The sequence below is a fragment of the Lissotriton helveticus genome, chromosome 2_1, assembly GCF_964261635.1.
Source record: "Lissotriton helveticus chromosome 2_1, aLisHel1.1, whole genome shotgun sequence".
Taxonomy (NCBI): Eukaryota; Metazoa; Chordata; class Amphibia; order Caudata; family Salamandridae; genus Lissotriton; species Lissotriton helveticus.
Genome location: NC_136059.1, coordinates 139384225 through 139528403, shown reverse-complemented (window position 1 = coordinate 139528403; position 144179 = coordinate 139384225). Strand labels below are relative to the sequence as shown.

The following is a 144179-nucleotide window of genomic DNA, read 5'->3' as shown; positions in this document are numbered from 1 at the left end:
TGGCTTAGTGTCTCCCAAATCATTCTTATTGTTATTAACTGAATGTATAATTGCCTGGACTATTGTTTTTTTTGCACTTTTTGTTTGATGGACTGCTGGCAAATTTTATCATTTCTTAACTCTGTTGTTATTAGATCCATTATTCCTCCACTTTCATTTAGTCCTGGTGCTATTTGGGTTGCCATTGGATGTGATACTTGTTGTGGGACTACTTGCAATGCAGTGGCTTTTAATTTTTGTGGAGCAATGGGGGTAAGCAGACCCTTGATGTTCCCTGTTTCCGAAAAGATGGCTGCTCCTGGGTCCTTCAGGAAAAAATATTTGCTTATTTTTTGTCCAGGCCTCTTGTTTTTCCCAGGATTAGTTTCCATTTGAGATGGTGTTGAGGAAAGATAATTTCCAATCCCTTGTGGTCTTATTGGGGATGTCCCCCTTGTTATAGTTGAATTATTTTGTGATTTCTTTTGCTTATGTGGTTTTTGTAGCGGGGGCACCTGCCTAACCCGTCCTGATCTCATTTCACTTATATCACTGGATCTGGATTTATTTGCCTCCAAATTGCAGGTTTATAAGAGGAGGTTCACACTCACGCTTTTATATCCCAGAAGAACCGACTTGTAATTTCGCTAAATATCACTGGGGCTGGAATTATTTGCCTTCAACTTGCCTCTGAAAACCGTGTTACACGTTTCACAAGAATTCCCTCTCCTCCTACTATCGGCTCCAGCTTCCAGCTTCTGGTAGGCTTCTGCCATTGTGATCACCGCTCCTGCTGGTTCTTTGCTGCACAGTAAAGGCTGCACCGCACCCCCTCCTGCGGTCGCCTCTCGTAGTACCGCTACCGTGCCACTGCAGACACCAAGCCAAGCCAAACTGCACCAAACGCAGCACATACCGAATGCCAAATGCTGAACACGGTTCACAGGCGGCTAGCGGCTGCTCAGTCGCCTCTGCAGCTACTCTGGATCCTCGGCACTGCCGCTCACTTGGCTCTCCTCACTGCACTCCCAGTTGCCACCATGCTGACCACCCCTCCAAGCAGGTCTGGGGTGTCTACAACCCTCCTGGGCAGTCAGCACCCCTCAGCTGTAGTCTGCAAGCACACCACAAGTTGCTCCCGGGAGTCACAGGGTCCAACTTGGCCTCAGCCTGCCTTCCGAATCACACCTCACCTGCCTCCCCTGCCTCGGTTCCCCTGCCCCGCCCGCCTCGGTCTCACCACGAAGCAGGCAGGCACGACCGGCAGCGCAGGAGCCTCTCAATGCGGCTGCAGGTGGCGGTATGGGGGCTGCGCTGGATCGGTCACAGCAGTCACAGCAGGAGGCTTCACGGCAGCTTGGCAGTTTAAGGGTTTAACAGTTTGACCGCTTTCACTGCGAAAAGATCTTCTCAGTCCCTCCGAGAGCACCAGCGCTGCGAAGCAGCGGAAGGCTGAGCAGAAAGCAGAGTCAGAACAAGGGCGGCATCTTGTATAGTGATGAGGGGTATATGCGGCTTACAACAGGACCAGGACCGTACCAGGACTGTACCAGGACCATACAGGATGTGGCAACAAGGGGCTCTGTAGAAGAGTTCAGCGATGAGGGGCACACGCAGTTCACAGCACGCGGGGCGGAATCACCCGGCCGGCTCTCCTACTGCCGGAAGACCGCCCGTGACTCACTGCTACACTCGGCCACACCCAACCACCGCTCGCGGTACCTGCAATAAAGGCCTCACGCAGATACAGGTATTTAAAATGTATCTCGCGGATCCCACTGCCGAGGCTCTCCTCCACCGCCGCTGTCGCTGCGTGCCGAGAAAGTCTGAGAAAAGTCCGATGCTCATCGGGGGCTAAGCGGGAGCCAAGAAGCCCGCGTTTACAGTGGCTGCTTTCCTCGTTGGGGCTTCAGAGAGCTACCTGCACACTGCTCTCTGCTGCTCTCTGCTGGCTCTCGTGCACCAAACCGGAACTAAAAAACTGCTAATTTGTTGTTAATGTCTGACTCTAGAGGTTTAGAAACATAATTTACTGAAGAAGTGACTGGAGTAGGAAGAAGCACATTTAAATTCTGAGGCTAGAAATGTACAAGATCAGCATGATAAATATTCATGACCTTTATTTCTTTTTTCAGAGAGCACGTCAGCCAATAATCTTTGTTATGTTTTTCCCTGTTACTGACCCTGCGGGAACCATGTTATCATATTGAAGATTCTAAGGCATGATGGCCTTAGCCACCACAATTTGTGGTTTGGCTGGAGCTGCGTACCTGTAGAAAACATCAAAAAGCATTAAATTATGTATGTAGATATTTCTTTAGATGCTCTTATCTGATAACTGCATGCCATATCATGTTGGAGCATCAGGTTGTGTGCGTTTGTGTGTGTCTGTGTGTTTTTGTGCGTGTGCGAGTTTGTTTGTGAGTGTGTGTGTGTGTGGTCTGTGCAAGTGTGAATCACCAGCAGATGACCACATTTCAATTTGCTTCTTCCTACTACTGTCACTTCTTTAATCAAATGCTGTCTGTAAATATTTAGAGACAGACATAAATGACAAATCAGCAGCTTTTCAGTTAAACACAATATAATTATATATTTATCTTTGCTTTAAGCTGAATTCTAATTTACAGCACTCCCACAGGCTTTTCACTACTTTATCAGAATGATTATAAGGGAACAAGACTTAGTTAGGCATGACTAATTAGTATTTAAAAGGTGTGTTTGAACCTGACACAATAGTTAATTTTGACAGGTTGACATGTGTTATTTACACTGCTCCAGTCAGTAAGCCTTGAGGGCGAAAAGTGAACAATTGACATCGGCAGCCTTCATGCACTGAAAAAAGCAATTTTTTGCAGATTGTGAGTCCAGTATCTTCTTTTAGAGATCTTTAGAACCCTCACACAATGTATGTGTTCCTGTACTTCTAACCTATGCTATACAATTTAATTGTCTTTTTGCAAGCTGTCCAGTAAAAATTGTTTGCATTGTGAAACACAAAGATCCAAGATACTGGTGTCCTTATCTGTCATCAAGTTCCAATTTATTTATGATGAACTATTAATTGAAAGACAGATTTGAATTTTAAGGAAATTGAGTCGGGATAAGGACAATAGATAGCTTCACCAAACTGACACTGTGTGTAAGTTACCTTAACTAAAAGGGCCTCATCCACAAAGCAGAGATTTAGAAATTCTACTCTGGTGTGCTAGTCTTATATTAAGAGGAGTACATTTGGAATTCACTCATGCTGAACAGACACTAGGTGGAAAAAGCTGTATGAGTAAATAAGGTAAGAGTGTGCATGTTATTTTTGAGAGGTAGTATTTTACATACATTTCCATGGTAAAAAAGAGCCTGAAAAATATTTGCCAACACCCATTTTGCAGGGCCACAACCCCAGAGCCTGTACTTTGACAGACTTGTTTATGAGTTTTTGAATCTCAAAGAAAAACCCACCCTGTCAGATTTGTATGTGCAAATAACATTTGTAGATCTTTTGGTTAGGATGTGGTCTAAATCACAAACAACATTTTTGAACAACTAAGTGAGTTTACTGCTCCCGTCAAGTCACAGCAAACACTCTGCTTCCAGCAAATGAGAGCTGACAAAATGTTCATGCTTGCTGGCAGCAGAGCAGTTATGCTTTCAGACATAGGGAGTTGCATGTTTTGCAGCTCCCTATGTCTGAAAGCAATGCAGGCTCCTGCAGGAGGCGGCAAGCTGGCAGGCACCACAGAGGAATTCAGGCCCCCCTCACGGTCCCAGTGGAGACTGGAGGCCCTCAGGACACACAGGAGACATGGCTGGGTCCTGAGGAATAGAGCCCCCTCCTCTTTAGAAAAAGACTGGGGATGGGGTCCCCGGGGCCAATATCAACCCAAGGAGGGGACAGCCGCGTGGCACACCACCCCTATTATAAATTATTAAAAGAAAAGGTTGGGTCCCAGGGATAGTCACTGGAGGCCTGCCCCCTTTCTGAACCGCTCTGCAAAGTGACCTCCGGTCACACAACTGGTGGGTGAATGTAGTAACCTTGGCTTCTGAGGGTCTGTGGGGGCTAACAACTCCTCCTATTACCTCCAGTAAGTCCCACACAGCGGAATTGCTTAGAGGTCAACCGAGGTCCGCTCCCTTTCTCCACCACTCTGCAAATGCACCTCCTGGCACACAATTGGTTAAGAGATGAAGTCCCCTTGGCTGATGAGGGCCCTTGGGGACCAAGAACCCATCCTGTAACCTCCTGTGAGTCCCACTTAGTGTAATTGCTAAGAGCTCATCTGAGGCCCACACCTTTTTTCCACCATTTTGCAAACACGCCTCCTCGCATATGACTTGATGGGGGATGAAGTGCCCTCTGATGCTAAGGGTCCATGGGGGCCAAAAGCCCCTTCTGTTACCTCCAGTAAGTTTCACACAGCAGGATTGCTGAGATCTCGTAGAGGCCCCATCGCTTTCTCACTAGCTAGGAAATATGAATTAAAAAAAACTTACAAATTCACTGAACAAAAACAAAGGTTACAGGAATGTTAGAGTTAGGAATTAACATTTAAAAAAAAAACTTAGAAATTCACTGAAACAAATATGGTTACTGGGATGTTCTAGTTAACTTTGATAGAAAAGCAGACATTTAAAGTGAGCAAATTGAGAGTGTTGATGATCTGTCTTAGCAAACTTGAGGGCATATTACCAAGGGTCATTTTGCCCCATTTTTAAAAAAAAGACAAAAATGTGTTGAAAATTATATTTCCCTCTTTACTGTTTAGGTGTATATACAACGTTGGGGACTGTGGGTGGAGCCCCGATGTCTCTATGGTCCTAGCCAGCTCCCCGCATCCTTCTGAAGCTGCCATTACTTTTACACATGGGGACCTGCTAATATGAAGCTCCCCGTGGGGAAAATTAATCTGCTTTGCATTTTGAAAGATTGAGCAGGTTTCCCTGTTCTCTCTTTCAAAATCCAAACCAAGTTTGCAATGGCAGGGCGGGAGCTTCGGCTCACACCCTGCCATAGCAAACAGAAGTGTAGAAATAATCTTCCGGTAAGACAACAAAAGATTTTCAAGTCCATTATCGCCATTTAAGGGGTAGTTTGCTGCCGCTTAAGCGGCAATAATTTTAACGCCGTCCTTGTAAATATGCTTCTAAGTTTTGGAAAGTCGACAATCCTGTCTCCCATTTAAATAGCCACGAAGTATTTAATGAAGTGCACACTGTGAAAAGTGAAGCAGCAGTGTCTGATTGGGATCGATAAAGAATTGCCCATTGTTGAGTACAGAGTAGGCAAATTGTACATGGGGTTTTGTAATGCCAGTGGCTATTGATCGCACTCTCATTTGAGGTTAATTCGAAGAGTTGTGTACTTCTTTTGCTCCTAATGTACACAATGTTCTGTTGTCTCTGTTTGCTTTCTTCTCTGTCATGTAGTTAAGTTTGGGTAAATATGACAGTTTCTGTACTGCCAGCACTTTTGAACCCTACCCCCAAACTGCTTACTGCCTTTTACCATAGTGACAGTTCATGGAACACTCAATTGAGCACACTGGTCACAAGTTCAACACACAATGTTGCTAATCCAAACAGCAAGTGTGCTTGACTTTAAAAAATTTTTCCATAGAAACCGTTAATCGCAGCTACAGCCTCTGGAAAAGAGCTGGTAAAGAGTTAGCCACGGTATTACACTTCCAGTTATAAACATCATTCTTTTCTCAGTAAAACTTTGAGCCCCGTCAATTATTCTTTTACAAATTAAGGGGTATAATTTTAATGGCTTCCTGGTAAATATGCCCCAAGGACTGTGTTAATGTCACATGTGAATTCGGCGTGGAAGGGTACAGAGACGTTTTGTAGTCTAGGAGACGGCCACCTTCCCGAGAATTATTTACTAATTGTTCGAAGAGTTCGAGGCAACTTAAGTCCTGGTATTGTCATACACAGGATCTGTATGGTAATATGCATGGTGTGACTCGGCAGTCTCTGAAGCCTCGGTGGTGCTAGGCAGTGCCTTATTTGTTTTGTAATCACACTGGCAGTACTTATGGTTTTATAAAGTGATACACTCATAGAACTCATGTAGATGTATAATTACTCAGGATTTATGTGCCTGAGAGTTAAATACATTTTTTTTGTAGGTGCATTGTAATGTTAAATAGTTTTGACTTTAAAATCTTCTCTAAGCAGATGAATATCACACTAAATAATAGTCAAATGTTGTCAGAAAAAGAAGATGTATACACTCATGTATTGTTATTTGTTTTAATTACCCTATATTAAAACAGAAATAAATAAATAGAAATGTAACTTTAATAGAACAGTATAATAAACAAAACATTGGTTGGACTCCTGTGGTAGCAGCATAGGTAACCTGCAAGACAAAAATGAAACATAAGTATGTGTTCTATGTCGAAGAGGTGAAAAAAGCTAGTTTGAATTAAAGGATCATAGTGAAAATGGAAAGGAGGGTACTGGGTGGAAGTGAGAAGGGTAGGGAGAGTTAAAAGTAGAGAGGCAGTGTCACATAGATATGCTTTGCCTTCACACTGTGTTAAGTTAGCATGAGCTTGTTAGAAGTTTAAACACCATTTTACCTTTCTGCTGCTTCTGCACACGGCACATATTGTTATTAGTGCTTTGAGCCTAGTAGAATATTTAGCTTCACACAAGAATAATATGTTTTGCTATTGTATCAGCTTTGCTTGGTAAGCTATGTCTGAACAGTGAGTGCCGAGGCCTTCAAGGTTATTTCAACACAGTGGTTGTTGTGAGGTCTGATCTTCACACGTTCTAGACATAACATATATGCAGCTGCGGCCAACTCTGGCTTTAGGCACGTTTAATATTGCACTGCGCAGAGCCTGCACACACACATGATGAATTTTGCATGCAGAGAGCTGGTGGAAGATGATGGGATCCCTTTCCACTAGGATCAGAGGTATGGGGCCACCCTTCTAAAACCCAAAGAGACCTTCTTAGATATAATATAATATACTAGCAAGGGAGGGTAAGACTTAGGCGCTATTTAGCCTTCTTCCCTTTAGCATTTTAACTTGCTTTCTCCCTTTGTATTTAATGGACTTGTAACTATGCTGATTACTTTGTTTCTTATAATATGTTTGCTTGTATTAGCTAAGATACTGCGCTTAAGAACACTGCATTAGAAATAAACATTTCAAACTTGAACGTGTCTTCATTTACTCCTCGTTTTGGATTAATATGTAGGTATAACGAAAGAGTGTTCATGTGTTCCACGTTACCTGAGGTGTTCTAAGTCCATATTCTGGGTTGTCTAAACATTGGGAGTTTGTAAGAACCAATGAGACACTGATTGCTAGTCTGGTAGGGGATTTTGGGTACTAAGGTGAGTTTTGGCACACCCTAATTCACTGAGGTTCCAAGTCCCTATGCACAGTTCTGTGTGAGAGCAGGATCCCTGTGACATGGCCCCCAACCGTTGGTGGTCTTATTACATGACACTTGAGTAGTGCTTCTATCAGTCCTTAACCCCCTTTGCTATTGTTTCCGGAAGACAGTGGTGTCAGACAAACCTACCTATTATTACATAGATCTTTTTCAAGCTTGAATCTTTTCAAACGGTTTCCTTTTGAATTACTACCCAGTTGTGCTACGTAGTTTTTATTGTACCTCTATCTTACTGTGTCGCTATGGCTAATGCCGTTAATATTCCACAGCATAGTCGGGTTGCGGTTCGCAATCATTTGCAGACTTATGATGTCCCTTTGGAGGGCATGGCTGTGATCATGGTGGGGAAGGCAGAAGTGGCTTATCCATACGAAATTTTTTATTCGTGGGTGACCTTCCCGGCTGTGACTGCAAACACTAATGTGTTCGACGCGTACACTCCGCCTGCCATGCCACAGGAATATGTTCCCTATAGGAATGAATGAATGAATGAATGAAGTTAGATTTATATTGCGCAGACTTTGCCCAGAGGCATCAAGGCACATGGGATGGAATGGCTGAAAACAGTGCAAAAACCAGGAGGGAAGTCAATAGGTAGGCTTCTGTGTAGAGCCAGGTCTTTAAGGCTTTGCGGAAATGAGCAAGAGACGCAAGACCCTTGAGCTTGTTAGGAAGTAGGTTCCAGAGCTTCGGGGAAAGAGCAAAGAAGGCCTTCTGTTGTATCCTACATAATTATATAACATGTATTTCTAGCCCTGCTGCCTCTAGCTGCTCAGCCATAGTGTGTCTTGGTATTATAATGTTGGTGTGCCTGTGATGCCTGGAATGCATGGGTGACTGAGTGGGGTGAATGTGGCAGTTGAAGATGGGCTGAGCAGCTAGGGAGGCTGCTACTGGTGGGGCTGGTACCACACTAGGCTGGTTGGAGTCATCACTGATGTAACCTGATCTGAAGACTGAATAAACTAGTCTTGAACATTCATCTTGGCTCCTGGTATCTTTCCACTAAGGATACAACATAATTTTGACGAAGAGGACAGTCTTGAACCCCAGTGACTCTTGGTACAGCTAAGCAACAAAGAAACAAAGAAATTAAGCAAGTAATAGAGCAATGAAGAGATCCTACAAGCAACTTCAAGAAAAAAAAAGAAGGTATTTCCAGGCAAGCCAGCGCCAGCCCCACCAGTGTCCTTTCTATGGACAGCCCCAACGAGCAGTGTCACCACCAACTGACACTACAGCCTGGGAATACTACAGCGACTGTGAGTTGGAGGAGTAGCACACCTACAACCGATTTTGGGTGTTCCAGCCACAGAGGTCTACAGTGAGTTGGTGGAGTAGTTAAACTACAACCTCACCTGGAGTTCCAGCCACTTGGTAAAGTACAGAATGACTGTGAGTTGGATGGGTAGTGTCGCTACAACCTGGTGTTGGTGGACCAGCCACATCACACTAATGTGTGAAGAGTGCCTTGTAAATAAAGTGACTATAAAGAGCTCAAGGCACAATTTTTGTGATGTCCAGTATAAAAAAGACCAGATGGTGGAGTTACAGTCACAGCGCTCTACAGAGCTTACTGAGTATTTACAGTACTGGCACAATTTGGGATGTGTAGTCTTAATGGATTTATCACCTCTGAGCCTACAGTGACTACACGAATGAAGTTTTACTGATCATTACCTGACTTTTGTGTGCAGATAATTTTTAACGCTTTTTGTGCCACAGTGACAGTGCCTTCTACATTTTTCTGCCTCATTAGATACGTCAGTCTGTTAGTGTTTTCTCCTACACAATGAGAACTTTAGGAATCTGCCTTTCTCTTGAGTAAACTTGCAGCGTTTGTCTTAAACAGTTGAAGTTGCTGAACTCTTCTAATTTCTAAAGTGGAGTTTTGTAAGGAAGAAAGAGATGTGAGGCTAACTGGAAAGGGAATTCGAGCGGTGAGGAGGAATACCGATTTATGCTATGGATGCTGCTTGGATGCTGCTTGACGTCTACATTGCTATCTGAAAGTGCACTGGAGTTAAATCTTTTTGTTTGGAGGCAGTTTTCGAGAGAAACGTTCCCGGGCAATTGGTGTTTTTTCTTTTCTTTTATTCTTTTCGGGGCTTTATTTACATTTATTTTCAACAGTAATAGATATTGGGAGCCCTGCAGCACTGTTGACGGTTAAACTGTACACTTCAGTTTTAAAAGTGCATGCACGCGCTTACCCTCTCGAGCTTCGGGTCGCGTGCCGTCTTCTAGCTTGTCATGGTGTTCCCCGGTCATCCTTCATCTTTTATGACGTGTAAGGCTGCTTCTAAAGGACGTTTTGGTACACGGAGGCACCTTGAGCCTCTCGGCGGCATCAGCGTGACTCCATTTTGGGTTTCACTGCATGTACTGCATCGATGCCAGTCTGCTTCCTGATTCATTTAATTTACAAAGCCAATTTGCCAATCAATGTTCACGTCGCTCCTCAATAAAGTTTGTTGAAAAGTCATGTGAGCTGGGGACAACGCAAACGGTCTGTAAAATGTTGTTTTTTTTGGGCTTTGGTTTCTTCATAACGGCATGGGAGCTTACTAGCTCGGAGCATCGCATGAAAAAAAAAGTAAAAGGTACATTTCCTTCTGAGTATTGGTGTAATGCTCCTGGAACACGAGCACAAGGCAGTTAGTTGGTATTCTGTATTTATTGTCTGTCAGTAATGTTTTTACAACAAAAACATGTGAACATATTCGTGTTCCAAGTCATTTATTTGTCTTATGATCACAACATTTTAGTTTACACTGCAATGTGTCGTGGGAATTTTATTGTAATGTGATTTCTCGAGTATGTGAATGAAATGTCTAGCCTTTTGGTTGGTGCTGTTTTGTTTTCTCTTCTACAGGGAAAGTGATATTAATCACAACTCGGGTGAGACATCGCTCACCGGTGTGTTCCAGTGTGTTTTTTGTTTTAGTTTAAAGGCAGTAGTGTAAAATCTATTTTGAGTTTATTCGATCCTGGTGTCTTTTCAGTAAGGACACAACACCTTCCCTCCCCATCTGGCCTTCATCGTCGCGGCACTGACAGAAGGTTCTTGTGGCAGAGCGCAGGGCCCTGCCAGGGGTATAGAAAGACACAAGAGACCTAATGTCTTCTGCACCGGATCCATGAAGGGCACAGTGGGTGAGTCAAAGAACCTTAAAGTCTATCCTGGACTGCATCGGGCGCCAGTGAAGATGTTTTCTTATAGCGGAGACTGAGGATTGTCTAGGGGCGTTGACAACGAACCTGGCTGCAGCATTCTGCACAACTTGCAGACGTTGAACCAGCCTCTTATTTATGCCTAGATAAAGCGAATTACAGTAATCTAGGCGTGAAGAAATAAGGGTCACCGCAAGTTGTTTTCTAGAATCCAGGGAGAGATAGTTTGAGAGTTTACGTAGGATCCTTAGGACCCCGCAGCAGGTGAAGACGGTTCTATTTACTTGCTTGTCAAGGGAAAGTGTAGTGTCAAGTATTACTCCTAGGTTACGAGCTGCAGGAGTGGGTGTGGGGCAGGTTCCGAGGGTAGATGGCCACCAGTCAGCTGACCAGATCTCATGTTTGCCTCCGAAAACAAGAACCTCTGTCTTTTCCCCATTTAATTTGAGGAAATTTTTGGTCATCCAACCTGCTACAGATTCCATGCAGTTCCTGAAATTAGATGCCTCTAGGACACAGGAAGTTCCTATTAATGCTTGGCAGCAGCGAGTTTGGTTTAATGGTGCCCTACCCCACTCTTTGTTAACTCCGAGGTTAGGTCCTTTGTCCATTCCAGGCGCAACTTGGCCAGTTTTGGCTGGATTTACACCGCATCCTAGACATGGAACGGTTCCCGTTGCAGATTTACGGCTGTTACATACAGTCGCGATTAGTGTAATTCGGTTGTTAGTGCAATACATTACCCGCAATCTCCTGGGCGGGGCACCGGTTGCTGTGGCACTTCCAGCCGGACAGGGCAGAATGAAGCTCAGTCCTGTGATGGTAAACGCGGTAATGGGCAAGCGCCCCCAAAATAAGGGTGATTTTCCTTTCTAGCTAGCCGAGAAGTTTGACCAGTTGGAAGCAGTATTTCCTAACACGACTCCTGGTGAAAAACACAGGATTCTGACAATTAGCATGCCAAAAGACTTGGTCCCAGAACCTGTTGACTGTGAAACTTGGGGTAGGACCTTTGCAGCAGTGTATACAAGGTGCTTTGGCACTCCGTCAACGACTGTCCTTCCAACGGTCCTTAAGCGTGTTCAAGATGAGCACAGACCCGAGGCGGCGGTTAAATTGGGTATGCGCCTCTGCTGCACTTTTGACGTAGTTTCCGATCTTGTACTTGCGAATGTCAAGGGAGATGCTGTGAACTTTCAGGTGTCTAATTCTTTGCAGGCTGTACCCGATGTCGACTAAGCCGACAGTTAGCAAGAATTATTGTGGCGGCTTATAGGACCCTAGGCCGTAATAGTTTGGGACTCAAGCCTTTCTCGACAAAAGAGAAAAAACAACCCCAAGGGATGAAGTCAGAAACTGACGACCAGCCCAAGGCTAAGAAGCAAAATTGGCCGAAAAAACAACAAAAACAGGGTGAGCAACAACAGCAGAAACATGAGTCTCGTCCTGCATCTCCAGTGCCTGTACCTACAGAACGTATTTATGACTTGCGCGATTGCGCGACGATAAAATCACCTGATCGTTTTCAGGTTTCTGAACAACGCTCTCCTCATTCTTTTCAGGAATCATCAGCCTCGTCGACAGGTGGTAGAGGAGGCGGCAGAGGTCGGGGTGGCCAGCAGGGACGTGACCAGCTCCGCCCGGAAGACAGTAAAGGTAAGCAGGACGATTTAACACCGAAAAGACCCCAGTTTCAGAAAAAGAAAGTTGCCGCTTTAACAGCGAGATATGCCACAGATAGTGAGAACGCAGCTTCGGAATCTGACATGGGCTCTGACCTTGCTGGACAGTGCGGCGGAGATTACCATAGTGCGAGAGGCGCTGCGTCTACTACTGAAGGTGACATCGACTGACCGGTATGTTGTTGTGGAGACAGCTGACACTAGAGTAGCTCCTCCTGATAGACTTTATGAAATAGTCCTTTTAATTGAAGGTGACATACAACGTAACATAAACGGGGTATTTTGTGAAAATCTTACGACTACATATGACATTTTGTTGGCGGAGGTTGACTGGCCCCCACCTTTTGTGCTCGCAGCTCCGGGAGGGGAGGAGGTGATCATCCCTAGTTTCGTGCACACTGTCTCGAAGGAGCATGCGCTAAATTTTGCAGAAGAGTGGGCTAAAGCCCTTGCGCCGGCTCTATACCGTACACACTGTAGTTGGGATAAATTTCCCCCACACAACAAGATTCCCTTCCGGTCTATGCCACAGGCTCAACCTCAATATCCCATCAGCCGTGAAGCTAAGGCTTCCGTTGCGGAAATCATTGAACAATTGGAATATCAAGGTGTAATTGAAACTTGTGTGTCACCGATGAATAACCCTCTTTTTACTGTGACCAAGCCAGACGGCTCGTTCCGTTTAGTATTGGATTACCGGCATCTTAACTCGCATTGTCGTACCTGTGCAGTACAGAATATCCACGGCTCTGCTTTAGTGGATGGTCTTGTGCGTAAATGGTTTAAAACCACACTTGACATTTCCAATGTTTTTTTTGCCCACAATTTAGATTGTCTAAGTTCCCAATGGACCAGTTTTACAAGTGGCTGCAAACAACCCCAATAAAAACACGATGGGCTATAAGAATAGTCCTGGCGTATTTGCTGCCCGCATAGTTTTTCTCTTAGAGAGAGTGGACACAGATGCGTGTTCTTATGTGGATGACGTATATCTCACAGACGACGAGCTTTGGGCGCATCTGTGTCGCGTTGACCGTATTATTTGTAACTTTGCGGACTTCGGTTACAAGTTCAACTTTGCAAAGTCACTCATTGCAGAGTACATAGTGTTGTTCCTGGGCTACGAGCTCAACAATGAAGGTCGAGGATTGGCTCCTCACTTCTTAGAGAAATGCGCACAACGGCGCGCTCCTACAACTCTGAAAAAATTACAGTCCTTGCTGGGATTTTTGAATTTCGGGCGTACATATATTCCTGAATATGCCCAGTGTATCAAGCCTTTGTATGCTTTGATACAACCTACTTTTACCAAATCGTGCTGGCTGCCAGAACACTCAGCTATTTTGCAATCTTTGCAGGCTGATCTTTTAGAATCTAAATTCTTACTGACTTGTGATAACCACACCAACCTGGTGATAAGAATCATCCCTGGGGCGGTGGGTTTCACTTACCTTACTTTTAACGAAGGAGACACAGTACCTAATGCTTACAAGTCACACTTGTACACTTCGGCTGAGATGCGGTTTTCCTCTGTGGAAAAGGTTTTGACAGCAGTGCTGATGGCAATTCTTAAGGAACGTGCGCTGTCACAGGGAAAACGAATGTTGGTTGTTACCCCGTATCCTGCATTAGAGGCAGTTACGAAGGCCAGTGTACCAAATTCTAAAGCTTTGCACCCATGGTGGATACAATGGGCAGCATCTTTGACTTCTTCGGATGTCACATTTATTTTTGATGCCTCCCTACAGTCGCAGGAGTTTTTGCAGTATGAATTTGTTCATCCTGCGCCTTTGGCTATGCGGCCTTTGGAGGACTTCCATTGTACCATTTACACTGATGGTTCAGCGCAAGTTGCGCATGGGTCTTAGCACGCATAAGTTTCAGCTTGCGCCATTGTGGTAGGTGCCATGATGAACGATGAGTTCAAGTCCAGGGTCATGCACACGCAGACTTTAGGGGACTGCACCGCACAATTGGCAGAGCTTCGTGCTCTGATGCTTGCATTAGAGTATGCTGATCCTATTGTGACAACTCTTATTGTGAGTGATTCTTACTACTGTGTTCAGTCTTACAATGAAAACCTGTTCTTTTGGATTCAGAATGATTTTCGTGATTCCAAGGGTAGCACAATAAAACATAAAATGATCTGGGTCAGAGTGGCTAAGCTTAAAGAGCAGTTGCCACTCGTGTTTGTAATTCACACTTTAGGCCATCAGCGCGTGAGTGTCCACGCTGTTGGCAATTCATTGGCCGGCGAGGCCGCGAAATCAGCAGTATCGTCATATTTGGTTGTAGCAGTTACACGGTCCAAAAGTAAGATTGGAAATGATATCTTGGCAGCTGTTGCTGCGACTGAAAAGGGAAGTAAATATCCTAAGGGATTCCCCTCGAAGTATTCATACCACTCAAGTCCTGATAAAGTTCCTTATGTGAAAATACCTGACGTTGGTGAAAGGTTGATTCCTAACGCAGATCGCAGGCACACATTGTTCACAGCGGCCCATGAAGAAGTTGCGTCTGCACATGCGGGCGTTTCGGCTACTGTGGCTCAGTTACAACAACGTTTCTGGTGGCAGGGACTGTACAAACAGACGCGTGAATATGTCCTTCAATGTGACAGTTCCTAGCAGATTAAGCCTTCAACTGCTATGCGTCCGCCCCAGACACAGTTGTACATTTCTAATAAACCACTTGGTTGTGTTTATTTAGATCACTGCGGTCCTTTTTCTTCTGATACTGCATATAATTACATCTTAGTAGCAGTTGATTCATGCACACGCTTTGTGTGGGTTTGGTCACACCGCAGCGCTGATTCACGGACTGTCATAAGAGACTTGCGTGTCTTTGTAGGGATTTTTGCCTGTGGTACCTTCAATTCAGATCAGGGTCCGTCTTTCATCTCTAAGGCGTATAAGGATGCCATGGCTTTGTTGGGGGTCCAAGTCAAGTTTTCGTCTCCATACAGACCCGAGGGTAATAGTGTTGTGGAACGAATGAACCGTGATTCAAAGCAGTCTTTGACAGCTTGAGTTATAGGCACTGGCTGTCCCACCTCAATAGCGTGCAGCGTGCTCTTAATAATCTCCCTAGAAGGTCTCTGGGTGGGCGGACCCCATACGAGATGCTCTTTGGTATCAAGATGTTTGTACCGGACCTTGACGGTCTAGACTCGGCGGCTGTTGCTCCTTCCTTTGACGTAGATGAACATTGCAATGTTTTACAGAATCTACAAGAGATGAGAGACAGTCTTCCAAAGGAACATTTGCCCTTCACCTCGGATGATGCGTTGCAGATCCCGGTAGTTGTCTGGCTACCCCAAGTTGGAGAACTGGTTCTGGAGAAGATTGAAAATAAAAAAGAATTTGGTCCCTCATATCGTGCTCCAGTTCCAGTGCTTGGAGTGAAGGGCACAAGAACAGTCAATTTACCACCACTTCCAGGTCGTAAGGAAAACAGGTATATCTCCATTGACAATGTCAAGATACACAGAGTGGCCGATTCTTCTTAATATAACACCGCAGTCTCATGTCCTTCGATTGTGAGAAATTCTGTTGTGGCCCCGGTTTCAAATCCAGTGCCTGAGGGTGCCCTCGAGATGCCTGCAATTTCTAGTCCTTTATTGAGTACACTGCCTGGCACTCAACATGATGAAACTGACTACACTTACCCATCTGACTAATCGATGCCTGATTTACAAACTCGCTTAGCCACAGAATCCAGATTTTCATTTGACACTGTTTCACACACATCAAGAAAGCCTTCAAGGATTACTGTTTATGTAAGACTGTTAAGAAAAAAAAATTTGATTCCCCCTTGGACATATATTTGGCTGTTGCTTTTTTCGATTTACCTTTTTATGTCAATTGGTTTCCTGTTTTATTTTTTCCCTCTCGTCAATGGACACTATGGCGAGGAGAGAACATCCATTCGACATATCAATGGAACATTGGTACCCCATTCCTCATCACACAGATTGAAGAGAGACTTGGCTTTTGTTAACATCACTGCGTGGCCTGTCCTAGATGGGATTGTATGGGATGCTGTTAAATTTCAAATTCATGGCCCCACTGAGGTTATAAATGTCCCTAATGTGCTTAGAGTTAACATGGGGGATGTAGTTAAACAAAATATACGTTCTGATGATTGGGATGTTCAGGCCGTAGAAGCATTGTTTTCTGATTTGAAATATTATGCTGCCTTTGATGCTGTAGATTTGTATTTAGAATCTGCTAATTACGGTTATTTATATTGTTACCAATATTTTGGCAATCACTACCTGCACAAAACTAATACCAGGAGGGACACTGTAAATTATACACAATGGGAACATTGTCCAGCTCCTGTACAAGACAGTTCTGCTACCTTTTTGAAAAGGTTCACTTATTTTACTGATTTTAACCAGTCAAATCCCAATGCATTTTATTTGAAGATGACCGAGAAGTCCACATCCAAAGTTCGCCTTACCGATACTAAATTATTGTACTCGAAGTCCTTTCAGGACCAGTTAGCTGTTGGTGGCTATGAGTTGTGGAAGGAAATAGTAGACCTTAAATCTGTTTGGGATTCTAAAACTTGGCAGGTGCAAGGCACTGAGGCTTTGCACCGTGCATGTCTCATCCCGAATCATATGTTGTTTTTGAATTGTACAATTTCACAGACAACATGCTTTGGATTGGCTACAGCTAAAAAATTAAATGCTCCTTCTTTCCCTGACTTAGAGGAATATTCAGGTTGGGGTAATAATACAACATTTTCGATCAGAGAGTTGCAAACTGTTGGACCTGGCCCTCTTGGCAGGGTCATCCCTAATCTTTTTGCCTTCCTCCAATACTCTCTCTGACCTGTTTTTGTTGGTTTAATGACTCTGGGTACTTTACCACTGCTGACCAGTGCTAAAGTGCATATGCTCTCCCTGTTGTAAATTGTTACATTGATTGATGTTCCTGATTGGTTCATTGGATTTACTGTCAGTCCCCAGTAAAGTGCACCAGGAGTGCCAGGGCTTGTAAATGCCAATGCTGCTAGTGGGCCTGCAGCGCTGGTTGCGCCACCCACAGAAGCAGCCTTAAAATGTGTCTAGGGTCTGCCATTGCAGAACCTGCGTGCAGTCTGGCACTGTCATGCTGGCTGGGCAAGTGCACCCACTTGCCAGCCCCTAAACCTTCCATTTGCTTCATATTAGTCACCCCTATGGTAGGCCCAAGGGCAGGGTGCATTGTAAGTGTAAGGTAGGACATGCTCTGATGAGTGTGGCATGTCCTAATAGTGAATTACAGCCAAATTCATTTTTACTATTGTAAGGCTACCTGTTCCCTTTAGGCCAGATGGGCTGCTGGAATTATTACACTCTATAATCCCAGCAGGCTCAGGGAGCATGGTAGAAAATAATGTTTAGTATGCCTGAACTCAGAATAATAAAATACTTCTATTAGTAAAGTTTATTTTAATATCCTGTGTTTGCAAATGCTACTTTTAGAAAGTTAGCATTTGTTTGCCTAACCATTTCAGCCCGCCTCTGCTCTTATGTGTATCTGCTGTCTGGGTTGTGTGAGTGACAGGGCTGGGGGATGACAGGTGGTGAATGCCAGGATTACACCTTAGTGGGAGGTAGGAGTGCCCCATGACTCTTAATCCGGCTGTGCTCTGCCTCCACAATGCTGGCTCCGCCCCCTTGGGGGGCGACTGATGACTCAGCCTGCACCTCGCCCAGGAAGGGCGAAGCACTGTCAACAAGGTACTCCTGGCAGCCCCTGTCCCCACAATGCTGGCTCCGCCCCCCTGGGGAGCGTCTGATGTGCCTGCCCTCACACTGAAATCAACAGCCAGAGTACACCCAAAAAGTGCTCAGAGACTGAAAGGAATTATGCAGAGGCCCCCCTGGCCTGGAAAGACAAAGGAAATGGTGTATAAAAGTAGGAGCCCTGCTCCTTGTAAATTAGATCCTGTTTGCGCTACAGAAGAAACTCTGCCCGAAGAGAAGGACCTGGAAAGACTACAAGGAGAAGTACTGTCTCTGGCCTGTGTTGGGTGCCTTGCTGCAGAAGGAGAGAAAGGAAAGACTGAAAGAGACTTTTACTTTAATTGTACTTTGTGCCAAACTTCTACTAAAGATCTCCAAGGGCTTGCTGTGGAACTGGCTCCCTGACTGGCGCCCCAGGAACAGTGGGCGCTAACCCCCCCTGACCAAGGCAACTGCTGTGTGTGCTGCTCATCGCTGCAGCGCTGATCGAGGAGGTTGAGAGCGTCTACATCCCTTGCACACCGTGACCGTGGGCTAAAGCGAGTCGCAACAACAACGTGAGGCCCAGCCCGCCGCTGGCCCGAGCATCGTGACTGCGTCTGCATTGGGCCCCACAAGAACAAAGTAAAGGAGGACCCGTCCGGTCCAAGCATTGAGATCTATTGAGCCAGCGCCGTAGATTCCCCCGCAAAGACGGACTACTGCCCTGCATCGCTCTCGCCGATCGGCGCCTTGCCCTAACCAGCCCCCGCTGTGAAGCGCACAGCTGCGACCGGCACTTTGGCTGGGTACGTCCCGCACTCGGGGACCGTACTGCCACTGTCGCCACACTCAGCCGCCGCCGTCAGGACCGAAGCGAACACTGAGGAGAAGGACCCTGCCCGCACCAAGCACCGCCGCCCCGGGTGACCCGTGACCTGCCCAGCCTCGAGCCGCAGCTTGCTTCACCCTACCGGGGAGCCACGCGACGTGGGACAGCCCCCTCCTTTTCAGCCGTCCGCTTCAAGACATCGCCAAGACAACAAGAACTGAAGGTACTGTGTTCGGTGCGCCGCGCTCTAGACTGCGGTGTCTGTGAGGCGCGCCCTCCCCGGGAGAGCTTTGTTCCACTCTTAGTGTCAACCCCGTGCGCTTGTCTCTGCTGGAAGCTTTCCGGAGCGTACGCCTGCCCCAAAGGTTGGGTACGTCTCGTTCTGCGGGACTCACAGGGTTCGCACCGTACGCTTGCTCACGCGAGAAGCGTGAGGTTTAGGGGAGTACCACCGGTAATACCGAACGAAGCGCACAGGAGCGCTGCAAAGCGCACAGAAGGGTTAGAAGGCCCCGAACCTTGCATTTTTAATGAACATTGCCTTGTGAAGAACTACTTTGAAAAGCTATTACAAGTAACTGGAACCGCTATTGAATAACCAAGACTGTATTTAAAAGCCTGCGTGAAGAAACTTATTTAAAGATATATTTTTACTAAAATACAGTTTGGTGTCATTGTGTGGTGGGTTAGTGGTGATTGTTAGGATACTGCAAATGTTTAACCATATGTTCCCCAGAAATTAGCCTAGACTGCTTGCGCCACACTACCTAGAGGGTAAGCAGGGGTTGTTCTTGAAGGTAATCCTGGGCCCTGACTTAGAGGAGAGGGTCCCTGCTTGTCGCAAGTGCACACCTGCGCCAACCAGAGACCCCCAATTCTAACATTGGACGCAGCGGTGAGGATCACGAATTTACATTTGCAGTGTCCATACAGTGATTATTGACCGTTGCATAGTGATGACTGTCCAGTAACATAAGCCACAGACTTTTTTTGATTTATGATTGCTAGAAGAGATCTCCATGTGTTTTTGAAGTCATGCCTGTGTCAGTGAAAATGGAAAAGGCAGCATCCATTTCTTCTATTGACTGTGATTGGGAGAAACTAGAAAACTACACCAGGAAACAGCTCAAGAGCTTCTGCAAAAATTTAAAAATTTCCATGACCAGACTCTCCAGAAGGGAGCAGTTCCAAAAGGCGCTGAGGGCCTGGGTCAAGGCAAGGAATGCCCCTGGAAAGGATATTGAAATTGAGGATGCAGAACAGCAGCTGGAGGGACCCCTGACTCCAGAGTGGAGGGGTGCAACCTCCCCATTGGGTAGCAGTGTTTCTGGCCGAGGTCAGTCGCCAGAGTAGCTGGCAGACAGACAGGCAACCCGAGATCATGAATTGAAGTTGGCAGAGCTGGAAATAAATGGGCAACTGGAGCTAGAAACCAAGAAGTTGGCCCTGGAAGAAATGAAAATACAGCTTGCCCGTGACTTAAGAATGAGGAAACTTGACATGGAGCTCGAGGGGCTTGAGGCCAGGAGGGCGTCAGCCCAGCAACAAGAAATGTGTGTAGCTCAGAGATTGAGCTTTGCTGAGTTGGAGGTGGAGTCCAGCTCGGATGGTGGCAGCAACATTAAGGTAACCAGTGCTGAGAGCATAGTACACCCACCTAGAGACATGGCACCTGACTTGGAGGGGGTTGACATACATCAGGAGGTTCAAGGGAATGAGGTAGCTCCAGTAGTGCGCAGCGTCCCTGAAGGGAATAGGGTAGCTGGCGTAGGGGTTCATGGTCCTAGTGGTGGGAGGGATTCCCCCATGGTTGAGGTCCTGGTGGGTGAGTGTAAAACCGCCCAGAAGAGTGTGGGTTGTGTGACAGAGACAGTCCGCTACTGTCTGGCCAGTCTCAGAAGAATGGTGTGGAGTATGTGTGTGAAGCACTGGATGTACAGGTGAAGGATGGTTTGGTTAACCCTGCTAGGGGGCTGTGTAATCCAATTGTGGGAGAGCATACTTTAAGTCCCAGTTTTCCAGAGCTATGCCAACACCTGTTAGAGAGGGAGTTCTCTGACCCCAGGGAGCTCACATTAGAGGCAGACCTTGTGGTGGATTACAGAGGGTCTGGAGAGGCATTGGGGTGTGATCCTGTGGGGAGTGGCTCAGGTATCTTCCAGCCCAGAGTGGTGGAAGTGGCGCAGAGTAGCCCAGCTAGGTCCTGTAGTAGTGAGAGGGGTGTAGGGCCTCACGTCCTGTCCTTAAGGGTAAGGAGTGAGAATGGGTTATGCCCCGGTAGTGCCCAACCTCAGTCTCAGAGCCTGGATGGTTCTTTAAGGGAACACCAGGTGGGGAGCCTAGGCTGTCCGGATGATCACCCACTGAGGGGGATCCCCCAGTGGCTAGAGAACGTGGAGGCTCAGTAAACAGAGCTCCAGTAGTTTTGGTGTCTGGCAGTACCACTCCAGTTGGGAGGGTGCAGAAGTCCAGAAGGAGGGGTGAGAGGGGGAAAGAGTCCCCAGTGGAAGAACCAGTGGGTCAGGGGCCAGTCAGCAGGGCTGCGTCCCCAGTGAATGACCATGGGGACACCACTTCTGTCCTGGGGGATCTTCCCGCACTGTCAGATGGACAGGGGTTGGGAGATCTGCGCCAGGCAGACTGTCGCACGACACATGAGCTATGTGCCACCCTCAGGGGGGGGGCAGGCGTGCTCCCCGGGAAGTCCTGGCGCGCCAGGCAAGGGTTCAACTGCAGGGTTGGGTCCCTGAGTTGAGAAGCCAGGTTCAGGGGTTGTCTGGCCTAGAAGGCAGGACCACTGTAATCAGTGTCCTGGCCCATGTCGCTTCTAGGGGTACCACTCCAGTTGGGAGTGGGCAGTACTCTGAAAGGGGGTGCAGAAGGAGGGAGTCCTCGCCTCTGACCCCGGTTCAACTTGAGGGTTTAGACCCTAGGTTTAAGGCCAGGTGCAGGGTGTCCCCCCTGACCTGGTGCCCCAGTTGCAGGATAGCACCCCTGAACTGGTGGGCGAATTGTGCAGGTCACCTGCCCCAGGTGCCCTGACAAATCTGGAAGGGGGTACCACTCCAGGTGGGAGGGTACAGAGCCCCAAGGAGGAGGCCTGGGTGTGGGAGAGGCCACCCCAGTCTTTGGTACAGCCGCCAGGTACAGACCTGGGGCTGGTGGGTCAGCGCCAGGATGACATACCTGACCTGACAGGAGGGAGAGTGGACAAAGGGTGCCTAGCACCTGGGGCTACTGCCCCCCACTCTCTCATGCCACAGAGGTCTGAGAGCCCTGAGAGGCATGAGGCCTGGGTCTCATCTCTGACTACTGTCAGTGGCCGCTATGACTTGATGTCTGTCTGTTGGGACACACCTGTGAGCAAGTTAAGGTTAGAGGCTGCACAGGTCGTGTCCACAGAGGAAGAGAAGGGTGCCCCATGGATTAGCTGGGTAGACCCTGAGAGTATGGGCAGAGGATTTGAAATAGGATCAGATTGGCGTACAACTGGACTGTGCCCCTGCTGTTGTAGGCCAGGTCCATGTTCTATCGCCCTAAGCAGGGAAGCCCATCACAGTGGTGATTGGTCTACCCTGCGTTTTGGCTGGAAGGGGGTTGTGTAAGACCTGGCCCTCTTGGCAGGGTCATCCCTAAACGTTTTGCCTTCCTCCAATACTCTCTCTGACCTGTTTTTGTTGGTTTAATGACTCTGGGCACTTTACCACTGCTGACCAGTGCTAAAGTGCATATGCTCTCCCTGTTGTAAATTGTTACATTGATTGATGTTCCTGATTGGTTCATTGGATTTACTGTCAGTCCCCAGTAAAGTGCACCAGGAGTGCCAGGGCTTGTAAATGCCAAAGCTGCTAGTGGGCCTGCAGCGCTGGTTGCGCCACCCACAGAAGCAGCCTTAAAATGTGTCTAGGGTCTGCCATTGCAGAACCTGCGTCCAGTCTGGTACTGTCATGCTGGCTGGGCAAGTGCACCCACTTGCCAGCCCCTAAACCTTCCCTTTGCTTCATATTAGTTACCCCTATGGTAGGCCCAAGGGCAGGGTGCATTGTAAGTGTAAGGTAGGACATGCTCTGATGAGTGTGGCATGTCCTAATAGTGAATTACAGCCAAATTCGTTTTTCACTATTGTAAGGCTACCTGTTCCCTTTAGGCCAGATGGGCTGCTGGAATTATTACACTCTATGGGCCAGATGTAGGTCGGTCGGTAACGGCCGAAAATCTGTATTTTCGGCCGTTACCGAGCGGTATTTAAGAATTGGTATGTAGGGGCATTATTTTACAGAATCGGTAAATTTACCGATTCTGTAAAATAGCGAATCGGTATTTTTACCGATTCGGTAAATCCTAGATGTAGGTGGGACTCTTCTGAGTCCCAAAGGCCCTACAAATTCGGTATTTTAACACCCAATCCAATTGGGTGTTAAAATACCGAATTCAGGTGTGCATGCACATGTGTGCATGCACACCTAGCCATGTGACAGACAGACATGCCCTTAGGGCATGTCTGTGTGCCACATGGCGCACATGCCTATTTTTGGGGTGCCAGAGGGTGTCAAAGTGACACCCCCTGCACCTTTGCAAAATTTGGTATTTACCGATTCGGTAATTACCGAATCGGTATTTCCCATTGATTCCTATGGGCTTCATAGCCCATAGGAATCAATAGGGAATACCGATTCGGTATTTACCGAATCGGTAAATACCGAATTCTCACGATTCGGTATTTCAACATCTGGAAATACCTACATCTCCCCCCTTCATATTTACCGACTCTTAAATACCGAATCCGTAAAATTCGGTATTTAAGAGTCGGTAAATATGAATTACCTACATCTGGCCCTATAATCCCAGCAGGCTCAGGGAGCATGGTAGAAAATAATGTTTAGTATGCCTGAACTCAGAATAATAAAATACTGCTTTTAGTAAAGTATATTTTAATATCCTGTGTTTGCAAATGCTACTTTTAGAAAGTTAGCATTTGCTTGCCTAACCATTTCAGCCCGCCTCTGCTCTTATGTGTATCTGCTGTCTGGGTTGTGTGAGTGACAGGGCTGGGGGATGACAGGTGGTGAATGCCAGGATTACACCTTAGTGGGAGGTAGGAGTGCCCCATGACTCTTAATCCGGCTGTGCTCTGCCTCCACAATGCTGGCTCCGCCCCCCTGGGGGGCGACTGATGACTCAGCCTGCACCTGGCCCAGGAAGGGCGAAGCACTGTCAACAAGGTACTCCTGGCAGCCCCTGTCCCCACAATGCTGGCTCCGCCCCCCTAGGGAGCGTCTGATGTGCCTGCCCTCACACTGAAAGCAACAGCCAGAGTACACCCAACAAGTGCTCAGAGACTGAAAGGAATTATGCAGAGGCCCCCCTGGCCTGGAAAGACAAAGGAAATGGTGTATAAAAGTAGGAGCCCTGCTCCTTGTAAATTAGATCCTGTTTGCGCTACAGAAGAAACTCTGCCCGAAGAGAAGGACCTGGAAAGACTACAAGGAGGAGTGCTGTCTCTGGCCTGTGTTGGGTGCCTTGCTGCAGAAGGAGAGAAAGGAAAGACTGAAAGAAACTTTTACTTTAATTGAACTTTGTGCCAAACTTCTACTTAAGATCTCCAAGGGCTTGCTGTGGAACTTGCCCCCTGACCGGCGCCCCAGGAACAGTGGGCGCTAACCCCCCCTGACCAAGGCAACTGCTGTGTGTGCTGCTCATCGCTGCAGCGCTGATCGAGGAGGTTGAGAGCGTCTACATGCCCTGCACACCGTGACCGTGGGCTAAAGCGAGTCGCAACAACAACGTGAGGCCCAGCCCGCTGCTGGCTCGAGCATCGTGACTGCGTCTGCATTGGGCCCCACGAGAACAAAGTAAAGGAGGACCCGTCCGGTCCAAGCATCGAGATATATTGAGCCAGCGCCGTAGATTCCCCTGCAAAGACGGACTACCGCCCTGCATCGCTCTCGCCGATCGGCGCCTTGCCCTAACCAGCCCCCGCTGTGAAGTGCACAGCTGCGACCGGCACTTTGGCTGGGTACGTCCCGCACTCGGGGACCGTACTGCCACTGTCGCCACACTCAGCCGCCGCCGTCAGGACCGAAGCGAACACTGAGGAGAAGGACCCTGCCAGCACCAAGCACCGCCGCCCCGGGTGACCCGTGACCTGCCCAGCCTCGAGCCGCAGCTCGCCTCACCCTACCAGGGAGCAACGCGACGTGGGACAGCCCCCCCCCCTTTTCAGCCGTCCGCTTCAAGACATCGCCAAGACAACAAGAACTCAAGGTACTGTGTTCGGTGCGCCGCGCTCTATACTGCGGTGTCTGTGAGGCGCGCCCTCCCCGGGAGAGCTTTGTTCCACTCTTAGTGTCAACCCCGTGCGCTTGTCTCTGCTGGAAGCTGTCCGGAGCGTACGCCTGCCCCGGAGGTTGGGTACGTCTCGTTCTGCGGGACTCACAGGGTTCGCGCCGTACGCTTGCTCACGCGAGAAGCGTGAGGTTTAGGGGAGTACCACCGGTAATACCGAACGAAGCGCACAGGAGCGCTGCAAAGCGCACAGAAGGGCTAGAAGGCCTCGAACCTTGCATTTTTAACGAACATTGCCTTGTGAAGAACTACTTTGAAAAGCTATTACAAGTAACTGGAACCGCTATTGAATAACCAAGACTGTATTTAAAAGCCTGCGTAAAGAAACTTATATAAAGATATATTTTTACTAAAATACAGTTTGGTGTCATTGTGTGGTGGGTTAGTGGTGATTGTTAGGATACTACAAATGTTTAACCATATGTGCCCCAGAGATTAGCCTAGACTGCTTGCGCCACACTACCTAGAGGGTAAGCAGGGGTTGTTCTTAAAGGTAATCCTTGGCCCTGACTTAGAGGAGAGGGTCCCTGCTTGTCGCAAGTGCACACCTGCGCCAACCAGAGACCCCCAATTCTAACACAAACTCTCTTGCTAAATGCTTCATTTAACATATCCAATTTGGATCCCAATGGCTGGTTGCTCTGGCACAGAAGTGCGGACACATGTCAACATTATTTTCTGGGTTTGGCTCAAGGCTTTACACAGGTCAGGGTGGATCCCCGTTTTGAAAGTGACCATTCTGTGACTACCTATTCTGTAGGCAAATTATGTCAGAATTGGCTCAAACATTCTACCTTGGCGTCAGTAAAACAGCATTTATCTAAACTGACTGACGATGTTGATCTGAATGATTTCATAAAAGGCCCGGCTAAAGGTAGATCTAAAAGGTGGATATATGCTGTTTATAACAAATTCTGGAAAACATCCCAGATTGAGGCGGCTACCCGCCTTAGGGCTATAGATCAAGCTAATTTAGAAAAAGTATTAGCAGTTGTAGATAATAGCATTAACACACTTTCTTCCCGCATTTACACATTGGATAATATTGTGTCATCTGTTGTTGATATTGTGCAAGATGAAGTGTCTGTGTTGTACCATGGTCAAAATCAATTGCGTTCTATTATGCAGTTTGCTTGGACCCTGCAGACGCTTAAGCTATTGACCATCCTGTGTGTAATACTAGTGATACTGTTTACAAGTTGTGTATGTATACAATCTGGTCCAATGCTTTCCATCGTCTGCATTACTGCCTGTACTCCTGCCAAGCGAAATGTTGCAGAAATTAGAGTCCAACATATGCTAAATAAAGAGGTTACTGAAGTAATGAATATAGATGTACAAGATGTGAATCTAGATTACCCCAAATGAATGAATGTCTTCAGCTAATGCTAAAAGGGACGTCTGTTGTAATTTGGCAGCGATCAGGGTTAGCATTTAGCTGAAGCCATCTTGTATTCGCCAGCCATCTTGTCTGCCAGGTGCTCACCATGTGCTCTGTCCTACCTTGCTGTTGTTTGCTCTTGTACTCTGCTTATAGACAGACTATATTTAGGCCCTGCTACTCTGCACATGTGCAGAGGAGACTGTGACTGTCCATACACCTGCTCTAGTTTGTAACTGTCAGGTTGCCTCTACCAGAATCAGCAAATTGCTAGCTCCTCCCTACTGTTGACTGTGCAATTCTGTATTACCTTTTATGTATGTAAACTATCTTATGTGAGCTTGTACCACCTTCTTTTGAGCCCCTGTGTGGGTATAAAAGGACCCTGTCCCTTCTGTTCAGTGTGCTACTTCATACACTACCGAAGGGTGTTGTCTGAATTGGTTCCACCTCATGAGGTTTAATAAAGTTTTTGTTTTATATTCCAGTTTCCGTGCCAACTTCTATTCTATTGTCTGAGGACTTGTGCAGAGAAAGGCAAACCCCTAGCACGGGTAGGCCGAGCTGAGGCTCACCCAGACACAGGGGTGCGGAAAGAGGCAAGAGAAGTGCAGAAACAGGTAAGAGAAGTGCACAAGGAGGCAAAAGAATTGCTTAAAGAAGAAACAGAGGTGTGGAAAGACACAAGAAAAGTGCAGAAGGAGGCAAGTGAGATGCAAAAACAGGCAGGAAAGGTACAGAAAGAGGGAAGACAAGTGTATAAAGAGACAAAAGGGGTGTAGAAAGAAGCACATGAGGTGCACAAAGAGGCAACAGACGTGCAGAAAGAGGGAAGAGAACTGCAAAAAAAGGCAAGAAAAGTAAAGAAAGAGGCAAAAGAGGTACATAAAGAGACAATAGGGGTGCAGAAAGAAGGAAGACAGGTGGAGAAAGAAGCATGGAAAGTGCAGAATGAAGCAACAGATGTGCAGAAAGAGGCAAGCGAAATGCAGAAACAGGCAAGAGAAATGCACAGAGGCAAGAGAATTGCTGAAAGAAGGAACAGAGGTGTAGAAACAAGCAATGACATTGCAGAAGGAGGCAAGTGAGATTCAAAAACAGGCAGGAAAGGGTCAGAAAGAGGGAAGACGAGTGAATAAAGAGACAACTGGGGTGCAGAAAGAACATGAAGTACACAAAGAGGCAACAGAGGTACATCAAAAGAAAACAGGGGTGAAGAATGAAAGTGCAGAAAGAAGCATAACAAGTGCAGAATGAAGCAACAGAGGTATAGAAAGAAGCAAGAAAAGTGCCGAAAGGGGCAAGTGAGATGCAAAAACAGGCAGGAAAGGTACAGAAAGGGGGAGGACTAGTGCTGCAACAGGGGTGCACAAAGAAGCAAATGAGGTGCAGAAAGAAGCAACAGGTGTGCAGAAAAATGAAGAAAGGTGAAGAAAAGGTAAGAACAGTACAGAAAGGGGTACATAAAGAGCCAAAAGGGTTGCTGAATGAAGCAACTGGGGTGCAGAAAGAGGCAAGTGAAATTTAGAAAGGAGCACGTGAGGTGTAGAAAGAGCCAACAGAGTTGCAAAGAGAGGTTAGAGAGGTGTAGAAACAGGCAAGAGAAGTGCACAAAGAGGCAAGAGATTTGCTGAAAGAAGCAACAGAGGTGTAGAAAGAAGCTAGAAAAGTGAAGAAAGAGGCAAGTGAGATGCAAAAACAGGCAGGAAAGGTACATGGAGAGGGAAGACGAGTGCAGAAAGAGACAAGAGGGCTACAGACAGAAGCAAATGTGGTGCAGAAAGAGGCAACAGACATGCAGAAAGAGGGAAGAGAGGTGCAGAAAATGGTAGGAAAAGTGCAGAAAGAGGCAAAAGAGGTACCTAAAGAGACAACAGGGGTGCAGACAGGTGCAGAAAGAAGCATGGAAAGTGCAGAATGAAGCAGCAGAGGTGTAGAAAGAAGCAAGAAAAGTATAGAAGGAGGCAAGTGAGATGCAAAAACAGGCAGGAAAGGTACAGAGAATGGCAAGACGAGTGCAGAAAGAGACAACAGGGGTGCAGAAAGAAGCAAATGACGTCTAGAAAGAGGCAACAGGCGTGCAGAGGGAATAGAGGTGCAGAAAGTATATGAGATTTGCAGAATGAAGTCAAGAGAGGTGCAGAAAAAGAAAGAAACGTGCAGGAAGAAGCAACAGAAATGCAGAAAGATGCAAGAGATGCACAGAGGGAAGCAAGAGTGGCTTGCACACCATTAGTAGCAATTTAACAACCACATTTAGCAATAAGTAACAGTTGACCATATTAGGTTTGCAAATTTCCACCATGCTGTAACACTTGCCAGTGCTTTTTTGGTAATGTTTGACCAGTTGGAGCTAGAAACAAGGCTTTCTGTGTTGAAATCTGCAGATTGTGGTGCAGATTATGAATTATTTGGCAAATGCAGAATATGTATAATTGTGCAAAAGTCGGTGCAGTCAAAACAGTCACATACTTCCAGTGGCCCTGCTCATATCTCTGAAATGGTCCCTTAGTGCTCCGCATTGATTCAATCTTTTGTTGTCTCACTGAGTTCATAGTTGAGCTTCTATGGAAACGAGGAAGACTAAACTTGAGGTTTCCACTCCACAGCACAGACTACCATACCACATAATTACTCTCCAAAACACATAATTCCACTCTACATAATTCCTATACACTATATACCACATAATTTCTATCCACATAATTTCACTGCACAACATACCACATATTTCCACTACACACAACGTATATCCACTCCTTTCCAAAAAACATTAGTCTGCTAGGAGGCACGTTTTCAGAATGGTGGAGAAAGGGGGCATGGCCTCTGAAGACTTCTGAGCAATCCCACTGTGCGGGACATACTGGACAAGAGGGGTAGTTGGACCCCAAGAACAACTATGGGGGCCAACTACCCCTCCTATTACCTCCAGTCAGTCCTACACAGCAGCATTGCTAAGTTCGAAGAGCAGGCCACGGCCCCTTTGCCCACCACTCTCCCTGGTGCGCTTTCGGATGGGGATTGAAGTCCCCTTCACTTCTAGGGGGTCCTTTAAGGACCAACTAGCCTACCTCTTACCTCCAGTAAGCCCCACACAGTGGGATTGCTGAGAGGTGGACAAAGGCTGTGTCCCCTTTCTCACCACTCTGCAAACTTGCCCCCTGGCGCTTTGTTAGTTGGGGAATTATGAAGTATATATAAATGTTTCAGGGTGATCCGTCAAGCAGAGGCAGTTAAAAAGGGAGGTGTGTTCCTAAAACACATTTTGCCCATGGTCTTTTCCATAGGAAATGTTAGAAAAGTCTACAGCCCAAAATGCTGAATGGAATAACACACGATCTTTTCAGTAGTTGTGGCGTTATTAAAACAAATTTCCAGTTGCATATATATAGGGATTCTGTGGATCCACAACATCTCCCTATCTTGTACTGAGATCTGATTGGCTATCAACACTTTAAACCAGGAAGTGTTGGCAACCATCTTGTGACTTGGTTGAACCGTGTCGCAGTGTTGCGCTGTATCCTCAAATCCCATAAAAAACGTAAAAACAAAATGAAGCATGAATTACTGTGCTTCATTTCTAATCGGCTCCCAGGCCTTGGAGATCGCCACCTCCCCAGGACAAATGTTTTATTAATTCAGGGAGGCCCGTGGCCCCTGTGGCCCTGGGGACCACCACCTCCCTGGTGCAAGATGTAATATTAATGCAGGGCTCCAGCCCCCTGCAGCCTCAGGGACCACTGCCTCCCGCACCACCTTCAGCAAAGGTAGAGGCTGTGCGGCCACTCTACCGGAGTCATAGATGGCCCTGGGGACCACCAGCCCCTCCTGCTACCTCCTGAAGTGCCCACTCTAGAGGGGGTAGCTGCTTGCTATGACTTGGCTGGAGCTTCACTGCTCCCGCTAACACTGCTCCGCTTTCAGCAAGCTAGAGTTTCAAAAATGCTCTTGATTGCTGAAAGCAGGGCAGACTTGCTTTTGGACAGAGGGAGCTGCAAGTTCAGCAGCTCCCTCCATCTAAAAGCAATGCCTGCTCAGGTTATCCAGTAATGCTGCCAGTCCCCAAGGCGATGGGGTGCCTGGTGCCAAAATCAAATTGGGAGGGGAACCGCACACTCCCTCCCGTGTTTTAATTTAAAAAATAAAGGGCAGGCCCCGGTAATGGGGTCCCCAGGTCCAAAATCAGCCCAAGGAAGGAGGGGCAACATAGCCCCACTTCCATTTGTAAAAAAATGAATATTAAAAAGTATAAGCCGGGTACAGGGGGATGGGGTCCCCAGGGACATAATCAGCCTGGGGATGGAGCTCACACAGCCCCCTCCCTATTCTTAAAATACCTGGCACCGGGAGTTCGAGTCCCCAGGGCCCAGATTGGCCCCAGGAAGGGGAGCCTCAGGTCCCCCAAAATAAATTTTTTTAAGTTGCAGAACCAGCAAATCGCCAACAGCCCGCCCCCTTTCTCCATGACTCTGCAAACACACCTCTTGGCACACTGATGGTTGGGGTTTGAAGTCCTCTTGGATTCTGGGGGTTTTGGGGGCCCAAAAGCCTGCCTCTTACCTCCAGGATGTCCAACACAGCAGGATTACTGACAGTTGGTTGGAGGACAGCCCCCTTCCCCCACCACCCTGCAAACAAGACTGCTAGTTAAAAAAAAAAATACATTCGCTTAAAAAAAACAAAGGTTTCTGGGGCATTATAGTTGGGAAATAGAATTTAAATAACCTTAGAAATTCCCCCAAAAAATAAAGGTTACAGGGACTTTATAGTTAGGCTCAGATTTCACTTGAAACTCAGCAGTCATGGTTACGTAAGCTATAACTAAAACTTCCGCCCCGCAAAGCACTGCTTATGCCATATTGCATCACTCATGACATGGTCAGTGACATCACTGATGACATCACTGATTACATCTCAAATAATGATGACATCATCAAGTGAGTGTAAGTATTTTTAAGAATTCATGGGTGTTAAACCAGTATACTAACCTACTGGATATACTAACTCTATGGATGTTCTCAAGCCATGATAATCTAGATCTTGTGTTGGATAGGTTGCACTTGCACCTTGCTAATTTGATGGCCCTGATATACCACTGACCCACTACCCTATTTGTTACATGCTGGCCTTAATAATTAGCACAGCTTGTTGTGTGGCATGAAGGATTTCCCTAATGTTATTCAAATTTTCCTTCCAGATGAGCTAAAGACAGCAATATCATCAAGACATGCCACAATACAGGTCTCTAGCCAAGACAGTCCCTTGCTGACTGCCCTCTGGAAGGTAGTGGGGCATTTTTGAATCTGAAGGGCATTAAATTGCATTACAAGTGGACCTCATGAATTGAGAATGCTGATCTCTTTATAGCACCCTCAGTCAGGGAAATCTGTCAGTACCTGCTGTGAAGTCAAACATAGGACCTAACTTCGATCCTGGTACATTACCTGTTTCTCTGCAAGGGCCATTAAGTAAATTACTCTTTGACCCTGTTGGAGGTACTATCCATCAGATTTAGAAATTACTACCAAGCAGGCGGTTATTTCTTAAAGCTTTGCCATGAACCGCCATCATGGTGGTTCCTGTGTGTTTTGCTTTTTTTGGTGCAGGGCTCCGCCAACATGATGGAGCCTTGCACCAAGCTGGGTTTTTTGTTTTTTACGAAAAGAAAAACCCAAAGCCTGGATTTCTTTTTTAAATTGAAAAAAGATAATGCCCACTCACCATTGAGGTCAAATCCCATGGAGAGGGAAGCCTTTTGTGTTTTTTACTGTCCTTCACTGCCAGGGTTTGCTGGAGGTGCCATGCGGTAAAAAATGGCTATATGTCCCCCAGCCTAATTAGACGGAAGGACATATAACTAATTTTCTAAAACCATCACACCATAGGGCGTCTAGAAGTTTTGCCACATTTAAATTTGGCAGTGGGACCATCATCGTCAATGCAGTAGAGTTCCTTTTTGGCCAACATATAAATTAGGACTATAGTAATGTACTTGCCAGCTTCTAACTAGTAAATGGCTCTTATATCGCACCCCAGCCGTCATTGCTAAAATGTATATTAACACTCCATCTACCTGTTTTAGATGTAGACAACAGGACCTGGCTAATTGGTCTCATATAATGGTCCACTGTCCTAAAATTACGATATTCTGGGAGGGATTTTTTGCTTTGCTTCAAACTCATTTGAAGATTATGGTTCCCTGGAATGTTAAATTAATACTATATGGGTTTGATCCAGAACTCAAATTGTCTGAATAGTTTTGCAAAACTTGTTTATATTGTAATAGCAGTGGCCAGGTCATTGTTACTCCAGTATTGGAGGTCAGAGTCGGTTCCTACCGTAGATGAGTGGTTTCAAAAAATTAGGAGTCAGGAAAAGTGAATATGTATATGCACAAAGGATCGGGGGGTTGAAAAACTGTTAGTAGATCAAGAAACTAAAGCTTTCTGTTTGACACCTGCTCTGGCAGATTTGATCTCTGCGTTATGTTAGATTCTTCTTTTCAATGTGTATTATTCGCTATGATTTATAATGTTGCCAAGTACTTCAATACATTTTTTTTTTTTTTAAACTAGTACGGCAGGGCTCACAGATATATTCTTAGGCCAATGTAACCTCCCCACTCAATTAGGCAATGGTATGGAATCACACCTCATCCGGAATGATATACTCTGAGAAACTAGCTGGTAAATCACTGTGATCATTCTGGCTCATGTACCTCTCAGAGCCATTACCTTTGTCCCATTGATATTTGGCCATTGTTTGTACTTCACCAAACTGGGCGGTAAGGTAGACAGGGCTTCAACATCTATCCCAACCAAAAAGACTACGTTGACTTTAGTCTAACCCCTGGTTAACCTTGAATAAACAAATCCCTACCCTTGCAGTCCCTTGAGACTGCCCAACCATGGGGGCCTTCTTGGAACATATAGAATCTCCATCTGTGTTTCTCAGCATCTTGTGACAGTCCACGTATACCCCAGCCTTAGAACCGTCAAAGGGTTTCTTCCCCTTGTACCCATCTCATTGAGGTGTAACTCTATCTCCTCTCCACTTATCAAATAGCCAAGTTTTGAGTTGTTTTCTGAAGGAGAGGTGGTTCTGAGTAAGGCGGAGGTGGGAGGGGAGAGAGTTCCAGGAGTCATCTACCCCTTCTTCCTGAGTCAGGAGTGTAGCCACCACCAGTTTAGGTACTACATTCCACTATAAGACACACTAGTGATGTTGGCCTACCCTGCCTATTCTTTATACTCTTTCATAGGAGGCAAACCATTTTTCAATGTTGTCTCTCACCACAAAGCTAGACATGGTACCATTGGCCAAGCAAGGCACTTCACCATTACTGCCACCATTTTCCATAAGCCTCAGGATTCCAGGGATGACCTTCTTCTCCTTCAAGGTCAATCTATTTTTTTCATGTGCAAGCTTCTTTTTCTCCAGTGTTGTGTCTGCAAGTTTGTCCTGCAGGTTCCTTTCTGATTTCTTGTCATTGAGATCCATCTGGCAGGTAGTCAACTCAGAAGGAATTATGCTGGCTAAGCCTGCTTCACTTCCAGCTCTAGGGAGTACACTAAATAATAAATGATGGGACAGGCTGTGCACTGACCTTTCTGCAGCTGCTGTCTCCTCACTCTTTTTACCCTAATAGGAAATTTGGGATTGGCAAACTTTTCCCCATTCCCTGTGGGTCTGTGGGCCTTTCCGTAGTCTTCTTCCCAGGCATTCAGGCCGATCTTCTATTTCCTTTTCTTGTATAGGGATTTTATGTCAGCAACAGTGGCAGTAGCCAGGGTGGCCATTCCAACTCCCTGTTCCCTGAGACGCAAAATTTGGCATAATAAATTAGTTTAAAAACATTTTAAATTACCAATTGCTTTGTGGAAACTAGCTGCAATGGCTGTTAGCATCAGCTCAAGCCATTTTGTTTTCTTGCAGCCATTTTAGTTAGCCATGTGCTTGCCATGTGCTTTCTCCCTCTTCACTGTTGACTGCCCTTGCATTCTGCTTGTGTCATGTGATATAGTTAACTCCTTCAGCACTGAGCCAGAGCCTTGCACATGCTCAGAATGACTTGTAGCTGCCAATACCCCTGTTCTAGTATTTAACTGTCAGGCTATTCTTACTGATGTAAGCAATTTAGCCTCTCCTCCCACTCTGTTGACTAAGCAATTCTTATGTATCCTTATATGTATTTGTGTGCACACTTGTACTGCCTCTTTTTGAGTCTTCATGCTAACTCAGCAATAAACTTGCCATAAAGGCCCCTGTTCTCTGTACTCCTTGGACTGTCTCACACAGCGACCTGAGGGTACTGTATGATGCAGTCTCCCTCATGTGAGGTTAATAAATGCATTATTTTGATATTACAGCTTCCATGCCAATCTCTTCTTTGTTTTGTTCAAGGACCAGGTGCATCAGTGAACCCCTTAAAAAAGGCTTTTATTTCTTCAAATGGTGCCCGGACGTGGGGCTCATCTGTGAAGCGGCTATTCAAGGGAGTGGCCTTGATGGGAGACAGGAATCTACTTAAGAAGACAGGACAGGAATCTACTAAGGAGGTACCCTGCACACGGAGATTCCTTGTCTTTGCAGACCCATATGTTTCTGGTTTACCTGATCTGGCCCTCCAGGTGTTAGCCGCTCCCGACTGAGATCTTCTGTGGCGTGAGTATTCTAAAACGGCCGTTAGGTCACTCAGAACTTGGCAGTGGGAGACTTGATATTTGTGCTTGGTAAAGTTGTCGACATTTGTTTGCTTGTTTGGCCAAAAATGTGATTTGCGTGATTTGTCTGGATATATGTAAATTGCAATTTATGTAGACAGGTAATGAGATTTTTCTCTAAATTGTGAAAACTTGAACGGCACACTTTGAGCTCAGTCCAATTTATATATAATATTGTATGTGCTACTATGTTCTTGGCATGCCTGTTTCAAGCGCAGTTTGAAGAATGTCCTGCTTTCTTGGAGGTACCAATGTGAATCTTGAACAAACTCAGCGGATCCCCTAGAGGGGATACATAAATAGGTTTCGGTATATTAAAAAAGGTATTTCTTCCATGTGAGGAAGTACACCATGCAACTAAATATATACATAAAAAGTAGGGGTGGGCGTAGTTCGCGAAGTAGCGCTACGCGAAGCTACGTGAAGTGCACTTCGAACTACGCGAACTTCACGTAGCACTACGCGAGCTGCGTAGTAGCATGCTCGCACTGTGCAAGATGCGTTTTCAATGATTGCACAGTGCGGACAAGCATCCGGCACTGTGCAAGCATTGAAAATGGCATCTTGCACAGTGCGAGCTGTAGTTTTTCTGCTCGAGTAGATTATTACTCGAGCGGCAGCTTTCTCAACGCGAACAGGTAGTTTCTTATTGAGAGCGGTCGCGAGCATGCGCAACCACTCACAATGAGAAACCTGACCTCCTCGCGTTGCGAATCTCACCAGGATGTCATTTTGCTTGCTCGCGGTCGCGAACATAACGTTCAGGACCGCAAACAAGCAAAAAATGACCGCTGCACTACGCTACGCTGCACTACACATGTTCGCACTGTGCTACGTGCAGCTCGCGTAGTGCGAAGTTGCGAAAACTTCGCAAACTCCGCGAGCGTAGCGTAGTGCTTCGCCCAGGGTTAATAAAAAGGATCCTGATTTGCACACTTAGTAACATTCATAAGTGATATACAGAGCGCTTTTTGAGTGTTCTGCCAACCGAACTGGCAAATTTGGTGTACTTTGGCTTCTTGAACATGGAACAGTCTTTGGGCTATTTTTGTGCAGTCTTTAGTCTATTTTTGAGAGCTTGTTTTGTAAATATGACTTACAATTAGTATTTACAAATGGTGTGGTTTGATTACCGTCTGTGGCTGTCTCTTGTTTTTGTCCTAAGTGTTGATTTGTTGGTTGATTGTGTGTTTGAATGTCTATGTGGTTTGGGGTTTGACACCGGTGCTACTTGTGTGAGTGAGTAGCGATTGGGCTCATTGTGTAGGAATGGCTAGCCTAGAGCACGCTGTGTTGTGTGTTATGAATTTGTGGCCCCCTTGTTGAAAATGTTTGGAATGAGCTCAATTTGGTTTGTTGTCATTCATTCATTCATTCATTAATCTTTATTTCGGCTAATCATAACCATACAAGATACATTTAAAATACAATTTATACAATATAAATTAATCCAAGATATCAGGTACAAAGGGAAAGGGATGTTAATTGATAAACAGTTTTTCATGATTGGGTACAAATATGCCATAAAACCTATCTAATATTATCATAAATACAGTCTTAAAAATACATTTAAAAGCAAGACATTCCATAGCATATACAAAATCTAAATAAATGAATTGAAAATGTGATTGAAATTTAATCACAATGAACCAACCAGTAGATAAAGTGCAAATGCAGTAGCTCCTATACTTAGGATTCAACAAAATAATATGAACTTATAACTCTAGAATTTTAATCCAGCCTTCTTCCTTATTAAGTGTACATTGAATAAGATTCTACTTACACAGAAGACCACAATTTGTGAGGTGTCAGTCCTCAATATACATTCTGCTTCACTGCAGACCCTAACACCCAAGTTCCTGCATAGAGATCTGATCCATCGTTCCCTGGCTAATTTGTATGCAGGGCAAAAGAAAAGTATATGTGCGTCATTTTCTTTAACCTCCTGTGTACTGAGAAGACACAAGTCATTTTCCTTTGCTCCCCCATCTAGACATATTTACATTTGTTTGTAAAACCCCATATCTAAATTGTAAAAATAGGGATTTAGCTAACGGGGGGCCTATCTCATCCAAGAAAGGTTCAAATGAAGCAACATCTTTAAAGGATAAAAACTTCAGGGTTAGTGACCCCACAGGCGAACAAAACAACATATTATTATTCATATAGGACCAAAAAGTAGACTTTATAAGTTTCTTACAAGGGGGTGTCAACTTCAGAGGTTCTTCCCAATAGTAAGAGAAGCCTAACTTTTTCGTCCAGGCTATAACATCCTTTAGCCAGGGGATATTCTTACATCCGTCAATCTTCATAATCTCTACCAGACCGTCTCTGTAATAATCAGCTCTGGGGTAGTCCATATCCTAACCCAAAATAATAAAGGTCTTAACATAGCATGATAATCAGTACGTTTGATGTTCAGGTCCAAGAGTACTGGGGTTAAGGGCGTTCTGGTCGGGATTTTTAACAGTTTCCGAATAAAATTATTTTCTTCCCGTTCAAAATTCTTTTTACAGTATGGCCCCCAAATCTCAGCCCCGTAAAGAACCGCTGATTGGGCTTTGGATTTGAAAACCTCCAGGGCAGGAGAAATAGCCTTAGATTGGCTGTCTCCATGTTTTCTCATTATTGGCAGCACATTTTGTAGAAACGTTATCCTATTCTTTTTTAAATGTCCCTTCCAAGACAATTTGCTATCCAGAGTGATTGCTAAGTAGTTGAAGCTTTCCACATATTCCAGTTTTTGATTATTTAAGACTAAAGGGCTCATTAGGATGGTGGACGGAAGTGCGAGCGCCGTCCTGGAGTAGGCGGAAAATGCCTTTTCCATGTCCGCCTGCCGCGGACAGTCCGACCGCAAAATTAGGATGGGAAACACTGTCAAAACTCCGTACACGGCGGAAGAGAATGCACCGCCGCGGAATTACACCCGACCCCGCGGCGGACGTAACCAATCCAGAGACACCGCCTTACGGAATGACGTCTCCGACCGTGTCCCAAATCACGATGGCGGAAAACACACATAAAACCGCTGCGGAAAAACAACCTGCTTGAACACGGCGGATTCCCCACAGCTAAACAAACCACACATTGCTAAGATACCCACCACAAGCAGCTCGCCCACATGGACCCAGCGCTACACGCTTTTCCGATACTCTTCGCGATCCTCCACCAGCAAGTCATGGACCATCATCGACGACAACGCAGGTACGCTACACACCATTTACTGTCGGAAGGGGAGTACCTGGCAGGGCTGTGACGTTGGGAGGGGGAGTGTCATGTACGAGAAACCACATCAGATCGCACAAACATATCCACAATCGAAGTACACATTCAGGAATGACAACGATAAACCAGTACACATGAATGACTTGCTTTATAAAACATAATCGGGGTACAATCTCTGAGTATGCAAGAGCATGGGCACTGGGTACAACAGAGCAGGTACATGATAGGCAGCACATGAGAGGGCAGAATGCAGTATCAAAACAGCAACAGGGCATTGTGGACAACAGAGCAGGTACATGATAGGCAGCACATGAGAGGGCAGAATGCAGTATCAGAACAGCAACAGGGCATTGTGGACAACGGAGCAGGTACATGATAGGCAGCACATGAGAGGGCAGAATGCAGTATCAGAACAGCAACAGGGCATTGTGGACAACAGAGCAGGTACATCAGAGGCAGCACATGAGAGGGCAGAATGCAGTATCAGAACAGCAACAGGGCATTGTGGACAACAGAGCAGGTACGTGATAGGCAGCACATGAGAGGGCAGAATGCAGTATCAGAACAGCAACAGGGCATTGTGGAAAACAGAGCAGGTACATCAGAGGCAGCACATGAGAGGGACTAAGTGCATCAACAGTCCATTGCACAGAACAGGTCCATCAGAGGCAGCACATGAGAGGGGCTAAGTGCATCAACAGTCCATTGCACAGAACAGGTCCAGCTGAGGCAGCACATGAGAGGGGCTAAGTGCATCAACAGTCCATTGCACTGAACAGGTCCATCAGAGGCAGCACATGAGAGGGGCTAAGTGCATCAACAGTCCATGGCAGAGAACAGGTCCATCCGAGGCAGCACATGAGAGGGGATAAGTGCATCAACAGTTCATTGCACAGAACAGGTCCATCTGAGGCAGCACATGAGAGGGGCTAAGTGCATCAACAGTCCATTGCACTGAACAGGTCCATCAGAGGCAGCACATGAGAGGGGCTAAGTGCATCAACAGTCCATTGCACAGAACAGGTCCATCAGAGGCAGCACATGAGAGGGGCTAAGTGCATCAACAGTCCATTGCACAGAACAGCTACATCAGAGGCAGCACATGAGAGGGGCTAAGTGCATCAACAGTCCATTGCACTGAACAGGTTCATCAGAGGCAGCACATGAGAGGGGCTAAGTGCATCAACAGTCCATTGCACAGAACAGGCCCATCAGAGGCAGCACATGAGAGGGGCTAAGTGCATCAACAGTCCATTGCACTGAACAGGTCCATCAGAGGCAGCACATGAGAGGGGCTAAGTGCATCAACAGTCCATTGCACAGAACAGGTCCATCAGAGGCAGCACATGAGAGGGCACAATGCAGTATCAGAACAGCAACAGGGCATTGTGGGCAACAGAGCAGGTACATCAGAGGCAGCACATGAGAGGGCAGAATGCAGTATCAGAACAGCAACAGGGCATTGTGGACAACAGAGCAGGTACATCAGAGGCAGCACATGAGAGGGCAGAATGCAGTATCAGAACAGCAACAGGGCATTGTGGAAAACAGAGCAGGTACATCAGAGGCAGCACATGAGAGGGCACATTGCAGTATCAGAACAGCAACAGGGCATTGTGTACAACAGAGCGGGTACATCACTAGCAACACCAGTACGTGGGTCAAGCTACCCGTCCCAACGACAAAAACAGTGCAAGGCTGGTTATAATGGACAATGTACACACCAAGTCAAATCACATGGGAGTGAAGTGATCAGCACCTCACATCACATAATCAGGTGGAATGCTTGAACTACCTGCCTCGGACACACTGCCAGCACCAGAAACAGGAGTGTGAGACACAGCCACAGCTCGAGTGACAGACACATGAGCCACACACCCTGACACACTGCCAGCACCAGAAACAGGAATGTGAGACACAGCCACTGCTTGAGTGACTGACACGTGAGCCACAGACCCTGACACACTGCCAGCACCAGAAACAGGAGTGTGAGACACAGCCACAGATCTACTGACTGACACATGAGCCACAGACCCCGACACACTGCCAGCACCAGAAACAGGAATGTGAGACACAGCCACAGATGTAGTGACTGACACATGAGCCACAGACCCCGACACACTGCCAGCACCAGAAACAGGAATGTGAGACACAGCCACAGCTCGAGGGACTGACACGTGAGCCACAGACCCTGACACACTGCCAGCACCAGAAACAGGAGTGTGAGACACAGCCACAGATCTACTGACTGACACAGGAGCCACAGACCCAGACACACTGCCAGCACCAGAAACTGGAGTGTGAGACACAGCCACAGATCTACTGACTGACACATGAGCCACAGACCCAGACACACTGCCAGCACCAGAAATAGCAGAGGGCACAACAGAGACAGTGCTACTACATGAAGCATGACAGCAAACAACAGACACAGGGCCACCATCTGACACGTGAGAGTCAACTGCAGCTGCGCCACTGGGACCAGTGAAATGATGTGCCACAGGGCTGTATGGGCCAGTAGGCAGGGTGGCTCTGGGAGCTGGGGATAGCTGTACTTGAGTGACATCGGGGTGTTCAGGTGTCAATGGTGTGGGTCTACGTTTCTTAGGGATATGTGAGTGCACCCTGGACATGACTGGACTGGTAAGTGGTGTGGCCTCATCTGAAACATCACCCAGCGAAGGTGGATCATCTGCTGGTGGGGGTCTGCTCTCTGTGGACGAGCTGGACCCTGCTTGTCGTTTGCTGTGGGCCTGCCTTCTGCCCTCTAAATCATGTGTAATGGGGGATGCAACTACAGGGTACTCCTTCCTCTGCTTCTGACGGGCGTGGATGGGAGTAGAGGTATGGGGGACTCGACCGCTGACACATCTTTACTACGTTCCTTTAACAACATCAGCCTCAGTGCAGCCAGGGGTGATGTATGCCTGTCCTTGATTGAGCTAGTGTCTATGGGAGAAGCCCTGTCCCTTGGATGTGCCTTGGCCGTAGGAGGTGTCCTGTCCCTGGAAGTTCCCTGATCCCTGGGCGGTGCCCTGTCCCTGGGTGCAGACTTTTCCCTTGTAGTGTACCTGTCTCTAGAAGCAACCTTGTCCCTGGGAGTGTCCCTGCTCTTGGGAGTTGCCCCTTCCTTTGTAGTGTCCTTGTCCTTGGGAGTGTCACTGCTCTTGGGTGTTGCCCCTTCCTTTGTAGTGTCCTTGTCCTTGGGAGTGTCCCTGCTCTTTGGAGTTGCCCCTTCCTTTGTAGTGTCCTTGTCCCTGGGAGTGTCTCTTCTCTTGGGAGTTGCCCCTACCTTTGTAGTGTCCTTGTCCTTGGGAGTGTCCCTGCTCTTTTGAGGTGGCCTTGCCTTTGTAGTGTTCTTGTCCCTGGGAGTGTCCCTGCTCTTAGGAGTTGAACCTTCCTTCGTGGTGTCCTTGGTAGTGTCCCTGGACTTGGGAGTTGCCCTTCCCTTGGGACTACCTTTTGTGGGGGATGCCTGTGTAGCATGTGAAGCCATTTCCACCCACACCCCTTGAGGATCCTGTGTGTCAACTCCAGTGTAGCTCACGTCGTCTTTGGTGCCAGATTTACCAGTCCTAGGGGATGGGGTCTGTGCTCTCCGTGCCCTGCCCTGCTGCCTGTGGCTGCTCCTAGTGCAATAACCTGAGAAGTCACTCCCCCCTGAGACATCAAGTGGTGTGGATGGGGGAACAGAAGTAGCACCCCGTCTTTGCGACTGTACAATGGCAGAAGACACAGTGTTTGCCAATCACTGAACTGTTCTGTGTAGACCAGCAACATCGCCATGCATACACTCCATGAATGCCACCACCTGCCCCAACTTCCTATCGTGGTCTTGGAATGCATCGATCATGTTGGTCTGCCCTACACACAGCTGTCGCGGCAGATCTACAGCCTCTGCACAAAGTGCACTTTGTGTCACCGGGGCAGGGGCTGCACCGAAGGCCACTCTGCTCCCCCTACTTCTGCGTGCACGAGCAGTACTTGGTGCAGTCGGTGGCAGTGTGGGACCTGTGTGCTGTATCCCGACTGAAGGTGTTGATTGCCCACTCCCTGTCTGTGACAACAGTGCCGACTCACCACCACTGTCGGAAGATGAGGACGATGGTGTTTCCACATGTGTGTCCTCAGGGTCAGTCCTGTCCCCCTCTCCGGGGCTTTCCTCTTCAGTGTCAGTCTGCGTGTGTGTGACCTCTGATCCGGAAGCATTGCCACCACTCATCTCCGTCGTCTGTGGGTCAGTGCCCTCTGCCAAAGCTGAAACAGAGAGAAACGAGGTGTGAGTAAGTGCCACACTCACGTACTGAAGGACAACAGATCTAGAATTCCATTACATACATAGTACATGTAGCACACATCCTGGACACGTCCCACCCCTATCAGTAATCCTCACATCAAAGAACCGGTGTTGGCTGTCACACATGTACATCATACGAACATGGCAAGTGCCTGTAGATCTGCACACATGTCATGCCATGGGACCACAGACCTCAACGGCATGTCCTGGAACCCTCAACTACTAAGCAAGTGGGCTGTCCACCTGGCGGACATGGATGCCAACGCTCACTCTGCTAATGGCACCAGCATGGTATTTCAGTTAAACATACGCACCACGGAAGTCATTACTGTGTCTGAGCACCAATACATGCATTGCAGGCCCAAGTAACATACACATACATTCTGCTTACCGCTAGTTTGCCGTGGATCCCCACTCAGCCGGGCGGACAGGTCAGGATGTGTCACAGCAATGATACGGTGCATAAGAGGGGTCATGGTGCGGCGGGCCAGACGTGTAGATCTTGGAATCATCCCCAGTGTCATCTCCGCCACATTCTTGCTAAGCCTGGATATGTCATCCCAGCTTTTGTGGCAGTGTGTGTGTCGTCTATTGCACACCCCCACTGCCCGTACATCACGTGCTATGGTCCTCCACACGGCCTTGCGAAGGTGCAGCTTTACCTACCATGATGGGAGACAAGAGGGTAACGTAAGTGGACAGTATGACATGCACAAACATCGTAGTAACACGTTTCTACATGCAGCCATGCTCAGCACTACACATGTGAAGGTCCCACAGCACACCAACAGGCTTGCAGAAGACAGGAGCCACTGAACACCTCATGGCCAACAACATGTACACCACTGAACTTACCACCTGTCCGGGTGCACCGTAGAGCCGTTGGTAGTGGCTGAGCACACCGTCCACAAGGAGATCCAGCTCCGCTGCGGTGAAGGGACTCTCTGCATGGCAAGGTCCTGGACTGTGGCACTACAGCAGCAGCCGTTGGTCAGCTCAGCAGCAGCAGGTCGAGGTGATGGTCACAGGCAGCACTGGATCAAAGCAGTGAATGTGTGCTTGTGAAAGTCACACATATATAGGGCCCTGAGCCCATGTCAGTTGCACAGGTCGCCAGCTATTGGTTCCCCCTGGATGCCTCATTCGAAAAGGGCCAATGACTGGCCCTGGTGTGGCGGTGCACTGTTTCCGCCATTTTCGATAGCGCATACGCGCCCCGCGGTACCTCTTCCCATTGGCTGCCTGTGCACGTGCCGTCACGGACACACATCGGCAACCGCAAGTGCGCACTTCCGCGACGGTTGCATCTTTTGCAACAATGTTCAATCAGTGGTGCCACCATTAGCGGTGCACGCCTTCCGCGGGGGAGGTGCAGGCCAACACATACTTGTGATTATGGAAATCAAAATGGCAGTTCATGACCCCCCTTACAGTCACATTGCATCATCCACCGTAGACCGACCATCCCAGCCCGGTCACCCACCGCCGTGCCAGCCCGGTCACCCACCGCCGTGCCAGCCCGGTCACCCACCGCCGTGCCAGCCCGGTCACCCACCGCCATGCCAGCACGGTAACACCCACCGCTGTGCCAGCCCGGTCACCCACCGCCGGGCCAGCCCGGTCACCCACCGCCGTCCCAGCCCGGTCACCCACCGCCGGGTGTTGACTGGCCTGGCCTGATGGCCCTTGGAGTCTGCGCCACGGAAAGGCATGCGGTCTTCAATCTGGGGGCCCCCTGCGGGTCCCCAGAGTGAAGGAGGGGTGGGGGCTGCACACAGGGGGTACCTGTGGTACCCCCCCCCCACATTTGCATAAACAAAGCGGCAGGCACCGCGCGGTGCCTGCCGCTTTGTTTATGCAAATGCTGAAATGCATTTCTAGCATTGTGGTGGGCGGTGCTAAGAGCACCCCCGCCACAATGCTAGAAATGCAGGATGTGCCCGCCACTGTGGCGGGCACATCCTAATGCCCTCCACGGGACCCCCACCCTTATGGTGGGCGTTCCCAATCCCCGTCAGGATGGCGGGCGGGCAAAGTCCGTGAGTCAGAGAACCATGGTTGGGACGGCTTTATTTTTCCTAAAGGTAGCTTTTTTTAGCGGTACTGCTATTCTAATGGCAGCCGTTATCCAGTTTGAGATTTGAGAAGTGGCGCTGTTGCTCTCTGGTATTAGTTCAGGAATGGTAGATGAGAGTTGTTTTTTTAGTTTAAGGGAGTCTAGCCACGACCAGTCTAAATATGACGTAGGTCTGGGAGGTGGGGTGGGGGAAACTACCCCTACATTCTTTTTCACCTTTATGGAGAAGGTTATAACCTTGTGGTCTGACCATGGAACCGGTAGGATTTCAATTATCTCAATGTTCTTATTGAAAGTAAAGATACCATCGAGAGTGTGCCCTGCTTTGTGAGTATCCATTTTAATGATCTGTTCCAAGGCTAAATTGGTGAATGCATCTGTCAGGGTGGCCATGCCTGCATCTGCACTCTTCTCTAGGTGTAGGTTAAGTCGCCTAGGATGGTAACATATGAGCTCCTTAAACTGGATTCCAGGAACGGGCTAAGTAGTTGTGTGGGAGGAGTTTTGGCTTTTGGCGGCCTGTGGATCAAAAGGCCGTTAAATGTAGTTACTCATAATGTCATTTTGGAAGGATAGAGTTTCACAGCCCGGATTGCGGCCTTGGTCTGAGCCTTTCACCTGTAGTTCATTTCTGGAAATGATGGCCAAGCCACCCCCGTTTCCCTTTTCTATCTGCTCTGATGATTGTATATCCCTCAGGAATGGCTAATACTAGATCAGTGTCTGAGGCGTCATCAGCACAGGTCTCGGTGATGAAGATAATATCTAGGTTTTGCGATTCTATTAGTTCTGCCATTTCAGAATTATGTTTCACTAATGAACGATAATTGATTAGTCCAGCCTTGCAAGTTTTGATATCTGGTCTGGTAGAGAGGGCCAAGGGTGTAGTTAGTCTACTGCAGTGTGAAAACTTGAAAGTACGGTGACATTTTGGGCAGTGATTAACTTCCAACAACGGCTCTAGTGTGGCAGCAGGGCTTTGGTCTCAGTAAGAGTAGCTCCTGCTTAGAGTAACTTACCCTCTCATGTTCTGTCTTTATTTGTGTTGGGGTTGTAGCCCTAGGCCCGGTCCAGGCACAGATGGGCGCAGACGGGCTTGCCTTTGTCACGCCTTCGGCACGCCCGCTGCGGGCGTCCGCTGCGTGTACGTCCTGACATGAGATAAATACATATAGGGCGGCGAGCGACTAGACCGCTCATTGCCGGAAGTACCACCCCACCTGGAAGTCAGTCCGCTCTGACCCCTTCGGCACCCTCTGTTCAATCGGCACTTGCTGTGACGACCGGGGGCTGCCTGGAGCGCAGCTCCACCAGGGGTGCGGGATGTGCAAAGAGCAAGGTACATTGGAGAAATAGCAGCAGGCTTGATAAAAAATTATAAATAACAAGAAGTTAAAAGTACGGCAAACTTGTTTTTTAAAAAAAAATGCTTTAGACTTTCTAAGGTTACCAGCAGTGAGATGGCTCGAGCCTTGCCGAGCCACGTAGTCTTTAGTATCTGACTCGCATCTGCTCATGCCAAGGCTTTTAATGTATGGGGCGGCAAGCGAATAGACCGCTCAGTGCCGGAAGTGCCGCCCCACCCGGAAGTTGGTCCGCTCTGACCCTTTCGGCACCCTCCATTCAATCGGCACTTACCGTGGCGGACAGGGGTGCCTGGGGCGGAGCTCCACCAGGGGTGCGGGATGTGCAAAGAGCAAGGTACGTTGGAGAAATAGCAGCGGACTTGATGTTATCAATAGCAAGAAGTTAAATGCTCTGTTCCCTTTGTGCTCCTGCTTATACCTTAGGTATACCCGCTTAATGAAATGTTTAGCATGTAAATGCTCACCTAGCAATGGATCAGGATGTTAAAGGATTATGACGATAATTGTGTAGGATAGCTTCCTTGGTTCTAGATCATAGCGGATGTCTTCAGCTAATGCTAAAACGTCCGTCTGTGGAAACTAGCTGCAATGGCTGTTAGCATCAGCTGAAGCCATTTTGTTTTCTGGCAGCCATTTTAGATAGCCATGTGCTCGCCATGTACTTTCTCACTCTTCACTGGCCTCGTATTCTGCTGGTGTCATGTGATATAGTTAACTCCTTCAGCACTGAGCCAGAGCCTTGCACATGCTCAGAAAGACCTGTAGCTGCCAATACACCTGTTCTAGTATATAACTGTCAGAATATTCTTACTGATGTAAGAAGTTTAGTCTCTCCTCCCACTTTGTTGACTAAGCGATTCTTATGTATCCTTATATGTATTTGTGTGCATACTTGTACTACCTCTTTTTGAGTCTTCATGCTAACTCAGCAATAAACTGGCCATAAAAGTCCCCTGTTGTCTGTATTCCTTAGAATGTCTCTTACAGCAGCCTAAGGGTACTGTATGACGCAGTCTCCCTCATGTGAGGTTAATAAATGCATTATTTTTATATTACAGCTTCCATGCCAATCTCTTCTTTGTTGGTTCATGGACCAGGTGCATCAGTGAACCCCTTAAAAAAGGCTTTTATTTCTATGGCTTAATGCCAATAGAGTAAAAGCTGCCACGGGTAACCCTACCAATTCTTGCAGCAATTCCAGTGTGCTCTTCCTCAAACAATCTCAAACTGCCCTTCACTCACTATATCCAAGATGGAGAATCCCATTTCCCTTTGCGAAGGGCCTTTGTGCATACCCTGAGGTGTGGCCATGGTAATGAGTAGCCCCTCCTCTGCTGTCATTCAAAACTAGTTCTGGCAGTAGCTTTGACACCAATGGGAAAGGTGACAGGAGCTTTGGTTCCTGTGTGACTGGGAGCAGAAAGGAAACAGCCTGTTTAGGTGTCATGTGATATCTGCTTCTGACTGTGCGGGCACCTTAAAATAAATTAGGTTCCTGGTTACAGTCCAACTGCCCTTCCTGCAAGAAAAACAGAAAACCCTCCCGACACCCAAACTATTGTCTCCGTACTGATCAACTGGGTGACATTGAAGGTCTAATGCAAACTAATCTCCAGGAGCTTCACAAAGCAAAAAAACAACTTTTGTCCGTTTCTCTTAATATGTTTAAGGAAATGCCTCTCTTTGCATATTCACCCCGACATTTTTGGATTGATTCTGCTGGTTTTTCGATTCTGAGAATGCACTGAGGCCTGCTACGAAGACTTAATTGCCATTGTTTTAACCCTATACAAATTGAATATCGAATTGGAAACAGCCAATGGACAAGGGCTGACTTACTTATAAGTCTATGGTACCCAGGACATTGAAGACAGAATGTCCACTCACCACAACAGCACTGTTTGTGCAACCCTTTGAACAACAAAGGACACAATGGCTTCCAACCTGCCACTGCAGACTGGAGGGACATTAGTTTCACTGTTAGTGCGACCTTAAACCTATGGCAACTTCAAAGAATATAACTTTGTATGTAACTATTCATTTTTTTTAAATGTCAAAAAAGTAATGCTTTGTTACGGTTGTCTAAGTTGCATTTAAACAGCACATTAAACCATTACAAATTTTATTTGGTATACTGTGCAAATTTCTTTATTATAAGTGAGTAACCAAACTGTATGAAATCATTCATGAATCTTCATATGTCAGGTAGCAAGGGAGGTTGCCAGATAACTTGTAAATGTGATGAACATTGTTTTATGGTGATGTTGTATGTTGATTCATAGGTATGTTGATGAAGATGATCCAGAGGTATGTTGACAAACAATAGCTATGTGGATATACAGAAATGTTGTTCGGCAGGTATTTTGATCCATAAATGGGACACAGAGAAATACTTTGTGTTACCAATTAGCGAGGGGGCATTTGTTCAATAATTCTGTGGATTCTTGCAGAATTTTTGGGTAATTCTTCATGATTAAGTGCATGGTGGTACGCAAGTTATGCCCACCCCTATTTTTGAGTTGCACTTTAACTAGACGTTTGAGTTGTTGTAAGTGATGACTGATACTTAAGTGTTGAAGGAGATATTGTAGCCTCATTTTACTATTTTAGTGTGAGTTTAGTTCTCTTGGAATGTGTTTAACATTCCATCCCTTGTGCCTGAAAATAAACAAGTGCTAAATGAATTAAGTGAATAATTATGTGGCTACAAATGTACAAATTAGAAAACATACCACTGAAGAAATGGAACTGTAAACTGTGTGTATCATATGCATTGAACTTTATTGTTTTACAGATTACAATTGCGATAAACAAAAGTACATGTATGATTTAGGATAAAAAAACATAGACGTTGGTGTAACTTCTGAAGACTAACAACATTCTTGTCCGTGGGCAGCCTATGGGAAGTCTATGTCCTGTTTAACTCATACCCAAAGTACAATGTTTAACTCCTACTTAACACATTAGATCTGCTAAGGGCTTGTTCTGGAAACGATCTACTAAATAGGGGAATGCTGTCAAGCAGGGGTGTTTTAAATTGTGAATTCTTTGTGAGAGCAAGGCATGGGCTTCAGAGGTACTTTGAGTTCAAAAACCAGAGTATCAGAGTCTCTGATGAGTCCAAGAAAAATGGTAAGCGACACACCTACAGGTTCAAGGACAGGGGATCTTGTAGCAATTTAGGTCTACAGTAGTAGTATTGGGCACTCCCTTGAGGTCAAGGACAGACATACTTAACAGTGCTTTGATTTCAAGGCAGAGGTATTTGACATGACCTTAAGTTCATGCACAAAGGTATCTGACATAGCAATGCACGTAAGTTAGCTATCATTTCCTGATATCTGACTGTGGTTCAATTTACAAAGAATGACGTATGAGGCAAAGTTTCAAACCAATGGACAACATGTCTCTAGAGCAAAACGCTTGATAAAACAAATGTGAAATGCCTGCCACCTACACCCACTGGAATGGAAACGCCTTCCACCCACTGACTCCAATACATCACTGTCTAAGCAAAGCTTAAAGATGTGAACATGATTTAAAGAGAATATGATGGCTCTCTTAGGTAAAGCTAGATAGGTCTAGTTCCATTTTACTTGAACCTTTTGCAGCATTTGCCCCTGCATTTACATCATCACAGATGTGCTTCTTTTCTTCTGCTGATAAGGGTGGGATGGCTGCTCCAATCTGGCATATGATTGTTTTAACTCTTGCCTCAATACTCAGGTCAAACTCTTGTTTTTTCAAAATCACCAATGCTTCAATTGACTTTTGGGCCTCTGCAAAACTACTTTGAAACTTCTCGCGCTCGATCTGGTACTCTGGGTTTGAAGTACTCATGGTAAGCATTCTTCCTAAAGTGCTTGCGCGGTCCATCAGGTAGCGTTGGGACACCTCACAGTAAGTTGACGAGATCTTGTTTACTAAGTGGACAACAATGCTTGATGCAAATGCTCGGCTGTACAACATGTCCTTCACAAAGGCTTCCGATGAATAGTTGGGAATGCTTTTCTCTGTTTTGGCAGACTGTACTAACTCATTGAAATTTTTTCCCATGCAGGACTTAATGAGGCTGGATATCATCTGGAAGGAATAGATCATTTTCTCCCACTGCTCCTTCACTTTCCCCAGAGATTCCAGGAGAGATTCCAGGCCTTTAATGAGCATCTTCTTGGCTGTGTCAACGTCAATCTGCTCCAGTTTATGGCTCCTCATTTTAGCCAGTATCGCTGTTAGTTTCTCATTTTCTTTTTTGACCTTCTCAAAGGATTCCTTGTACATGTCCTGAGTTCTTTTTAATTGAATTGTGGCTTGTTCCATTCGCACATATGCCATTTGTGCAGAAAGAGTACCTATGCTGGCGGGGCCTACAGTGCCGGCTGCATACGGTGGCTTTTGCTGCAAAGGCTGCGAATTAGTCACTGCTTTACAGTAGGAATCAACTTTTATTGAGTTGCTAAATATTGTGTTTACCCTTTGAGCAAGTGATTTCAGGTAACTCTCATCTGTATTCTTAGATAATGCAGCTGTTTCCAAATCTTCACAAACAGCAACAGCAGATTGTAAAACAGCATCCATTAGTGTTTTTGCTTTACACACAGCTCCATCCGCTATATCCTGTTTCAATGACAATGCCAGTCTTTTTACATAGTTTGTAGTCACTGTGTTAGCTCTCTCATCATAAACAATGTTCATATTAATAGTTTTCCCCTTACTGTCTAGGACTTTTCGAAGGCCTTCTGAGATAGCTATCATCTGATTAGACTTGGAGCAGATATTGTTAGTCGCCTGGATGGACTTCACGTCACCAGCGCCAGCAGTATCAACAGTAGCACTAGCACCAACAATACCCTCAGTCCCATTGGCAGGAGTATCTGTGCCAACCTCCTTGCTTATAAATCTGTTTGGAGTGAAAGACAGTGTGTCAAGAACACCACCCATGAAATTAGCAGCCATGGTTTCCCACACAGAGGGCACATTCTTCAGAGCATGTGTGTAGGCATCTGCAGCATCCGTAAGTTGTGTCTCAGTCATCTTCTTGAACTCCTCTGCCATTTGCACAGATTTGTTTGCAACTGTTTCTATTATGGCCACCTGCTCCAGGGTGATCTTTTCATCGGCCATCTGCTTCTCGTAGCCCCTCTTGGAGTTCACACAAGCTTCAAGCACCTCCTGGATTAGGCGAATGGTGTTAGTGAAGCTTGCCTCCACAGACTGAGCCAGGGGTGTGCATTCGTTGGACGTACTGAGAACTGACCTTAGGCGCTGTGGGAGAATGGCGTTAACAGTGGCAGTGGGCTGGAACAGAATCACAACTAATTCTTTAGTAGAACTTGTCAAGGAATGTGTAAGGAGCCTGATCCGATCCATGTTTTTATCTGCTGTGCTGAAGGAAGCCCAAGCTGTATTGCAGACCTGCATTAGGGAGGCAGAAATGGACTCTGGGTATTTCATGTACTTGAATCCCCCTGCTGGTGGATTCAAGTTGATGGAGAAGTCTCCGGTGGCTTTTGAAATGGCTGCCAGCTCTCCTAGGAGAGCAATGGAGATGGAGGCTGGCATCACCAATTCTTCCCAGTTAGTGTACGGCTTCATCAGCAGCTCGGCTTCCAACCTCATGTCCTGGGCTTTGGTGATACTCTTCACTGCATCCTTGAGATTTTCAGCTGTTGGTTTACAGTCAGCTTCCCTCTTATGCCCTAGAGAAAACAGTTTCAGAAAAAAGTTAATTGAATCAAGTTACGAGAATAAGAGAATACAGGGCTAACAACAAAACTCAGGAGGAATATATGCCCAATTGGAGGAGTTAACACATTCATTCTGACATGAAACCCCAACATATGTAATCTTTAGCTCCTGCTGCTCAGATAATCTCTCTCACAAAAGCAGACTTCGTATTAGTTCAGCAAAGAGCAAGGTCCAGCATTTCATTTCAAAAGATCCTCATTTTTTTAACTCATCTAACCCTTTCTCTAAATTATGTAGTAGCAAGAAACCATGGGCGATTGGGCTATGTACATATGAATGAATGAGTAGAAGCTTACATAGAGCATGGCTACCCGGAGGCATCCCAGCGCTTTAAACCCAGAAAGTACAACACCACTCAGCGAAACAAGAAGGTCTTCTACCGTTTCCTAAAGGCAAGATGGTTTTGTTCAAGCCGAATGTTCTCAGGGAGTTGATTCCATAATTTAGCTGCATGGAAAGCGAACCGTGTGCCACCCATACGTGACCGCTTAATCCTCGGGACTGTCAGCAAATTGAGATGGTTAGATCTTAGAGCTCTGAGAGATTGATGGTGCCAGAACATAGGGCGCAGGATGACCAGGCCATTATTAGTTATTGACTTGTGGGCCATACACATGGTTTTAAACCAGACCCTTTCCTGTACCGGCAGCCAATGAAGAGATCGCAGAGCAGCCTTCGCGGAACTGTGTCTAGGCACCTCGATGAGTAGACGGGCTGCACAGTTCTGGACGGATTGTAATATTTTAATAGTCCCTAAGGGTACACCCAAATAGACCGCGTTCGCATAGTCCAGTCGGGAGAGAATAAGGGACTGGACCAGCAGGCGTCTAGCCTCAAATGGGTGAAGGGTCAGAACCTTCCTTAAAAGCCTGAGCAGGCCGTAACAAGTCGAAGAAACCCGTCGAGCCTTTACTTGAAAAACCAAGGTGGGATCAAGCCAAACCCCCAGGCTCTTAATTTGGTTCTTCGGGATAGGGGGGGGGACCAAGACACTTTGGCCACCAGGGGTCGAGATTAATGGGGGCCTTGTAGCCTAGTAGCATAATTTCGGTTTTAGAACCGTTAAGCTTAAGGAAGGAGGAGTCTATCCATTCAAGAACCTTGGTAAGACAAGGGGACAACTTATTTATCCCAGAATCCGCAACGTCCCCCCTAGCAAGGGAGACGACCAACTGCGTATCATCGGCGTAGGTGACCAACTGAATTCCCCAGGGAAGAACCACGTCAGCCAATGGCCTCATGTAGATATTAAACATGGTAGGGCTCAATGAGGATCCCTGGGGAACGCCGTAATGCAGAGGAAGTTGTTTCGAAGATGATTTGTCATCAAAGACTGAGAAGGTTCTCTCCGAGAGAGAGGATTGGAGCCATTTGAGGGCCATCCCTATGACTCCTACCTCCCGCAAGCGGTGAATCATGAGAGGGTGGTTTACCGTTTCCAAGGCTACGCTGAGGTCCAGGAGGACCACCGCAGCGCAGCCTCCGGAATCCACAATTTTCCTAGTTTCCTCCACTACAGCGACCAGAGTGGTCTCTGTCCCCTGCTGTACTCTAAATCCAGTTTGGGTGGGGTGAAGGACTCCCTCGTTCTCAATGAAGGAAGAAAATGCAGAGTTGACATGTTTCTCTGCAATTTTGCTACGCCCCGGAAGCAGAGAAATGGGTCGATAGTTGGACCAATCTTCCGGGTCAAGGCAAGGTTTTTGTAATAGTGCCTTGACTCCAGCCTGCTTCCACAAAGGTGGAACCACACCTGCAGCCAGGGAAGAGTTGATAACGTCCCTAATAACCGGGGAAACAGTCGATGAGACCTGTTTAAGGGCAGATGGAGGAGCGGCATCTGACGGGGAGCCGGACTTAAGATGTCCAAGTAGTCTTTCTACCGTAGGTAGGTCAAGTACAGGGAAGGACTCAAGTACTACGGGAGGTACAGGACAGGTCAAAGAGGAGGTGGATTCGGTATTATCAGTAGGGAGAAAAGCTGAGTAATTATTGGCAGCCTTAGTGGCAAAGAAACAGGCCAAATCATCGCAGCGTTTCTGGGGATCAGAGGCCTGATTAGAGGGACGGGGGGGGTGACCGGGGATTGAAAAATTTTAAAAATTTCCCTAGGTGAGTTGGCGGCAGCAGCAATTTTTCCTTGGTAGTAAGAGGATTGTGCAATTTTTAATTGGTTCTCATATATCCTAAGTGCCGATCTATATTCATTCTTGTTGTCAACGGAGACATTTTTTCTCCATTTCCTTTCAGCCCGCTTACAGCATTGTTTAAACCTCTTTAATTCAATTGAGTACCAGGGCATTTTATTAGGACCAGTACGATGGCATACTTCTACCTTAGGGAGGATGAAATCTAAGGAGGTCTCCAGCCACTTGTTGAAGGCAGCATTAGCTATGACAGGATTATCACAGATAACAGGGGGAGACTTATTCAGGGTTATGTCTTTAATATGAAATAACTATCAAGTGAAATCCATTGATCTTACATGTAAAATGGAGATGATAGAGTGTGTAGTCTCTTCCAGGATATACAAGGTATTTCATGTTTAATAATCTCCACATATATCTAAGATTGTGGCCAATGCCAGCTCTCCTATGACCCTTTTCCACCCTGACATTGATTGGAGATTTCCTCTTTTAAGAGGGGAAAATAAATTCCTTTCCATTATAAGAAGGCTATAGAGACACCCCAACACTTTGTGAGGTGTCAGGTAAGTGATTACCCAAGGGGAAAAAGCATAAAGAAAACTATGCAATTGCATAATGGAGTTTACTTTTTCCTAGACTTATTGTACACTGTTTACAGCTACTCCAATGGATGTGACAACGCACAGGAACAAATAGGAATGCGTTAATGTTTCCCCATGTCCTGTCTGGAAAACTGCACAGGGGCCCAGGTCATCTAGTTCAAAGTTTTGTGAACTTAAGAAAGTAGAATTTCTGTCCCTGTGCTCTGAGTGTAGATTTACACGTCTTTCATGAAGCAAATCAACTATATATTCTGATCATACCAAAATATATTTTAACACTGCACCTAGTGATATCAGACATGGACATTGTACATATGTACCTGGTGATACCAGAAATTAACATCCTGCACATGTACCTGGTGATACCAGACATTGACATTCTACACATGTACCTGGTGGTATAAGACATGGAAATACTACATACTTACCTAGTGATATCAGGCATGGAAATAATACACATGTAAATGGTGTTACTAGACATGGACATACTACATATGTACCTAGTGACGCCAGACATGGGCATACTATGCATGTACCTGGTGATGCTAGACATGGGTATACTACATATGTGCCTAGAGATACCAGACATGGACATACTACACATGTACCTGGTGATACCGGACATGGACATACAACATATGCACCTGATGAAACCAGACATGGACATACAACCCATGTGCCTGGTGAATATCAGAAATGGACATGGGGTGCCGCTCGTAGTCGGGACACAGAAACGGATTGAACTCTTTTCCGCTTTGCCGCTTTGACTTCCCTGGACTTACCTTGTACTTGCGGCTCAGTGACCTGCCGCACCTGTGTTCTCTTCCCGCCTCCTCCCACCCGGTACTTCAAAACGGCACGCGGACCCCGCTTCACGGGATCCGCTCGTAGTCGGGACACAGAAAGGGATTGAACTCTTTTCCGCTTTGCCGCTTTGACTTCCCTGGACTTACCTTGTACTTTGCAGCTGGGAGAAATGCCGATTTGGGGCTAGTGTTGAGCAGCCGGACTGCAAGGACCAGTGCGCCTTGCGGCTCAGTGACCTGCCGCAGCTGTGTTCTCTTCCCGCTCTCCTCCTATTTAGGTACGCCCCCTTCCGCGCACGCGGGACGCACGCGGGCGGGTGCCGGGCTAAGCCCGGGCAAAGGGCGGGCCGTCTGAGGCCGTCCGAGGTCGATCGTGGCTGGGCCGGGCCCCCCCGCTTTCATTCGAACCCTGGTTTGAGCTGTGGTAATTTATAATTTGGTGGGTTTCTGTACCCTTTTCTTTCGCTCCCTTATTACTGAGTTGTTGTTCGGACTATAGTCCTTGGTTACTAACTATTATGGCTTTACGCTCTGGGAAAGAAAGAATTGTACAAGTTACAACTAAGAACGAGGTGGTAACTGGTACCCTACATAATTTTTTTAAACGGGCATCAGGTATTCTAGAAAAAGAAATAGCCTTTGTTGAGAAGCGCTTATCCGTTGACCTCATAACGGGAAAGCGCTCGTCTTTGGGTAAAATTGGGACAGTTGTATCTCCCATCAAATCAAGCCATCGAGCCCTTATAGTAAACCAAAGCCCAAGTCCGGACTTTATACCCGTGGCTTCGGACATTGAGGCGGTCTGTCCAACACTAAATACAACTATAATCAGTACGTCTACGAATAGTTTAACCAACAGTGTTGGTGATTCGCCCCTACAATATAGTCCTGTACAAAAAGTTCAAAATGTGGGTAAATCAAACGATTCTAATCCCAGTAAAAGGAAAAGAGGGGGCCAACTTCAGAAAGGGGGCATTGCAAAAATTTCAAAAAAAAAATAGCATAACACAGTCCTCACATGCCTTAATTAGCCCCCCTAATCCCACGGTGGTCCCCATTGATTCTGTCGATCAATGTTTGACTAGCAGCACAGATGATGATCTTTTGGGTAAAATAGAAATTATTGTTAAATCATTAATGTTACCCTTATTGGAACGTACGAGGTTGATCAATTCTAAACTGTATTTGCTGGAGAATTTAGTTATAGCTAATGCAAATATGTTGGATAAATTAGTAAAAGGTTCAGATAAAAGAATGGAGATTCCCACTGATCCCAAGAACATCAGGGTCATATCAAAGATGGCCCCTTCAGCCATAATTGATTCTTCGAATACTCAGTCGAGACGACCACGACTGGAGAAACCTCCTGTCTGTATCAATTCCTTGGCTTCTACTAAGGGTACGGCCACGAAGGAAGGTGCGGCGATTAGAACTCAGCCCGCTCCTAGTGTACCAGACATTAGGAGGCTTCAATATGTCAATTTACCCCCTGAGTCCACCCCTATACGATTATTTTGACGGGAGTTCCAGCTATTGGGGAGGAAAAAATGGAATCATATAGGGACCTGAAAAACAAAGTCATCTTCTGGCTAAATAAGAACAGAACTCTTCCTCCCCAGTCTAAAACGGAGATCTTAAATGTCAGAAGAGTAAGCTGGGTGGGACATTGCCCTAAGGACTTAGAGGGCGATTGTGTTATAATTAATTTTAGGGACCAATGGGTGGTGGATTTTATCCGTAGAGAACCAAGGTTTGGAAGGGTAGGCGAAGTACAATCATTAGATCTTCATTACTTCTATCCCCAAAGAAGCAGTGATCCTCTTTTTCACCCATTTAGGCCTCGAAGGAGAAGTCCTATTAGAGGACCCCCCTTTGATCGGGTAACACACTTCGCACATTTTCCACCCTTGTTCAACTGGTTTGAGCCCCTCTCAGACCTGGAGGGAGTTGATTGACTTCAGATTAAGCCATGCTGTAATAACCAGTCCAAGAGTTCCAGAAGGGCTCCTGAGGGAATTTGTTTATCCAAGGTCGGCGCAGTCAGTAATAGTTATCTGGCACAGTGCAGGTGCAAGGAGGTGGACAAGGTGCGACAGAAAGATGTAAATGGGGTGGATAGGCCTTTCTTGGACCCTCTGATTAGCGACCTCCCAGACAGAGAAACACCGACTGCGAGTGGGTGGATAACAGGTCCTAATTTAGGGACTCCTGAATCAAGTCAACTCACCATACAGGATTCCTTATTTAAAATTGTTTTGTAGAATGTTGCAGGGCTAAAGGGAAAATTAGACCTAGAAGAGTGGGCAGACTTTGTAGATGACTATGATATTTTAATTTTTCAAGAAAGTTGGGCTCCTGACCCCATTTTTCGTCTGGGGTATCTTAATTTTTTTAAACCTGCCATCCGGGGCAAAAAAGGTGGAGCATCCGGTGACCTAACAATCTGGGTGAGGCAGTCCCTTAGCTATAGGCCTACTGAAGTGTCAGTGCTCAATCCTGATATTCTTGGGATTAAGCTTAGTAAGAAAAATCACCAGGAAATTTTTATCCTTAATATATATCCACGTGGCCTACCTGGAGGGCGGTGCCCGATAATTATTGGAGAGTTAGACTTGCTCCTCAACTCTATCGGGAGGGACACGTTTTTAGTTGTGGCTGGGGACTTAAATTGCACTTTTGAACCACTTTTGTGTGAGGGAGAGGATTTTTATGCCAAAGGAGATGCGCTATGGAATGTCCCACATCTTGTCTTAAGCCCAATTAAGAGGGGGACTGAGGCAGCACTCCATTGGTTAGGACTGTGTCTTGAGTGGGGGTTGAGAGCGGCAAATGGCCGCTCTCACTCTGATAAATTAGGCCGGCCAACCTTTGATAAGGGTACCTGCACAAGTCGCATTGACTATATTTTAATTAAAATTGAGTTCTGGTCACTACTTGATGATATGTCCATTTCTGTACGTCCTGAGAGTGACCACAACCCGCTGGTTTTAAGTCTAAAACTTGAAGTTAATTCTGGGTGCAGTAGCCCCACCAAGTGTGCTATGGCTGAGGCCATCCTTACCAATGACAGACGTAGGGTTCGATGGAGTAGGGTAATTGAAGACCCCGCCATTTTAGATAGGATCTCACGTGACGTTTCTTCCACCCGATGTGCTATTCAGGCTCTGGCGAATCCTTCAGGGTTATCCGATCAGTCAATAGTGCTCCATGAGCAGTTATTTGGTAATTTAAAAGTTCTCCTTACCAAAACCCCTAAATCCGGGCAAGTTTTGGTACCGCCACCAGGTAAAAAATGGTACAATAAAGCATGCTGACAGGCTTATAGCTCCTTGATTAGAGCTATAAAATCTAGGGTGGTAGTAGATATTAGAAAGGCAAGGCTTATGTATAAGAAGACCCAAAGGGAAGCCAAACGAGCAGGGGACGATAGTCGGTGGCAGGATCTATACGAAGCAAGTAGGTCCTCAAATCAGATTAAGTTTTGGCAGGTTGTTAAATGGGGTGGGAACCTGGATTTGCAAACTCCGGCGAACCACGTACCTGCTGAGAATTGGGTTGAGTACTACGCATCCCAAGTTAGGGGCCAAGAGTCAGCACCTGTGTGTGGTTTGGTCATTTCTGCACCTATGCCCTCAATGTCACGCTTGCCTCTAGTGTTTGTGAATAAAGATGCAGAGGTTGCGCTGGGATTGGTTCAAGCCGGCAAAGCTCCAGGCATGGACTGTATCCCGGCCGATCTATATAAATACGATCAGTTGAACTGGGTGCCATATATCACGACACTTGCTAATGCCATCGCAAAAGGGGCACAGATTCCGGACTCTTGGAAAGGAGCTGAAATCTTACCCATTTTTAAAAAGGGGGATCGTTCGACCCCGGGTAATTATCGCCCGATAAGCTTAATAGATGCTATTCAGAAAGTTGTAACTAGAATGATATTGGCTAAAATACAGACCTGGATTGACAAAGAGAATATTCTATCCCCTATGCAAGCTGGCTTTAGATCAAGCGTTAGCACAATTGACCAGGTGCTCAGATTTATCCTGATATATTGGAAGGTGGTGCTCTTAGGCGGTGGGACCACATATGCAGCATTCGTGGACCTTAGGTCCGCATTCGACCTTGTCCCAAGAGATAAATTATGGGCTGCCTTAGGAAAAATGGGAATGCCCCGAGAACTCTTGGATCTAGTAATAAGATTACATGAGGATAATTTTGCAAGGGTTAGATGGGGTAGACAGGGGCAGGTAACCGAGCGATTTCCAGTTAATCGCGCTGTTCGACAAGGGTGTGTACTCGCCCCGACTCTGTTCCTGCTATTTATAAATCAAGTAGTGCAGTACTTTGCAGACTCATCTACTGATGCCCCTGTCTTGGGTGGTACAAAGTTTCCCCTTCTTATCTTCGCAGACGACACCCTTATCCTCTCTAAAACACAAAAGGGACTCCAAACAGCGATAAATAAGTTTGAGGTTTTCTGTAAACTTAATGACTTACAGGTGAATGTAAGTAAAACTAAATTCATGGTTCTAACTAAAAATAGGCCGTTGAAGAGTCATGTTAGCATGAATGGTACTGAATTAGAGCAGGTGGAAGTAATGACCTATCTTGGGGTAGTTTTAGAATATAGGTTAAAATGGAAGCCTCAACTTGATGCACTCTGTCTAAAATTTGCTTGACTAACAGGGTGCTTAATTAAGGAACAAAGAACCTCACAAACCAAAAGGATAGCGCCAGGGTTAAAAATATATGATGCAAAAATAAGCTCTGCAATTATGTATGGTGCAGACCTATGGGGCTTCTCAGACCTTTCCCAATTGGTCAGAATTCAAAATAAAGTTTTACGAAATTTGGTTGGCCTTCCACAACCTACTCCTATGAAACCCTTATTGCTTGATATGGGCTGCCGCTCTATTGTTGATGTAGAGCGGTATAGGAAGATAGCACTGTCGCCGCGAATATGGATAACACCGGAACTGGCCCTCTTTGCTAACGAAATTTCAGATTTAAGATCAATTGTGGGATCAGGTAATCTTCCCTGGTTTAGAGAGGTGAAGTTTATGTTGGGAAATATGGGTCTCAGTCTGCTGTGGTCGGACCCTGGAAATAATGCTTTTCCTTCAAAAAAAGAATTTAAAGCACTATATTGGGCGTCTATAAGATATCAAATTGTTGCCCAGTTAGAGTCCACTCCATTGACTGGCAGGTTCTTGGTCCATAAGCTTGACCCCCTTTTGGAGGAGTATTGGGATGTTATTAGTAGGAGCAATGATAGAAAGCTCTATCACCAGCTTAGAGTTGGGACGCTACCTGTGAGGACCTTTACAAATAAATGGCGTGGACAGTGTTTCCGAGTATTGCCCTTGGTGTAGGGATCAAATGGAATCAATAGGTCATATTTTCTTTGCCTGCCCCGCCTACCTAGCCCCCCGGAGAAAATGGTTAAAACCAATTTGTTCTAAGATGAGAACGCGGGTGGGTGCGGAGGCGCTATGGCTTTTAAGAACTAACACATCTGAGATCGTAACCATAGCAGTAGCAAAGTTTTGGGGCTGTGCTTGGATTATCAGAGCTAGGCACCCACATGTGAGTTGATCAATTGATAGTTTTAATTTTAATATAGCTAGTACGTCTGTAAATGTAAATTTAATCATGTTTTATGCTCTATGAGCTTGTATGATATGTTCAACACCTTACATAGTGATTATTTGTGTGCTGAAATCAACTGTTGTATACTAGGTTGTACCAATCTAGTTTTAATGTTTTATCTGGGGTATTACGTTTATTAATACTGTTAAGAGTATTGTGTTCTTATGTATATTTTTTATATATGATGTCTTTTATGATGAAATATTTCGAATAAAGACGTATGAACTTGAACTTGGGCATACTAAACATGCACCAGCTGATACCAGACATTGACATACTGCATGTGTACCTAGTGATACAAGAAGTGGACATACTACACATATTCCTAGTGATACCAGACATGGACATAATAGAGTTAGTGCAGGACACTCCTCATACAATAAATTCCAGCACATCGAAGAATAATACTGGATCTGAGACACAGTAATAAGGGTTGTCTGAAAGATATCAGGTTCCGCAGTACCACAAATGTAGGGGTTGAACCTTAGGGGCTTATTTATGAGAGGCTTGTGCTCTTGAAGCATCACTTTCTATGAGGCTCCGGCAGGACAAACCTCTTAACCATATCTTTGAGGCCATGCAAAGCCACTTTGTATGGCTTTGATTGGCCTCATAGATATGGAGTAAGGCAAAGCATCGCAAGTCGCAGCATTAATTTTCTCTGCCCCATGGAGGTGTTCCATGAGCATTGCAGTGGGTTTTCCCATTTAACACCATAGGTTTTGACGCTGCCCCAGATTTAATTAATCACGAATACCTGGGAAGTGCCTCAACCTTACGCCTCCTGAAGGTCAGCGCAATGAGGAGATATATTTGCATTTCTCCTTGTTTTTTCCTCTTTCATGTGTGCTGCATTTCGCAGCACACATAGAAAGATTAAAACGTCTCTTGGGATTCTTTTTGTGCAAGGGTGCCTGCATTGGCGATATGCTGCCAAAACAGCACCAGCACAGGGGAAAGTACAGGAATGCACAATATTGCATTCCTGACCCTTCATTTTGGGGCAGGGCAGTGCAGCAAGATGACTTTCAGCTATGCCCTACGCTAAAACCTGTAAATAAGAGCCTTAATTTTGCATCACATATATTGTTTTGTAGGCTCTCATAGTATAAAGCCCAGAAAATGGGCCGGTATTTTTCCACAGCCGGAGTTACTGATAAAAGGGTAACAGTAACTCAGGTGATGAGGTTAACAGTACTCCAGCGGATCTCGTAATTCCATTGGTATCTGTTACAACTCAAATGCAATTAAGAGGAATCTTGTACCTCAGAAGCCCTCCATGAAAAAGGAGGAAACAGTTACTATTGTAAAAAGAGGAGTATACTTGGTAGGACAAATTATTTTCCAAAATGGAAGAATTCAATGATATTAAATGAAGTTGTGTATGTGGGCACTTCTTTGTATATTGGAGTCACTGGGTATCTATGAAAAGGTTCACTGACAAAATATCATTTATGAAAATATCCCCATACCAAAATATTGATATAAAAAATATTATCATCCTCTATTTATAATGGTAAGTGTAAAAATATTGGGGCAGAAAAATCATCTTCATCAATATCATTGTATTAAATATAGTTTTTTAAACATATATTATTTTAATTATTAAATATATTAAAGAGTAACATTAAATTAATAAAAATATCATCGATTAAATACATATTTGAACAAATGTAACAAATAAACTTTTTTTAAGTTAAAGACACATATATATATTAATACATAAATATTTACATATTACTAGTTAAAAAACTAGGGGCCTGATTGGTACTTTAGTGCAGTTGTGTCGGCTATCCACCAACACAGCTGCTGCAAAGCCGCACAAGGACCGTCCGCCTTATTGTGAGTTGAACTCGTGAAAGGCAGATGGTCCTTTGCCTTTCCTATGACAGTACCTGGAAAATAGGCATAATGGGAATGGCCAAAAAGTTGGATGTTGACGCCCATGCCGTGCTGGAACTTTGGGGGAATAGAGACAGGGGGGGCACAACAATAGGGGGGCACATGTTGTGCCCCCTCAATGTATCCCTTGGTGGTGGGGCATAGGTGTCCTGTAAATTTAGCAACAAATTCTCTTCATTACAATAAAATAATTGCAAATATATAGTAAACAAATAAAAATATAAATATGTTAAAAAATACAAATATATTTTATATTAAACATTAATAAAGTAAATATAAATGACAATGTTAAATACATATAAATAACTAGAAATATGTTTATAATTCAAATAAAAAAATTAACAGATTATTTTATTTTAAAAAAATAACAAAAACATTATTAAATAATTTTATTTTACTTACTTCCCACCATATACTTGTACAAAACTCATAAACCACACCAAATAAGTAACATCAAAAACAAATTATTTACATTATTAACATAAATATATATCAATAAACTAATTTTCATTAAATAAAAATGTATCTGGTATTTTGTAAAGCACATACTAATCAATTTTTAGGTTCTCACGGCACTGAAGGTCATCAAGGAGATGAAGTAAGCTATTTCTCAGAGTCACATGATGCTGAGCTGAACAGCTTGTTGAGAGAAATTTAACAGGATAAAACATTGGGAGGTGACTGTCAGGAAGATTATTATCTGCTGTGGCAACTTGATGGAAAAAACGTAATTCTGCTGATTTTTCAAACTCTCTTTTTTTGTTTGCTTATTTGGTTATGTTTTAGTGGTTTTGTTGTTGCCAAAAAAACCTCAAAAGTCTGTCAGAAAATTGAAAATGTCACATAATCGTAAATTCCATTATGTGTATTTTCAAAGGGTGTTTTGACTTTTAAACATTAGCTAGCAGTTGTTCTGCTGCTATTCCAATTTTTTTATCCAAATATTCTGTTTGCTCCTTCACCTCCTCAATTTTTAAACCTGCCTTGTGCTGTTCTGCTCTAATCAAAAGGTGTAAATTATTTTCAGAAGAAGATCACCTCTGGATTTCAGGGGTAACTTGGCTGTGTTATGGTAAACCTCAGGGATCTTTTTTGTAACCATGATGCCCCTTTAAATTTTCATGTAATTATTTGCTTTTGTATGTCTATCATTTTAATACAGTGTTGGCGGATTTTGAAATTGTATCGATAGTAAGGCACGTGTATATTACCTTTGTTATTCTTAAAATGGTAAGCAGAATGAATTGTGCCTTTGAGAAAACATTTTTTAAGATCCATGCACAATTTTGTGCTACCATCGTGCACTATGCAATGTACTGTTGCCAAATTCAAATACCACTGACACACATGAATACTTGTGTTAGAAAGTATCAGTAGTTTATTGTGATTATTTGTAATCACAATATGATCTGATTATTGCATTCCTGATTAGTGTGAGAATGTCGGTTATTGGTCAAGAGGGGCTATAAGCCGTTCTAAAGCAACAATCATTATCCCTGTCAGGTTGAACAACAAATTTTCACGTGTGCGTAATCCTCTGGTCGTTTGGAAGACAACTAGTTAGGATTTAATTACAATGCGATATGTAAATTATTTGCAGCACTCAAACAGTAATATATTGAAAACATAACACAAGAAAAATATGGTTCATTGACAGAATTATTGACCCTGAAAATATTGTAATACAAAACAATTGCAACCAAAACATTGATGACAAAAATATCATCATCATATTTTTAAAATGGTAAATACAAAAATATTGTAAAAAATATGGGTAATTATTATTGTTGTACTAAATATCATTTCTTAAATATATATAATATACATTCATAAATATTAAATATAAATAGTAACATTAATTTAAAAAAGGATAGAAATGTAATATATATTAAATAATATAATTAATAACATTAATTTAACAAAATGTAATATATACTTAACAAATATAACAAATTAACAAAATTTTAACAAGTTAAACACACATTTATATAATAATTAATATATATATATATTTACATATATCTACTGAAACTTTTTTTAACTATGAATTTTTATTTATATCATGATTTCAAAATCGTTACATTGTGTAATATTATAAAAAATAAATATTTATCTATACATACATACACTAATAAAATCTATATATTTTTTAAAACAAACCATGCTAATTACATAAAAAAACAAAAGAACTTTTCTTTTCTTAAAATTTAGTAAATGATATTTCACACATAAAAAACATCAATAATTAAAATATATTAATTTTAAATAAACAAAAAGACAATAATAAAAATTATAACAATAAAAAGTAGAAAAAAAATATAGAATGGAACACATACTATTCACACTACAATTTAATAAAAACAATACAAAGTATTATAATAAAGTTATTTAAAACATTATAAATCTCCCTCCAATAAACATAATAGCAGTAAAAATATTTAAATCCAGGTTTTATTTACTATAATCATTTGAGCCACTACAGAGGAAGGAAAACTGTTGCAGTACGAAATGGTGAAATTTACAACTCCCACTCCAATTAAAATATCAGTTGGGAAAGTGTTGGATAGCGGAGGGGTAAAATTTACTATTTCCACTCCAGCAAGTACAATAGTAGGGAAAGTGTTGGATTTCAAAGGGGTACAATTTACTATTCCCTCTCCAATGAGGACAACAGTAGGGAAAGTGTTGGATAGCATAGGGGTAAAAAGTACTATTTTTACTCCAATCCAAACAACAGTAGGGAAAGTGTTGGAATGCGGAGGAGTACATTTTACTATTCCCACTCAAATTAGTTCAGTAGCGAAGGGCCAGATTATGATGGTGGGTGGGTTTAAGTCCGCCTTCCACCCGATCAGGGATTGGGAACGCCCGACAGGCTGTCGGCGGTATTACAGTAGGCATTTTGATGTGACCACCACCACAGCAGTCGAAAATGCCTGCATTTTGCATTGTGGTGGGTGCTGCTAGCAGCAGCACCCACTGCACTGCAAAAAAGGGACACTTTACAAACCCCTGCACTATGTAGCTGGCACCATGTTGTGCCTTCCACGTGGTGCAGAGATATGAAGGGGGGGCACCATAGGTGCCCCCCAAGTCCTGTGTCCAAGGGATGAGGGGGGCTGGCTAGGGGCACCTAATCTCCCTTTTTCCAGCCTTTTCATGGCAGGTTCACTGCCATGAAGGGGCCGGCAGAAAGGAACATCGTAATCCCTACGGCGGTACCTCGTAGGCACCGTCACCATTGTAGGGACTACAAACCCCTCAGCCGCACCGGCGGGCTCAAGGAGCACCTCTGATGTGTGGCGGTCATTATTTCCGACCGCCAACACACCGCCCACCATCGTAATGTGGTGGGTTGTGATTCAGTCACCCATGACAGTGGTACCGCCACTGACGGGCTGTCGGTGGCAGTCTCACAGCCATCGTAATCGGGCCCTGAATAGCTTAAACAAAATAAACACAAATTAAATTAAACCAAGATATATGTTAAACAAATATAGAAATTTATTTAATTTTAATAATATAAAAATAATATTAAAATGTTAAACACATAACACAAATAACTGCAATATTATTAAAAATAAAATACATTTCACACTAATAAGCTTTCTTATTTGAAAATTATTTTTTAACAAAACAGTTATTATTAAAAAAAGTCTACCTACTTACCACTGATAACCTCACAAACTCTCACCTGCATCAAAAAGTTACATTTTTATAAAAAAATATTTACACTATTCATATAAATGTGTAGCGACAAACCAATTACCATTAACAAAATATGGATTAACAATTAATTGTAAGTAATGTACTTCCCACAACATACCCCCACAAAACACACAACACACTCACAAAATGTATTAAAAATTATGTGCACATCTAACATAACTAATTATAAAAAATTTAAATAATAATAAAAACAATTATTGATTACTTAAAATTAATTTACTTTCCGCCCCATACCCCTTCAAAACCTGCAACCCACATATACAATCTAAAACAAATCATTGTTATAACACAATTAACATAATACATTATCAATTAAACACAATATTAAAAACTGAATATAAATCCATTAAAATGTAACACCCTTTATCCTATAAACCCCATAACCCACACCTTAAATCAAACTTTAAAAAAATGATTGATTACACAATTAAAACAATTAGAAGCTTATTATGATCTCAAGCGGAAAGCCTCCGCCCGACCCCATCTTCAATTCGGACCGCCGAATTATGATGCGACGAACACTGTTCGGTTGGATTCCCATTGTTTCCTATGGGAGCTCGTGTTACGTCCAACAACCATCCGTAACACAGGCTCCCATGGGGAAAAGGGGTGTGTGCAGAAAACTCTGCACCTTGTTGCAGGCAACCCATGGTGCCTGCCACTCAGTGCAGGGTTTTACAGGGAGGGTTTCCTTATGTACCCCCTCGGCCATCAATCTTAGGCCGCAGGAATAGGGGGCCCTGGCAGGGGCCTCCAAAGTCACTTTTCGACAGCCTTTCCATGTCACACAAGCCGACGGGGTAAGGCTGTTGGAAAATCACAGCGTAATTCTGATGGCAGAAACATTGTCCACAGGGGTGTACAATGCAATTCCGACCGACATAAATACTCTGTGAGTCGCTCAGAACCATTTGGAATGAGCACGTAGTTTATGTTCTGGCTGCAAACATCGTAAGAGCGAGTCGATCAGAAGGGCTCCTACGCGGATGAGGAGATTCCGACTGTTGGGAGGAGGCATTCTGCCTGACATCGTAATGAACCCCTAAATTGTCAATTAAATAATTTTTATAATTTTTAAAACAAGTTAATAATTAATTGAAATTAATTTACTCCCCACACTTTACACCTATAAACCTCACCTACCACACCCCCACAAATTATTTAAAGAATTAAACATAATTGTCAATGAATTCATTAATTTTAATTATTAACAAATATTGATTAATTAAATATGCATTACTTCCCACCTTTTACCCCTAAATTCCCACAACGCACAACTAGAAAACAATTAACAAAATGAATGTAAATTAAGTAATGAATAATCTTCAGAAAGTTACTAATTAATTAAAAATGAATTACATCCCACTCATCACCGCTATAAACCCCACAGCCTGCACATAACATATACTTAAAATAAATATAATAACACAAATAACATAATTACATATCGGTAAAATAAATACATTAAAACAACAAACAATAATGTTACTAAATATTACATCATATACCTTTAACATATAAACTAAAAACATAACAATAATTTAAAAAACAATATTTTAAACAAATATCTTTCTGAAAACAATATTAATGACTGATATTTTAAAAACTGACATCACTTACCTTCAAATTGATATTCTTCACATCTATATTCTTCACATTGATTTTCCTTGTCACGATAATTTAGACCCGATATTCTTCTACATCAATATTTTTATCTCAATATTTTGTCTGAATACTGGAAAATACCACACCAATTTAGAAACAAAAAACGTAAATAATAAATAAAATGACACCTAAATTAAATAAAGCAAATCAGTAAAAGTGGATTTATGAATTTGTTAAGGTTTAGTGAAGTCTAGTGCCTAAAAGGTCAAAGCGCCAGCCATGGGCATCTGGTCACACAAGACCACAGCAAAGACGAAAATTAAGACCAACCACAATGGCGCGTGGTCCCGATCCATGAGATGGATTAGAGTCAGTCTTGGATTAACTTTGAATTTAGGAGAGATTTTGAAGAAAAATTTCTGAGAAGGTAAAAATCAGTGTGACAGGGCAGCTGGTGGTGTCCAAAGAGAAGGCGTCATCATTGAGTAGCAGCTGGATGAGGTTGCGGTGAAGAGTTTTACAATCTGATTTTGTCACTCTTTTGGAAGTTGAAAATCTCCAGCGAGGCTGCAGGCTGTACCAGACTAGGGCTCCATAAAACCCAATACTCTTCCAGAGGAAAGCCGCTTAACAGGATATGCTGTCATTGAAAAGTACATAGCAGAAGCTACGACAAAGTCAGGCTGGCCCACACTACACCTCAGGTAAAACCCAGTCCTCTCTTTGTTCTCAGGTCACTTGTTACCAAAAACCTTTCCTAAGTTTTGGTTTTTGGCCACTTGAGCACCTTAAGCACCAATTTCAAGGGTCCAGGAATGGATGGGCACCGGTTGGAGAGTAGGACTCACTTCAGTGGGTCCAGGTGCAGGGTTCTAGTGGGTGGATGTTTTTATGTTCAGTCAGCTCAGAACAGGAGTTCAACCACCTAGCCCTTCGCGTCACTCTGGTAGTCCTGGGATCAAGCAGCAAGGTAGGCTATCAAAGACAAAGGAAATCCACTGGTAGCAGCTGGCCGGTCCTCTGAGGAACAAAGCGGGCTTCAAGCAACAGGACAGTCCTCTGACGTACAAGGCAGTCCTTCAGGAGGTCCTCCACAGGTCCAGGAATGAACTGAAGTGTTGGTCTGATGGCTCCATATTTAACTCTGGTGCTTGCTGTTAAAGAGGGGATGAGATGCTGGCTACCCCATCTGGATCGTTAAAATTCCTCCCTTCCCCAGCCAAGACTGCAAGAAGTCTAGGGTGACAAAATACTGATTTTAGGTTCCTTAATAAGTGTGCTAGAGGCAGCCTTTCGATATGTAAGTGGGGCAGGGAACAGCTCTACTACATCTAGTCATGTGACTCAGTTCATAGGGTGCAGGCACCAAATCGTTAGGGAAAGGTATTTTTACAATTGTGACTTAAAATCCGACTTTACCAATAAAGAAGATTTTAAATTGAGTCAACAGGCAGCAGGCGTCTAGGCGACAATGGAGCCCGCCATATCAGGCATATTCTGCCATCGCCCTCACACTTACGGACAGTGGTTCCAGTAAGGCCAGGTGTCCAGTGGCGGTTTGCCCAGGCTGCAGCTCTGGGCGCAGCGGACTTAGGCCCCACAGCATTTGAGAGTCCCTGGTTGCAGATGCGGCCCAACCAGATTAAGGCGCGGCTTGCCAAATGCGTGTGCTCTCTCCCGCACTGTGCCTGCCCGCGTGCCGATACTTGTCCTCCTGCCCTTTCTGCCAATAGGTCACACTGCTATCCTCCGTCTTTTTAAATGAGTACAGCTTTCTCCCTTGCCCATCATCTGCCACCCTCCACATTACAAACAGTGAAGAGACCCTGAGAAATTGAGAAAGAGCTGACCCACATCACTCCCCACCTCCTTCATTTTCGCGGGCACTTAAGTAAAAATCACGGCATTTTTACAAAAGTGCCGATTGCGCGGGCACTTTTGTAAAAATCGCGGCATTTTTACTAAAGTGCTGATTTCGCGGCAAACCGCAAAATCGCGAAACCCTGGAGGGTCTGATTTCAGTAGCACAATTGTAGCATATAGGCAGGGGAAAGCTTACTTGGCCATACACAACCTTAAAGTCAATGTGTAATAGGAGGGAAAGCTGCTGTGGGGGGTTAATGCATTGTGATGCAGTGCACTATCTGGACAGCATCATCTCTGGACACAGTACTATCTTCTGTTAAATGGGAACAAAGGGCCTGATTACGATGATGATGGGACTGCCACCGACAGCCCATCCATGGTGGTCCCTCTGCTATCGTAATACTAATTACCGCCTGCCACATTAGGAATGGTGGGCGGATGTTTGGCAGTCTGAGAGGCCGACCAACATGGATTGAGCCAGCCCGTCCATCAGAGGGACTTGAATCCCTACATTAATAGCATGCTTGACAGGCACCGCCATAGGGATTACAATGTCCCTTCCCTATGGCTGTTTCATGGTGGTTTACCCGCCATGAAAAGGCAGATGGAAAGGGACATCGGGGGCCCTAGCGGGCCATCCTTCCTCCTTGGCCCTCCGACATGGCAACATATCCCTGCATCATTTGGCAGGCACCATATGGGGTGCATATTTTGCACTGCTGTGTATGCTACAGCCCACAGCATCCGTCGCAATAAAAAATATACACTTGAAGGAGGTTGCATCGTGATTCAGGGTGCGGGACCGCCAACAGCTCGTCAGGCAGTCCAGATTCCCAGTAGGATGGCGGTCAGACATAAGTCCGCCCACCATCCTATTCAGGCTCAAAGTTCTGTTCTCAGGTCAAGCTACTGGTTAAGGGCGTCAGTTTCGCCTGCTCATTTTAGACAGAGCTGTATGTGACTTTTGTCCCTTTCTGTCAGCGGCCCATGGAGAAGCTCTCCTCTGCACCCATGGAGACACAAATGACCTTAGTTCCTTTCTATTATTTGTCTAATCTATGACTTTACACCCATGGGTGAGCTGTCCTCTGTGCTCTCCTTTAACAGATGCTACTGGCACAACTTTCTGCTGTGTTTGTTATAACCTTGTATTATCACAAATCTAACCCTCTTTTAAGAAGGTGAAATTTGAGTGTGAAAAAAACCTGCTGAAAAGCGGTAATCCGGAAGTAGGTGTTAACTCTAAAGTAACATTATATAACAACAATGGTTCAAATCGGAAAAAAACATGAATTGTATACGTTCACTTTGATTAACACTGGAAAGAATACATCTCACTCCCAGTTTCATGCCCTGGTTCTGAGGGGCACAGGGGTACCCATTGTTTATTAACCATCCATAAGTGAGGCCGCTCAAACAATAAAGTCTCCTCTGATCATCTCTTATGAAGGCCTAAGAAACATCTGAGAGCCTCTGTGGATCAAGACCCGCCCTCCCCCAATGCCTGATGGTCTTGACTATGTGAGAGGGGGTTGGATGGTGAATGAGAAACACAAGGTGAGTCAGGAAAGAAGGGGGTTTGGGGGGTGGAATCAGGGCGAAGCTAATCTAATTTGTTGGCAGCAAAACTTTGAACATTTTGTGATAGCTCAGGGAATAATGTGCATTTTTGTACAGCGGAAACACGACCCAAAGATTACTGGACCATTGATAATTGAGAATAAGTAATTGAGACATCCTGATTGAGGTACCGTGAATCTGGGGCTCAGAATGAATACTTCTATATAACAAGCATTTGCAATGCAATAGGTTTTGCTTTAATCTAAATGTGAGCTATGTGCGTTGCAGATGCTAATAGTTTTTTTCTGTTTCAAATGATGCCAGCATTAGCGTAATAAAGCAAATACATGTATTTCATGAAGGAAAGGGCACAGTACCACAGGCTGTTAGTAGGTATCCCTGGGACCCCTAGAAAATAAATTCCAGAGACACCTAGTAACAGCTTGTGGTACTGCACCCTTTCCTCCGCGAATGGAAGTTGTTAGGTGTCTAAAGTCACTTCGTAAACTGGCTAGTTGAGTATCTCAACTACTTCAGTCGCTCGACTTCCTGAATCGATGTTTCTCATATCATCGGTGTAATGTCATGACTGATGGCGGTGTTCGTCACGTCGCCACGTAAGGGTCATGTGACCCATAGTTAATAAAAGTTACGGGACGTACTCACGTCGGCCAGTCGGCTACAGAGACAAAGACACAAAAGCACACACACTCTGACTCCTGTAATTATTGTCGAGCACGCGCGCCCATCATATAATAACTAGAGCTGAGTCCTTAGCGTGTCGGGGCTGGCCAACTGCCCGACACAACAATCGGCTACAAGGCTCCTACACATTCTCTTTATCTATTTCTCCTGCATCATTGACCATCATATATTCCATGATCTACTTCTTGGCCATGCCTACCAGAACTGGATCTTGGAAAAGAGAGATATTTAGCTGACAAGACCTCCAGCATCTCAAAAAATCTTTGGAAGGCCAGAATCTAGTTTCTACTACGGACCCACGGTCTGATGGAGTCAGAGGAGCCTGGTCTACCTGCTTCAACCTATCAGGCAACTGTTTGTTAACAAGTAGGCAATCTATGAATACGAATATATAGGCATTTGTATAGCACACAGCTACTCAGTCGAGTGTCGCGGCGCATCAAAAGGCCCCGCGGCATAGACCCGCCCAATGACCTACAAGCACATGAAGGACACATATAAGGAAACCTAACCGCGCAAAAGAATTCCTCACTTATCCAAGCATAAGTGTAATGGGCCGCCAAAAACTGTAATACTCTGAAGAGGAGGGCAGTGATGCACGCATCAACCAGTCCCAGGTCTTCTAATACTTGTCTCCCCACAACTGCTCTTTCTGGTGCCTCTCCCTGTGATCTGTTTTGGGGTACCTCCATCGCTATGCTAAGGTCTCCGCCTCCAACCAGAGGGCCTGTGGCAAAATGTATAGAAGGCTGGATGGCTTGACTCGGGAAGCCTTCTTCTCCCACATACAATATCACAATATTACTTAGACACTTTAGTACAGCAACTTTAAAATATAGTCATATATAGATAAATAAATATGTAAATACATATATAACATTTATTTAAAGATTAAAAATAAATAAAAAGCGCATTTTGAACCAGCTTCGGCACTGAAAGTAACTATTTGAGGTGGATCTGAGCACTGCGCATAGTGCCCACACTCCCAGCGCTTCCTTACTCTGCGCCACATACCACTTACATACCAAGGAAACTCATGAGACAAATTTTTGTGGGAAAACCGTGGTGCAGGTTTATTTAGCACAACAAGTGGAATTAAGGTGGGTCATCTTACGGGCGATCCAATGCGGCAGCCCCTCGCTGCCCCGCATGCCTAATAAGCCATTCTTGCACGGCGAGTCGATGCTCTGACGGTGCAGTCCATTATCCCTTTCTTTCGTTCACTCCCGCCCCCCCTGTCAGGGCGGAGCGATGAGGCACACCCCCGGTCGGTTCAGGCCCCCCGACCGCCCGAAGGACTAACGGGGCGCCGACGCTGTTTCCTGGAACCCCCTCGGCTCCAGGTTCTTGGCTCAGGCACCCCTACTGTGCCAGGCAGAGGTATTGACCGTATCCTTCTGCCGCAGAGGTACCCCTACTGTCCATCTGCTTCCAGATCGCCCTGTGACTCCGCCTGCAACACAAAACAGACCGTTAACAGTTCAAAACATGCCTGCTGCTCTGCCGCTGGGTTTGGGCCAGGGCGGGAACAGCGCAGAGCAACCAGGAACGCGACGGCAGAAAAGGCCGAGCCTCGCTGCCGCGCTCAACTTAAACCCCTTAAGGGCCGCCCCTCACCCCTGCTGGCCCGCGCCCATAGGGCGATCATGAAAGGGGGCGGTAACGAGCTGGCAGCACCGTTTGTCGCGCGGAATGTGGGACTAAGATGCTGTCTCGCTTAGCTCCCCTTCGCGTCGCGCGGCCAGCGGCATAGTGCCCACACTCCCAGCGCTTCCTTACTCTGCGCCACATACCACTTACATACCAAGGAAACTCATGAGACAAATTTTTGTGGGAAAACCGTGGTGCAGGTTTATTTAGCACAACAAGTGGAATTAAGGTGGGTCATCTTACGGGCGATCCAATGCGGCAGCCCCTCGCTGCCCCGCATGCCTAATAAGCCATTCTTGCACGGCGAGTCGATGCTCTGACGGTGCAGTCCATTATCCCTTTCTTTCGTTCACTCCCGCCCCCCCTGTCAGGGCGGAGCGATGAGGCACACCCCCGGTCGGTTCAGGCCCCCCGACCGCCCGAAGGACTAACGGGGCGCCGACGCTGTTTCCTGGAACCCCCTCGGCTCCAGGTTCTTGGCTCAGGCACCCCTACTGTGCCAGGCAGAGGTATTGACCGTATCCTTCTGCCGCAGAGGTACCCCTACTGTCCATCTGCTTCCAGATCGCCCTGTACTCCGCCACAGCTCTGGAGGAGGCCCCCGTCGATGACAGAGCCCCCCACCACCTATAACTTTCTGTTACTATTTTCATCACTTGTATCTTTCTGTGTCTCGCATTGCCGCATTTCGTACCTGTCACCAGATCACTGGCACCCTGCTGCTGTTAGGCACTCTTTTAAGTCTAGGGGAAAGACGTCCATCCAGCCCAGACAAGTGCACCCCGTCCTTTCCGTAATGACCCACAGTCCTTTCCTGTAACACGCATGCCTGATGAACCCCAGGCCTCTCCTTTCCATGCATTCTTGCATGGCCCTGTTGACCCTCTTCCTGCCTTGCTCTAAGGCAACAGCTGATCGCGCTCCCTTCCAGGCCCTACGGGGAAAGATGATGATGATGTTGTGAGGCCCGCCCTGCGCTGCTAGACATTGGTCAATCCTGCGCCTCAGCTGGCCCCGTCTCGTACCCGGGAACCCAGCCCTGAAATTCGTGTCCTTGCTAAAGCCGGATCCCATTTCCTGTATGAAGCCCACTGTTCCTGGTACCATACGCATGGCCCATCACCTACACGAAACAGTCAGCTGGTAGCAAGAGGATGTCCACCTCCCCACTCACTTGACACCCCTTGCCCAGCCCAGCCCTATATTTTGAAAATGTTTGACCTCCCTCTGTCTGTGGCAAGCCTTGTGCCCCTGCCGCACGCCTACACTCCTAATATTCTTCTAGGCGAACAACCAGCTTCGCTTTTAACCTCAAGCTAGGCTGCTGTACATATTTTCGATGTGTAATGCACGTATTGGCATCGGCTGTACAGTGGTTTCGGGCTGACCTTGCACTCGTTTCCTAGTGTTCGGGTATATGTTTGGCCCCATCGCAGTAAGGCGAGGTGTTCACAATTATGACCCTTCTTACTGATCTACTTAATCCTCCCTGTTGGCACTCCCGTCCTTCGGACGTATGTCGCAGTGGAATTCCCGCACTAGGCAGGGGTCCATGTGCTTAAAGGTGAATGAACCAATATACGGAAGTACGTATTTACCGCACATTTACACGTGCCCAATTCACGCTAACTTTATCATTTCATACGCATCTTACCGTTGATGAAATTTCTGTGTGCAAGTGCTACTGTTATCGCTTGTACTGGGAATGCCGTGTGTACCCCTTCAACCAACCCTAAAGAGTCATTTCCTGATACTCTTACAGTGCCCGCACCTGACTAAGGGTGAAAAGTTGCAGGCAAGCCTACTTGGGTCCCAGCCGAGTGACTGCCATTTATTGCAGCATAGTACTTATTTGAATATGCACCGGATAGACCCTCCTGCCAGTGGTGTGGTCTACTGCACAATACTGCAGTGCCTTTTGGATTACATGTGTGGGTTCCCACCTTGTATTTATGCCTGCAGATTTAAGGAACCTGCAATCGCCCTTCAAATTATGTTTCCCGTGCCCTGTCCATAGCTGTCTGTTGTCTCCAATATCCGTTATGGCTACCACTGGAAAACCTTTCCCTGGGATTTACAAAATCCAACCCACCAGGAGTGCTAAACATACCTGCACTGACAGATGTAGCCTGAGGGCATTTTAAGGAGCTGGCCCCGTAACTTGACAGGTATAGAAGTTAACCTGTGCACTTCGATCCTTCACCGTTATCCAATAACGATCACACACATGCCCGCCTGCGCTCCGACCCTATGCTGCCCTTTGACGATAAACCGTTCTGGCCACATGCATCACATATTCATGCCTTCTATATCGGTGGCCCTGAAACTACGCTGGGAAAGCTTCTGGGCCGGCGCCACCACAGCTGATAAACGGTGCTGCGCGCGGGCCGTGATATGGCGTGAATTGGGGACCGCGGGCATTGACGCGCGCACCTCAACCATCTTGCTGCCGTCACTCATAACATATTCCTTCCCGTGGGCATTCTTGTGCAGTGCTTCAACCTGCCTCATTGCTAATTTTAAGTGATACGTCAGTGCCCCTATCACGAGCGCTGTATTTCTGGGTGCTCTCATTAGGCTCCTGCATCGTTATATCCAATTATCGCCGTGTTCTAGCATACCCAACTGCGCCGCAGGTGGTCACATGAATGCACGAGGACGAGGCTTTTCTTCCCCTGAGGTGCCCATAGCACAATCTATGCAGAACTACATGGCCCAGCTTCCCTGTGAATACCCCCGTGTCATATCGGAATGTGCGCTATGCCCGCTCCAGTGTAGGCCTCCTTTGAACAATGCTCCCCAATGATCCCGTAGCCAAGTGCACTAAGGCGAGACCCCAACTGATTGCTCTTGGGTGTTGTACGCGGGACTGATACCGGCGAACATAGCCCACACACCAAACGCTGCGCTCCCTGCTCCCGCATGAGGGCATGTTAATGCTTTGTCAGTTGCATCCACGCAACGGAGCATCAACTAATGTACATTTGCTTAAATGAAGTATATAGCAAGCATACGTATATTCATTTTACACAGTTGCTTTATGGGCAGTCGGTGACTTTCAGAGCAACAACCCTTTGTATATTTATCCTTTTATTTAATATATGGGTACAATGAACGTGTTTATTTGGTAGATAGTGCCGCTTTTTCAAGTCAGTATCGAAATAGTACAGGTGACTCGTGTTCCCTCTCATGTCAAACACATTTGTTTCAAGCATGGTGGGGTGCGAGACTTAATTTTACAGTGTCTCCACACTGTCGACACGGGAGATTTACTATGCTAATCCTGCATATACTGTAGTCCCGCCTCTGCACCTATCCTAACACCACCCAGTGTTTGTTTCTTGACAAAGGTATAACTCGAATGGCCTCGACCAGTTAATACACAAAGGTATATACACCCAGGGCAACACCTCAGGTGGCGATGCTTCTGCACATGGAGCTGTTTCTTCCGTGGATCGATTACCCCTTCCTAAACATGACACACACAGATGTGCTCCTAATACCGATGTATCATATTCCAGAATATTTACCTCGGGTGGCGTACATTTTTGCACAATCCCGGATGGAGCTGTCTATTTAGTGGATGTAATATCCCTACCTAAACATGACACACATAGATGTGCTCCTAATACCAATGTATAATGTTCCATAATATTTATAATCAGGCGTATTGGATGCCCGTCCTTTTGTTCCCGCGTAACCTGACCTATTCTACCTCATGCACTTACAGCCATCTGAAGTTTGTCACTTTACCCCTGCTACCCATCAGACCCTACTTAATGTTGAAGCCGGCTAAGGCAAACACGTGGCCGGCAATGGCGGCGGGATCATACCCCACCCAGAAACGCCTAGCGGACTCAACTGCTGGGCGCAACGCGTGGCCAGGGCCGCCCAGCGGACCCAACTGTCGAGCGCTCGGAATAAGTGTGGGCCCCACCTGCTCTCTGATCTGGAGGCCCTAGTTCATTCACACAGACTTTCATCCTCATGAGGCCGATAACATTGGTAGCAATGAGCCCGTCATGACCAGTATGTATCCCAGACCCTATCTACCTGGCTGGCATAACCCCCCGATACACAGGGTTCCTGTGTCCTACCTCCTGTATGGAGCACCAGGAACATAAATACTTTTCAACCGCATAGGAACACTTTTACAGGGCTTGTGCATGACATATGCATGCTACCTTTCTGCTCTCACCAAAGTGCATCAGCACGGAACACCCGAAACGTAAACTTTTAAACCGCACAGGCACACTTGTATAGGATTTGTGCATGCCATATGCATGCTACCGTTCTGCTCTCACTAAACCCGTATCGTATTACCCGCTGCTAGAACCCTGCACTAAACGCGCGGCCATTGTCCGCGTGGCCGGCAATGGCGGCCGGGTATGATGGCCGGCCATGGCGGCCGGCTATGACCAACACGTGGCCAGCCATGGCGGCGGGATCCGACCCCAACCCAGCACGGCCGCGCGGCCTGTGCCTTATCACGCCGTGCCACCTCTCTGACACGGAGCTCTGCCATTGTCACGGCGCTCCCATAACCGAAACCAGCACCTATCCTTAGCGCTCGCTCGCCTGGGTACCTTACTATATGTACGTTTCCTCCCCACGGTCACCATTTGTACTGAAAGCGAGCCGCCACCCCCACATTGCAATGGAAAGCGAACTCGCAGGCGCCGATCTCCCGAACGGGATACGAGATGCAGTTGTATTGAAATGTTTTTAATATATTCAGATCACCTCAAAATTATTCTGCAGGCTCTTAAAGGGGGCCACACTGCCGCTTCATTCAAAACATAGAATTTCGCTTCGCAATAGAAATTGGAACATTGGTAGCGACCCGTTTCCTGCCTCGTGTCGCTGTTTCTGCAGATTAACTGTGGCGCAGCGTTAAAATTCATAACGCCTAACTTTGTGAAGCACGAGTGAATACATTTCCAAAAGCGAAACAGCTGCACATGTGGCAGAGTTTGCGCTCTGTGAAAAGTTTAAAGGCACACAATAAACAACCCTTTCTTTGTCGTAAAACATTGCTCTTACTGAACAAAAGCGTGGCCAACAAAATGAACGTAATATGACGGCAGGTGGGGAAGAAAGAGAGAAGACGAATGGAGACCATGAGCCGGAGGTCCACTTTAAAACAAAGCTCATATTATTCAACTGGGACCCGGCTTCCTAAAAATAGCCTCGCTCCAAGACACAGGGCTAAAATTGTATTTTTGAAATTGAAATTGCACTACATTTGTCACACCCTGCTAATCATCTACAAACGAGAGAAATTCATTTCGGATTGAAAGTTAATCTATGACATGCTACGAACACATGTGCTAATGGCAAGAATGTAGTAGGAATGCTGAGCTATCCTAATTTGGAAAAGGCAGCGATCCGTTTGCCTTGTTTTTTAACACTCATGTCGAATGCGGGCATCGATCCCGCTACCTCCTGCATGTTAAGCGAGCGCTCTCCCATTTGAACTAATCCTCTGCACAATCGAGGCGCTTTCAGACTGCTCACTATTCCCACGTAGTATTGCCCTTGGAAGCTCGAGAACCAACACATGAACGGCAATTTTAACCAGTTTCATACGGGGGGAGGAGTATTACTATAGACGACCTGGCTATAAGATCTGCAACACTCGGGTAAAATAACTAACGGCATTACCTCGGCGCAAACATCCGTTCCCCCTGAATGATCCACATGCTGTACAAGAAACCGCATGCACCACTGCACGCCGTCTGGCAAACGATGATCCAGGCCAGGCAGCATTTTTTTCGCTGAGAAGGAACCTATACAAGAAAGCCTGAGAGAAACACGGCTCAACTGGCTAAAACGGCAGAAGGGGATGAGCCCAGTTACGGCTACATTCACTTTTAATCAGGAACCAGGCCTGAAGGTGTCAGGGCACTTCTAATGAGCCCCAGTTATATTGCAGATGGCTACCCTCACTCTAGTCAGGCACGGGGAAATCAATCACGCAATGTTGCGCGTCCTCACCGAGACCCGAACTCGGATCCCCAGCTCCGCGGTCGACCGTCCCAACTGCTAGACCCCCCTCTCCCTGAAACCCAGCACACCCGGAGATAAACATTGCACATGCTAAGGGGCACTCCGTGTCATGCTCACGACCGCCAAAGATACACAGCGATGCCACACCTAAAATCAAACAAAGCTCTCCTGCCCATCATAGCCAACCACACCGGCGGACTCCTGCTCACGACAAGGAGACCGAGTCCATCATCCTGAAATTGCCCACAGCAACCGACCTCCGAGCAGACTGGCCGACTCGGCTGCAAACCGTGTCGATGACCCGCGGACCAGGGGCACTCGGGCCAACAGCCTGGCCCAGCAAACCTCGGGCAGAGGAGGAACGTGCGCGCCGCTGCCAACCATTCCGCGGGAGACAAGACCAACGCTGCCCCTTTACACGACCCCGAAATTCGTCCAGACATCAAACAGACTCCAACAGTGCTACCCAGCCGCGTCGAGTCTGCAGCACCACAACCGCCAACAAACGCTCCGCACTCTAAATTTTTTGGCGCATCCAAGTTCACAACAGCAGAGCCTCCCGAGCCACGGCAAAGCACCTCCACGACCCAGGCACACCCAAACATGCAGCCCCCCGAAGAACACGGCCTGACCAACCATCCCGTGCACGCTCACCCTCGGCGCCCCCGGCAACACAAACCGCTGCTCGGCATCAGGGGACAACAAACGTACCAAAAACTTCCTCTCTTTGTCCCCACCGCTCTCAAACACCGGCACTCACCGCAAAACACGTCGCAGGAAAGAAACCCGACGCAAGACCACGCTCCATGCAGGCGCAGGACGCCCGGCACAGAGGCCGGCGGGGGCACCATGAAGCAACAGCGCAGAGCAACCAGGAACGCGACGGCAGAAAAGGCCGAGCCTCGCTGCCGCGCTCAACTTAAACCCCTTAAGGGCCGCCCCTCACCCCTGCTGGCCCGCGCCCATAGGGCGATCATGAAAGGGGGCGGTAACGAGCTGGCAGCACCGTTTGTCGCGCGGAATGTGGGACTAAGATGCTGTCTCGCTTAGCTCCCCTTCGCGTCGCGCGGCCAGCGGCATAGACTTCCTCCTGTCTCTAAAAGAGAAGGAGTCCAATGGGTCCGTGGCCTGCCCGTTTAAGATAGTCACTCCGCCCCTACAACTTCTTACGGTCGGGCTATTCTGGGCTGCGTCAGAGGCACAACCCGGAACTTCAGTGGTAAAATGAGGAGTTTAGTCAGGTGGCTTTGCCAGCCGCTGGCCGATGCCAGCCCGGTTCAGAATCCGCACCCTACAAGTGCCGTGGCTTGACGTCATTAACAGAAGCCTCCCCCAGAGAACAGATGGCACTCCCACGCACCAGGAGGGGAGCAGACTGCTGTGCACCGTACCTTCTGTGGACGAGTCCATCTCCGTCTTCGGAGGGGCAGCGGAATGGCTTATCTATCTGTTCTTTCCAGGTGGCAGGTGCGGCCCCTCTGCTGTTCCTTGCTCTGCCCCTGCAGCTGCGCGCGCTCAGAGGCTCGGGGTCGTTACTCGTTAATGCTCCCACGGCAGCCTTGGGGTCGTGAATGCTCCCACGGTAGCTGGCACCGGTGCAGAGGGCGAGGCTGGTGTGATGTGTCTGTTGTCCATAGGGTGCGGCTCAGTACCCTGCTGCTGCTGGCTGACAGGTCCCAAAATGAAATATGAGCGCGTGGGTTCGTCACGCGCACCTTCGCCGTTTTTTTAATTTTTATTTTTTTTAATTGTATTAATTACAAGGGTGCGCCATCGTCGACTTGCCCTGACACCGTTTGCATGAAGCCTGGCTGCTGTATCACTGTGAGAGGCGACGGCCGCGGTATGTGCGCCTTAGGCTGCAGCATTGCGTGCACAGGGCCATGAGCGACTCACGGGCCTGCAAGGGACTCCTCTGGGGGGTGAAGGCTTGACCCCCTGGAGTGGAGTGAGGCCAGCAGCTCCTGCTCATCTGTGAGACGCGCATCACGCGCTCCCACTACAGCAGGGAACGTTTACTTTTCGTGTTAGTTACCTCGTGCTTTAATATCTAGCGAAACGAAACGTTCTATCCTTGACCTAAAAGGATAAAAAAAAAATAATAATAAACAACGTAGATGTTAATAAGTGGTATTGAATATGATGAAGACGTGCACGGTTCAGTCTGCCTGGCTCCTGTAGGCAGCGGGCCGGTTTCACAACCAGCAGAACCGGCCTCAGGCCCCGCTGTCCCTTGAATCTATATATTATGTAGTTTGAGTTACAACTTTCTTCAATGGAGCGTTTCAAAATGACAACAGCTCGATAATGTTGTTTAACGGGAAATGAAAAAGAGCAAAAAAGCATAGACGGGCATTGACTCTTTTTTTCCCTGTATGTCTTTGGCTGTATGTGTCATATGTCCTCTACGTATCCTGGGGAGATGCCAGGCAGGGATGCTGACAGAAGAGGGGCGGCAATAGATAGGCTGGATGGAGGTGCTCGGACCTGCAACCCACACGATTATGTGACGTCACTGAGGGCTGCGACAAAACGCATGAGCCACAGTCTGTTCACCGGCACATGGAGGTGTTTAGGATGCGCAAATCATGGCAAGGCAGACGATGGTCCACGAAAAGTGTGGGCATAAGTGCATAGTGAGCAAATATTTCATTCAAAAATGCACCCGAGGTGAGTGCCCATTTTCCAGTGATTGGGCATGCACAGATCAACTTTCAGGCCCATATATACCACGGTTTTGTGTTGTTCTTGCGGCAAGCAAGGGTGATGCAAAAACTAAATGAGATTCATCAAACCACTCAAATCCCCCTTGCGTGGCCCTGCATGGCTTGCTAAGTCTAGAGTAAGGCTGGGTTGAGCCTTGTGGCAAAGAAGCAAGCCATGGGTGGAGCGTGGTGAACTCCATGGCAGTGGAGAAGTGTGGCTCAATGGTTAGAGCGGCAGACCCTGATGCAGAGGTCTAGCCCGGGACCAGGGTTCAATTCCCCGCCTCGGCGGGTCTTGGGCTCAATTTCCCCAGACCTTATAATTCTCGCCTAGGTGCCTATTCCAATCATGGAGTCCCACTCTGCAACTCTGGGCAATAGCTTGTTTAATCTCCACAACGGCCCCCACAACACTAAGGATGCCTGGCCTCCACCTTGGGGGTACCCAGGAGTGGACACCTCACAGGGAAAGCCAGGATGGGTTCCATAGCGGTATTCGTACAAGCGCCTTCCCAGGGCTTAATTTGTGCCGGTGCTTAGCACCGGCAGTTATTTATCAGGGCCGGGTCTAGCTGTCACGCACATCAATGACTACACAACGTGCGTAGAGTTAGACAACGTACTTTAGTGTGAAACAACTCCTTCTGCTGAAGAGCTGAGGTGAGCGATAATAAATCTATGCCTCCCGTCAGTGTTGCCGGTGGGGGGTGGATTTCATTTAGTCTTGTCACTGTGCAACCACCGCAGCCCTGCTCTATTAACCGTTTAAAATTTCATTTGCCGCAAGCCAGCCGTAGCTCATGAGGCACGCACTACGCACCAGCAGTCCGGAACCATTAACTGAAGAAGCAGCATGTGTGTTATGCAGTGTGTAGCAGCATAGCCCTGCCAAGTGTCACATTATTTACCGCAAGTAAAAATACCAACGCTTTAAATGTGCAGAGGATCACAATGGGCAGACTTTGCATGTCGAATTTGCTTCCTCTGCTAGAGTGGGGCCGATAGCGCCTGTCAGGTGATGATTCACTGTTCGCCGTGCAGCAGGGTCCGGACTCGGCTAAGGCTTCAGCACAATCATGTGGTTTTTTTCCTGCCAAGACCTGGGCGGCGGGCCCCAGGAGCAGCTGTCACAAGTCGGGTGTTTGAAGTGACCTCTCTGATCTCGACAGACTTCAGGGCAGCCGGACGCTCTCTGCAGCACTGAGTTGAAGGGCCTGGGCCTGGCTTCGCTTTCTGTGAAGCTTGATGCAGGCTTTTGAGAGAGCGCAAACTGATATAAATGTATGAGTACATCACACTTACCTATAGTAAGCACAAGTCATGATGAGAAATGCCATGAGTGCTAATAGTATCTGAAATTATATTCTAAATGTATAGCTAATATAGAGATTTAAGTAGAAGTGGAACTAATACAGAAATGTGTGACATTATATGATTTTATTAGACGTGATTATTTTGAATCTATGTCGTGTAGCTGTTAACATATAAGATGGTCTGTGGTAAAACGCAGAACGTGGTAGGCCTCAGGGCCAGAGCTGGAGCTAAAAGGGAAGGTGTTTCTTTTCACGACACAGATTGTTTAACGTTTTTGGTCATTGCATTAATGGGCCATGATTTAGAGTAATGTTTTCTAAATAATAGAATAAGAGTTTTAACATGCTTTAATTAAATGAAGAAATTGAATGCTATAATCATAATGTGAAATATTGTAGGCCTGAAATGTTTTAGCATTGATTTACACGTACATGTCTGGGCTGAGAAATGTTGCAAGCCTTTTTAGAAGTCTATGAGAGTTGGGTTCTTGGCGGCAGATATCTGTCTGCAACAGGAAAGGGGGGATCCAATTATAAGTGAATGAATAGAGGTCTGTTCAGTGGACGGCCCAGACATGGAGGAGGGTTCTGGAATGTTTAAGGGGTATCAGCGGGCCGGAGAAGAGACTGAGAAGCAAGGTCAACTCTAACGTCTGAGGCCCAATACAAAGCATCATGGAAAAAGCCTGAAGTTGCACCACGTGAGAGGCGTTTCGCAAGGGGCGTCTCAAATGTTGTTGACTGTTTTGTATTAGGGACAGCACCCCTGGGTGGAGTTAGAGCAGAGACCTGAGGACCCTTTAGAGAGCGGATGGGTAGGCAGTGAGGGGTCATGACTGGAGAACTTTAGGTTTTCACCAAGAGACTTAGAGTGGGTGACTTCCCTTGGGGGTCATTCATTGCTGACACCTTTGTTAGGTTGGGATTTGGTTAAGTAGGGATACCATCTAGAACAGGGTAGGGACGCCTAACCTGTGTTTGTTTTCCTCCAACCTAAATGAAGGAGAGATATGCGTCTATGCTGATAGCTTTGCTATTTTTAGAACTTGTGTTAGTGATTTCTGTTGCTCGTCTGAGGGCTTTTCGAGAGCACATGTATGTAATTGGACCTGTGTATCTCGTGAATCTCATTCTGAGATGCTTGTATTTGCAGCTCATTATATCTTTACAATAAACTTTTGAAACCTAGAAGTTGTCCGTGATCTTTGAGAGTAGAGTCCTTTCTTGGGTGAACTAATTTGCAGATAGGTGTACTGTTTCCTTCCAAGACAGGCAATAAAGGTTCAGTCGACCAGATCGAGGTTTGGATCAATAGATATAAGGTATCGATCAAAATCTCGCCCTTTCAGTTGGTAGCTATAGAGGATGGTTGCCTTCTTGAGGACGGTGACCTAGGCCAGGTTAGCTTACCCCAAGGCCCCTAGAAATCGATGATCGGAAGAACAGCCCGCAGATGAAGATCCGGATGACGTGAGACAGAAAAAGCAGCAGTATCAGAGAGAGTGAGTATAAAGGGTTATGCGTGTTAGATTGCGGTGTTTTGTATTGTATCTATGTTGTAATGTCTGGCGGAGTTGAATGTCTGTAGAGTGACTGTGGAACAGGTTGTGAGCGCGCGCAACCGGTGGAAATCTTAAGTTCAAGGAGAGCTTAAGTGGTTCGGGTGTATCGGACACCCAGAGTAATTGTCAACTAGTGTGAAGGGGGTCATGAGGTACCATTGATCACCCGAGAGACCGAGATAGGGGGAACGTAAGAGTGAGTGCGTGAGTAACGGACGCTGGTCGGAAGTTACTGTGTGTGTAAGTAACCTATCAGAAAGACGATAGACATCTCGTCAGTTGTGTTGACAATTACAGATAGACTGTGGACGTACAGTCGAGAGAAGTGACCGCTTGGTCGGAAGTAGTCATTTTTCAGTGTATGAATGGGACGCATGCATAACCGGGAGACGAGTTGAGAAAGGAGGGGTGCTGCTGCGAAGCGGAGAAAAGAGACGTCAGGTGGTGTCGCGCAGTGATTGGCTGACCAGAGAAAGACCGCGCTGTGATAGGCCAGCTAGCGAACACGTCATACAGGGTCGCGACGTGATTGGCCGACAGGAGAAAAACCGCGCTGTGATAGGCCAAGCAAAAAAAGCCGCGACAGGATTGGTGGATTGTCATCAGGAAGTAAACAGAGTAGCGAGGCTGGATTTTGTGCGCATAATTATGAAGTGTTTTAAATGGTTGAAAGCGCTGTTTAAGAAAGAGAGGAGAGGATCGTATGAAGGGGAAGAAGCCCCGCCGGAGGGTACGCCAGCTCGTTATATGGCTGTAAATGTTGGGTTGCATACGATCCTTTGGATATCAGAGTGGAGTAAGATTACTGAAGGAAATGAGGAACTGACGTTCCCGAAGTACGGGACGTTCAGATTAGAGGTGTTACATCGATTGAAATCAGTCATGACCTCAAAGAGACCCTTGCCTAGACCAACCCAGTTTGAAGCCCTTGAGGCATGGCTTAGGGCAGCGCATGAAAGGAATATGAACAGACGGCAAGAAAGGGTGAAACGCTCGGTAAGGGCAGTACAGGATGCCAGGTGGGATGCGGATGCTAAAAGATGGAGAGTGCATAATTTGGAAATAAATAAACTGTACCCAGTGTTAGAGGCGCCAGTAAATAAAAGCCCCCTAGAAGAAGATGATGAGAGCGAAACAGAGGACAGCCTGATAAACAGATTACTGACAGACAGGCCACCCCCGTATAATAGAGCAGGGGGAGAGGTCGAGAATACTGAAGGAGAAAAGGGGGGCAATGCAGGAGAGCATAGACCGCTTCCCAGTTCAGAGTGGGATCCTGAGCCAAAGAAAGAGTTGCTCCAGCCTAGTCAGGTGCAACAGGTGGTCGGTAGGTTTGTGGTACAAAGAGCGCCGGAAACGGAAAGCGCCACATCCTACCCATTGCCAGATGCACTACAGGTACCTGTTACCATAGGTCCTATAATATCGATATATGACCAAGAGAGAGCAAGAGGGGAAGAACGGAAACGGAAAGACAGAGAAAGAGCAGAGCAGGCAAGGAGGAACGATACCACTAATTCCCCAAGTCAGATGCCGATACCCAGAGAGTGGAGCACCCCGATGCACACAGCAGGGGACCCAGGAGGAGATCCTGGGGGCCCTAGATGGCCAATGGATCTGAGGGGATCTGGACGAAAATCCTTTCAAGAGCTAAATGAGTACATGAAGCAGTGGGATGAGGCAGTGAAGGCTCAAAAGTGCATCAATGCTGCAGAAGCAGAAAGGGAAAGTCAGGACAGCAGAGCACGAACTCACTGCGGGGCTGGGGAGAGTAGCCCGGAGTGGGACTGTAGAGGGAGTAGGGGAGTCACCCATTGGGCCCGAAATGGAGGTAGAACAGACCTGGAAAACGGGGGCCCCGGGAGTGAAGGGGTGGCGTGCCCAATACTCAGTGAAGGGGAGAGGAGAGCGCAAGAGTACAGGAACAGCTTTAAGTGTCCACACTGTGTGCCTGGCACCAGAGAACAGAATGGGAGTTGTGAGAGGTCGCACCATAGTCCCTGTGATGACAGAAATGAGCGCAGCCCAGGGAATATGGGGAACCAGGAAGGATCGTATCGGATACTGAGCGATACGAGGCAAAGGGAGTGTAGCGACCAGAGGGAAAATAACAGAGAGATGTGCGGTGAGAGGAGAGAAGAAGACGAGAGTGGGCAGAGAGAGAGTAGGGATAAAAGGCCCGTGTTCCATCACCTTCCAAGATTGGATGGCCGAGCATGGGACCTGGAGAGATGGGAGCAAGGGAGGCCACCCATTAATTCTCCTGAGCCCAAACGCAGAGCTCGAAGTTGGGATGGGAGGGAGACCAGTGAGCCCCCTTCAAAAGACATATTGCGAGCTGAGATAAAAGCCAAGAGACTTGATGTCTCCAGCTTAAGGTCAGATCTGGATGACATGGTAGATGGTACCCTGCCTTTAGAAAGAATGGAAATGTATGAACAGGATGAAATACTGTATATGGCAAAGGACATCACACGAAAGGCGAGAGCAGTCCATGAGAAGTTAGTCGAACTAGCAGGCAAATATATGGTGGACTTGTCAAGAACCAAAGCATTACAGGGTAACCACAGGCTACATTACTCAGATCGAGATCTAGATGAGAGGAGAACGATTGGGCTGAAAACACACATAAGGGAATTGATTACTGGAATAAGGACATGGAGGGCACTAGATAAATGGGAAGAGAGGTGGTCCAAGAAAGGGACCGGCAGAAGAAGCATGATTGGTATAACACCAGGACAGCAGGGAATAGAAGCTTACCCTTTGCGTGAAGTTGCCAATGGGAGCTATGTACATGTCCCTTGGAGTAGGGGAGATTTAGCTGCTTTTACCACATCTTTCCCCAAGTTACGAGAGAGCCCCGTGGAGTGGTACAAGCAGGTCGAGAGGTTTGTAAAGATCTCAAAAGTCCTATGGATAGATCTGAACACGCTGTTTGACATTGTAGTACCAGGAGATCTGTGGACAGCATGCAAGGTTAGCGCTGAGTGGCCCACAACGGAGCCAGAGAGAGATGCTAGGACTAATGGGCCGTCCGAGATCGTGATGGCAAAATTCGAGAGAGTGATGACTTGGCTGAAAGAAAAAGTGCCAATGCAAGACATAGATTGGGTCAGAATAGACAGAACGAGACAGGAACCCAAAGAGACAGTCCATGAATATTACGAGAGATTGCTGAAGGCGTTTAAACAGTATAGCGGCTTGGATGTAATGGATCCAAAGGACATAGGGCAATTCGTGTCCAAGTTCGTCCTGGGACTGAGACCGGATATTAGTTTAATGATTCAGCAACACTCGATTTGTTGGCAAAGTAGACCCCTAGATGAAATACTGAGATATGCCAGGTACTGCTGTGATGAGGTAGACTCCAAGGCTAAGAAACTAAAAGAGAAGCTGATGGTGGTACAATTGCAGGCAGCAGGAAAGGGGGGACCGCAACAACAGCAGCAAGGGACAGGTACAGGAGGTAAGAAGCAGTACAGTCAGAACAAGGGTAATGAGGAGAGTACTACCTTCAGACCCAGAGTAGACATAGCTACCTTGAAGAAAACGACTAGGTGTCACCAGTGCAACGAGTTGGGGCATTGGAAACGCGAGTGCCCTTACAATGTAGAGATAGGAGAGCAAGAGATAGAGGAGGAAGAGGTCCAGAGCGCACCTATGAGAGGGGCGACGCCATACCAAGGAAAGGTGCTCAAAGGGGGGGGGGCTCCTCCCCGAGCCCAGTTCCCGCAACCTCCTCGAGTAGGGAGTATGGGTAAGACCTATAGACAAATGCCCCTGTTTGTGGAAGGAGAAGAATGCTATTATGTGGACCCATTAACCGGACAGAGAGTGGAAAGAGAAGACTGCACCCTTGGGGCAGCCTTAGAGGTAGATCAGAGGGGACCCTATGTTGAAGCAGAAGTAGCAGGGTGCCCTACGACATTTCTGGTGGACACAGGAGCCACTAGATCCACGATCAGATCAGCTGCAGTTCCAGACCTGCCCATGTCTGGAGAGACCATACAGGTGGTAGGGGTCGCAAACAGGAGAATAACCAGCCAATTGACAGAACCGGTACAGGTGAAAATAGGGAAGTACAGCGATGAGCACCAATTTGTGGTTTGCGATTCAAGCCCTGTGTGTCTGCTAGGAAGAGACCTGTTGTGCAAATTGAATTGTACTATATATTGTACACCCCAGGGAGTGGAGGTATTGACTAATGATGATGATGCAGATTTCAAAGTTGCAAACTCAAGAATATGTGTGGAGCTGTACCCTACTTTGACAGTAGACGAGCTTCCCTGGGATTTGAGAGAGACAGTGGCATCAGAGGTATGGGATTTCACTGGGGAAGAGATTGGATTAGTCAAAGGGGTGGACCCAGTGAAAATTGTAGTGAAACCGCATGCTGAGTTCCCAAGAACACCCCAGTATAAATTGACTCCAGAAACGATTGCAGGCATAAAACCCGTGATCGAGTCCATGATTAAACAGGGAATACTGAAAGAAATCGTGGGTAGTCCATGTAACTCCCCGATTATGGGTCTGCAGAAACCAAATGGGAAATTTCGGATAGTGCAGGACCTTCGAAAGATTAATAACATAGTCGTTTCATGTTGTCCAGTGGTACCGAATCCATCAGTGATACTGTTTCAGATTCCATTCCAAGCTGAGTGGTTCACTGTGATAGATCTTTGTCAGGCTTTCTTTTCGATCCCTTTGGACGAAGATAGCCATTTTCTTTTCGCATTTAAGCTGGAAAATCGCGTCCTAACATGGTGTCGTATCCCTCAGGGGTATACAGAGAGTCCATCGATCTTTAACCAGCTTCTGAAGAAAAATCTTGAAAGTCTAGTGCTGCCCCAGAAGTCAGTTCTGGTCCAGTACATAGACGACCTCCTTGTGGCGTCAGAAACAGAAGAAGCTTGCAGGGAAGATTCCATTGCTTTGTTAAATCACCTAGCTGCCAATGGGCACAAGGTGTCCCCGGGAAAATTGCAGTACTGCCTGACAGAAGTACAGTACTTAGGACACAGAATTGAGAAAGGCAAACGAAAAGTGTCACCAGACAGGATAGAGGCGATCATGAAAATGAACGCGCCTCAGACACAGAGAGAGGTCAGGATGTTCCTAGGGATGGTGGGTTATTGCCGACAGTGGATCGTGAACTTTTCACTGAAAGCAAAGCCCTTGCAAAAACTGACGCACAAAGAGGTGAGTGATCCGGTACCATGGGACAAAGACTGTTTGATGGCATTCTTACAGCTGAGAGAGGACCTGTGTCGTGCTCCGGCATTGGGAATGCCTGATTACAATAAACAATTCTTTCTTTACTGTTGTGAGAGAGAAGGTTGTGCGTTGTCTGTGTTGGTCCAAATCCATGGGAATGCCCGTAGACCAGTTGCTTATTTTTCAGCTACTTTAGACCCAGTAGCCGCAGCGTTGCCCGGATGTCTCAAATCCGTTGCTGCAACGGGTGTCAGCATTGAGAGATGTGAAAATATTGTTATGGGGCACCCGTTAGAGGTGTGCGTGCCACATTCTGTTGAACTGTTGATGACCAGGACCAAAACACAGCATCTGACCAATAGCAGGCTCACGCGCTATGAGCAAGTTATTCTTGCTGCAGAGAACGTGACCCTCAAGAGATGCTCTGTTTTGAACCCTGCTACCTTAATGCCACTTCCAAATGATATTGATGATGATGATGAATATACAGACCATGACTGTCTCGATGTGACTGAACTATGCACCAAACCCAGACCCGACATCGTGGATGAGCCACTGACGGACCCAGATGAAGTTTTCTTTGTCGATGGCTCATGTGTAAGAGACGAAGTTGGGCAGTTGAGAGCAGCTTATGCTGTTTGTACAATTGAAGGAGTTGTGGAAGCTGGGTGCCTGGAAGGAGTACACTCCGCTCAGGTAGCCGAGATTATTGCCCTAACACGTGCTTGCTTAGCAGGCAATCAAATTCGAGTCACCATCTACACCGACAGCCAATACGGGTTTGGGGTAGTTCATGATTACGGGCAGTTATGGTCTCAAAGAGGGTTCATGACTTCTTCAGGCTCTCCCATTCGCAATGGAGAGTTTGTGCGCTTGTTGTTAGAAGCATTGCAATGTCCAGCAAGTATCGCAGTTGTAAAGTGCATCGCACATACCAAAAATGAGGACTTTGTTTCGAAAGGCAATAGATATGCTGATGAAGTTGCGCGGTATTGCGCAGAACAAGGTTACTCTTTCACAGAGGTGGATGTGGGTGGAATAAATGTGAGAACTGAATTAGCCATGATACTGGAAACTGTTGATACTTGGGATGAATTGTCAACCATGCAAGAAAATGCTCCTGATTCAGAAAAGGAAACATGGGTAAAGGCAGGATGTGTAGTGGGTGAGACTCATTTTTGGGTCTCAGCAGACGGCAGAGCAGTGTTGCCCAATGAGATGGTGAGTCCAATGGCTAGACTCATACATGGTCCCGTACACTTAGGGAGAGATGCTATGCTGAGAGTGTTTAGACAGACTTGGTACAATCCTAAGTTTAGAATAGCAGCAGAAGCAGTGTGCCAGCGTTGTGTGACCTGCCAGCAGCTGAATGTAGGGAAAAGAACACCAGTTGCACTAAGTCACATAGGAAGGTCTGGAGGTCCATTCAACAGAATGCAGATAGATTTCATTGAAATGCCAAGATGCAACCGCCTCCGCTATGTCTTGGTGGTTGTTTGTGTGTTCTCCAGATGGGTTGAGGCATACCCTACACGTAGGTGCGACACCCTCACAGTGGCTAAGTTACTGCTTAGAGAACTTATCCCTCGGTTCGGGGTGCCGGCCTTTTTGGAATCAGATAGGGGAACACATTTTAACAGCGAGCTTGTGAAGATGATTTGTGTTGCACTGAATATCGACCAAAAGCTCCATTGCAGTTACCGACCAGAAGCCTCAGGAATTGTGGAACAAATTAATGGCACGATCAAGTCCAGAATAGCGAAAGTTTGCTCCTCAACGACCCTGAGTTGGCCTGACGCCCTGCCATTGGTACTCATGAGCCTTCGTAGTACCCCAGACAGAAGAACAGGGTTGTCACCACATGAGGTGTTAATGGGGAGAGCAATGAGACTGCCATCTATTCCAGCTACTGCACTGTTAAATATCACAGATGATATGATCCTGGACTATTGTAAGGGGCTGTCTGACGCCATGCGTTCTGTGTCCCTTCAGGTGCAGGCTGCAGAGGTTCCAGCGTGCCATGGCCCTTGCCATGACCTGTATCCGGGGGACTGGGTCCTGGTGAAGAAACATGTGAGAAGAAGCTGCTTGGATATTCGTTGGCGTGGGCCCTACCAGGTCATCCTGATCACAAGTACAGCTGTAAAGGTGGGAGGCCTGCCCAACTGGATACACGCGTCGCATACGAAAAGGGTTCCAGCACCTCTGGAAACAGCTCCTCTCTCGGATGGACGTCCAGCTGAGGACCAAGAAGCCATAGAGGGGGCTAGCCAAGCTGTAGAGGTGCCAGTGGAAGCAGGGAACGAGTCTGACCAAGCTGAGGACGGTCAGTACAACAGCGAAACAGAAGACGCTACAGAAGGAGAAGACAGCTGGGAGTACGAGTCTGACCCTGACAGGTCTGAAAGAGAGCGAGAACAGACCAGAAGGAGAAGGAGTAGAAGGGCACGTGGAGAAGCAAATTGGCCGCAAAGAAGAAGTTCTAGCCTGAGGTCAACTCCAGAAGCAACCCTTCCTCCGATATCAGAAGACTCAGACCCAGAAGAAGGTGCTCAGGGCGCTGAAGCACCAGACCGAAGAAGGTCAAGAAGAGTGCGTGTGCCTAACAGAAGATACTCCACACCTGAGTGGACATATCTGGCGACAAATGTCTGTGAAACCGGAGACAGGGAGGATCCGAGCGGTGGTGGTGTCCAGTTCTGAGCCCATTATCACCGTGGAAATACAACTGTTGGTACCCGGTGTCGAACAAGAAGGGTCACTAACATTCGTGCTCCCCAGACCTCCCCGCCTCAGCAAGTTAAAACACATGTTTCTTACAGAATTGAAATTCCCCGACTTTGGTACCACGATAACAGCACATGAAGAGCATACTCTTCGCATGGAAATATTGAACTATGCTATTGAAGCTGCAACCACAAATCTAATAGTCGATTGTTAAAGGACTTTGTAAATAAAGCAAGTAGAAGAAAAGAAGATTACCTAGCGCCCAGGAAGCAGAGAATTTTAGGGAACCCCTTGAGTGGATGGAGAAGGGCTAGGGTTGTCTTTTTGAACTGTGAAAGGACTTTTTGCGAAAAAGGCTGTCAGCCTCCAGCTGTGTGGATTCTAAAGACAAAAAAGGGATTGAAAGAGACTGTAAAGGAACGAGAGGAAAAGAACTTTTTTTGCAAAGAGAAAGGGAAAAGCTAGATTGTCTGACGAAATGGAGGCCGGCACCCCGAACCGCAGAGCTAAATGTATAATAGGTACACTAATAGTAGGAGTGATAATATTAATAGCTTTAGTGGTAACAATTTCTTATGTAAAGGGACATGAGGAAGAGATAAAGGTAACTGATGCGAATTCTGTAGTAACACTTACACCCACTGTTGCAGGTGAGAAAAGGGAAAACACTCAAGAGAAAGCGTTATTGGCTGCAGAAGCCCGCAGGTTACATGTAGACGAGTCCCAAGGAGACTTTAGGTCAAATGCTTATGCTAAACTTTTGTATGAATACGTGGATGCCATGGAGGTTAAGGATTGCTACGTCTGCATGCAGTTGCCTGCGTCTGTAGATGAAGGAATTCGATATCATCACCTCCCTCTGACATATGGCATTACATGTAGCTTATTGCTTAGTATATTTTATGAGAGAGATAGTTTTGAATACTATTTCTCCAATTATGATTCTGTGTTGCCAGAAGTCCCGAATTATAAGCAGATGAATAAATGGGATTACTGGAAGAGTGAAGACAGATTGGCCAAGTTCTTCATTCCTTGGATTACCTTAGATACTTCACATGCCCGTAGAAATAATCTGACATGCAAGGTGTCAGAAGTCGAGAAAAAGTTCATAGGGCAGGTGGATGATCGTTACAGGAGACAAAAGATTTTGAAAAAATCAGGACAAGGGAAATTAGATTGGACCGAGGAAGAGAAGTCACATAAGAGAAAGGGTAGTAGTGGTCCAATAGCTTTAGATAAAGCGCAGAAAGGAAAGTTATGTCTTCACCGAGCCAAAACGTATTATGAAAATGTATACGTGGGTGAAGTTGACTGTGAACATGCTTTTAATTTAGAGTACTACACTAAGGATTTCCTGAAGGGAATGCAAGTAATTCCAAATGTGTATTTTGTATGTGGAAGAAATGCTTACGTGAGACTACCTGACAACTGGTATGGATCATGTTACTTGGCAATTGTCTTCCCCAAAATATATCATGCACAAGACTTATTGATCATTGAGGGCCAGACATCATCGAGGGGAAGGAGAGATTTAGGCGATGCAGAAATGGTTGGAGATGTCTTTGGAGCTATGTTCCCTCTTTTGGGAATAATCCTTAATGATGTTAAAATTAGACGACTGGCAACAGTTGTCGACAGGTTGTCTGCCAGCACTGCTCAGTCCTTAATGCTGGTAGAAGGAGAGATGCAATCGATAAGGGCTATGGTTCTTCAAAATCGGCTTGCATTAGATGTCTTATTAGCAAAAGAGGGCGGAGTCTGTAAGGCTTTGAAGGTTCAGGAATGTTGCACTTACATTCCAGACCTTTCAAAACCCCTTGAGAAAGTTATTAAGAACATAACTAATATACACAAAGAGATCGAAGATTTGAGTAGAGAAAATGTCTGGGAAAAGGTGGGCCACGGAATGAGTACAGTTGGAGGGTGGTTTTCCACCTTAGGCAAAAGCTTTATTTGGTATATCCTAAAGCCTATCATCATAATATTGATCTGTGGGATAATATTGTGGGGATTGGTGAGGGTATTCAAATGGTACAGAGCAAGAAGGTCAGAAAGGGCCCAAAGAGAACAGTTGCAGAGATTGGCTGCCATACAAGATAATCAGTACAGGAGCCTGAGAGCTCTGGAAGCGCAGAGAATGCCAGCAATAACTGCAGTTTAAATGTTAGTGATGACCCCGAGAGGTCATCAAAGGGGGGAACTGAGAGAGCGCAAACTGATATAAATGTATGAGTACATCACACTTACCTATAGTAAGCACAAGTCATGATGAGAAATGCCATGAGTGCTAATAGTATCTGAAATTATATTCTAAATGTATAGCTAATATAGAGATTTAAGTAGAAGTGGAACTAATACAGAAATGTGTGACATTATATGATTTTATTAGACGTGATTATTTTGAATCTATGTCGTGTAGCTGTTAACATATAAGATGGTCTGTGGTAAAACGCAGAACGTGGTAGGCCTCAGGGCCAGAGCTGGAGCTAAAAGGGAAGGTGTTTCTTTTCACGACACAGATTGTTTAACGTTTTTGGTCATTGCATTAATGGGCCATGATTTAGAGTAATGTTTTCTAAATAATAGAATAAGAGTTTTAACATGCTTTAATTAAATGAAGAAATTGAATGCTATAATCATAATGTGAAATATTGTAGGCCTGAAATGTTTTAGCATTGATTTACACGTACATGTCTGGGCTGAGAAATGTTGCAAGCCTTTTTAGAAGTCTATGAGAGTTGGGTTCTTGGCGGCAGATATCTGTCTGCAACAGGAAAGGGGGGATCCAATTATAAGTGAATGAATAGAGGTCTGTTCAGTGGACGGCCCAGACATGGAGGAGGGTTCTGGAATGTTTAAGGGGTATCAGCGGGCCGGAGAAGAGACTGAGAAGCAAGGTCAACTCTAACGTCTGAGGCCCAATACAAAGCATCATGGAAAAAGCCTGAAGTTGCACCACGTGAGAGGCGTTTCGCAAGGGGCGTCTCAAATGTTGTTGACTGTTTTGTATTAGGGACAGCACCCCTGGGTGGAGTTAGAGCAGAGACCTGAGGACCCTTTAGAGAGCGGATGGGTAGGCAGTGAGGGGTCATGACTGGAGAACTTTAGGTTTTCACCAAGAGACTTAGAGTGGGTGACTTCCCTTGGGGGTCATTCATTGCTGACACCTTTGTTAGGTTGGGATTTGGTTAAGTAGGGATACCATCTAGAACAGGGTAGGGACGCCTAACCTGTGTTTGTTTTCCTCCAACCTAAATGAAGGAGAGATATGCGTCTATGCTGATAGCTTTGCTATTTTTAGAACTTGTGTTAGTGATTTCTGTTGCTCGTCTGAGGGCTTTTCGAGAGCACATGTATGTAATTGGACCTGTGTATCTCGTGAATCTCATTCTGAGATGCTTGTATTTGCAGCTCATTATATCTTTACAATAAACTTTTGAAACCTAGAAGTTGTCCGTGATCTTTGAGAGTAGAGTCCTTTCTTGGGTGAACTAATTTGCAGATAGGTGTACTGTTTCCTTCCAAGACAGGCAATAAAGGTTCAGTCGACCAGATCGAGGTTTGGATCAATAGATATAAGGTATCGATCAAAATCTCGCCCTTTCACTTTCCTCGAAAAACAGGGGCCAACCGTTTCCCATAGTGTTTATGCTGTTTCGACTGTTCTCAGTGTCAGGTAGGAACGTTTTTTTAAAAAAAAGAATGCAGTACTGTTTGTTACAGCTCTTGTGGTGCAGGGGCCTGTGCCTTGCAATATAGGTTAGGTTTCCCTCTCCTGAATGTGTTTTCAGTTGGCTTTTACTTTACGCCAATGCAGTGCTGAGGCCCGTGTTTTCTGTATATTTATAAGCAGGTAAAGCCACGGCTGGGACCCGGAGCTGAGCGCTATTATTTCCCCTCAGACCTTCATCATCCTAATGTTGCTAAAAGGTTTAGTTTGGGTAGAAATCTATTATTTGAAGTAAAACCAACCATAGTGGCATTCTCCTCACACCCTACATTTCACACCTGCTCCACTACACTTGCTTACAGTACCACAGACAAATCACATTGCTGTCTCCAGTTAAAAAATTACCAGACCATTTTTGGCTACATACACTTTACTACAATATACATTAACTCCTGAGTCCTTCTGAAACCATTTAAATATCACACACAATGAATCTAAAAACTTGGCAGCTATGATTGGTGTTATTTCTGATATTTATCTGTTTTCCTCTTCTTCATTACTTGATATTGCTCGCTAGAAAGTGTCACTCATAGTTGTTGAATGTCACTCATAATTAGACTGAAATTATGGAAATGCCCACATAAGCAATCTGAAACCTTGGCAGCTATGAAAAAGTCAGTAAACCTAGTAAGTAACCAACTCTGCTTTCACAGTGGAATCTGCTTATTTGTAAATGTTTTCTGACCACAGCTTCTTCGGGGCCACGTGAAAGATGGCATCTGTTTATTTTGAAATGTTCATGTCCCTTAAAGTCAATGAAGGGGTTGATCAGTTTATTCTGGAAGCTTTGGTGTGCGGCTGTCGCTGGGTGAAGCAGCTTCGTTTTGCGACAAAGGATTTAGTTGGTGTAATGCTGGAACGAGGTATTGAATTTATGTGCAAAATTATGATCTCGGGCACTCAGGCTACGAGCCCGATAAAGAAAGATAGAAACAGAGCGATAGGAAGTGTAGGGTGAGGATGGGTCCTTGCACTTCCCTGGTGCAAGCTCCTTGTGGTTCCCTCTGGCGCCAGCTTGTCACACTGCGCACCTGTGATAACTTGTCGCACTGCTTATCAATGCTACACAAGGGAGTATCCAGAAAATAAAAATATCTCCCTCTTTGACCATCCCTGCAAGGCGCGCCAGTGAGCGAAACAGGACACCATCCCTAAAGGTTTAGAGGGGAGTTGGTGCTCAAGAAACCTTTTTTAATAGCTAATGATAAAATAGGGTTTTAAAGTGATTCCACAAACAAAAAATGGCTTCTGAATGTGTGCCAAAGGAATAATACAAAACTTATATCCAGTTCGCTGAGGCTGACATAAATGGGGTTTCCTTCCCTTAGACACCCTTTCTCCACTTTTCCTTTCAATTATGTTTTTTTCCTTTTCTCACCTCCATAATTTGTGTTTCCGTTTTGAAAATCCCAACCTTTTTGACAGCAAAACTCCTTTAAAAATTAGCCTTATGTGGGTAAATGTAAAGTCTTGAGTATTAATAAAAACCAATGCTGATGGTGTAACTCCCGATGTAACGCCAGGAAAGATTCCCAGGCCTCAAATCAAATATTCAATTGATTCAAACACTATGTATTGAACTTAAAGTGGAATATATATTTTATGCCATTCGAACTTTGATACAGAGTAAATAACACATGTCTTGTGTTGGGCTGCAAATAATGACCATGGAGGGAGCCAGTAAGTGCATATTTTGTTACATTTGTCATCATTGACCTCTATTTAACAAGCTCCTTTATGCCTTTCAAAAACATAAATGTCACATACACTATGATTAGCATTCAGCACATCTTAAGTTAGCTACCTTTTAGGTTTGCCTTGATCACACGTGCACCATTGATACCAGATTTTTCCATATGATACACATGAACAGACTACGACACAAGTTTGTAGAATTGCTTGCATTTCTTAGAAAGAAAGATATGTGATTATTCCATACAGTTGTTACAGATATGTCAGCACAGAGGAGCTTGAGGACACACAGAATGTTGTTACAATTAACTTTCTCAACTAGGATGACACTGAAGCCTTACTGGACAATCTATACTACCATAAATCACTGCTCTCTGTTAGGTTGGCCCCATCCAAAACTAGAAATACTAAATTTGGCATTAAACCCACAAAAAATGGTCCAATGTGGTGACAGTAGAACTGAAACAAACCAGCCTCGACCTCTAATGCAAGCTGCACAAGACTATTTTGACTGAAGATAGCCCCTCTCTAAGAGATACCTGTAAGGCCTCCAAAGTGCCATAAAGAGAACCAAAAAGTCTTAATTTACAAAATTAATCTAACAGGTCTGACTGAATAAGAGAAACCTTCAGCATCTTTTAAGAACTGTCTAATCCAGATGCCCAGAAGAACAACCCCTGCGCATCAAAACCATATTGTGACAAACTCCTGGATTTTTTTTGTTCAAAATTAGCACCATCCCTGACTCCCAACTTCTCATGCCCTGTACCATCTGCCTGACACTCTCTTTCCTTTCTTCACATCCTGAGTCCTTTCTCTGCCTCTGTCCACATGGCTATTGCTTCACTGCCAGCACTCAACCCCCCCTAGTAGCTCTGCCATGGCATTTTGATGCCATTAAATTTATGAGCGTAGGCATAAACAATAGGAAGACGGGAGCCAAAAAGTTAGTAATTATAGGTGTCCCCTTTCAGTGCATTAGTCATTTCAGCCAATTTATTCTTAAATTGTGTTTTAAATGCACTTTTTGAATTCAATTTTTTCAAAATTTTCTCGAGTGGGGGAACCTCCTATCAAGAACCTTTATTTGAGGAAGACTCCCTTGCTGAAATTCAGACCCGGTATTACATCTGGCTTTCAACAGTGCCAATTGAGAATTATGGGTGGAGACGAATAAGTGGGTGGAGCCAGTGGAGGAAGTAGGTGGAGCCAGGTAAAGTGGGTGTGGTCTCCCCCCAAAAAAATTGAGCACCTGCACTTCATATTTTACAAATTAAGCTACTGCTTGAGACCCTTGTGGGTGAGTAGTGCGCTATATGAGTATCAATTTACATTTACACCCGTGCATTCTGACACACTCCCTGATTTACCAGCATGTGTGGGGGGAGTACAATTCTGACGCATTCCCAGGTCTACCCGAGGCGCAACTTGGAGAAATGTCTTTATTTATCCTCATTGTTTCCTCATTATAAGTGTGCTACTTCGTGCAGCACACTTAGAAAGAAGAAAATTCCACAGACAGTTCTGTTTTGTCCAGGAATCTGCCCCTTCTTGCACTGGTGCTAGCAAGCAGTCTGTGCCTCAGCAAGGAGGGGAGATACCTACAATTAAATACTTCCCCTTTAAATCAGACGAGGATCATATTGTCTGACACAATATAAGTTCTTAAAAGGCCTTCACTAGGTAGTAATTTCAGACTGATAATAGTGCTATGTGAGCTCTGAATTACCAAACGCAAACTCTTCAGGGGTTCACCCTGCTGGAATGGGAATTTGTTATTTCATTGCTACACCCCGTCCCATTACTAACTGGTCCTGCAGACAGTGGGAGTTGGGGCACAGCCTCTTGTGGTATAGAGAGGCATGCAAAAAGGGTAATTTCACTGTGTAAGAGACAATGCTTATATTGCAAGATACAGTCCGGTGGTTTCAAGCCATGCAGTGTGAGTTTTTCTCACAGAGATGAATTTCCCTACCTACCATACCAGAACAGTTGTGCATGATGGCACCGTGGTGGGGGGAATGCTGCAGTGATCATTCCCTGAGTTCAGTCTGGAGGACCATGGAGGCCCCTTTAGCAGCAGCACAATTATTATTTGATGTAGACGTTGTTCCTTTATCCTGTGGGATGGTTGGTGTTGTGGGTGTTCGTTGGTGTTGTGGGTGCTCATTGTCGCAAACTGGTGACCAGACCCTCTTCATTTTCTGACAGGGGGAAGTGTGAATCCATAGAGGATCAGCAATGTTCTTCGTTGGGAGCAAACGCGCCCAACTTGTATCAATATATACAGTAAAGTAGGATGATTTCTGGTCACTTACATTACCATATGACCTGATAATTAAGACAAATCGCATCTCCCAAAAAATGGAAGAATATATCTCTTGCAAGCTGAGGAAAATTTAATATCTACCCCAAACAGGAAGAGGACCATAATGTGAACCAGAACAAAGGAAATATTACACCCACACATTAATGTGGATAGGTCATGGGGCAGGAGTGGATAGAGGTGAAGATGCATGGTGCACCTTTCTAATTTTAGACAGGTTACTTCAGCCCGAAAGGTACCACCTTGTGCCCCAGTGCATGTAAACCCCCACACCGGCAGCTAGCATAGGGATACATCTTTTTGTTAGAGGGGTTACCAACCTGCTGATTGTCCTGGCCTTCTAGCCATATCTCTGATGCCCATGATGTTTTTTGGGGTGTGAATAAATCTTCACGTGGGTCCCCGGTAGGGACAATATGCTAAGCCTTTTAAAGACTGTATGCGTCATTCTGGTGAATGTTGAGTTGATATTTAGTAATGCTTGTTCTTTATTTGAAGTATTCCTTGTTGGCTGGGTCCTTGTGCCATGCCTGCCCCAAAGGAGATGTAAATAGAAAATGTACATCCATTCAAGTTTCAAAACAGATATCCATCATAGAATGCACACAATGTTCAGAGATTAAAGTGATATGTTATTGTGTTAGCCTTGTCCCCTAAATGTTGTCCTGAAATAAAATGTGTAACACCCTCCTGCAATAGAAGTGTCTGTCACTGCCATAGCTGTGCTGGTTTGTGTTTAACCCCTTCGATGCTGATGACGGAGCGGTTCCGTCATCAGCATCGGTTGGGCTGTGCTGATGACGGAACGGCTCCGTCATCATTACAGCCCTGGGGGAGAGCGCCCCCCCCTGTGCGGCGATCTTTTTTTTTTTGCAGGGGTGGCAGCGGAAGACTTTCCGCTGCCACCCCCTGGCCCCCCCACGCTTCCTGGTGACGTCAGCGCGCCGACGTCATCAGGAAGCGCTGGACGCGCTGGAAGCCATTTGTTTTCAGCGCGTCCAGGATACAGGTTAGTGTTTGCTGCTCCGGTGGGGCGGGGGGGCCGTTTTTCGGTGCCTTGAGGCATCGGGGGGGAGGAAACTGTGTTTCCTCTCCCCTGATGTCCCAATGCACGGCATTCCTGGTACACGATCGCGCACAGCGTCGCGATCGTGCACCAGGAATGCCCCACTAGACACCAGGGATTGTTTGTTTTGGGCAAATTGTGTGTAGGAAGCGACCCCTTGGGCAAGGGTCGCTTCCTTTGGCTGGCATATATAGTTTCAGACTTTTCTGCCCCCCCTGGGGCAGATCAGCCGTTTTGTTTGGCCGATCTGCACCCAGGGGGGGTAGAAAAGCCCACTAGACACCAGGGATTGCTTGTGTTTGTTTTTTTTGTGTGCAGAAAGCGACCCCTTGGGCAAGGGCCGCTTCCTTAGGGGGCCAAATAATGTTTTAGACTTTTCTGCCCCCCCTGGGGCAGATCGGCCGTTTTGTTTGGCCGATCTGCACCCAGGGGGGGCAGAAAAGCCACTAGACACCAGGGATTGTTTTTTATTTATAAAGGAAGCGACCCCTTGGGCAAGGGTTGCTTCCTTAGGGGGATAAAATATTTTTCAGACTTTTCTGCCCCCCCCCCCCCCCCCCCCCGGGGCAGATCGGCCGTTTTTTCGGCCGATCTGCACCCAGGGGGAGCAGAAAAGCCCACTAGACACCAGGGATTGTTTTTTATTTGAAAAGGAAGCGACCCCTTGGGGAAGGGTCGCTTCCTAGTGGCCCTAATATTTTTTTAGACTTTTCTGCCCCGGGGGGGGGGGAGGGGAATACAAAAGCCCACTAGACTCCAGGGCCAAGGGTTGCTTCCTTGGGCCCATTTGTTTTCTGTATGTTCTGCCGTGTCTTTATTTGGCCTCTCTGCCCTCCGTAGGGTTGCTTCCAGTGGGCCCACGTTTATAATGATTTATAATCTTCCCCCCTTGGGGACAGACACCCCATTTGTGACATACCCTGTGACATAGCCTGTTGTAATGTGTGTTGTTTTTGTTTCTTCTAATGTGTATTGTTTTTTTTTCTCTTTAGATTGTTGCAGTGTGCGGTTCTGTTACTGGTGGTTCTGTTGTTCTGCTGTTTCTGTAGTTGCATGTGTTTGGTAAGAGACCTTTTTTTGTTCAATTGTAATGTAATTGTTTATTTTGCAAAGTGTGTAGTAATACGAGTATGTGTTGTTGCTGTTTGTTGTGATTGTAAAACATGTTTTACATTTGTTTTTGATGTGTCCTTCTGTAGATGTAAGGTTTTTTTTTCTTCTTTCTAGTGGGATATCGTTGCCTATTTGCTGTGTCTTTGCAGAGTAGGTGCTGGTGAGTGTAGTTGTGTCTTGTAAGTGAATTGTATATTTTTTCTAAATATATTTTTTGGTGAAAAAGTCTTACATTTGTATCTTACTTTGCGCAGTGTTGGGGTTGTTGAGTTGTTTGTGCAGACTCCTTTATTTGTAAGGATAATGGCCAGCCGCCGGATTACTGCTCAGCAAGTTGTTGGAATGCTTTTTTATTCTTCCTCTGACCATGGTCCAGAGTCTGACTCTGATTCTGAGCCAGAGGTGGGAGGTGAAGATTCAGGTAGTGAGTTTTCTCTACACATGGCTTCATCTGATGATGAAGACACTTTGAGTGCTGATGAAGCTACTTTTGGTGTGGATGATGTGCCTGTGGTTGGGGAGGACATTGCTGTGTTTACGGTTTTGGAGGACATGGTTGTGCCTGTGGTTGCGGAGGACAGTGATGTGCCAATTGTGCGGCAAGAGACATCTGGGCTGCAGCCTGGGGCTGCTAAACTTCCAGTTGGTGTTGTGAGACAAGAGTTAGCTGGGCGGCGGCCTGCGGCTGCAAGACTTGACGATGAAAGTTCTGACCTCTGGCTTGCACCAGGCATGGCTATGTTAACAACAAGGACCCCCTGATACGGATCAATATCCTGGGACAGGGTAAACAATATATGTAGAGTAACACTCCCAGGCATATATTTAAAGCAATAACCAATAGATTAAACAAAACAAACTAGTACAGTTTTAAAAAATATACATTTTTCATTTGATAAAAAAAAAAAAAAAAAGATACAATAAAAGTCAGTGCATTGATCAGATTTGATAAAAAGATTGTATAATGATACATGTGTATTCACAAGAAAATTTAATTTAAAAGGAGGTTAGGTGGCATCCGGTCGACGCGTTTCGACATAAAAATATGCCTTCATCGGGACTTAAACCATCCAATTTCTGTAAAAAAGATTATAACAATGGTTTACTTATTTCGCCTTCTATCATGAAATAATATAACTGAGCTAGTTCCAGTTTGTTACAACATTCTATTGGTATAAACATTCTTTTCACATTAATGATGTACCGCTTTGTATACATATATTTTACACCTATGCATATACAGATTATCACGACCAAGCCATACTGTATTGTGTACAAGCAAACACGGAGGTATGATTCCCAGAATTCGATTATTTGCCAAAATACCAAAGTTGACACCTTTAGGCTGACGACATTCTTATATATTATTACATCATCAAGTACTACTCCCAAGTAATCAGATTTAATGATTCAAGTGATGGCTGTCATCCATTTGCCTAATACATTTCAGCATTTCAATTATTTTTTGTTTGCTTGTGGCTTTTACTATAACATAGACCATATTATTTATTAAGTACAGAGAGAGTTATAGGATAGAAAAATAGAAGAAAAGAAAAATTCCGTATTTAATATACTCGTTCATTTTATGTCCCTATTCTAGGAATTTGGTTTAATGATTATATACACTAGTTTATTGAGGTTTACAGAGACAAACTGTCATACATCTCATTTTCTTACCTAAACTTGTACTAATGTACAAGGACAATACTGTTTTCTATTTTTCAAACTGCAATACGGCTGTATCGGTGCTGTATCCTCGAGTTCAAAACTAGGTGGTTTATTTACAGTTTTCTAAAAGAACCAAAATAACATGCGGGTAAGTCATAGGTCAAGAATCCAGTTTCCTTGTTTCAAGGCTTTATTAATACGCTAACAAGATTACACATAACAGCTCACCTTGCATTTATATTTAAAGTTCCATAGGAGCATTCATAGCCTGAAGTTTTTTTTTTTTTTTTTTTTTAAATACGAACAGATGACAATATCCTATGAGTCAGAAACAAATGTTTTAGTTTGTGACAACAATAGTTCTTATTTGTTTTGCAAAAGAGACATATTATTGGCTATCTTACCCTTGAAGAATTATACTATGTTCTTCATCTGGGGTCTTTTTAACGGTTTGATACCACGCCGATGCCACTGGTGTGTTGGATAGGGTCCTGACAATATAACATACCGGTAAAGTAAGCCAAAGTTCCGTTTAGCTAATTTGTTTTTAAAAACGAAATCTGGCCAATATCTAATTACCACTTACCTAAATATCATAGAACGATATTACTGCGTGGTACCAGTTCATTCACGTGGGTTGGATTAAAATTATGTGAGGCGTAGACGTCCTGCGTTCTTTTATGTTCTACTGCCGTAAATATCGGCTCCTAATGAGAAAAAGGTGAGCAGCTTATTAGTATGTCTCTTTTATCAATCAATTGTGCCGGTTCACTTTAAAAGTCTCGGGCGTTCGCCTCATCGTAATACATCGCCGCAACTGTGCGGAACACCAATAACGCGCAACGTTACGCTTTTTCCATAGGGGGGTAATGTACCTAATCCAAAAAGTACACACATTTTTAGATTCCGATGTTACCGCTTACCTAATTGTAATAGACCGCTGTTTACACACAATGCCGTTTCCCCCTCGTGATGCGGTTTTTAAGTATACGGCGGTGACGTCATGATATCTCGTCTTTTTAAATGTCAAACGCACGTTACTCCTAATAACAAAAGTGCAGGGTATTAATTATACCAGAATTGTTAAAAAAAGCTAGATTTAAGTCGATTAACAGCTATATAGCATACGTGGTCTCTTACCTAGAGATTACACGAGGGTACAGATGAATCAGGATACACTGCCGATGGGTCAGGTTTTCAAAAAGAACAGCCCCGATTTGCAGTTCGGGAGGTCTTTTATACGGACGGGTATCATTGGTTTGCGTCGCGCCTAGGTTCTTAAAGGGGAAAGCCCTATTTACATGCAGTATATATTTAAAGTATTCTTGTTACCTATTTAATTTTAACCATTTTCATAAAATTGCATTATGCCAAGGCAAATCATTATTGAGGCCATGACTGAAGGTCTTGAGGGAAAAAATCCAGAAGACTTCTCGTTTTTTTCTTATTTTCTCTCCTCAATAAACTAGTGTATATAATCATTAAACCAAATTCCTAGAATAGGGACATAAAATGAACGAGTATATTAAATACGGAATTTTTCTTTTCTTCTATTTTTCTATCCTATAACTCTCTCTGTACTTAATAAATAATATGGTCTATGTTATAGTAAAAGCCACAAGCAAACAAAAAATAATTGAAATGCTGAAATGTATTAGGCAAATGGATGACAGCCATCACTTGAATCATTAAATCTGATTACTTGGGAGTAGTACTTGATGATGTAATAATATATAAGAATGTCGTCAGCCTAAAGGTGTCAACTTTGGTATTTTGGCAAATAATCGAATTCTGGGAATCATACCTCCGTGTTTGCTTGTACACAATACAGTATGGCTTGGTCGTGATAATCTGTATATGCATAGGTGTAAAATATTTGTATACAAAGCGGTACATCATTAATGTGAAAAGAATGTTTATACCAATAGAATGTTGTAACAAACTGGAACTAGCTCAGTTATATTATTTCATGATAGAAGGCGAAATAAGTAAACCATTGTTATAATCTTTTTTACAGAAATTGGATGGTTTAAGTCCCGATGAAGGCATATTTTTATGTCGAAACGCGTCGACCGGATGCCACCTAACCTCCTTTTAAATTACATTTTCTTGTGAATACACATGTATCATTATACAATCTTTTTATCAAATCTGATCAATGCACTGACTTTTATTGTATCTTTTTTTAATCAAATTAAAAATGTTTATTTTCTAAAACTGTACTAGTTTGTTTTGTTTAATCTATTGGTTATTGCTTTAAATATATGCCTGGGAGTGTTACTCTACATATATTGCACCAGGCATGGTGCAGCCGGCATTGCCTGAATTTACTGGTTTTCCAGGGTGTAGCGTGAACACTGAAAACTTTTTGCCTATTGCTTTTTTCAAGTTGTTTATGGATGATGTGTTTTTGGCAGAGATTGTAGAGCAGACTAATTTGTATGCTAAAATTTTTTTGAGGGTGAACAGTGCCAGCCTTAAGCCCCACGCTAGAGCTACCCGGTGGACTCCCACCAATTTGGAGGAGATGAAAAAGTTTTTGGGTTTAACTCTTTTGATGGGCTTGCTTAGGAAACCATCAATGGCTTCATATTGCTCTACTAGTCCCTTGATGGCAACAGCTATATTTCCGGCAGTCATGAGTCGTGATAGGTATTTGCTTCTGCTGCGGATGATGCATTTTGTTGACAATAGTCTTGCTTTGCCACGAGATCACCCTGATTGTGACCCTCTTTTCAAGATTCGGCCTGTCATTGATCATTTGGTTGATCGATTTTCTGAGATCTTTTATCCTGGGAAAGAAATTGCAGTGGATGAGTCTTTGCTGTTGTTCAAGGGCCGCTTGGTATTTCGGCAATACATTCCTAGTAAGAGGGCACGCTATGGAATCAAACTGTATATGCTGTGTGACAGTGAGACTGGATATGTCTCTAATTTCAGGGTGTACACTGGTAAGGAATCCAGGATTAACCCCCCTGGTTGTCCGTCGACTTTTGGAGTGACTGAGAAAATTGTGTGGGAACTTGGTCGTGGATTTTTTTAACAAAGGCCATCATTTGTATGTCGATAACTTCTACACTGGTGTGCGGTTGTTCAGGGAATTGGCCAAAGTGGACACTGTTGCTTGTGGCACAATCCGCTCAAACCGTAAAGGTTTCCCAAAAGAACTTGTTTGTCGAAAGCTTGCTCGGGGACAGTGCAGTGCTTTGCGTTGTGAGGAGCTTCTAGCTGTGAAGTTTACAGACAGGAGAGATGTCTACATGTTGACTACAATACATGATGAAAGCACTGAACCGCGGAATGTTTGGGGTCAGGTTGCAGAAGTGCGCAAACCTGTGTGCATACTGGACTACAATAAGTACATGGGTGGTGTTGACAGAGTTGATCAGAGGTTGGAACCGTATGCTGCTCTTCGTAAGTCTTACATTTGGTACAAGAAGTTGGCTATCCATCTTTTCCACTTGGCAACCTTTAATGCTTTTATTGTGTTCCAGAAATCTTGTCCCCAGTCAAAGTTGACTTTTGTAAAGTTTCAGGAGTCTGTAATAGGCAGCCTTGTTTTAGTGGAACAGGCAAGTGTTCCTAGAGTTGGAGTGGTGGAGGATGTTGCCAGATTAAAAGATCGCCACTTTCCTGATACAATTCCTCCTACAACCTCAAAAGACTTTCCCAGTCGGAGATGTAGAGTCTGTTGGCGAAGAGGTTTGCGGAAGGAGGTTCACATGTACTGCCTCGACTGCCCTTCAAACCCCAGGCTGTGTGTACCTGCTTGTTTGAGATTGTACCACAAGCAAACGAATTTTTGGGAGTATCAATGAGTGGTAAAGTGAACTGGTTGGTCTTTATTCTGTAATAGTTATTGTTCAGTTTCAAAGTTTGTATTTGTGTATTCTTTTTAGATTTAGTTGTTGAGTTAGTAGATTTGTATCAATTTGCAATTTGTTTTTGTTTCTCTTTTGTTTTAAAAAAAAACTAAAGTATGATGTTGGTTTGCGTGTAGTGTCCATTGTCTGACTGTGTGCATGGTTTGGCGCTTGACTGAAGGTGTCTGTGGACTGGTGCTTGTCTGGCGGTGTGCGTGCTCTTGCGCTTGCCTGGTGTTGTGTTTGGATTTGTCTTTGGCTGATGGTGTTCGTGGAGTGGTGCTTGACTGGTGGTGTGTGTGGAGTGGCGCTTGGCTGGTGGTGTGCATTGAGTGGTACTTGGCTGTCTGTGCACGGAGTGGTGCTTGGCTGGCGGTGTGTGTGGAGTGGTGCTTGGCTGGCGGTGTGTGTGGAGTGGCGCTTGGCTGGACGGTGTGCGTGGAGTGGTACTTGGCTGTCTGTGCACGGAGTGGTGCTTGGCTGGCGGTGTGTGTGGAGTGGTGCTTGGCTGGCAGTGTGTGTGGAGTGGCGCTTGGCTGGACGGTGTGCGTGGAGTGGTACTTGGCTGTCTGTGCACGGAGTGGTGCTTGGCTGGTGTTGTGTTTGTGGAGTGGCGCTTGGCTGGTGGTGTGTGTGGAGGGGCGCTTGGCTGGTGGTGTGCATGGAGTGGTACTTGGCTGTCTGTGCACGGAGTGGTGCTTGGCTGGCGGTGTGTGTGGAGTGGCGCTTGGTTGGTGGTGTGCGTGGAGTGATGCTTGGCTGGTGGTGTGTGTGGAGTGGTACTTGGCTGTCGGTGTGCGCTGAGTGGTGTTTGGCTGGCGGTGTGCATGGTCTGGTGCTTGGATGGTGGTGTGGGTGGACTGGCGCTCAGCAGGCGGTGTGTGAGTAGTTACTTTCTGTTGGTCACTACACACACTGCTAGTTGAGTGACACTCCACACAGTCCATCATTTTGTGTAGTTGCAGTGTCCGAAATGTGGGCGTGTGAAAGTGATGGGCCCTTGAATGGCGCTGTTTGCTGGTGTGAGTGTTGGAATGTGATGGGTCCGCGGCTGGCGGTGTGAATGTTTTGTATGTGTCACGCGTACGAAAGGTGTATGAATGGCCTGTAAAGATGTTGGTGCCTTGATGTGGCTTTACAGCTCACGAGCTGTGAGTCAGTGGTTCAGTTTATCATACTTTCAATTATACACAGTGTATTTCATTTTTGTGAAATTACTTGCGTATACAATTGTATGTACTGAATCATCACTCACCCTCGTGCCAAATCTAACCAGTATGTGTGTGTGCTTGCGGATTAGATGGGTGTGCAGTAATAATTGTTTTTTTTCTCTTTCTGCAGTAGGGTGTACCTTGCCCCTCATTGTGATTGTAGTTATGTGTTGCTTTTCCATTCGGATGGTGTCAATGGTCTGGTTTGTATCAGGTATGAAAGCTGCGTGAATGGCCTGTAAAACGGTTGGTGCCTTGTCGTGGCTTTACAGCTCACAAGTTGCGAGTCACTGGTTCAGTTTTTATGCATTTATTTATTGACAGAGCATTTCATTTTTTTGAAATATCTTGTTAATAAAATTTTATGTACTGAACCGTCACTCGCCCTCGTGCCAAATCCAACCTGTATGTATGTGTCTTTGAGGAATAGATAGCCGTGCTTGAATGTTTGACTTTTGAGTAACTCTGTTAAGGTGTGGTATCCTTTTACTCGGGAGAACAAGGGGAACGCAGGGTGGTAGGACTTTTTTGCCGGCACGGCGATCCCACGCCAAAAAGTTTGGAAAATTGCTATTTTTACCAAATTTTAAGGTTTGCAAGGAGTTCTGGGTAGGAAAACATTGGGGGACCCACACATGCCATACATCCCTGGACTCTCCCGGGTGTCTAGTTTTCAGAACTGTTTGGGTTTGCTACTTTCCAAAGAATACCACCCAGCCCCGGGCCAAAAACTCAGGTGCCCCCCCCAAAATCAAAGTTAAATTGCTTCAGGTTATTTTATATTCACCACCGTACGATTTGGACCTTTTCCTGTTGCAGCCACTATGGCTACCCACGCAAGTGGGGTACCGTTTTTATCGGGAGACCTGGGGAAACGCTGGGTGGGAGGTAATTTGTGTGAGACCAGTGATGCCACGCTTTCCCAGACTACAACGTGTGAAAAAATTGATTTTTTTCTGCTAAAATTGAGGTTTGCAAGGGATTCTGGGTAAAGGAACGTTGGAGGATCCACGCAAGCCATACCTCCTTGGAAGCCCCCGGGTGTCTACTTTTCAGAAATGTGTAGGTTTGGTAGGTTTCCATAGATGGCTGTCTCGCACGGGGCCAGAAACCCAGGTTACCCCTCTTGCAAAAGCTGGTGAATTTAACAATGGTGAAAATGTTACGTCCACCAGCTTTTGCAAGAGGGGTTACCTGGGTTTTTGGCCCCGTGCGAGACAGCCATCTAGGGAAACCTATCAATCCCACACATTTCTGAAAAGTAGACACCCGGGGGCTTCCAAGGAGGTATGGCTTGCGTGGATCCTCCAACGTTCCTTTACCCAGAATCCCTTGCAAACCTCAATTTTTGCTTGGAAAAAATCAGTTTTTTCACACGTTTTAGTGTGGGAAAGTGTGGCATCACTGGGCTCACACAAATTACCTCCCACCCAGCGTTCCCCAAGGTCTCCCGATAAAAATGGTACCTCACTTGCGTGGGTAGGCATAGCAGCTGCTTTAGGAAAAGGCCCAATTCATACTGTGGAGACCAAAACATTACCTTTAGCCAAATAATCTTATTTTTTGAGGGGGTCACCTGAGCTTTTGGCCCGGGGCTTGGCAGGCATCTTTGGAAACTACCAAACCCAAACAGTTCTGAGAACTAGACACCCGGGGGAGTCCAGGGAGGTATGGCATGCGTGGGTCCCCCAATGTTTTCCTACCCAGAAACCCCTGCAAACCTGAAATTTTGGTCAAAAAACCCACTTTTCCATACTATTTTGGGTGGGATCTCGCTGCCGGAACAAATGTCCTACCACCCAGCGTTTCGCTTGTTCTCCCGAGTAAAATGATACCTCACTTGTGTGGGTGGGCCAAAGGCATGTGACTCAGGCTGTGGTGCTTAATTTGTAAAACTTAAATATGACTAAAAACTACTTTTTTCAAAATTCATTTTTGGCGTGTTCTGCTTTGGGGCACCCACACAAGTGAGGTATCCTTTTACTCGGGAGAACAAGGGGAACGCAGGGTGGTAGGACATTTTTGCCGGCACGGCGATTCCACGCCAAAAAGTTTGGAAAAGTGCTATTTTTACCTAATTTTAAGGTTTGCAAGGAGTTCTGGGTAGGAAAACATTGGGGGACCCACACATGCCATACCTCCCTGGACTCTCCCGGGTGTCTAGTTTTCAGAACTGTTTGGGTTTGCTACTTTCCAAAGAATACCACCCAGCCCCGGGCCAAAAACTCAGGTGCCCCCCCAAAATCAAAGTTATATTGCTTCAGGTTATTTTATATTCACCACCGTACGATTTGGACCTTTTCCTGTTGCAGCCACTATGGCTACCCACGCAAGTGGGGTACCGTTTTTATCGGGAGACCTGGGGGAACGCTGGGTGGGAGGTAATTTGTGTGAGACCAGTGATGCCACGCTTTCCCAGACTACAACGTGTGAAAAAATTGATTTTTTTCTGCTAAAATTGAGGTTTGCAAGGGATTCTGGGTAAAGGAACGTTGGAGGATCCACGCAAGCCATGCCTCCTTGGAAGCCCCCGGGTGTCTACTTTTCAGAAATGTGTAGGTTTGGTAGGTTTCCATAGATGGCTGTCTCGCACGGGGCCAGAAACCCAGGTAACCCCTCTTGCAAAAGCTGGTGAATTTAACAATGGTGAAAATGTTAAGTCCACCAGCTTTTGCAAGAGGGGTTACCTGGGTTTTTGGCCCCGTGCGAGACAGCCATCTAGGGAAACCTACCAATCCCACACATTTCTGAAAAGTAGACACCCGGGGGCTTCCAAGGAGGTATGGCTTGCGTGGATCCTCCAAAGTTCCTTTACCCAGAATCCCTTGCAAACCTCAGTTTTTGCTTGGAAAAAATCAGATTTTTCACACGTTTTAGTGTGGGAAAGCGTGGCATCACTGGGCTCACACAAATTACCTCCCACCCAGCGTTCCCCAAGGTCTCCCGATAAAAATGGCACCTCACTTGCGTGGGTAGGCATAGCGGCTGCTTTAGGAAAAGGCCCAATTCATACTGTGGAGACCAAAACATTACCTTTAGCCAAATAATCTTATTTTTTGAGGGGGTCACCTGAGCTTTTGGCCCGGGGCTTGGCAGGCATCTTTGAAAACTACCAAACCCAAACAGTTCTGAGAACTAGACACCCGGGGGAGTCCAGGGAGGTATGGCATGCGTGGGTCCCCCAATGTTTTCCTACCCAGAAACCCCTGCAAACCTGACATTTTGGTCAAAAAACCCACTTTTCCATACTTTTTTGGGTGGGATCTCGCTGCCGGAACATATGTCCTACCGCCCAGCGTTTCCCTTCTTCTCCCGAGTAAAATGATACCTCACTTGTGTGGGTGGGCCAAAGGCATGTGACTCAGGCTGGGGTGCTTAGTTTGTAAAACTTAAATATGACTAAAAACTACTTTTTTCAAAATTCATTTTTGGCCTGTTCTGCTTTGGGGCACCCACACAAGTGAGGTATCCTTTTACTCGGGAGAACAAGGGGAACGTAGGGTGGTAGGACATTTTTTCCGGCACGGCGATCCCACGCCAAAAAGTTTGGAAAAGTGCTATTTTTACCTAAATTTAAGGTTTGCAAGGAGTTCTGGGTAGGAAAACATTGGGGGACCCATGCATGCCATACCTCTCTGGACTCCCCCGGGTGTCTAGTTTTCAGAACTGTTTGGGTTTGCTACTTGGCAAAGAATACCACCGAGCCCCGGGCCACAAACTCAGATGCCCCCCCCCCAAAATCAAGGTAGTTTTGCAATAAGGTAATGTAAATTCACCACCGTACGATTTGAACCGTTTCCTGTTGCAGCCACTATGTCTATCCACGCAAGTGAGGTACCATTGTTTTCGGGAGACCTGGGGGCACGCTGGGTGGGTGGAAATTTGTTGATACACGCAGATTCCAGAACTTTCCACCACAGAAATGTGAGGAAAATGTGTTTTTTTGGTCATATTTTTCTGTTTGCAAGGGATTCTGGGTAACAAAACCTGGGGGTAGGCAGACGAGTCACCCCATCCAGAATTGCCCTGGGTGTCTAGTTTTCAAAAATGTATAGGGTTGCTAGATTTCCCTAGGTGCTGGCAGAGCTACGGCGCAAAAACAAAAGGTAGTCTTTTTGTCCGAAACGTGCTAAATTTCACTGGGAAATTGAGGTGCGACCATGCTGCGTTTTGCGCTGTTTCATGTCGCAGCCACTATGCCTACCCACGCAAGTGAGGTACCATTGTTTTCGGGAGACCTGGGGGCACGCTGGCTGGGTGGAAATTTGTTGATCCACGCAGATTCCAGAACTTTCCACCACAGAAATGTGAGGAAAATGTGTTTTTTTGGTCAAATTGTTTTGTTTGCAAGGGATTCTGGGTAACAAAACCTGGGGGTAGGCAGACGAGTCACCCCATCCTGAATTGCCCTGGGTGTCTACTTTTCAAAAATGTATAGGGTTGCTAGATTTCCCTAGGTGCTGGCAGAGCTACGGCGCAAAAACAAAAGGTAGTCTTTTTGTCCGAATCGTGCTAAATTTCACTGGGAATTTGAGGTGCGACCATGCTGCGTTTTGCGCTGTTTCATGTCGCAGCCACTATGCCTACCCACGCAAGTGAGGTACCATTTTTTTTGGGAGACCTGGGGGCACGCTGGGTGGGTGGAAATTTGTTGATCCACGCAGATTCCAGAACTTTCCACCACAGAAATGTGAGGAAAATGAGTTTATTTGGTCAAATTGTTTTGTTTGCAAGGGATTCTGGGTAACAAAACCTGGGGGTAGGCAGACGAGTCACCCCATTCTGAATTGCCCTGGGTGTCTAGTTTTCAAAAATGTATAGGTTTGCTAGGCTTCCTTAGGTGCTGGCAGAGCTACGGCGCAAAAACAAAACGTAGACTTTTTGTCCAAAACGTGCTAAATTTCACTGGGAAATTGAGGTGCGACCATGCTGCGTTTTGCGCTGTTTCATGTCGCGGCCACTATGCCTACCCACGCAAGTGAGGTACCATTTTTTTCAGGAAACCTTGGGGCACGCTATGTGGGTGGAAATTTGTTGATCCACGCAGATTCCAGAACTTTCCACCACAGAAATGTAAGGAAAATGTGTTTTTTTTGGTAACATTTTTAGGTTTACAAGGGATTCTGGGTAACAAAACCTGGGGGTAGGCAGACGAGTCACCCCATCCTGAATTGCCCTGGGTGTCTAGTTTTCAAAAATGTATAGGTTTGCTAGGTTTCCCTGGGTGCTGGCAGAGCTACGGCGCAAAAACAAAAGGTAGTCTTTTTGTCCGAAACGTGCTAAATTTCACTGGGAAATTGAGGTGCGACCATGCTGCGTTTTGCGCTGTTTCATGTCGCGGCCACTATGCCTACCCACGCAAGTGAGGTACCATTTTTTTTGGGAGACCTGGGGGCACGCTGGGTGGGTGGAAATTTGTTGATCCACACAGATTCCAGAACTTATCACCACAGAAATGTGAGGAAAATGTGTTTTTTTGGTCAAATTTTTAGATTTGCAAGGGATTCTGGGTAACAAAACCTGAGGGTAGGCAGACGAGTCACCCCATCCTGAATTCCCCTGGGAGTCTAGTTTAAAAAAATGTATACGTTTGCTAGGTTTCCCTAGGTGCTGGCTGAGCTACCGCTCAAAAACAAAAGGTAGTCTCTTTGTCCAAAGAACGTAAAATTTCACTGGGAAATTGAGGTGCGACCACGTTGCATTTTGTGCCGTTTCCTGTCGTAGGCACAAGGACGGACCACACAAGTGAGGTACCGTTTTTATCGGGAGACCTGGGGGAACGCTGGGTGGGTGGAAATTTGTTGATCCACGCAGATTCCAGAACTTTCCACCACAGAAATGTGAGGAAAATGTGTTTATTTTGTCAAAATCTTAGCTTTGCAAGGGATTCTGGGTAACAAAACCTGGTGGTAGGCAGTCGAGTCAACCCATCCTGAATTCCCCTGGGTGTCTACTTTTCAAAAATGTATAGGTTTGCTAGGTTTCCCTAGGTGCCGGCAGAGCTAGGGTGCAAAAACTACAGGTAGGCACTTTGCCAAAAAAGGGTCAATTTGTAACTGCAAAATTTAGGTGTGACCACGTTGCATTTTGCGCTGTTTCCTGTCGCAGGCACAAGGCCGACCCACACAAGTGAGGTACCGTTTTTATCGGGACACTTGGGGTAATTCAGATTTGTAAATCAACTGTTATTACCAATTGAGCTTTCATGCATATCTCCCTTTCAATGAAAGACATTGTGTAAAAAAAAATCTTTATGAAAAATGACCAATAATTCTCATGCTAATATGAGTATTCCCAACTTTGAAAATGTGCAATTATATACTGTTTCTGAACTCTATAATTTGTACCCAATTCAGAAATACATAGGTGTCTTTCATACAGATTATTCCATGTATACATTTTCCAAGACAAAGTGCACTATACCCAGTAAATGAAAAAATACCATTGCAAGTTGCTGCTCAGTTTTTGGATCTGGGTTCGTCGGGTTCTTGGTGAAACTACAAGTCCTATATATCCCCACAACCAGGAAGGTCTACTGGATGTAACGGTATATTGCTTTTCAAGAGCTGACAAAATTAGAAAAAGTTATAGGTGAAAACGTTGAGACAAAAGGCTGTTTTTTTCAAAAAAAATTTCAAATATTCCAATATCTAACTGTTAGTTTCTATAACGAAACCTACATGGATTTAGACAAATGACCCCTTTCTGAATTCAGAAGTTTGTCTACATTTCGAAAATGTAAAGCTTTCCAGGATCCTTTATTGCTTTCAAACTCATTTCTACCATTAACTGGAAGGAGGTGGAAAGCTCTAAAAATAGCAAAAATAGGCTATGTCCCAGAAAAATGCCAAAACTGAGTGAAAAATTTCGGTTCTCTGACAAAAGACTGTCATTCCCTGAAAGCTGAGAAAATGGAGATTTCAGCCCCACAAACCCTTTTGTGATACCATTTTCAGGGAAAAACCCAGAGGCTTTCATTTGCAGCCCGTTTTTCCCATTTTTCTGAAAAATAAAAACAAATCACTATATTTTGGTTAATTTCTGGGACCCCTCCAAGGGAATCCACAAACCCTGGGCGCCTTTAGAATCCACATGATGTTGGAAGAAAACGACGCAAATTTGGCGCGGATACCTTATGTGGTCAAAAAGTTACAAGGGCCTAAGCGCGCACTACTCCAAAACGCCAAAAAAAGGCTTAGCACAGGAGGGGAAAAGGCCTAGCAGCGAAGGGGTTAAGGAAACAAAGCCATTGCACGATTAATTGCACTATTGTATGCAGACCTCCTTAAAGCTGGGAGCTGCAGCATATGTGGAGTGTGGCATTGATTTGACAAAATCTAGGGTACTTCAACAGAATTACTCAACCACCCAGCCAATGATGCCTTGTTTATAGTACGGTTTGTAAAGCTGAGATGCCCTTCCGCCTTTTTCCTGTGGGAGGAGAAGATGTCCAATAGAGTCATGATCACCACTGTCACTGCATGAAATCAGAGTTAATCATAATAAAAGCCAGGCTCCTTTGTCAGATAACTTACTGTAAATGGCAACTGGGCCAGAAAAGGAAATTTCAAGGATGGACAGTACAATGACCAGAGAGTAAATTAGTATTCGGGGTCCCATGGTGCCAGGTCTGATGATGAAGTTTTCTTCCTGCAGAGGATGGCAGAGAAATATATGTTATCACTTATGTAGAAAATACAGACAACTTAAAACCCTGAATACCTGAAGCTACAACAATCAACAACATCAGTATGTCTAAAATACTGCCATCACGGATCAGCAAATAAGAAAATCAAACAAATTGCTGCTGTATCATTACCTTGATGTGCACATGCAGTAAGGTGGGGATAGAGGAGGGAGGAGTCTAGAATGGAATATTAGGGAGGTCATTGTTGTAAAATAGTGTTTTGGTGAGTAAAGGAGGGATAGAGGAGGGAAGAGGTAGAAAAGATCTTATGAATGTTGGCAATTTTAGCTTATTTTGCACATCTATTCATTTGCTATGTGCACCCTAAAAGGTCACGATTCAGTGTTTTATGTTCTATTTTAATCCAGCTGTAGTATTTCATACATAATCTCCTGTCAGAGTGAACCTATAGTATATATGGATTTTTATGGCTGGTTGGTTAATACAAACCAAGAATTTCAAGGCCTCAAAGAACAAAATAAATAAATTCCCTAATACGATACATAATTAGTTTTATACATTACAATGCCAGATGTGGATGTGTGGGTGGGGACAGTGTGTGTGATAACAAGAGGGGTGAGGATGTGCACTTTAACATAAATATTTTGTTTGCTGTGTATTGTGCCAGACACACAGTCTTGTGGGCCACTTCAGCACACTGGCATCATCACAATCAACCATACAGTCACATGCCATTTATTTATTTATGTTTGCAGTTTTATATAGCACAAACTTAGCCGAAGGGCATCAGAACACTCTACATGAGAACTAGGAATATACAGCAGAGCCACACGTTGCAGAGTTTTCTTTTTTAAGGCATGTGAGGTTATGTGTTATGTCCACAATCACAAGATGTTGCGTCATGGCTGGGGGTCAAACTTGGGGGTACGCGTGCTAAGCATGTAAGCAGCATCAAGTGCTCCGAACTGGGCTTGCAACAATTAAAATGCTTATGTGCCAAGCTCATTTTCAGAGTCAGAGAGGTTTTTTCTGACTCCTAAAATGAGACTTCAAATAGGTTCCAATTTGATATGTGGAAGGGGATGGTTGCAGGCAACTGTTCCAAATACTGCCTTGGTATCTTATGCATCAATGTTTTACAACTAAAATCTGGTGGCATATTTTACCAACAGCTCAAAGTAGGTAGTAATGCATTCACAAAAGGGAAAGGCCCCCCTTGGCATCCCAACACTTTGTGAATGTAAGGTATGCTGACCCCAGCAGGCCACTGTCCCTGTGATGGCCTCCATTGTGCAATCAACCTCAATTTGATCTCATTCTGATTTACAACTATTCAGAATGTTAAGAACCAACCTCTCAGTTTATAGGTCTGTTAATACATTTATTTAGTGGTTGCAAACATACAGGCCTCAAATTACCATTAGGACCAGTAAATAGTACATCTGCCCCCTACTTTCAGAGTTTCAAATCTCTCGCCATTCTTCGTGAAGTTTAGTGAGATTTGAGTGACGATATAAACATATGGACTGAAGATAATGTTATTAGAATTATTGTTAGTGTTTGCTAATGAGCACATTATGGTTGTCTCTGCAGTGGATACTTCAGCTGTGAGTTTATTCTCAAAGACAGAAGAATACAAGCAACACCCAGGAAGAGCCTTCTTCTGCCCCATGAATAGTCCTTCCTTTTGCCAGTACCGTGGTGTCGTTGCAATGATACACTAGTATAAATGGGTCCTATATTCCATCGGAGCAGGTAGTACATTACTTTTGAGGTGGGGCTTTGTTGCAATGCAGAAAGATTCCTCAGGGAGTTTGGTGCTCGCTGCTGATGTCTGTGTTGCGTGAATGTCACAATTTGAATTTTTGGCTAGACCAGCTCAGCCTATGTGAAGAATTATGAACTGAGTAGCAATAACGTGGGTAATAGTAGCATTTATTATTTATAACACTTAGAATTGCCAACATCTGCTAAAGTAATAATTTTATAAAGCAAGCTTTTCGCACATCTCACAGGAGACTTTTTCCAACATTTGCAATTTATATTTCTCTGAAAACAATTGTTGCAAATACAATTTCTCCTTTTTGTTGTAGATTTATCACACAAGATAACATTTATCGAAGATTTCCTGCTGAGGCATCTGATTTTCTATCTATTCAAACTCCACGAAGTTGCAAAGAGAATAAACCTTTGACGGTCCTTTCTGCTCACCTTCTGAAAGATTACTCGATGTCAGGTCTCTCCGTTGTAGGCTGCTGTCATCAGTCAGCTCAGGAAGGATATCCCAACCTAAGTGAGTGATGGTGTCAGATCTCACCTCTGCCTGCTGTTCGGTGGGATCTCTCCCACACTCAGTGAGCGATGCAGGAGTAGACATGTCTATAGATATAGAACCTGCAATGCAAATTAGGGAGGTCTGGGATGAAACACAGTTTTCAGACAACCAAAGCCATCAATCACTTGAAACACGCCAACAATCAGGGAAGAATCTTGGCAAATATTGGTGAGCAAAAATTTTGCTTTATCACGTTTGGGCCTGTTGTGTGCAGCTCAGAAACCGACTGGGAGTAAGATATGCGATAAAAAAAAAGAAAAAATGTCTATCACAGTTTATTGATCTTAGCAGAGCCCTGCCTGTGCATTAAACCATATTTATGCATTTCAATAGTAGGTGCACCCTCTAATCAAAGCACTTAGGGCCACCTGTATCAAGCAAAATACTGGTTTGAAACCGGTATTTTGCCATTTGGGATGCATCAATCCAAAAGCAATTCGCAAAATAGGTAATCGCAAATTTTGCAATTACCTATTTTGCAAATGCAGTTAGGGAATCGAAAATTGCAATTCCCTAAATAACGATGCATTATGCATTCGCAAATAGAGTTTTTGTAATTTGGCATCGCAAATTACCATCAACTTCAAGTTGATGATAATTTGCAGTTCCTTTGAAAACTGCAAAAAAAAATGAATTTTTCAAAGTGCATTGTATTGTATCTGTATTTGTATAGTGCTACTGCCACCCTACGGGTATCCTGGCGTTTCAGATATCAGAGCACTTGATCAGCATGATGGCGAGTAAAGAGATGGACCGTTTGGATCAGAAACAGCCAAGTTTTCAGGCTCTTTCTGAATTCAGTTAGAGAATCAATCTGTCTGATCCTTTGTTGCAGCTCATTCCACAGCTGGGCCCCTACCACACTGAAAGCCCTCCCCCCCCATCCGGTAGCATTTAAATCTTGTGGCTGGCACCGGAGGACCAGAGCTGTCTCTGAGGAAGGTACCAGGAGAACCTTTCCTGTAAAGGGATTGGGCCCATCTCATGTGATGGTAGCCAATGAAGCTCTCTTAGTGCAGAGGTAGAAGATGAATAACGCCGCAAATTCAGCACCAGTTTTGCTGCTGCAGACTGGACTCTTTGCAACCCCTGGAAGATGTACTGAGGGACCCCTAGATAGAAAGAGTTACAATAGTCCAGTCTGCTCATCACTGCTGCTGCTTACTACCAATGAGCGCAAATCTTTTGGTAGAATCGGAAGTATCCGGCGTAGCAAGCGTAGAAGACCAAAGCAGACACTAGCTGTCTTAGTTGCCTGTGAATCCATCTGGAGGTTCTTATCTATTAGGACCCCCAGAATCCGTACGTGCTGGCCGGAATCAGAGGCTCCTCCTCCGGGGTAAGCCTAAACTCCATCGGAGCATATGTGGACAGCCTCACCGGAGATCAATATAGCACCTCGGTCTTTCCACCATTGAACTGCAACGAGTTCCTCTGCATCCAGTCTGCGGTTTGCCGTATGCACTCTTGAAAATGGTCCAGGGAGACTGCCTGATTTCCCTCCAAAGAGAATGCCAGCTGCGTATCGTCCGCGTAGTTGACCAAGTCAACCCCGAACGATTTAATGATAGGAAAGAGCGGCTGCAAATATACATTAAAAAGAATAGGACTGATAGCAGAGCCCTGGGGGACCCCGTGGGTGACCGGTGATTTGCAAGATGTAAATGGTGCCAAGGTGACCATCTGTTCTCTCCCTGTCAAGTAAGAACATAGCCATTGCAGAGCCCATCCCTTCACCCCTATTTTCTCCAGTCTCTCTAAAAGGATTGGGTGACTCACTGTGTCGAACGCTGCCAACATATCGAGAAGCACCAACACTGTGCCATTCCCGTTGTCAGCCCGCATTCGTAAATTGTCCATCATAGTGGATAGAGCAGACTCCGTCCCATGCCCCGGCCTAAACCCGAACTGATCCTTATCCAGCAAATGATGTTCCTCCAAAAATCCGGATAAGGATCTGCTTACAACCTTTTCCAGGATTTTAATAGGAAAAGGGAGCAGAGAGATTGGACGAAAGTTAACCAGGTTTGTCGGGTCCAAGGTGGGCTTCTTAATCAGGGGTGTCACCACCGCCTGCTTCCAACCCCCCGGGACAGTGCCTTTTTCCATGGACAGGTTGCATATCTGTCTAAGCCAAGAGAAGGTCATCTGGCCATAGGTTTTCCACACTTTCTGTGGCAAGGGGTCAAGTGGAGACCCTGAAGATATGCTTTGCGCCACATTTAAAAGCAGGGTCAGTCAGGGCCTGAAAACTGTCAAGAGTATATAGCTGACCCGGGGCCCCCTCCGTCTCATGTGGATCAGGAGTCTGGGTAACAGTGTTGTTCTCTGCAAATGAGCTGACAATCTTCCCCACTTTATCCAGGAAATGCGAAGCAATATTATCGCATAATTCCTGGGAGGCCACCACTTTATTGCTCTAGCATATAGGAGCTGATATTTCTCTAACTATCTTGAAAAGTTCTTTTGGTTCCGTTTGAGGCGGGTAGGATGGAATTGGCATAAAAATGGGCTTTACATTCGAGGATCCGTAACTTGTACGTAGTCTGTGCTGCCCTCAGCTCTAGCTTATCCCCCACTAGATATCCCTTCCTCCATTTCCTTTCCGCCTTTTTACTTAGCAGGCGTAGATGTTTCAGTTCCTTGTTGTACCATGGTGCAGAGATTTTATTTCTAGTTCTAATTTTCTTTACCAGGATTATTTGATCCAGAGCATCCATTATAAATTCCTGATAGATATTATAATTCGCCTCTATTGTGGCGGAAGCGCAGAAGAGATTATCAGTTGGTGGAGTTAGAAGGGCACCCAATCTGCCCAGCTTTGCCCATTCCCTCCCTATCCGATAGACCGCAGGCCTCTTGAAATGGTCCCTCTAGCCAGGAAGTGTGATTTGAAAATGAACTAAATGATGGTCTGTCCAATTTTGAGGTATAATATTCAGTACCTCCGTGTCCATACCATTGGCAAAGAGCAGGTCGAGAATATGTCCTCTTTGATGGGTCGGGACTTTGACTAACTGTTGAAGACTCAAATTTGCACAGGTATGATTCAAGTCTCTCAGATGATTACCCAGGGTAGTATTCTCCCATAGGTTAAAGTCACCCAGGGTAATCATTCTGGAGTTGGCAAGGGAGAGATTAGTGATAGTATCTAGAACAGATTGATACTGAGTGGCACTCCCTGGGGGTCTGTAGCAAACCAAACCCGTAAGTTGGCTGCCTTTCGGTTCCTGCAGTGAGAATCCCATGAGCTCCATTCCAGTGATCTCATTCACTTTTAGACGGGCAAATTCAACTCCTCTCTGTAAATCACTCCAACCCCTCCTCCTCTGCCCTCTATTCTTGGGTTGTGCAGAATTTGAAACCCCTCCGGGCAGGCGAGTCCTATTTCTAACACAGATTCGTCTCGAATCCAGGTTTCTGTTAAGAATAATGCATCCAAGTTCATTGATTCAATCCGCAAGGAAATTTCCGTGTGGTGCTTAACCAACGACCGACTGTTGATCAGCCCATAACTCAACATGTTATTCCTGGCATTACTTGCTTCATTCTCAGGAGAACCCTGATAGGTAATGTCAGAGCCTGCCCTATTACCTAGTTCCATTAGCTGTTTCCTTACATACACGATGCGGGGTCCTTCGCTACCCAAATGGACAGCGTGACTGGCACTAGGCATGTCCGAGGCGCGGACGGGCGCAGACGGGCTTGACTCTGGCACGCCCGCAATGCACGTGCGCTGCGAACTTGCATTGCCCAAGTTTAAATAGGCAGCAAGCGTGTCCCCCCTTGCCACTAGTGCCTGATTGCACCTGTGCACATAATCCTGTCCAGTCCAGAGGTGTGAATGTACACATTTTGGGGATTCATAAACATCCCCAGTAAGATAAAACCACCTATACAGAAAGGAGCACTTAATCACAATTTTCACAAGCTAATTGCTTCAATGTTCGTATCCTTCAAGAAAAGTTCATAGACAGTCTTTAATAAACAACCAATTTGTGTTTTAGTTCAAACTCTTCCAATCAATGCATCTAGAAGTTATCACAATGAACAAACCAGCCAGCGCGTTTCGTCCACATTGGACATCATCAGGGCTGTAGATTTAAAGAAAACACATGCATCAATAAACATATCTATGGTTCTGCCCTTTACAAGCACTAGACACATTTTTTATATATAAACACCCCCAACAGTTATGTCATTATGTTATTACATCCACAGTGATGCCTGCCTATATCCAGTCTTGAAATCGTAACTAGTCTTTGTGCAAAAAAGATTTCCTCATCAGAACACCTTATTATGCAGTATAATGATTCCATCATGAGAAAGCAATATAATTTACATCACAGCCACCTCATATTTACTGATGGCCCTAAGTAAAGCCCATGTCCACGATCTGGAATTACTCATTTAACTTAAAAATGCTTGTAATCAGCATACCTCCATACCTTCCCATCTTCAGTATCTATATTGTTATAGGGTTCAATGTTTCAAGCCGCCTCCCAAGCGCTTGCAGCCAATCCCCTTTATTCCATTAAACTGAAAGCAAAATGTGAATACCTCCAATTTCCATACTCTTTGAAGACTCCGTAATACCTGTTAATGCTTTATCCATTCATCCCCTTATTGAGGGTCTATCTACAAAAAAATATAAAATACACACATATGTGTAAATCAGATCAGGCTCACACATTGCCACCCACAATCTGTTACTACTGAAATCTTTTATAATTTTCACTGTTGTCATTTAGCTAACAGCGGGGGTGGGGTACCTCGACTCTCCCCTAAGTGCCCATACAGAGCCAATACCCAGTATGAATGAATGAATGAATGAATGAATGAATAACTTTATTGTTTGGTTACTCAAAACCATTACATTAAAACAAACGTATAAAAAGGATCACAAAATTTAAAATGGTTAAGATAGGCAGTGTGTTAGCGAAATAGTCTATGCATCTGCGGAGACTCTATTTACTTGGGCCCTGAGTGGCCATCAACTTTGTCCGTGTCTCTTGAATGAACTTGCCAAATGAGGCCATGTCTTTTACTGTGGACAATGTGTATAATTGATGGACCGCCTCCTTTGCGGTGCGGGTCCCCGCTTGTCTTAGGATGGGTCTAAGGTAAAGGCTGCGTGCTGCCCGCAGGGCCGGGCAGCAAAATAGCAGATGAGCATGAGACTCGCGTTTGTAATTACAGAGCCTGCATTCTACAACACCCAATTCTGCCCGTTCAACGGCATATAGTTCTTTAAAGGGCAGAGGGTGTAGTCTGTAGGCTAGAATCTTATTGAGAGCTGTGCGGCCCACGGCCTGCGTGAGATGATGTTTAGGATTATAAGCAGTGTGCGGCAGGCATAGGGTCTCGTGCAGGTCTCTTGTCACTAATGACTCCAAGTCCAAATCGCGGGAGCAAGCCCGAACTTGTTTCTTGATGGCGTTTTTAATCGCCGTGTAGTTGACTAGTTCGGAGTCCCAAAACTCAGTGGCCAGGTTGAGGCGAACTTTTGCCGCGGTAAGGATGGCTGACCAAGGATTCCCGGGTTCCGTGAAGATATATTTCAGAACTGCCTTAAGTGTCTTTTCTTTTGCAGCTGTAGCAAGGTAGTAGTATTTGCTTATGGCCGCCATCTCTTCCAGATTTTGTTGGTTGAGCATGAATTCTAGGCGGATAAGGGTATTTCTAGTGCACTTCGGTAGGTGAAATATTCTTTTGTATGCTCTGCAGTTAATTTTTTCAAGTTCCTTATTGAGTTTGCCCGGGTATGCTTGCTGAGCATAATTGAGGGCCGGCATTAGTTTGGCCTTTAATACTCTTCGGATAGCCGTTGTGGATGGGCTGTATAAGGAAGCTTGTAGTTTGCAGAGTGCATAAGTGATGGTTTTCCCTTTGCCTTGGATTTTCTTTAACTGGGCGCCGGAGAGACCTGACTCGTGGAAGCAGATTCCCAGATAGGTGTATCGCTGTGTGCTTTCCAATGATAGATTACCAAGGTTCCATTTTGTTCGTTTTTTGTGTCGATAGTGCCCAAAAATAACTATTTTAGACTTGGAAGGATTTGCCACCAATCTGTTTTCGTTGTTATATGTTGCCAGGGTGGTCAGCATCTTTTGTAGTCCAATTTTAGTATGGTCCAGCAGTACCAGATCGTCAGCGTACTGCATAAACTGGATTTTTGTCCCTCCAATCCTTGGGGTTGCTAGGGCTGCCCCCAACAGGGCTGTCTCCATGTCTGCTGTGTACAGATTGAACAGCAGTGGTGCTAACACGCACCCTTGCTTTAGACCTCGGTCCGTGTTGATTTTCTCAGATGCAAAGTCACTCGAGAGTTTAATTCTAACCCACGTTTTTTGGTAGAGTGACTGAATTGCTCTTAGCAGGGTCAGATTGATGTTCCATTGTGCCAGCTTTCTCCATAAAATTGAGCGGTCTACCCCATCGAAGGCGGCCGAGTAATCGATGAAGCAGGCGAATAAAGGGAGGATTTTACGCGACCGAGCTTGATAGGCCAAATAGGAGAGTGCGGTGATGTTATCCACGGTCGAAGATCCAGGTCTAAAGCCAGTTTGGCAGAAAGGCAAAAGGCCTTCTTCACACGCCCAATCTGTGAGGTCAGTCAATATTGCGCTAGTGTAGGCTTTGCCCTCGATGTCCAAGAGGGCGATCAGTCTGTAATTGGACGGGTCTGATTTGGGCCCCTTCTTATGTATTGGGTGTAGAAGCGAGCCTCTCCAGGAGTCTGGCACATCCCCCAAGAGCCAGCATTCGTTATATAGGTGGGACAGATTTTCGGACCAGAATTCGATGTTTGCTTTAAACAATTGACCAGGAAGACCATTTGGGCCTGGTGCGCCATTTTTCCTGATTTTTTTTAGGATTTTTGAGACTAGCAATTTAAAAGGCAAAGCCTTCTTATTGGTGGTGGAATATGGCTCATCTCTTACTATCGGTCCATTGTTTGACTGGGAAACCGGTGTATCTTCGTTATAAAGAGTTTTTACGTGGGCTACCCAGGTTGAAGCCTCAAGGGAGCTTTCTCTATGATTAGTGCCTCGGCCAAGATTACTTAGGTAGCTCCAAAACTCTTGTGTTTTCCCGGGGCTCAGCAGGTCAAAGATCTTTAGCCATTGTCCATCGCAGTATTCGCGTTTTGCAGCCCATACTTTCTTGGAATGGCTTTTTACAGCCTCTTGTAGTTGTTTTTTATCTGAGGCTGTGCCATTTTTACGAAAAGCTTTTCGTTTCATATTCAAGTGTTTAGCACTGTTTTTGATTACCCGGTTGAATCCGAGTACAGCTGGTGGGTGCCAATGGGGAGTTCTGTTTGAGTCCACTCGAAGTATCGCCGCTAATGTCCCAGTGATGCCATCCCATGTTATTATAGCGCTCTTCTTCTGTTCACACGGTGGCCAACCCGCCCATGAATTTGTCCAGCTATTAAATTTGTAGATCGCTGCGTGCCCCCATTTAATTCTTCTGGGGAGCTTTGCCAGTTCATCTCCGTCAGCGGCCCCCATGTATTGCAGCCTATGGCGTATTTCTGCTGTCAGGTTCAAAGTGATTGTTAAAGCGGCATGATCGCTGTCACTGCGCGGATGGACCGTATATTCTGACATTAGGGGTTGCAGTTTGTCGCTTAAAATGATGTAATCGATCGTCGTCTGATTATTATATGTCGGGGCGACAAAGACCCCTGGCTTGTTCTTTATATGAACTGAATGTGCTGTGGCCAGTTTATACGATTTTAATAATTCGTTCATTGCCTTAGTAGCACCAGACTGGTGTTTAATTACGTTCAAGGCCCCTATGTTGTGAATATTGAGGTCACCGAGGATAATGCAATCTAGTACCGGTAATTGTAGCAACAAAGACTCTAGATGGTTTGTTAGCATGGGCGGGTTTGTAAGATGCCCATACGGGTTATGATAGATGTTAATTACTAGAATTGAAGTTGTTCCGTGTGATGGGTAGAGGCCTTTCAGAATGCCTGCCTGGAGCGTGTTTGGTAGGTTGTGTATTTCCGTAAATTCTAGTTTAAGTGAATGCTTTATATAGATGCATGTCCCGCCTGATGGTCTTCCAAATATGTTGGTCTTTGTTGCTGCTTTGCCGTATTCTGCGTATCCTCTCATTGAAAGAGGTTTAATCAGCCAAGATTCTTGTATGCAGATGATATCCGCCTCCTCCAGAAAAGTCACCGCAGCTTGATTATGTGACAGCTTTTTGAAGCCTGCAACGTTCCAAGTCATGATTTTCAGAGTCTTTGTGGTACCAGCTTTGTTTAAGAGTATCACCTGCTTTTTGGACGTGCGTTGGTGTGCATGACCTGAGTCTTCAGGGAGGTGCCTATTAGGAGCGGGGATTTAATGCTAGTGGCAGCCAGGACCAGTCCTTGTTTGCGCAGCCCCTTGTTACGCATGAGCGTTTTCCTTGGCTCAGATTTGTAGTTATCTTAATTGGGGTGCTGTTGATTAGGCCTGTGTTCGTGCAACCCTTGGACCCTTGAAGGATTGACGCTGCTTCTTGGGCGTGGGCATAAAGGGCGTTCGAGCATGGGTGCTCCCCGGCATGCTGGTCTTGATTTTCCAAGTAGCCGTTCGGATGATGAGCTTTTAAAATTGAGGGGTATTTTTGTGCTGGCTGCTGCTTTATTTTTATGCCCCAGTTTTCTAGTAGCGTTTGTTGGCTCTTCAGGGTCTCCACCATATGTGGGCTGATGAAAGTTATCTCTGTAGTTTCATTTTTCTCATGCGGGTCTGGCGGAAGGAAGGAGATGGTCTCAATGTCGGAGGTTTTTATCCCTTCCAGCCCTGGGATGTTTGCGCAGAGTATCAGGAGATTGCTGCGATTAAGAATATCCCACTTGCCCTGAGAGGTGTATTCGGGATACAGCCTTATATTCCGATCCTGAGTTGTTAATTGAGTTGAGTGGGGTACAAAATACACATCCTTCTGCGTCTTGGCCTGGGTGCCAGAGAATAGTGGCTGAGCCATGCCGGGCCAGTGAAGGGTTGCCTGGACTAAAGGCCTTGTGTTTTGCTGGGCTACCACCACACTGGGGAAAGGGCTGAGCGGCTTGTTGTTAATTGGCCTGTTCTCTGCATAGTCAAGTATGGGGGCCAGGGTCCAATCGGAAGGGCGTGGGGAAGTTTCCGTGGTTGCAGTGGTCACTATGGGTTTTTTGACAACTGGTGACACTTGGGTCACTCTGCTCGATGTGGGCTTTATGTCAGTGGGTTGTCGAAAACTTATTAGACTAGGATCGAGGTCATTTAGAGAGGCATGATTTACTTCCCCATTATGTTGTCCCTGCCGGACGGTTGCTTGGTTTTCTGTTTTCACGGCAGGAGTATGCCGGAGTGCTGCCGGTTGAACCGGCGTCATCGGATCTGTTGTTGAGTTGGTTATATGCGGAGCTTCTGCGGCTGTCGCCATTTCTGCTGTTTTAGTGTTAGCTGCCAATTGGATCGTTTTCTGGGTCTCGATGTGACCGGGAGTCTGTGTGTCAGGGCGTAGCCAGTGCCAAATGGAACAGGTGGCGAGTGGTTTGTTTTTGTGCACCTTGTTGAGTTTTCTTAGTTTTTTTTTGTTCTTCCGGGATAGATTTTGCCACACTAGGCTATTCAGATTGGAGGTGTGTTGAGAATCCTGGTTTTTAACCTGATCAGGGATGGTTTTTATACCGCTCTCAGAGAGCATCGCTGGGGGCACCGAGCAGGCGTTTTTTTTTACATTGGCTGGTTTCCGTGCTACAAATTTGATGTGTTGTTATACCTTTTGTTTTTAACGATGCCTGGGCGGTGTCCTGTGCGGGCGGTTTTTGATGCTTGCTTACTTCCTTCTTGAGATCCTCGACTAATGTGGTCATGATTTTTGGTAGGTTTTCTAGACTGTGCAGAATTGGACTGCAACCACAAGGCTCTATATATAAGTTTGTTCTATCCTGTGCTCTTCGAATCAATGAATTCAAATTGTCCAATTTGGAGTCTATCCCGGCTATCAAGCTAGCCACAATTTGCAGGATGTTGATTTGTGCATCAAGCTTGTCTGCATGCATTATGGCTGCGCCTGTCATTGAAGTGAGGGTGTCATTGATCATTGATAGATGATTAGAGATCACTGGTGTCTTTTCCCCCTTATCCTCTCAGCTGCTCGCGGACTTTGGGGACTAGGCGGTTTTGTCGTGTTCCGGGGTGCTCCATCGTGACAAGTTCGGGTGCTGTTTTTGTGATAAGCCAGGTGTGTTTGGATTTCCTCCTTCGATTGCCATGTAGATGCTATCAGGCACATCGGGCGTAGTTACACCTTTTGCCGAGGTTCTTCCTTCTCTGACAGCGTGCGCGCTGTCAAGCTCGTCAGTTGTTGGCTCTCCGTTCGAAATAAGGTGCTGCTGAAAGCCCTCCAGTTGTTGATCGGTCGGGGCTGTTGTGATCAATACCCAGTACCACTGCACAACAAGAGGCACAATCGGTCTGACCGTTCAGCAGTTACGCTGACCGAAAAACAATATTTCTTTCTATTTGTGAATCTAACCTGAGATTCAGTGCGTTCATGTCCAACGCAGCATCCTTTTTGGCCGGTGAAATAATTCCTGCCTTAAGCTAACTTAAAAAATCTGGCTTTCTATTTGTAAACCAAAACGGACCAATCCAGTGGTGGCATTTTTAATCTTTAGCTGTGCATATTGTTCTGAATTTCCCTCTCTGGTCCACCCTCCTACCATAATCTCATTGGTTCAAATTAAACAGCGTCAACCAATCCCATGGTGGCATTTCCCACCTTAGGTTTAATGTGCTGTCAAGGTGTTCCATCTCTGATCCTACTTCGTGCCACACTCCCATTGGTTAGATTGCCCCACTGTGGGCCAATCATAGCTCTCCTGGCCCCTGCACACAATTTGGCCTTCTATTTGTAAACAAAAACAAACTCATCCAGTGGTGGCATTTTCAATCCTCAACTTTCCATATTGTTCCGGTGCTCCCTCTCTGGTCCACCCTCCTACCATAATCTCATTGGTTCAAATTACCAAGTGTTGACTAATCCAATAGTGGAATTTTCCACCTTCTGTTTACGTGCTGTCAAGGCGTTCCCTCTCTGGTCCTGCTTCGTACCACACTCCTAATGGTTAGAATGCCCCATTATAGGCCACGCATAGCTATCCTATCCCCGCATGGCAAAAAGGCCTCATATTGGTGTCCCAACAACCGGACTGCTCAATTCTCTAATGGAGCATCCTCCGCAGTGCTCCTCGCCTGGTCTACCTGGTTTTGGGCGTGGCCAGTACTCACATCTAACTGCTTTTGTGTCATCTTAGCCAGTTTAATTATGCAAGTTTATGTAACATCAAACTGGTGCTGCCCTTTTTCAGTCTAACTTCACAATATTCTCACTTTAACTTTATCATGACACTTTCCGTCACGGACCTCAAGACATGATTTACCTTGTGGCCGCGATGACAGAAAAAGGCCCTTAATCAACTGAGACTTTAATCATCATGAGACTCTCATTCACAGACCTCATGACATGCTTTACCTTGCGGCCGTGATTCCAGAAGGTGGCCCTTAATCAACTCTCTACAGTAAATAAAATTCCCAAAAGCATTAACATTAGCCACCACCCCTTATCTTTTGCTATGTAACATCAACGATCAGTATTTATTGGCACCTCACAGCTGTCTAAACCATAAGCTCTCATCCATTTCTCCCTGAATGCTAATTTCCCTCCAACGATCAAGACAGCTTCTGCTCCTGAGACAATTTAGACGATTCAACATTCTGACCTGCACCCATTCTATCCACTGCAACCCTCAATCCGCATACAAACTCAATTTTCCAACCATGAATTCCTTTCAGAACAATGCCAGAAGTCCTGTTATAGTGTCCACCTGTAATCACTCCTACTCCCACATTTTTTCTTCATTGTAACAGGCATCCCAATCGCATCTATCCTTGCAATGATCAATACCTCTTAGGTATCGAGACCCCTCCCCTGGAGCTCATTATATTACAGGGGAAAATACAAAATCTCAAACGCTGTTCTCGACCTAGCACCCATTACAAGAAAGAATGCAACTTATTATAACTGTTCAGTCCCAGTTCCACAGACCTAAGTCTGCTGATCCTGATGTGATTTACACATATGTGTTTTTGTAGATAGGCCCTCAATAAGTGGAGAAATGGATAAAGCCTTAATAGGTATTACGGAGTCTTCCAAGAGTACGGAAATTGGAGGTATGCAAGTTTTGCGTTCAGTGTAATGGAATAGAGGAGGCTTGGCTGCAGGCGCTTTGGAGGCGGTTTGAAATATTAAACCCCATAATATTTCAGATCCTGAAGATGGGAAGGTATGCTGATTACATGCATTTTTTGAAGTTAAGCGAGTAATTCCAGACCGTGGGCATGGGCTTGACTTAGGGCCATCTGTAAATATGAGGTGGGTGTGGTGTAAATTATATTGCTTTCTCATAAGGGAATCATTTTACTGAATAATAAGGTGTTCTGAGGAGGCAATCTTTTTTGAACAAAGACTAGTTAGAATTTCAAGATTGGAGTTAGGCAGGTATCACTGTGGAGGTAATAACATAATGACATAGCTGTTGGGGGTGTTTATATATAAAAAATTATCTAGTGCTTGTAAAGTGTAACACCATAGAATTGATTATTAATGCATTTTTTATCTTTCAGTCTACATCGCTGATGATGTCCAATGTGGATGAAACGCGTTGGCTGGATTATTCATTGTAATGGCTTCTAGATGCAATAGTTGGAAGATTTTGAAAAAAAACGCAAATTGGTTGTTTATTAACCACTTGGCTGCTAAGGCAATCCCAACAATCCCATTGACTTTCCATTGAAATCAATGGAAACTCCATGACGAGTTACCCTTGTCATTAGCGCTGAAGGGGTTAAAGACTGCCTATGGCCTTTTCTTAAAGGATACAAACATTGAAGCAATTAACTTGTGAACATTATGAATAAGCGTTCCTTTCTGTATAGGTGGTTTTAGATTACTGATTGCTCAGTGGCAGTGGGACCATTGAGAGTAGAGTGAGGTGGAACCAATTAGACAGTTAGCCAGTATTGTACACCAGTGCACACGCTTCGAAGCCCTTACCGCTGGTCGAGTGGAAGAAGTATCCACAGCAAGATGTCTGGAATACTGTGCCTTTCATTGCCTTTTATGCCCACTACAAGGAATGCCAGGTGATAAATGCTATTTCCCAGTGTGCATTTGTACACATCAGCCCTTCACCAACGTACATAGGGTTCTTCACAATGGAGAACAGAAATCTACATTATTTATGTTGTCATAGGCAACCACCGATCATATTTGTGTAACATGACAAAGGCCTGTCTCATAAATTGGGTCTTGTTGAACGCACAAAGTGCTAACTTTATAGCGGTGGAAAGCTACCGCCTGCACCAGGAGTTAAGCAGCATGTGAGCGGTGGTGGAGGCCTACTGAAGTGATCAATGGGAGTGAAAGGGTGCTTATTAACCTGTGTGTTGGAAAATTACCCTTTTTAAAGGGTCACCCAAAACATTTTGCCTTCCTCCTGCTCTTTTTCAGACCTTCTTGTTGTCGGCCTTAGAACTCTGAGCACTATATCATGCTGACCTAAGTCACCTCTAAGGTAGACCCTAGCTAGCCCAAAGGGCTGGGTGTTGTGTAAGTAAATGTAGGACATGTACTTTTAGGTTTTCCATGTCCTGGTAGTCAAAATACTCAAATTTGTTTTTCACTACTGTGAGGCCTACACCTCTAATAGTAGTTGTCGTAGTATGAGCTTTATTCGATAACATTTATCATAAAAGCATATGCATACAAAATTCATATATATTTTTTTTAAAACATATAATACAGTGTAATGAATAAAACCAACTATACATCATACAACTACAGTTACAAAATAAGTTAAACATTCCATTAAAATCATAATTAACAATGATCAAAGCAGGTACATCAAGTGGCATGCTGGGGGCTGCCGGACTACTATTTTTTGCTAAGAGCTTTGTTCTTATTAGCCATGCGCAGCCCAGATATTTTGCCACACCACAAACCAAGGTAAGAGGGGAGGTGTCAGTTTTTAGGATGCGTAGTGCCACCCTATGATTCTTGGAACCAAGCTTTTTACAGACTGGTTTGAGCCATTTGGCTCTGGCCAACCTATAGGCTGGGCACGCGAAGAAAAAATGGGCGATAGACTCATTAGGAGCTGCACAGCCTGGGCAAGGTGCAGATGATGAATTATGCTGGTTCCAGGCTGCTGTCACCTCATTTAGCGGGAGAGTCCCTAGTCTCATCTTCAAGTAGAGCGCCCTATCCCTAGGTATTTGAATAAAATCAAGATAAGATTCTAATTTGCGGATGGGTTTGTGCTCAAGGAACATCTCAGTGAGTTTCCCCATTTTAGAATTGTGCATCTCTTCTGCCTGTACCCATTGCCAATAGGCACTTTTTAGGTCCTGCTTGGATGGCGAAATCTGGCTGGCCCAGGCCTTCCCAAACCCGATATCAATTACAAGCTGCCTGAGATTGGTGATCCATTTGATCCTGTTTCCTATGACAGCTATTATTAACTCACTATGGGCGGCAGCATAGTTGGACAGGTGGTCCTTCTTATGCGTGCCCAAAAGAGTAGGGGGCGAAGGCATGCAATGTCCTTGATGGATCTTCTTCCCATATCCTGATGTAAGGGCTTCAGCGGAGTAGAAGTTGGAAGAGAGGCGAGATCTCTAAAGAACTTGTTTTCGGATCTTGCAAGTTTGATGGTGTTCTCAAAGCCCCATAATTCGGCCCCATATAGGGCCGAGATAGCGCGTTGCCATCTTAGACCACAAAGGCCGGAGTAACAGGCCTGCTTACGGAAAGTTGTTGCTCTCTTATAATGACCCCAGACACCCGTTTGTGGCTAAGGAGCATTTTATCCATATGGGAACTCCATTTCATACCTTTAGAGACCCGGATTCCCAGATAGTCAAAAGACTCAATGTTGTCAAGTGCAGTATTGTTAAGGGTAATGCAGTTTCTGAAACATTTCGATGGGTTGATTGTCATTAAATTTGTTTTACTTGTATTTATTTTCAACCCCGGAGAGTCACAGAAAAGGCTAAACATGTTTTTGAAGACTTCCCGGTGTTTTAGAGATCAGGAGGGTATCGTCGGCGAATAGGAGGGTTGGGGTTTTCTCTCCTGCCAGGGTTAGCATTGGGAATTCCTTATTCAGCTTTTAAACTGTAATTCCTGATTGAGAAGGAGTAGCTCTGCCATGTTTGATATCATTGGAATGATAATGATAAATCCTCTTTATTAGTAGAGCAGGAATTAAAATTACTGTTTTAGAAATGGCACTTTTGAGAAATCACCACATAACTTGAGTAATTGGGAAGTATAGAGTCACTCCTCATGTATAAATCATAACCCCATCTTGTTCCTTAGATAAATCAGTCCACGCCCTGAAGAGAATCCCACAAACCACTGTGGGAATTGAAATGCGTTGGCATTACACAACACAGGGACTTTCGCTTTTTTAAATAAGTTTCCCCCAATAGAAATGCTATTTGAATTGTCTTACTACTGGGCCTAATGTTTCTCTATTCCCCGTGGGTAGAAGCTCCTTGAATTTGTTACACAATGTGGATGCTAAAGGTTGTTCTAGTACCTGCTCCGTTTGTGAATTAGGACTGGTGTAATAATGTTTAGATAAACTCATCACACTTCATGTATTGTTTGTTATATCATATTGTTTCATCACAAAGTTTGTATGTTTTTGTATCATCTGTTGCCTTAATAAGTATAATTTGTTCTTGATTGAAACGTATCCGCACTTACCTGACCCATGATAATAGATGCTTATAGTCCAAATTAATTGAATTGATCGCCTTTAGTCTGTTAAATTGGTTTAGCAGCATTTGAATGTGACGGCTAGGACAAACCACGCCTTCCTCTACTTTTAGAAAGTTGAAATTTCTTCGCTCTTAAAGCCCTGTGTGCCTGTAGCCAGTCTCCAATACACCTCTGGGCTGTGATAGCAGCTGGACTCCTGCATTCCCTCTAAACAGCCTCAGACAACTGGAGGATACACATGACTGGGGGCATCTTCCTACTGATGGGATGAGCTGACACTTACACCTGAATAGGCATTGTCCTGCTCCCACAAAAAAGATTGCTTAAACCTCTGTACTGAATCTGGTGCCATGATTGGAAGAAAGGACATCTGTGCACTTCAAAGACCCTTCTTTGAAGTCACCCCCACTTCAAAGGCACAACTGGATATAAGAACTGGACTTCTAACCCTACCAAATCAGTACTACACATGAAGGACTCTGCCAGGTAGAAAAACTGCTGTGCTGCTACAAGGACTGCCACTCTGGACTGCTGCTCTGGAAGAAATATTGTATTGTGCTGCCCTGCTGCTTGCTGCCTGCTACCCTCTGACTGGCTGATGTAGGACTATACCCAACTCACTTGGACCCAGAAAGACTATACATGCTTGCTGTCTTTTCTCCTGTTTTCTGAAGCTTCAGGGACATCAAATACCTAATTCCTGTCTATAACAGCACCTTGACTCTGCCATCTCTCAGTCCTGCCCTGCCAAGTGATGACAATCCATTACTGGGCCCTTGGAAGTGGGTTTTCAGTTCTGCAACTGCAAGATGCAATGCTTTGCTTCCCTTGCGCCAGTCGGAACCGACTCATCTCCCTTCGACGCTGATGCATTGCCTGCTGCAGCTGAGGAGAGGATCGCACATCGCTGCTGTGCAACTCGACGATAAGGTATACACCTTCATCAAAAGAAGTTCAACATCGATGGTCTCTGACTGCTTGGCTCTGAACCGACGCATCACCTACATTGCTAGGAACGGTGATGACGCATTGGCCTCACATCTCTCCTTGCATCACTCACTGCCGCAACACTGAACCAACGTACTGTTTGCTACAGACCAAGTCTTGTCCCTGTATCCAACCCGTTATCTATTGTGTTTGGCCTAAACTTTTAGATTTACCTGAGTCAAGTGCGACCAGATTGTCCTGGTTGTTGCTTTAAGCATCTAACCATTGTTCATTAAATTAGTCTTTAATTTCTATCCTAGTGTGTTTTCTTTTTGTGTGATGTTTTCACTTTTTTAGGTATTGCACAGATATTTATACATTACCTTTTAAGTAAAACATGCCTGTTCCATGCCAAGCTATTAGGGTTTGAACACATTTTAATGTATGGTGTAACTGACTTACCCTAACTAGGAGTGTGGTCCCTATTTGAACAGGGTGCATACCTGTGCCAACTAGAGACTCAGTTTCTAATATTGGTCATCAGCGGTGAGGATAGGATTTCTGTTTGTGCAGTACCTTACAGACATTGGATATACAGTTATACACAAAAGTGTTAGACTTTGCTTTTTCAGTGGTTTCACCCCCAGACTTTTTGCTTTTTTGGCCACCTGTTTTTTTTTTTACTTATTTTTGTTGTTTTTAGGACTATGGACACTTTCCCACTGTGATTCATTACTATAGTGCATATGCTGTCTAGGTAAATTGTGTTTATGGAATTGTGTTTCCACAAATGGCATATTTGATTTACTTCTAAGTCTCTAGTACAGTTCCCTGTGTGTACCCAGGGCCTGTAAATCACATGCTAGTAGTGGGCCTGCAGCACTGGTTGTGCCACCCACACAAGTAGCCTTTCAAAGGTGTCTCAGACCTGCCACTGTACACAATTTGTATCTACCATGTCAACCTGGCAAGTGCACTCACTTGCCAGCCCTTTCCTGCTATGTCTTTTATCGAAGTCACCCTTACGGTAGGCCCAAGGTAGCCCCAAGGAGTTAAAAAATACATCTCTTAGTAAAGATGATTTTTATATTGTGTGTTTGAAAACACTATTTTTAAAAAGTGGGTATTTTCTTGTCAAATCATCTATGCGCCTCGGCCTGTTTGTGTATCCCCCATCTGGGATCACAATGACAGGAGCTTGAGATGTGCATTCACAGTAGACAGACACAAGGGGGAGATTGAGGTGGGTTCTGCCTCTCCTGGGTGACTCGTAGCCAGGCTGAATAGACATGACTGCATTTAGAGCAGTGGGAAAAGTTGTTGCTTGCACATGAATGGACTGTGGCTGCCTTTCACAAAGCTGTCTCCTCCTCCTTTGGTGACCCTTGCCCTAGCCAGGGTGCACTGGTTTATGTGTGCCAGGAAAATGTTGTTTGTGCTAACCCCACAAAACATTGAAGGAAAAATTTGGTATAAATATCCCGTCCCTGACCCCAGAACTTTAAATTACTGCTGGACTAAGGAACTGTCAAGGAAGACGAGCTGGACGAGCTGCCAGGAGGAGTTCTGCCCCTTCGTTGTTGCTTGGTTGGGTGGGTTGCAGTTGCAGCTTTGTCTTGGGCAGGGAATGTACTGGACTGTTCTTTCTGTATACTAAGTATCTCTAAGGGCTTGATGTAGAGCTTGCCCCATTTCAAGATGTCTCAGGAACACCAAATTCTCTGGGTACTCCCTCTGGGACTGCATCGCCACAGAAGAAAACCACATCACCAAGACCCGCGGCAGTTCCGTGACCTGAAGGCACCGCAGAGGCCACCACCGCACTTGGTACCGGAACCCTGGTCTCACCATCGATGTGCGCCGTGATCACCGAGCCACTGCTTGCACAGTGCCCTGGTCTCAAGAACGATGCTGCTGCAAGCTGACATCGCTGTCACTGCCTGCACCGTGGTTTGGGGCACAGCTCATAAGTTACACAATGCACCGCTAATACCACACCGCAGTCGTGTCCCACCGCTGCCAGCCCCAACCACTTGAGATCCTCAACTTGCTCTGTGACTTGCACCGTGACCTGTCAGCACTGCAACGAGCACTGCCCCACTTTGCAAAGCAGCCATGGTCTTATTCACATTGTGATCACTCTATGCTGGATTTCTATCATTTTGTTTTTGTTTTACACATATGTTTCTAAAACTGGTGGTGTGTCCTTTTGTAGTGTTTTCACTGTATTACTGTGTGTTATATGCAAATGCTTTACACATTGCGTCTGAGATAAGCCTGACTGCTCGTGCCAAGCTACAAAGGGGGTGATCAGGGATTATTTTAAACATGTAATTCCCCTGTTCTGACCAGAATGTTGGCTTCTGCCTGGGATTGGTGCCTACCCTAGCCAGCTAGAAAACCCATTTTTAACAACTAAAATTTGATACCTAAGACCAATTCTTCCTAATTGGCAATTCTCTTTTTTCCCTACTCATCCTGATTGGCATTTTTAGTTTTTCTATTCTCCCTGATTGGCATTTTTTTAGAAATCATGGGTCTGACTTTAGGTTCTACATCTGCATCTGAAAAAAGGAATTTGAGCTGACCAAGCCGGAGAGTTTCACTGTGGTCCAGTTCAAGGATTTTTGCAAGGGGCTTGAGCTTTATACCAAGGGCTTCACTAGGAAGGTGGAGCTACAGAAGGCGCTGGGGGCCCGGATGGAAGCTGATGATGTAGCAGCTGTAAACGCAGTAAACTGGAAGATGATGAGGGCAGGAATTAAAATGGGAACTGGCTAAGTTGAAATTTTTTGAAGGTGCAGGCTCTTGAGGAAAAGAGAATAGCTATGGATGAGACTCAGATGGACCATGAGCTGAGTCTCAGGGAGCTGGACATTAGAGCATTATAAGTGGAGTCCAGCATCAGTGGTGACAGCATACCTACAATTTCCACTGGTGAAGTAAAGGCCCACATGCCAAAAGACTTAATGCTCAGTTATGTGGTAGGGATGTCACAGACAAATGATTTGGCGCGTAGGAAGTGGCTCTTAGGGTGCACAAGGTTTCACAGCGGGGATGGGCACACTCTTGACACTAGAGGTATAGGAACAAACACAATACCCTGCACTGAAAGCCATTCTAGTCAGCAAGGTTGGTATGACCCCTGAGAATTATAGGCAGAGATTGAGGGGCATTCATAAGATCTCATCACAAACATGGGTAGAGATCCTTGACTATGCTAGCAAGGCACTGAAGGACTGGGTGTGTGCAGCAAGATTGATGATTATTCAGGGCTGTACACCTCAATTGTGCAAGAGCCCATCCTTGATAGTTATTTTACAGAGCTACACCTCCTAATATTGATAAAACTGATCCCAAAGTTCATAATGATACACTCGCATACACAAGCCAAATCGCATAACCATTCGCAAACTCTCCCGTCATGAACTCTCCATCAATCTGACTCATGTACTCAGACAGGCTCTGACTTTCAGGGTAAAAAGCTCGTGGTACTCCTTGCCTTAACTGCAAAAGTAATTTACAGTATTGTAAACTCATCAAATCACATATATCACTTGTGATGGAAGGTGCGTACGTGGGAAGAATAATTAATGTGCTCAAGACTCTTTGAATCTGGTTTGTCGTTGTTACACTCTCATAAATACATACTTGGTTCCATAATCCTGCATTCTAATCTATTAAGCAGAATAAACTAGACTAAGAATTTCTTCCTGTCTACCTGTGATGTCACTAATGCCACCTGAAAGCTCAACCCCAAGTCCATTATATCGAGGCTCTATTAAATGCGATTAGGATATTTTTCTCAGCCAGGAGCTGAACCTTTCCTTGTCTGTCCAACTTCTGACATAGAATGTTAAACAATATCATAGTGCCAGGAGGGCTGGTCTGACAAGTCCATCATTGTGCTTGACAATGTTTTGGTTGTTTAAGGGCCTGTTTTATAGACTGTGAGACTGTTTATTGCTTTTGATTTACCTGATTTTTGCACAAATACTGCCTGCAGCACGCACAAATTGGATGGCCACATCACCCACAGGAAACCCTTTAATGTACACAGGGGTACGTTTAAGTGGGACTTCCCCTTAGTGTTACTTCACCTTTACAGTGGCCACCTGGTTAAGCAATCTAGCCATGGTTAGCACAAGATTTCAGCCCCAGAACCTTTGCAGATGATATCATGCCCTGCCCAGGTGCGGGGGTAATTAAGTGGGCTCATCCTTTTGCGCTCCCTCTTTTCATTGGCAACAGGAGAGGAATTAATCACCCACCCACCCAGCATACACTTGAGTGCAAAGTAAGAATACCCAGTTTCTCTATAGCATCCAAAGTGGAGTTCTTGGGTAATCCTAATGCAAAAAGCAAATAATGCCCCACACTACGATATGCTCAGGGCAGAGGTGGCCATGAGAAGAATACAATGGGTGCTCCATTATCCCACAAGGGGCAGTTGGTATCATGAGAGCTACCCTCAATTTGCTCTGTGGTGGCACAGATGCACCAACTCTGAAATTATATGGGCCATAGCCCCAATGCAAAATGCAAAGTACTGCATGTCAAATACTACATCGCTTTGATTCCCTCTAATGTGAAATTGAATCAGAATTGGCGTCAGAGGTAATTTGTAAACACCGCACGTAACTTAACCCTAACTGTGCATTGCATTAAAAAACTTATTAATGAACTTGCAACAGTTCCCTCAGAGCATATAGTGTGTGGTCTGTTTTGTAAGGTGCAAACTGTGGCCCTTATTTATCAAATACCCACATAGTACTGCAAGCCACCTTGTTGGGCTACACTGCATGATGGAGAAAGGGCAGGAATGCGCCATATTTACAATGATATGGCACATTCCTGTCTTTTCCCACCACAGGTGCACAATGTGCTGCCTAGCACCAACACAGCCGCCAATCTTGCACTATGGTGCAAGAGTGCCTGCTTTGTAAGTTAGATAGTTTTTGTTCAGAAACAATCCCCTAAGGCATTTTCTTCTTTTTACAGAATGTAGCACACCTAGAAAGAGGAAAACATCATGAGAAATAAACACATTTCTCCTCAATACACCTCACCTGGGGAGGCGTTGCAGTTTTGGCACATTCTCAGGTCCACCACATATGGTAAATCTGGGAATGTGTCAAAATCCATGGGTGTTATGTGTCAATACCCACACACCACCCGTGGAATTCCTCCCTAGTGCAGAGTATGGCAATGCAGTGATTTGTGCTGCGTTAATCTAGATTTATCAAGCCCCTCACGGCCACACAAGGTGACCTTACATGCTTGATAAATTGCATTTAGTAGTTGCGTCACTCTTGCCACCTTTAGCATGGTGCAAAAGCAACACAACTAATACACAAATATGCCCCTGTGTGTCTGTCACAATAGCAAGAATGACAAATGGCAGGCGACTCCGGTGGCAGAGGGTTCGCGCCTGCAGTCAGGAACGAGACTGTGTTTTTACTGAATGCGACTGCTACGCCCTGCTGAAGGAGAGCAGCGGCGTTTGACTACATCATTGTTTTAACCATCTCCAAGTCAACAGGAGACTAACTTTTAAAACTCACCTCTTCAGGGCTCGGTGGTGTGTGGGCGCCATCTTCCTTTGGGCTGGTCAGGCGACCTAGCTCGGCGCCACACCCCCCGCACTCCGCCCCTATTTAGGAGTGGTTTTCCATCGCTCGCTATTGGAGGCAGGCGACCCCGGTGGCAGAGGGTTCGCGCCTGCAGTCAGGAACGAGACTGTGTTTTTACTGAATGCGACTGCTACGCCCTGCTGAAGGAGAGCAGCGGCGTTTGACTTCATCATTGTTTTAACCATCTCCAAGTCAACAGGAGACTAACTTTTAAAACTCACCTCTTCAGGGCTCGGTGGTGTGTGGGCGCCATCTTCCTTTGGGCTGGTCAGGCGACCTAGCTCGGCGCCACACCCCCCGCGCTCCGCCCCTATTTAGGAGTGGCTTTCCATCGCTCGCTATTGGAGGCATAGGACCCCGGTGGCAGAGGGTTCGCGCCTGCAGTCAGGAACGAGACTGTGTTTTTACTGAATGCGACTGCTACGCCCTGCTGAAGGAGAGCAGCGGCGTTTGACTTCATCATTGTTTTAACCATCTCCAAGTCAACAGGAGACTAACTTTTAAAACTCACCTCTTCAGGGCTTGGTGGTATGTGGGCGCCATCTTCCTTTGGGCTGGTCAGGCGACCTAGCTCGGCGCCACACCCCCCGCGCTCCGCCCCTATATAAACGTACCTAATGAGGAAGCGCAGCGGACGAGCGCAGCGGGCGCGACGAAGGCGCCGAATTGGCGCCTAAGTCAAGCCCGTCTGCGCCCGTCCGCGGCCGGATGGGGCTAGGGGCGCGTCCTCATGTCCCTTCGTATTCATCCGAGGACCTATTTGCCATTCAGGGTCCTTGGCCCCTGCCTGTGCCTATTATTAGGCACATCTCAGCTCTTGGTCTTGATCCTACTTCTCATCATACCCTCCCTACCCACTCGATCCCTCCCCCGCCCCTCACTCCCGATTCTGGCCCTTCATCCCTCTCCCCTCCTTTGTCCATCATTTTGCTCAACACTAGGTCGGCAGTAAGGCATCACCAGGAGCTATTTGTGCTACTTGACACCCATCAGCCTGATATGTTACTTTTAACTGAAACCTGGTTCTGTGAGTCCTCCCTGCCCTCTCTCTTGGCTGCCCTTCCTCCCTCTTATGTGGCCCTCCGCGCTGATCGATCGGCGGGCAAGGCAGGGGGTGGCGTGGCTCTTATTGCCAGATCTGAGCATAACTTTCAACTCCTTCCCTCCCCTTCTATTAGTTCTACCGAGCATCTTGTGGCTCGTTCCCTTGCCTTTTCTCCCCCGCTCACCTGTTTACTAATGTATCGTCCTCCCCAGTCCTCTCACCTGTTTCTGCCAGCATTTCAGGACGTACTAGCCACTTTAGCGATTAACCACGCTTCAGTACTAGTATTAGGGGACTTTAATTATTGGCCCACCGATCCCTATGAATGTACTGCTTCTAAGCAGTTCTCTGAAT

General features: G+C 45.5%; 1 protein-coding gene across 1 annotated transcript; it reads right to left on the bottom strand.

Annotated features, from left to right (window-relative positions):
- Positions 1-49001: 49001 nt before the first annotated feature.
- On the bottom strand, positions 49002-118042 carry LOC144819255 (uncharacterized). The gene is made up of 2 exons (XM_078677224.1): positions 117927-118042; positions 49002-51922 (listed from the first exon to the last, which is right to left on the bottom strand). The coding sequence occupies exons 1-2, from the start codon at positions 118009-118011 to the stop codon at positions 49785-49787; spliced, it is 2223 nt and encodes a 740-aa protein (XP_078533350.1). The 5' UTR covers positions 118012-118042; the 3' UTR covers positions 49002-49784.
- Positions 118043-144179: the final 26137 nt, after the last annotated feature.

Excerpts from the sequence above, each read along its gene's own strand:
- LOC144819255 (XM_078677224.1), bottom strand. The coding sequence starts at position 118,011 with ATGGGACCCCGAATACTAATTTACTCTCTGGTCATTGTACTGTCCATC. Across the intron at positions 51,923-117,926 it reads TGGCCCAGTTGCCATTTACA|GGCATAAGAGGGAAGCTGAC; the intron begins GTAAGTTATCTG and ends TGTTTTCTCTAG.